Source organism: Nyctibius grandis, chromosome 6, assembly GCF_013368605.1.
Source record: "Nyctibius grandis isolate bNycGra1 chromosome 6, bNycGra1.pri, whole genome shotgun sequence".
NCBI lineage: Eukaryota > Metazoa > Chordata > Aves > Nyctibiiformes > Nyctibiidae > Nyctibius > Nyctibius grandis.
In genome coordinates, this window is record NC_090663.1 from 72272007 (window position 1) to 72416185 (window position 144179).

Genomic DNA, 144179 nt, shown 5'->3' on the forward strand with positions numbered 1-144179 from the left:
AGTTCCATCATAAACAAAAAGCTGTAATTAAAAATGCAAAGTAAATATAATTCTAGTAAATCACAGGGGGCCTGTTAGACACAAATTCATCTTACTACTAAGATATTGAAATAAGAAAACTCAGAAAATGTCAGACAGCTGTATTCTTTGGAATAATTTTAATAAGCTAACCTGGTAATGAGTTTACTGGTTGCATCCTGTTGCCTATATTCAAGTCTCTGCTCAACTCAGTCAATTCACTATAATTTTTCTCTTGCATAACCATCTTAAAAACTATCTAATCTATTGTGTATGTTTTCATTCCTTGTTTGCATTGATCTAGAACCAAATAGCTTTGAATAAGTGCACCGATGATGCATGAGGTATTACACATGTGTGCGTAGCTGCGGGTTTCTGGTACAGATCTAATAAGCAACAGGTATATGTAGACTGTACAGTTATACATCTTGGAAACCTCAGGGTTAGGCTGACATAAGTGCCTTCTGATGGCTTGCTGGGTAAGATCTAGCACGAGGCTCTCTAGGGATGAATTTCTTAAAAAAATAAAAGTGGGATCAACCACATTTATTTGATAGTTCATTCGTAGGTGTAAAATAGCAGTTTATAGTTTCACTTGTCCATTTCCCTTGCTCTGGATCTGCCTCCCTGATCAAGAAATTCAATAGCTATTAAAAGCTGCAGCTGTACTAACAGGAGGAATTTTGCAGCTATTACTTTAGAACAAGCGTTCCGTGCCAGTACAGATGTTGCGTCCACCTTTTTCACAAGCACTTTATCTGCACCATGGGCATTGCATTTCTAATGTTTGCTTGAAATTGCTAAACACACTCCATAGCTGTAATTTATTTGGGCTGGTGTAGTTTAAAGACCTGAAAGCTAGATCTGCACCTGTTCTGTTCATCTGACCAAGAAAGCACTAATTACACTGCATGAGAGTTTGTAGGGTTTGGATCTCTTCTTTATAAATCTCCTGAACCAAATGCAGCCCTTTGATTCATGTGTATGTTCCTCTTCCCTGAAGAAGAAATAGCTTACATATATATAACTGAATTTCAATTTTCTAATATTGAAGGGAGAACATGCCACTTGATCTAATGGAGGACCAGCATACAACTCCTACATTCCCTCCCTCAGTCAATCCATCTCTGAGTAATCGAATGTACATAGTGAAAGGTGAAACCTGTAGAACTCTGTGTGTAACTGGAGCAAACTCTGCTAGTATGATGATACTGGTTTCATTGTGGAACGACATGACAAACGCTTCTGAGTATAATGTATTTAAAGTGATATAAAATGAGTGAGAAGGAAAAGCAACTACTTAACATAACCTGATTCACCTCCTGACAACACTGATACCAGTAAATTTGTACTAATGTATGTTAAGCAACAGCTGAAGAAGGCTGTGATATTCGCAATAGCCTAACTAATAAATGATAAATTTTAAATACTGAATGTTGAACCAGTATAAGAGCCATTCATTCAACTGTTTCAGCCCAAAATTTTGGAATTCAGACAAAATCCAGGAGTAGTCCTAGCTTTGAGAGACAAAAAAAACTCAAAAAATCCTTTGAAAAAACCCAGAAACCACCCCAAACCAAGCAAACAAGAAAGCCACTGTTCAGTGAGGTTTTTCAAAACCAAAGCTATGTCCCACTTTGCCCAGTTCTGCCAGAGATGTATGTCATCTGTAGACATGTCATCAAATATGACTCAAACCAACTCTTCCCCCAAAATAAATAAATGCAACCACATAGACCGAAATGATTCTTTGGCATTTTAAAGATTCTACTCTACTTACTTGTGGTGCATTTTTAATTTAGAGTTAAACCAGGGGCTGATTCCTTACTTAGTGTTTTTGTTAAAATAAAATTGAAAAAAAGCACTTGTGCCATAATCAGTCTTATTTAAAAACTTGTAAATATGTAGTAAATTTAGTGCAATAGAATGGAGAAGCAGCATCTCTATAAGAAAACAAATAAAGAACAAAAGATTTAAAGAACAGAGCTATAAGTGGAAGTAAAGAGAAGGCAATAAAAGGACAGAAGCTTATTCAAAGTATGTATTTTGGGAATAGTGATTAACTACTGAAGCAAAGATATTATTAGTAACTATATTACCCAAATTAAATGCTCCAGAATTGTGCATTTAGGCTCTGAATTCCTTGTGAAAGTTCTGATAACTTTGACAAACCACACAAGCCTTGTTCAAGAGGCCAAGGATACCTCCTTTGATTCGTCTAAAGACAGAGCAGAATTTGGCCTCTCAGGTTTAGGATGCCTTCAGAAGCTCTAGACAGAATTACAGTCTTGCTGTACACAGCTGACTGTATATAATTCTTAAAGTAAAATTCATGTCTTATGTGTTGTAAAAGAAATGAAAGGTAGCTGTTAATTCCAAGGCTTATAAATATGTCAGTGGGTTTTCATAATGTCTTAATAAATTACAAGAACAAAGTCAATGACTCATGATATCACCAGAACTACATGCTGTGTTGTATTTATTGTAATTATGTAATATACCTCACAGAATTCCTTTACTTTCTACATGAATATATAGGTCCCATTAAAAAAAAAACAAAAAAACAAAAACAAAAACAAACCAATCCTCATTCATTTCTTCTTTTTTTTTTATTTGCTATCTTTCAGCTGTTTTCTTGTTCTGAGCCCTTCTTCAAATTAAGAAAATTTTTAAGAAAATGTATTTAAAAGAACACTGCTGCAACTGCTACATTTATTCATTGAAAAGCTGAAGTAAAATACAGTTTTCAAATATCCTCAAATTTGGGTGAAGTTCAAATTTTCCTTGGATCCTAGTTCTCTGGCTGGCCACCAGCCCATATCGCTAATGGTATAACTAGCTGAAAAATGGAAAAACAATTTCATGAAAATTTCAAGATTATTTTGGCTTAGATCTGAAATGTAGAGATAGCATCAATATTGTAGTGTCAGTAATGCTTCATTCTTTAGTCTAGAAAATAAATGCAGGATGGGCTAAACACTTGAGGTAAGTTAAATGTGTAAGACTAATTCAACAGCATTTCGAAACCACTGAGGTAAACTGTGTGCGTGAAGAAGCCCTTGGCTCTTTAGTGCTCTCTGTCCAAATGGGTTTTTACTCTCACAGATGTAAACTTCAAGTGTAGTTTGCATTTAAGTGTCATGATTAAATGTTCTTTTGTATCAAAAAAATATAGTGAGTTGATATATTGAGTTGGCCCTGCTCCCACATATATGCTTAGGTGTTGATTTCAATGGAACAGAACCTGCTATTTAAGATGGGGAGAAATGGAAAGAATTCCACACTGCGTCCATTTTTTATGGCCCTTAGTTAAATCACTGGAAATGGTACAGCTGAATTTAACATATGTTGATTTGATGACATGCTTCTCTGAAGATATTAAATAAGCAAAACGAAGAAATGACTGGCCCCCAATGTTTCTCCCATCGTTACTGAACTAATTCTCCGATACATCTATACTTGAAAAGCCTGTACATTAAATCCCCTTGTTCAAGGTGTATGTGCATTCACGTATTGCTTGCAATGAAACAGGTATCTTTTCAATATGGAGGTCTTAATTTTCACTCTCATTTATCCAGAAGCAAACAGGAAACCCCATTCCAAACTCACCATTCCAAAAATAATAGCAGTGTTCCGTCACATTTTATGAAAGCATCTTAGAATTTATATAAATAAAACTAGTGTACATTTCAAAGAATATATAAAATGCTGGCATTTTGCTTTTACTGCAAAGATCAAAGAGCTGATTAAAATTTCCTGAATTTTAAATTATGCATTTAGTCATAACAAAAATATTAAAAACAAAAAAGATTTAAAGCAGCAGGTGTACCTTATATAGTAAGATAAAGTTTAATATATTTTATTAGCTTAAGGGACACAGAATAACTATCTATCCAGAACTTCAGGCATGCATTTACATAAATATATTAAATTAAGAAAAGCAATTATACACTTAAACATCCTTTTGTCTAAAAAAATCATTAAATCCACAGATTAACAATAAATCCAACTCTATGCATTTATCACTTCCAGATACAACTGTTTCATTTCTCAGATATTACACAAATACATTTGTTAGAATTTATATGCATTATACATATATTATATATTACATAATAGTGTGTATACATACATGGTGTTCAATAATATAATAATAATTTGTACTTTTTATAGCACTTTTCATTTGAAGAGCTCAAAGCGCTTTACAAGGATTGATTTGACTAATTTTCAGATGGAAAGTGGAGGCACAAAGATGCAATTATTTCAGGTTATATAGAATTTGTGACAGACAATAACTGAATTCTCTTGTTGTGAACTTCAGCCGTGCTGTCTCCCTAAAAAGAAATACACATATAGCATATGTAGTCTATGTAGGTAGACTTGCAAAGACCTGTAAAGTCTCAAACCAAGAAAGCACTTAATTATATTAATAACATTAAGCACATGACTTCAGTGAGACGCATATGCTTAAAATTACTTGTGTGCTCCAGTGCTCTGCTAGATGGGTGCCTGTATATGCTTAGTAGTATAATACAGTTTATAGAAGATACTTAAACACAGTTTGAATGATATTTTCTAAGCTATTTTCCCATGTTTCAAATGTACATACAGTACCTGACAGCTACTATAAAATAAAACTAATTGAACAGAGGAATATCACAACAGTAATGTTCTCAAGTGACAGAATTCTGTTATTTCCTTTTCCTTTTCTGCTTGGCTCCCATTACAATCTAATTGTTCTCAAAAGGGAATTGAAGTTTTAATTCTGCAGTATATTTTGTGGAGGACAGCTAATAGCATTTCTGGATAATTCACAGGGTAGGGTTACTGCTTCTGGTATTAATGGAGATTCCTACAAGATACATCTGGTGACTTAATACCAGATGGTTTCTGGTCTCAGTATATCTTGATAAGTTCATTCTGCACACCAGTTTTGACTCTGCCTAGAACTTTCTCCTTTTAGCGGCTCCTCCTAGGAACATTCAGAAAATGAGATTTGTTTGTTACTGCCTTGTGATGCAAACCACCTTTTTGTCCTACAGCAAAATGCATCCTACATTAAAAAAAACAACCCTCCAAAACAGCCACCTCTCTCTGCCTTCTTCCCACCCAAGAATATTGTGAACACAGCCGCTGCATTTATTCACGTGCTTTAGCTGGCGCCTTCTTTCTGAAATTTCCTGGGAATTTAAGCAATTTTTCATTTAAATATTTTTCACTTTTGTTTTCATAGCAAAATGAAAATAAATAGGAAAATATCATAGACTGTAAAAGGAACTTCACTATATGATACATGGGACCCTATTGATCACTTATAACAGATGGAAAGTTGATTTTTATCAGTAGAAATAAAACTCTTCCTCAATAATGCAGCTTTCTGTTGTGCACATTCTTAGCAATAATTTCTGACATTTTTGATTGTGGAAGCCAGTGTGTGTACAGTAGACAATAGGAAAAGACAGACATTAAATGTATATAACACAGAATATGATTTTTTTTTTTGTGAATTCCTATAGCATGAAATGATCACTAGAGTGATATATTTTCAGTACTAAGCGCTCTGGTAAGCAAATGTGTCAGCTGGCTTTCAAATCAAACTGTACAGTGCAATGTGAAGAAAAATTTCCTATGGAAGCCTATGGGAATTTTCTTTGGGTTATGGGACATGATAATCCTTTGCTAATATATAGACCAAATTAGTAATTATTAATAACTCAGGAGTGAACTGAAGGAAAAAGGTTGATATGTCAGTTGAACCACTTATACAGTGCTATAAAATAGTAATGTTTCTCTTTTCCTGGATAAGGCATTAGTAACACTGTCTGATCAGTCAGTCTGCGCAGTGTAAGTCTATGCAGAATTAATTGCCGTGCTAAGATTGTTTGGATGTTGTGCATTTTATAGCACGATAAATTCTGTGTGCAGAGTCATAACTGAAATCAATGAGTACAACGGCAAGCGGCCACCCCTTTGCCTAGCACGTGTCTACAGAATACCTGCTCACGTCCCACCCCGTAATCGCTTACACCTGTCATTTCAGTAGTGAGGAGTCTCATCGCTTTCAGTCTTACTAGTCTTATTAGTAAGAGTGACAACAACATTTTTAGATTAGAATGTAGTCTTGATTGAAATATTACACCATCCCTATTAAATACAGGAAGAAAGGTTTGAAAATGTGCCTAACGCTGCTGAATTCAGCCTTTGTAATACTGGACTCAAAACAGTTGAGGGAACTCTTCCGTGGATGTTTGTGAGCATCTTGTGGGGGCAGCTTTGGGCCCTGTCTTACTATGGCTATTTCATAAAACGGGGCCACTGACTTGCTATTTTAATTACTTTCCTGCTTAGTGGCATATACTTACATATTTGAAATAAGCCTGTATGTGTGAAAGAGAAAAAATGTGAGCTAATTGCTCAATGTTTTTAAAGAAGTATCAAGGAGTCTGGGAGATTTAATAGACCCCTCACGAAACTGTTGGCAGTACCTATAAGGAAGCCCAAGAGGACTGGATATGCTCCATACGGGTTTATGCAGGGCTGAATCTGCAGTCTCATTCCAGAAGACCTTGGTGTGCCTAATGACTGCAGATGCAGACACAGAGAGATCACGTGTGCACTGATGTCTTGAAGTGAAGATCTTCTGCCAGCTAAGTGGGTCTCTTTTAAGGACTTAATCCTATAACTAATGAAGTCAATAGGAGATTTTTCAGTTGACATCAATGGACTTTGAGTCAGGCCCTCAAAGATTAAAGTAATCCACTACTAAGCTTTCAGGTGGCTTCTGCTCTTTCGCGCCTATATCCTAAAAAGTACACGTGTCTTATTCCACTGAATTGCTCTGCTGTTGAAAAAAATGAATATTTTAGCAAAACCGTCTTAACTTTTTTCAATGTTTCTACAACATTTTGCCCTGAAACTACTTACAGAAATATTTATCATTTTTTTGTAGCCAGAACCCAGATGATCTGGTACATATTTTTGCAAATTTGGATTAGAATAAATTTGAAGGATTGGTTGCCTTTTTGGTGAGATTCTTAGTTCATTTTTTTTAAATGACAAAAATAAAATACTGGTCAATTTTTAATATTGCAAAATGGGAAAAATTAGGTTTTATTTACTTCATGACTCCCTTCTGTTTTTTCCTGAGACAAAGATAACCTTTTAAGTTGGACAGAAGATCAAAATGGTATCATTCCTAATTAAACTGATACACAGTTAAACTAAAGGATAGTGAATTAAAATGCATTAATGTCTTTTAAAGGATTTACATAATGAAGGAAAAATAAGCAGAGCAGGATGTCCTCAGAGTTGTTTTTTCCATGTACACCCAATCTTATAAATTCCTATTTCATGAATGCAAGTAAAATTACATGTATGAATATTTATTTTCACCTTAATGGGACTTTACACATGTGGAAAACTACTTGTTCGTAAGTGTTTTCAGAATCTCCATTTTGCATATTTGTATGTGAAAAGGTCCTCATTTCTAACCCTGAATTAGAGAAAGCGTATGCTGAAAAGCAATATTTCATCATGCCAGATATATCATTCTGCTTTTCACTGAAGTCATCTGATTATTGGATTGAAATCGGTAACTTTCTGATAAGCATAGTGACCTCAGAGTGACCAAGTGCTTTCTCCCTTCCTTCACCTTCAGTCTGTCTGTGGCTGAGCTTCACAGCCTGAGGCTGAGCTGCTTGAGGCTGGGACTCCTGAACTGTAAACGTCCAGCTAACGTACAGTATTAGAAGTCACTATAAAATAACAAAGTTCTGTGGAATGATCAAAAGATAAAAACCTCAGCCTGCTGGGAAGCCTCTTGGATGCACACGTCTATTAGGCAGTTTCAAAAACAATAAACATCACCTGCAGCAACCAGGGATTATTGACGTTTGCTGTGGGTCTAGAAAGGAAGGAGCTGCAAAGCCAAAATACGGAGAAGTGAATGAAAGAAGGAGATAAGCAGACATGTCACATTGGCAATACAGAACTTATACTCTTATTTATACCTAACTTACACTTTGTATGAAATAGAATAACCTGTGAGGATTTAAAGGGACAAAGGGTTTGCATCGGTGTCCCTGACTGTTAACGGAAGAAATTTATTTCCTTGAGGGGGAGGGTTTGAGTTAATATTTCTCATTGAACGTATGAGAAAAATGAGTTTACTGTTTTTCTGAAATGGAGTGAAACAATTTGGAGCTGATTTTACATAACATCTCTTTGTCTCCCTACTTATCTATGGAGTAAAGACGTTTCTCCTTATATTCCAATAACATCCCTTCTTTATGATCAGTGGCATTTAAAAAGAGAAATATGAAGGGGTTTTGTCCCAAAATAATAAAATGAGGCTTGAAAACTACCAGACATCAGGAATAATGTTTCTTGCAACAGGTATGTTTGTTCTCTTTTAACAGTAGAAAGCCTCAAAGAATGCTTGAAGTGTACAATGTGTTTGGAACAGAGAGGCAGTATCTCCGAATAAAGGAAGAAATGAATGGAATAAAAGATTAGGAAAGAGAGAGACAGAGACAACTTGAACACATACATAAAATCCCTTCTGGAGGCCCTTATCTAATTGCCTCATTTATCTAGTTTCATTTATAAGCTCAGTTTTATTCTGGGACACTCTCGGAGGTTGTGTGAGAATGGCTGCAGAATGACCTAACTGGCAACGGGCTTTCTACAGACCTTTTTTTTTTTTTTCTTTTTTTATTGTATGCCAGTTCTCAGGGCAATTACTGCAGTTGCCCTTTTTATATTAGCATCTTGGGTGGCTAGGCCTGGAGTTTACTCATTCTTTTTAATAGTATAATTTCTTTTGATAAATAAGCAGCTAGGATTTTTTGTGTCTTTTTTTTGAGAATACTTCTTTTCCACTGGGACTTCCTATGTACCCATGTGGGCTTAATGCAGATGCTTGCTTTCACATGATATAAAAGATGACTTAAAAATGAAGCAAAACACTTTCCACAAACTATTACTCCTCTTCCTCTAATCTTCACTTAGATTACTTCTTAGTTTTGAAGTTTTGATGGAATGACTCAAGCAAAAAATTTTTTTTATTAAAATAAAGTGAAGTATTTTGCTTAAATTTTGAAAGCAATTTTCTGGGTGCAGCACTGTCGATATGAGTTTTTTGCCATTGATTTGAATGAGGCCTGGATTTAATTCTTAGCTTTTATTGGAGTTTTATTTTCTGATTTCACTAGCAAACTAAATTGTGTTTCTTACTAAGATCAATACTCTAAGATCATTGTTATCCCTTCTCTACATGACTATGGCATATATATTACTGTGGATCTTCAATTTAGGTACCATTCGTGTTATTTTTTAAGTCTCTGGGCACTAAGCAGTGAGAAAAGAACTATCACATCTCCCCAGCCGGTTGTTGAAAATAATTCGTCAGAGTGAAGTTGAAGTTGGGTTTATTTTTAAATATATTTCGTTAAAGAGAGTGTTAAAGATGTTATCTCTGTCAGATATTTAAATGTTGCTAAAATACTTCAGCGACTTTCTTGCTTTGCTGATTACGAAGAGTGTAATAAAACTGCACTATCTGACAGATTTAGACAGCTGGCTCATTCATGAGAAGTTCACATTTTTGTCACCCACGTTGAATAAGGAAAGATTAGATGCTAAGGTCAATTTACAAAAATGGTTGTCAGGACATTTTTTAATTGTAAAACTTTTTGTGATGGAATTCAGGGAAAAGACTAAAGGCAGAAAGCAGCGGAGACAAAGAGCTGCTATTAACCTACAGATGCTACCGCAGGGTTCATTTTAAGATTGGTCACACTGCTTAGCCAATGAAGTGTTCGTGTGACTATAAGGGACCACCCTTTTCTGGGGTGAGAGGGCAATTTGGTCTTCATGCTCATTTAATCCCGAGACGTCTTTCAATGGACTGTCAGTTGAATCTACATTGTGCAAAATTATGCATGCACTTTTTAATGCAGACCATTGTTCGCTGAGCACTTAACCAAGATTTCTCAACCAATTTCCATTTGGCATGAGGTCACTCGAAACCCAGGCAGACGTATATGGAAGGCAAATGTAATTTTCTGTTCCTCTGAGCTGGAATGCGTAAGACAGAGAAATGCAAGTATCAGTCATGCTGTACTTTCAGATTTAATACTTACTAAATGAAGACTGACCACTTTCTATAAAGGAAAATTCATTGCATGTCACTGCCCTGGAGAGGTAATTTTGCTACTGGAGAGTAATATGGCTAAAGTCTTTTAGATCTTATTGCCTAAAGTGGTATAAATCGTTTGACGCATGAGCAGCTGCTTATAAGAACCAGAGGATGTGCACACTGTGGCTACTCTGCTTTCTTTTCAGAGGCAAGATTTTATAAAAGCCAGGTAGTGCAAAGGAGATCTGGTAGTCGGTAAGTAGTGAGCAAACTGCCAATGACGCCCTAGAGCTGGAGATAAGAGGGCACCAGTTCTGAAGATACATCTAATTAGACTATTAATACTTTAGAAAACCTGACTATAGCATGTACACCATATTTATTGATACATTTACAAAGACTCAATTTTATGTTAGCTCTTCAAGGAACATTTACATTTAGAACAGCATTTGGCGAGAATCGTTACACGTTTTGTACAAGTGACATCCTACACAGCCAACACGTGCTCATGTGAGCTCTCGTCCAGGGATGTTCCGTTCAGTGTGCAATCGGCAGCAGTCTACTCGTGTGTAATCTGGCCCGTCCTGTTACAGTGAAAATCACTTTATGAACACTTTTAACATATGGTGGAATTTTATTATGATTGGTTGGCGGTTGTTTTTTCATCCGTCGTAAATGAATACAAGTTGACACAAGGATACATTTCTAGATTAGATCCACAACACATTAAAGAGTGTGTTTGCTCTCTCTTTCCCCGTCTTTCCAATTAAGTTGGTGAAAAATGTAACTTTAGTATTTTACAGGACATGGTAATGCTGTCTCATCTAGGTGATGTCTATATTATAAAAATAAAATAAAATAATATAAATATGTAACATGAACCCAGTGCCCATCGTTAAATAAAATATATGATAAAAAGCAGACCTTCTAGGATGACAGGTTTGGAAATATGCGAATATAATTTAATTATTAAACACTTGAAACAATCTTGATATTAAGCTGCGATAACCAGATTTTTGCATCTATGCTAGATAAAGAAATGCGTAACATTCTGTAGTAGAGTTACATTGACGAAGGTGAAGGTTACAGTCTTACAATGAATTGCCTAGATAGCAACGCATTAAGGAGTTCTGAAATATTGTCTCATGATGGAGTTCAGTTCACCTTAGAAACTGTTACAACTGGATTTTATTAAGTCCAGCAGTTTATACAGCGATGTTTGAAAACTGCTCTCTTATTGCTGTAATCAGATAGGTACAGACACGAGATTTCTGGGATGTCAAAGAATCCATTAAGACATCACGAAAGTCCTTTGACGAAAATGTGGTTTACAGTGGAATTACTTTGTAAACTATTTCTCATGAAGAAATAAATATATAAAAAAAAATTCCACTAGCTGTAAAACCGTATTTGTGATAGTGCGTGCGTGTGTATGTGTGCATGTATTGGATATCGGTACGTCTGTGGAGACGTACGGAAATATTTACACACATACAAAGAATTTATCTGCACATTTGTGGATATTATACTTAAATTAATAAAGTAAATCAAATCACTGGTATTTGTTGCAGGATAACAGTCTTTTAAAAATTACAGGATTCAAAACAAATGCCCGTTGAAAGTGTAGTTTCCAAATAGTCCCAGAAACTATACAATATAGCTGGTTAGATCCAGCAAATAGGATGTCATGTCTAGGATCTGATCAAGAATACCTGCCCTTGTCACTCTTCGGATGTTTCTATCCACTTGTTCACACTGGGGGCCGAGATAGCCTTTTTTACATAAGCATTTATTAGGCCTTACACAGACACCTCCATGTCGACAGGCTGGGTCACATTTTGCTGTGGGTAAAAAAAACAGCGATTTTCTAATTTGTTTAGAGCATCACAAACCACGAAGATACTGTATGCATTCATTAAGAGCTTTTCTAAACTTAGAATGATAAAGCACATAAATTAAAAACAATAGAAAAGATGAAATAGTAGAGCTTTTGAAACCATATTTTTTAAAATTTTAGAATATTAGGAGGAGGCAGTAATTTTGTATGTCTGAGAGGGCGTCACCCAGGACAGACTGTGAAACTCAAGTAGCAGATTTTTGAAAATGTCCAATTCCCTTATTCAGGTTTGATTTTGGAGTGCGTAGAAGACCCATCTCAAAAGACGTCAGCCTCCAAATGTCTTATCATTTGAAAACAAGACATACAGCACATCTAGATCTTTAAACAGTGGTGGTATACTGCTTTGCATTTCTTATGCTGGCAACCCAAAAGAGTCCTGAAGTTGGTGAGACATTTTAGCACCTTGCCATCTCCAAACCAGCAAGTACCGAATCTTAAGCACACACAGAGTTCTGCACTACGTGCTTTCCTTAGTAAAGCAGATTACAACTGACCACAGAGATGCACTCCCTTGGCTCTTGAATCACTTTGCTTGGAACAAAATTGAATTCCCTTTAGAAAAAAAAGAACCAGAGTATTTTTTTGGACAGCTTTTATCACTTAGTTAAGTTTCAAAGTTTTCCCCTCTCTCTTTAGCAGATGCCTGATGATTTACCTATAGAGTTCTAGGTTAATCAGCTTGCTTACGTTTTTCAAATATAAATGCTCTTTTAAATTGTAGCCAGTGTTAGCAAAACTAACGATGAATAACTTTAGCTGTGGAACTATTTTGTTCTGGGGTAGAGTCACAGCACTGTGATAAATATAATATATCTTTCTTTTTGCAGACATTTTGCTGTTTAATGCTATGTATTACAATAAAGCTATAATATTGATTTACTGAGATTTATAATACACTATATAAAACCAGGTTTCTTAATTTTATTCATTAGTTTCTTAATTACCCTAGGAGGAAACTCATGCCTTGTAAGGTAATTTTTCTTATTTAAATTATCATAGTAGCTTGAGGTCTAACCTAAAACATCTCTGTTAAGTGCTGCATGGGATGCAGGGAAGAAAGATCCTTAGTCTACATATTTTCTGTAGCTTTCTTGTACAGGAATTATCTATTGTAGAGCTGTTAATTTTTTAAAACAAAACAGATTATTTAAGACTCATTTATGTTCACACTGGAGACGTTTTTTACTTTAAGTTCCACTTGGACAAAGGCTGTTGAATGGGCCTCATTACATGTAGGAAATCTCTGACTGACAAGTGAGCTGTTGGGCTATTTGGCCAGATTACCTCATCCATTTCTCCAACCTGCTTTTGCTGCATGGCTGTATGATGGTCAGCTCATGAATCTTGCCAGTAAGACATATCATTAGTGATTTCATTCATTTCATTTCATTCCAAACGAAGTCACTCCTGGACCTCGTAGCTGACCCTGCTTCAGCAGGGCCCTCCTGAGTGCCCTTCCAACCTGAATTATCCCCGGTCCATCATGTGATCCTTGCTTTGTCTTACTCTGTGGTTCTTTTCCTCTTTTGAGTTCTACTGCCATTATGTTAACCTTATCTCTTTGTGTAGGCATCTGGTCAAACTCGCTGAGCAAATACGCTCAGTCAGAAGACTGTGCTCATGCACTAATAACACCTCCCGGTAACCAGGCTTGCTCTGGAAGACCGACATAGGCCAGCATTTTACAGCTCAGACATGACCACAGCCTCTGTGAGGCAGTGATAGCACAGCTGTGGCACTCCACGTTCATTTATCTCACCCCTTTGGTGGCATCCCCAACATCTGGTTTGATCACAGTGACTTTTTCAAGTGACTTTTAAAAGATACGCTATGGCAATAAGATAGGACTTAATAAAAGCACTGCGATTAATAATGGATTACAATAACACTCTGATTATTAGCTGCTTTGTGACAAGTTGTACAAAGGATTCTCTTTAACCAACTTGGAGCCATTTTATTTTGTAGGATGAAAAGTAAGAAACTAAAGTATTGGCATTAAATTAGCCAAGTGCAAAATAAGCAATAGTGACCTGCAGGTCTGATTTATCATCCTTCCTGACAAGGTACTCCTGTTTGACACTGACAATGATAATACTGCAGGTGGAAGCTGAATGTCCATACACGGACCACGTATTGATTGCATTTCTTTTCATTTTACAATGTTGGTGAAAAAATAAGAATACTGTTGTCTGTCATATTTATGCTAATTGCATTCTGTAATCGTTCACTTTGCATTAGCTGTTTTAACTGTTGCATTCATCTAAAGACTTACTGTTCTCCTACAGCTCATGAGATCAGTATTTCTTTAATGTTGTCTCAGAACTGTTGGTCAATGACATATATTGAAAAATTCTCTCAGCAAAAATCAAAAGCAAATTATGACATGTCACTGCTTTTTTCACTTGTTGCTATGAAACTATATACAAACCAGTTCTGCAGAACTCTCCTTCCCAGCCTTGATTACAGCAGCATTTTCCTGTGGGAGTGCAGTGCCCGTTCCGACAATGCCTTGAGCATTCAGATGTCAGTATCTGTGCAGCCTGAGCTGTTCTTTTGCATTCTTCAGGGACTAAAGGCCTGAATAAAAATATACAAACCAAGCAGATAGTTAAAAGTTGGGGTCAAGGAGAAACACTTTGGGTTTTTTTTTATTAAAGTCCTGATTTTCTTTCATGGTATTATCCGTAGGAGAAATCTGTGTTCTAAGGGGATTGCTTTTTTCCTCAAAAACACCAGTAAGCAGAGATGATATGTTACATTACAGAAAAAATACAGTGTGATTTGCTATTCTTTCATATAACTACCTTCAGAGATCTTCTACAAGATTAAATAATAGTCCTTGAGAATTCTTGAAGCTTGAACCTGGCGAAACCAGCTTGCTGAAGAGCTTATCGCAGGCAGCATAGATCTCTAGATAGTATCATTATTAGATGTGCTAAATTCTACTGACTGGGTGGCTTTTCTTCAGAGAGTGCAAATAGTCATATAATTCAGTCCAGAATCTGATGATTTCTTTTTGCTTTTCTAGCAAAATTTATATTTCTGATTATATGCTGGGAAGAGTAATCTGAACAGCAAGTTTTATGTCACATTATGACATGCATAATAATTTTGTGAAAGTATTACCTCTGTCTATGAATTCAGTTTGACATTGCAGATTTTTTATTTCCATATTTTTGTGAAATCATATTTGGATTATGCATTCCGGATGCTTATTTAAGCATCTGAACATCAGGAAAGACTTTTTCACTACAAGGGTGACCAAGCACTGGCACAGGTTGCCCAGAGAGGTTGTGGAGTCTCCATCCTTGGAGATACTAAAAAGCTATCTGGACACGGTCCTGGGCAACTGGCTGAGGTGGTCCTGCTTGAGCAGGGGGTTGGACCAGGTGGCCTTCAGAGGTCCCTTCCAGCCTCAATCATTCTGTGGGTGATTCTGTGAAATGTATGCATGAAGGAAATTCTAGTTCAGCTGACAAACTATTTTTGATACTCTTTTTTTGTTGGGCTTCTTGGTGTCAAGTCTTACATAAGGCAATTTTTTCTGTCAGTCTTTACAAACTATTTTGGATGTCCAGCAGCCTTTTTTATTTACAAAAGCACAGCATTATCTTCCTTAGCAAAGAAGGAACCGTGGTGTTCCTTCTGTAGTGTTAAGTGTGTAAAACAGTTAGGGCATGCTTAAGTTAAAACACTTAAGTGTTGATACGACTTCCAATGCTGGTTTAGATGTTTATTGTTTTTTTCCTTAATTTAGCTGTATGTTATCATGCCAACCACTTATTTGCTGTCTGAGTTCAGCAGCTAGAGAATGATAGGATCATCACAAGGCTGCAGGTTCCCAGTACAGGTACCATGTTTTGTCTCTGCTGTGGGTTTGATTGCACAGGAATAAGAATGTCAGCGTCTCCCAAGAGATCTAAAGAAGTAATTGAATGGGAGCGTAACGGCAAATTAAGTTAATTAGTGACAAATACAAAATTATTCATTCTCAAGGAAATAATTTGAACTACTGCCGTACATTCCTAAGCTTGAAATTTGCAGGACAAAGATTCTGATAGTTTTGTGGAGAGCTCAGAGAAACCTTGGCTGAGCGTCCAGCAAGAATCCAAACAAACCAAAACAAAATTGTATGAGATAGAATAGAATAGAAAATAACATTGTTCATTATACTGACATCAGAATTAAACCGCCAATTATATGCAAATAGCTGGAGTAGCAACTTTTGCACTGATTACCCTGTCAAATATTAAAACCCTAGATTGATACTCCAGTGTGGAGAAAAGGATAATCTTTGGAGTCTGAGAAAGAAGGGGTATGATGGAGGTGCGGAAAACAGTGGCAGAAAAAACGAAGAGGAAAATTGGGTGTTCTTGTTTATCTCCGATTTCAACATCAGAAGAAATATTGAGGGAAAAAAATTAAGCTAAAGAAAAAAAATCAACTAGTTGAACTCATGGCTTCTAAGATATCAATGAAGCCCATGTTCTAGTAGGATTTTATAAAGATATTTCTATGCACAATGAGGCCATTCAAAGTAATATTAGATAGGGTAAAAATAATTTTTAAGAAAAATAAGCACTCATACCTAATGTCATAGAAGTCCCTCACTAGCTGACCGGGCTTACATTTCCCCTCCCATTTTGGCAGGCAGCTTGTTAATGGTACATTACAGGGTTTCTTGCATTTTTCTTTGAAACAGAGTAATAGAGTACAGGCTCACTGGTTTGTTTCACTGTAGCACTTTCTCTGCTCAGTCCTAATTGCTACCATGATTATTTAAACATCCATACGGAAGAACTGGTTCCCCAAAGATGTTAAGGACACAAAGAATGTGTAGATGCATCTTTAGTGTAGCACCAAGTTCTGATTTCAAAAGCACTTCTGAGAATCAGACATAAGGTCCTGTATTATTTAAGGGCTTTGAAACATGTTTTGACACCTTTCGTGCAGCATATTTGAAACCTTTTCAGGTTTTGTGTTTACATATTTCCACAGCTGTCTTTTAAATATAATGCATTATTTTTTTGACCTGTAAGGAATTCCAGGTCTGTAGTAATGAGCGCATTACATATGATCTGGTTAAGAAAGTTCCTACACTTAAAAATTACGTGCGAGAGTCACAGGCAATGCTGTTTTGAAAACAGTTCTACAAAATTATATGATTTTCAGTGGAGACTTGTTCAGATTTAAAGTAAAAAGATCTGTGTTCTGATTCCTACCTCTGGAAATAAAATATCTAAATTTGAATTGATTTCTTTGTAGCCAACTGCACAGGAGACAACATTCTTTCTTCATCTGCCTCTGTTAAAGCCTATTTCTTTCAAGTTACTTTAAATGGGAATCTTCTCCTTTCCTTGCTCAAACAGTACAGTACTGTGTTTAGCAGGAAGCACAACCTCAGGCTCCTGTAGCATCTCTTGGAAAAGAGCTCCGGTGGCATATCTTTAGCAAAGAATGACCTTGTAAGTCACAGAGATATTTTATTTGTGAAGATAATGATTTATTTTATTAATAGATGTATTTATCTATCATAGTCCTGAAATATATGGTTCTTTTTTTTTATTTGTATTTAATTAGGGAGGCAGAAATCATGCTTTTTTGTATCCAGCCAAGCATGGCTGGTCACTTTTATGATTTAAAGTTTTCTAGCGTTTTTGGTACTTGTGAATATAACCTTGCCTTTTATTCTACCATCAATCAATAACTTGCACTCATCAGCCTCGGATAATATTTATTAATGGTGGGGTGGAGTAGAAACAAAGATGGAAAAAATTCTGGTTGGCAGAGTGCCTTAGCAGAAGAGGAATACAAATGCAGCTGCAGCAGAATCCATCTTGTGTGTGAGAAGAATTACTGGTTTTCCTTAGTTGTACTATGGGAAAAGCCACACTTTCTCAGGATTTGAATGCTGTTACGGTACCAACATGTACCAAGAGAAAGTCTCTGCCCCACAATACTTACACTTTGCATTCTTAAGGCTTTAAAGGGGTGGAAATTTTCAGGCTCTGCTTAAGTTGAACTGAATCTCACAAAGATAACATAAGTCTTGAAACTGACTGTTGGGACTTGATCTTTCCAGCACTTAGACAAGCCTATGATTTTGTTTATATAACTAGTGCTTCGCTGTGTCTCTTGACGTGGAAAATGGAGGGGAATAGATGGAGCCACACTGTGGGCTGGAGAGAATTTTTCTCCTTGTCTCCTTCAATCTACAAAACTCTAAAGGGTACAGCTTGATTACTCTTACAGTAAGAACTATTTGGTCCGCAGAAAGTCAGCCAAAAATGTAGCTGATAATGACTATTTATATGGTCTGTACAATTCTAGTTATCTTAAAGAGCTGTTCATATATACAGTACAGTACAGTATATCTTGCTTGTTAAAACATGCTTTCATGAAACTGTGTAACAACTCTAAATGTATGGAACATGGAGGAAAAGTTGTACTGGGGGCTGGGGCCCTCACTGGGTCCCTTTGCTGATGAGTGCAGTGAGCTGGGAATTCTTGACTGTACGATGTGTAAAATAATTTTTGCTGCATTACTGTAGCTAGTATAAGAAAGTAGCCTCTACTGTTAGTTTAGAGGCATATAGAAGCCTAACACGCTTTAATAGATTAAAACTCATCCTGGAACTGCTGAGGATTTCATGCTTTCTTTAGTGCATCCCTTCACAGTTCCACTAAACACACAGAGTGATTTAGCTGCTACATGCTCTAGCCTGTAACTCAGACATACATAAATCAGTGCAAATGGAGGGTCAAATTCAGCAGTAATACGATGGTACTGAATGGAAAACAATTCCTCCATCGTGCCTTTGACACAATATCAAAAATCTCTACTTTCCCACTGAAGTGAGAAAAAACCCAGATAAAATTCCTGGATGTTCAAATTTGAACAAGAGACACGGCCATAGAAATCCTGATTGTGGTACAAAATACATGGAAAGAATGTTATGCTTCACAATTAACTGCACACAAGATATTAGGTATTAGAATGATGCTTAAGTGTATCACCAAACTTTGTGCATGAGTTGTTTGGTCTTTTTCCTTTATAAGGGAAAATGTCAAGAAAAACTAATTTTGTTTCACTTCTTGTCATAGACTAAATTTACTACTTGTCATAGAATAAATATAGCATCTCTTCAGGTACAGCTTCTAAAATTAAAAAGTATACCTTGAGTCCTGGGAGAGATGCCAAAAGCTCGTTACTTGTCTCCAGATTTACTACACGGGAATAATGTGGAAAAAACTCACAGCTTTTAAGATTTAAACTCAGCAGCATATCAAATTTATTCTTATATGGTATACTTGTTCATGACCTCTAGTCTTAAGAAATTCTGTCATGTTTGAAAACTAGTCCCTAGTGAAGCCTGTATCAATGTTAATAGCTAAGAGGTCAATGCAACTGCTAAACAGTTTGTATTACTGTCAGGGTGGTCATGAAAACAACACCTGCTGCATGAGCACTTGGCAGCTGGGTCAACAGGCACTGTGGGAATTTATCAATTTAGGGGGCCACTTGCATAACACTTTGACTGATGAATTGGGAAAGACTGGCTTACTGGGCTAAAGCTGCTCTATTATGTATGACTTTCTTTAGGATGGCAGAGGCTTCCTGCAGGCTCCAGAAAATAAGCAAAAGATAAACTGAGCTGTTTTTTTCCTTATAAAGCGATAAAAAGTGAGAACTCCATAATAGCCAATGCTAGAAAGATGAAAAAAAAAAAGGGAAAAAAAATCCCAAACCAAAACAAAAACTTTTACAGTCAGTGAGCTGTGATGTGATTGAAAAAAATCCTTAGGTTTTTCCATCGTGATTACAAAGGAGTTTTTGTGAAGTACTTCTGTAAAGTGAAACTCTCTAGACTGGTATTCGCAAAAAGCTCTAATTTCTCTTTAGTGTCTCTTGTGGGAATAGTAACTGCATGTGGGTTGGTAAATGAGATAAGAATTTTGCATGCTCCGGCTAAACTAAACATAATTAGACATTAATTCTGGCTTTCCATTCCCTTAAATGACTTAAGGGATAGTAACTTTCTGAACAGAAAGAAATCATATGGCCCACCTGGGTTGGTGAGAGCATTCACCAACAAAATTGGCTCATTCTACAGAGAGTTTCTAGTAGCTTCAGAGGATATCTATAACCCATCAGAACTGGGTATCTTGATGCAGATTAGTCTAATATCATATGTTTCTGAGTTTCCATTTCCATAGTAATTACAGTCTTCAAGAGGGCTACGCTGTCATAAATGCTATTCTTCTATCATACTATCAAACACTCTTGACTCATACTAAAAAATAAAATCACCAATGTTTTTGTAAAGAGCCTGAACAATGTGAAATGAGGTATGACCTAGATATTGTCCCTTAGTGTCTGAAATCACTGTTTGGAAATACTCTCCGATAGTGGAAATCCCAGAAGGTGATGATGGAAAGGATGATAAGTGGAATTACATTTGCTGGAGGGGCATGAAAGAGGAGTGAGATGGTTTGAATCAAGTTCAAGTTTCAATCCAAGGGAAAGCAGCTATTCTGGTTGTTGATACAAAACATATTGAAATCTGGATCTATAAGGTGTTATAAGGAGAGGAAGAGGAAATCTTCTTATGTGTACAAGGACACTTACTTAAGCTCTGCCCTCTTCCGTAAAAATCACCTGCTGTCTCCAGTCAGCCCTCCTGGTTAAAAGAATTCTTCATCCCCTTTGGAATCACAGCATCGCCAGGGGCAAACACTTAAAACTTCACAGGGGATACCGCGCTGCGTGACTGCCCTCTAAACTTTCCTGGGTTTTGTCTCATCTTTTCGATGGAAATCTTTTGCATTGTCTGTCAGTTTGAGTACTCTTCTCTGAATCTCTTTCATTTTATCTGTAATTTGCTTAGAGTTAAAACCGGTCAGAATAGAAATATTCTAAAAGGAGACTTACAAAGTCACATTATGACTGTTCTGCCACCTTCCAAAGTTTATTTTTTTACTTCTTGGTCTGTCCCCATCTATGGTTTTTAAAGAACAGCTGGTAATAATGTTTAAGTCACAGCTGGTATGAACCTATCAACAGATATTTCTTATTTAAATACGCATTTTTAATATTGCCTACAGCTGATTTTCTCCTCTCATTATGCTAGAAAATGATGTCTTTTTCTTCTCTAATGGGTTTGTCTCGTTTTTTCTCTGTTATTGACTCACCAGAATATTTGGACCTATACACATTTTCTATAGCACTGTTTACCTAGTTATTTTTCCTATGCTTTCATCAATGTTTTTTTGTGATTGATATTAGTATGTATTTGTAGAAACAGAGATAGAAAAATTATAAAACAGGAAAATAGAAAATAAAAAGGTTTTCTTTTTTTGGTCAGAAAGGCAATTTATAAAATGGTAGTATTTGCACTGGTCTTCAGGACATCTGACTTAACCGTGCCTTTCAGCTGAGAAGTATATAAGTCTGTCTCCCTATATTTTCTTATTAATTCCTAACCCTGGGAAGTAGTTTACTTGTGATAACTTTTTTTTTATAACCTTCAAAGAATGGCTATATTTTTCAGAGACACAGTTTTAACTTAAGAAATTCTTTTGTCTGCTATTTTAACTGATTTACCTAATGCTGATTTTATGTGTTGGTAAATCTTAGGGTTTCCCACATCTCCTCCAATCTCAAAGCTAAATATGCTATTACCTCTACTCTTCACTCTACTCAATTTTGGTAATAGGTAGGATATGTGTATTTTGCAGCACCTCACATACTTCGTTTTTACATTCATTTTTAACTTTTCTGATTTATCACTTTCTTGTCTAAGAGCTCCCAAATACTAATGCGTCATTATAACAACCTTGTTACAAAGAGAAGTATTATTTAATTCTGTGCTTTTGATGTGAGGCTACTTAGTTATTGACATGAAGTATTTGGAGGAACTGAACAAAAGTTTCCTGTGGTACCTTGACTTCTATGTTTCAAACTGCCTTGACGATGGAGGGACTCAGAACCTCCGTGCTGATCATATTTATCAATTTGTCATACATCACCTCACAGTTTAACATCTCATTTTTGTTACATGTGAATGACTGGTTTAGGATAGGACATCCCCATTGCTGATTATTGAAGACTAATGCAAAGGGGTCTCTGGATTACCCTCATCCTCTGATCTTCTCATGTTTTAACCTGCTCACTTCTTTTGAATTTTTTTCTACTGCTAGCAATATCCAAGTAGTAGGTTTCTTTCTTAAGCTATATTTGAGACAAGGAAATCAGGGTCACGTTTATGGTTGAGAACAACTTTGATTATGCAGTAGTTTTTTACAAATATCCAAAGAAAACAAATTCTGCATCTTTATGTAACATTTATTATTTAGAATAAAAGAATAATTTCATAAGCTTGCAGCAGCTTATGAATGACCACTAGCAGAAGAAGACTGGGTTTTGCATGAAGTTATTAATTTCCAACAAGGGGCTACCACAAGGAAGGATACTTTTGCTCTTTTACACTGCCCCATGCATGGAAGGCTCTCTCTGAAAATTGATGAGCCTTCCAGGGGCCAACCCTCACAGGGTTTTGTTAGTAACTAATGAATTTCTAAGACATGACAAATCAATACTTTGATGACTTTATTTATACCTGATGCTCCTAGCCCACCTGGAGCATCTTTGTTTTGTGTTCTAGAAAGCTTACTGTGCTAGGGTTTACACCTATATTTGATGTATTTGGATGGGGCATACCATGGGGAAGACATTAAAAGGAACAACAAAATATTAGCACGCAAAAAAATATCAGCATGTGAATAAGAATGGATATTTTGTTAATGAAGCTTTACATGAACATTTGCCAAAGCTATGGAATTTTTAAATTGTTTACATGTGTAATGTGAAATTAGCGTGAAATGTTAAATAGATCTGCAATGCTTTTTTGTGGAAGTAACTAATTTTCTTTCACTTGAAAGCCTGCAATGGTGTGAGACTGAAAAACAACAAAACTCAAAACTTTGCCTGAATGAAAATTATCCCATGTTTCTAAAAAGTATTACCAAAAACTCTATCCCTTTGCCACAGTCTGTTTAATTTCAACTGTGTGCCAATTTACAAAAGTATTTTATAGTTTTCTGGTTACTTTCACCAGTAACCAAACACAGTCTTGACCCTTTTCCATACATGAAAACAGCCAACCGTGAGTGCAGCAATGGGAGGTCTGGCCTTTCAGGTATGTCAGCTGAAGACCACCCTACTGGAAGAGGTAACAAGAACAAAAAGCCAAGGTCAAACAAGGCAGCCCCATGTAATTAGATACTAATAGTGGATTTAGGGTGTAAAATTCACTTAAAACCATACACCAACAGACTAAACAATCCCAGTAAGAATGGCAAGTTTTGTTCTTAAAAAATGTTTTTAATACCAGAAAGCATAAATAAAACATACATAATAACCTTGACTGACAGACTGCACTAACCTGCAGTAACATCTGCTTCCAAATTATTTGCTATAGGTTTGGGATAATATAATTATAAAATAAAGAAACTCTACTGTAACTTACAGTACAGTGTGCATCCAATATAATGAATTTATTATTGACTTAACTTGTCCCAATAAGAATTTTTAGAATTTAAATTCTGACAAGAAAGTAAATTCCTCTCTTACACAGCCAACAGCAAAACCAAAAATGCAAGCCTAACTCTATGTGATGCTAATGGAGAAACATGCCGAAGTAGCTGCTGAACAAATAGGCAGTTGCTTTTGCAGGGTATGATGGGGTCAAAGTAATTAATACAACAAACTTCATTTCTGTTGGCTGTTTCATTTTGTGTTAATTGCTGATGCTTTTGCAGGGTGGATGTGGTACCTTTACATGCCACAGACTTGGTCTGACAGAGCAGCAAGGTCCTTCATGAAGAAAATGGTATTTCTCCAGCTAAAGTGAGTATCTGCTAGTCATCTTCTCTTATGGTTGCTGGGGCCCCTGGGTCACGTTGGGGACTGGCTTTTTGCAGTCTTTCCAGATTCCCTAATATTTTCATAGCTCTAGATGCTCTGCAAAGAACTTGAAAGTGAGCACATCTCAAGAAACTCTGGTTTGATAGTTTTCATTTATCCTCATGTTACAACTGGTAAATTAGTCTAAATAATTAAACCAATCATATTAATTCTGTGTCCTATAAATCATTTGAGTGGGATTTGTAAGCCTTTTGGAAACAGTGCTTTAAGAACCGTTAAAGAATTTAGTGTATTTTTGGCACACAGTCTAAGGACAGAAAGTTTTCTTCCTTGGTGCTCCAAACCTCCCCAGGGAGGGAGAGGTAAATGCTGGGGTATGGAAGGATGTTGAAAACTAGTAAGCAGTGACAATTCACACCCGCTGAGGATTCAGTTCTCTGTATTCTTCTCCGTTGGTGGTATCTCCTACACAACATGTATGTTTGGGATGTTTGGGAAGGACTGAAGTTGTCCCTTGGAGATTATGGCAAGACTGAAATTGAGGAAGTGAGACTGGAACTGACTGGGGATGGCTTGTCTGCTAGCTAGTACTGTCAAATTATTTTCTGTAGTAGCTTTTCAGCATCCAGAGTAGGTATTGTCAGCCAGTACCAACCTTTGGGCCAGCTCCTGTTGTGCACTGTCCCACCGCAGCGGCAGGTAAGGAAGCAGTAGTGCTGAGGAGAATTCCAGCATCTGCCTTCCACTGATGCTGCATAACCTCTGTGGTACCTACAAGTAATTCGGCTTCAGAACTACCAGGAGCATCTTTTACCTGTATCGGTCTATATGGTTCCACATTAAATATGTCTACACTTCTATGAAAACATGCAAAGAATGGGAATCTAGGTGAGAAAGTTGGCAGCATTTAGCATAATGTCAAAGAGTAAAAATTTCCAGAAGTTAGTGTTGGTTACACCTCTGTTGTTCTGACATTCACTTTCTGTGAGACACTGACTAGTTTTAGTGAATCTATTGTGCCTACTGCTGATGGTACATTAGCTTTTAGGAAGCCCCCTACACTGAGAATTTCCCTTCTTATTGAATGTCAGTATTGCATAATTCAGCTATGTGGAAAGAACTACATTTACCTTTTGTTTTTTAACCTGTTGAAGGAAAGACTGATCTTAGAGATGCGATGCTCACCTTTTTGGGTCAATGATCTTGTAGAGTTTTCCGCTGTGAGGCTGTGTCATACTTTTACTGCTTGATAATATGTAAATCTCACCTGTTAAAGAAACCCATGGAATAAATTAGTTCTCCTTTCCTAAGGTGTCAAATACATGACTTCTGTGATCTAGCTGTATTTGCAAGATGAGATTAAAAAAAGTTCAGAAGAAACACTCATCACTGAAATATATAACAGAATCATTGCTATTTGAAAATCTAAATAAGCACTTTCCCCAAATTGATGCTAAAATGTGAAAGTTACTTTATCATGAACTTTTTTTGTTTCACATTGCATAGAATTGGTTAAAAAAAATAAAATTGGGGAGGAAGGGAGAAGAGGGGGATCAGTGTGCTCATGCAATATATTTGCCCCTTCAGTCTGTAATGTTAGGAATAAAAGCAAGTATAGTGAGTGACACAGTTCATAGAACGCGAGAGACAGTAAGGATCTTTGCCCCTTCCAAAAACCCATTCTGTTCTCAGTTCTTCTTACAAGGCTGCTAAGGTGTAGCTGAGAGCATTGTAGACAGCTTTGGCAAAGGAAAAATGGCCTATAGATTTCTTCTTCTTAAAAATTTACTATAATTTTGAATAGTTCAGCAGGCATTACCGATAAGGCTTATGATTGAATAACATTTTTTTTTCTATTTACCTAATTCGTCTTCACCAAATCCCAAGACAGGGCCTGAAAAGTAACCTCTACATGAACCAGTGTTACCAAGACAGAGGGGTTTCTCTTGCCACTGTTTGGTTGCAGGACTCTGTTGCAGTGTTAAAAAATTTCTATATTCAAAAACACACAAAGCAAATTGTTATATTAGATTTTGAATAGAGAGTTTTCACTGTGCAGATAAATAAGTAAACACTTGCTGCAAGTAGCTCCATAGATACATCTGTGCAGTTCATCATATCATGATTTCCTGCATGTTATTTTTCAGATGCTTAAAAAGCACAGCATTTCCCTTCCTGACATTCAAACACTGCCCCATTGGGTTCAAGCTATACTATATAGCCATTTGTGAATACTAAGCTATTTGGCATGGGAAAACTATTCCCATTCATTAAAAAAAAACACATTACTTTTGCTCCATCAGTGATGTTTCCACAAAACTCCAAAAGTTGTCAATGTCTTACCAGTTAGACCTGTTTGGGAAACAGTTCCACGATTAACATTTATTCCCATCATAATGTAAATGATGCATGTAAGTGTTTGTAGAACTAAAATCTTAAGAGTGCCGTGATGCGTCTTTGTCTGTGCCTTTTTTCCAAGGATCAGATATGTTACATATGTAACATTCATTAGAATGCTGTGCTATTTTATTTCCAAATCTAGAATTTAATCTGCATTGTCACACTGCTAAATTGGCAGAGTGACACAATATACAAGACTGCTGGTGTCCCTTTATACGGGAAGCTCAATAACTAAATATACCTTATATGCATTTTGTTTAAGAGTGAGTTATAAGAAACCTACCCGTTGCGGTCTCCAAATACATAACTTCCATAGAGTCTTTCAGACTGGCAGCCTCGATAGACAAATCCACCAACCAAGGATCCACTGCTGAATGGTTTGAATTCTAAAAGTGAAGGCTCACTTTCTAAAAAGCAACTACCGTAGCATTAGATCATATGCAGTTTCATATTTTGATTCACATTTATGAAAATGTTATTACTTCAAGAAAACAAGTTAATTCCATTTAAACATTCCTCAAAATTCAAGATGCGTTGCCGGAAATAAAACATTAAAAAAATTAGAAAATTACGACAAAGGTTGTTTGTGAAACAGTCAGTTAGGGATTTAGAAAGGAGAGGGTATAATTGCTTTCTTCCGTGTGCACAGGCTGGGAGAATAAAATTCTATAAGGATTAGGTCGGACTTTCATTGAAGTTGATGCGATTACTGCTATTAACTTCTAAGTGTCCATACAGTCCGCAGAATGGATCTCTTGAACTCCAGGAATACAATTAAGCCCCCTTCACTGTGAAATCCTTCCAGTATCTAAAAGCAGAAATTCCAGTGATTTTCAGCAGAACTTGCTTCCAAAGCCATTCAATGGTTTGAGAAACTTTCAAAATCACAGTTTTAAACACGGTATATGTGTTACATCCCAATAAAACACTAGTATTGCTGGCCATAGCTGCTTGTGGTAGTTTATTTTATGCTGCTGTTGCAGTTGCAGTTCCTACACAGACTTTTTTTTCCTTTTTTACAAAACTGCAGTTTAGTCCTATCAAATAATGTCTTCAAGGAAGTTTCAGCGTAGATGTTCCTATTCCTGCAAACACTACTTAGGGTAAAAGTAGGCTCAACTTGACATGCTAACTGCATAATTTTAAATTAAAGCCACAGCCAACAGACCTTTTTGTTTTATAGGAATTTTTTTTTTTAGTCAGAGAACTACTGCAAGTCTTTGATAAATGAATTTCCCAGATTATTCTACAAGAGTAGGTGCTGAAATTTTATGTCGGAGAAAAGGATGATGAGCTCTTTTTATTGAAGCAGTTGACCCACAGCCTAGTATTAATATTGGCAAGCTGTGCTGGATAGACACAATATTGCTTAGTTTACTCTGCAATAAAGATGCAGTCAAAATTCCATTGGAGCAGTGGTTTACCAAATATTATTCTTTGGTTTGGCTTTTATAAAATGAACACAGAAAATGCAGGCAATAACTAAAGCAGAACAATTGCATTACACTATTGTGTACTATCGTACTAGCCAGCACAGCTGCTTTGTTTTTAAATAAAGCACAGGTGAGAGAACTAGGGATGTGAATAAAATCAGAAAATGCTATGTTCCAGGAGATAGACCAGTTCTTGATACCTTTACACACCTTTGGCATTTATCATCACCTTTTACCACCATGAATTTACCCGCTGCTAAATGGTCAACCAAGGTAGATGATAGCTCAGAGTATCTGTCACCTGGCTTGCCTGAACTAGCAAGGGATCTTAGTGAGTATCAAGAGTTAAACATTAAACTAAAATTGTGACTGACAATCATACTGATTCAGAGAGCACATGAAACGCTTTAAAATTTTAAGTCCCTAATTGAGTATGTTTATATTTTTGCAATCTAATCTAAGCTAGTTGTTTATTATGAAGTAGTAGCATAGTGCATTTTTCTAAGTTTTTTATTTTTAGTAACATTTAAACAGAGCTTGGGCATTTCCCTGTTTGGTTGCGGTCTGTTGTTGTCTGTCTCACTTTTTCCATTATAGAAGGCACATTACATGAGGTTTCCATTCTGTATCTTTAAAAGTTATTTGTGAATGGCTAAGAATACGTTTTCATCACTTCCTGATATTCCAAAATCTTTTCTTTATGAGCCATCATATGCAGCAACAGTGAGATGTTTGACAGACTAGCAACTGGCATATTTCTTAAATCTTATTTACATGATATTCTACACCAAGAACAAAGTTGAGTCATTTAAATTTTGTTTTGTTTTGCATCTTTTATCTGCTTGTACCATACTTTTCATAAGTTCTATCTTTTGTAGGTTACCCATCCTGTCCATGCAGTAAGTTGCCTGTCATGGCTATACAGTCCTTTATCTATTTTTTCCTGCTTTCTATTTATTACTCCATGGGCATAGAAACCGACTGTTCCCAGTAGCTTTACCCTGGCTGGAACTTACCATAGTCTTTACCCTTTATTATTTGTAAGATTCTTGCTGAAGATCTGTTCTTTCCGTTTGAATCTGAGCAAAGTATAGTTAAATTGATGTTTACATCTGTTGGGTGGCGGTCCACAGCACACCTGAAAAACAAAAAATATAAGAAAATACACAAGACAGATGAGCTCATAATGTATAATTCTCTATCAGTAGTATGAAGCATCACATTTTGAAGGATTATTGTTTCTTTGTGGTGCCTACTCGATGGAGGGACCTATTTCTGAGCCAAAATATCTGAGAAGTCCGTCAGATTTGTATACAAGAGATAATATACCTTTCACATCCCTGCACCATTTTTTATGTGATGTGAAGTAGAACTATTTTTTCGTAGTGATAAAATGTACTCTGCTCAATGGCACCTGGAATGAATAGTGCTTTAACCAAGCTAAATGAGTTGGCTTATATGGTGTAGGAATTTTGGACTGTTGAAAAGTCCAAGAATCAACTCCTTATCTGAACAACTTGACTTTCTGAATTTTTTCAAACCATGACTTTAAATGTCACTTCAGTACTACCACCCACCTAATTTGCTGAATTATGTGTTGTTTAGTTAAAGCGTTGTTCTCCTCCTTGTTATTGTTTAGATATCACCAGATGTTCTCATTTGTTTTCCATGTGCCTTTTTTCCTCAATCAGCATTCTACTGCTCTAATTTCTCAGATTCCCATCTCAGCTGTACTTTACCAACTCTCTGCTTTAAGTTCTCTTCTTTCATAAAGGTAATAATATTATCATTCATTAAAACCAAAAATCCTATACTTTGTTTCTGTCATTTCAGTCTTGACTTATAAAAGTTGTGCATTCTCTTCTCCTTCCTCTTTGCCAATGTATATTTGTTTCTAACTTTGACATGTGGAGGTGGAGGAGCAGAAGTTTTAAAAAGTTCATGAGCGCCTTTATTATTAAAATTATGTTACTCGACTGTATAAAAGATTGCTGGTTGAAAACAGTATCTGCTCCAGAGTAATTCAGTTTAATTGTAACTTACTTACCGGCCTGGATTGTGGAGTCCATGTGCAAAAATCTCAGGTGGTTGATTTGTGCTATTAAAATGTGGGTTGCTCCGTGGTATGGAATAAGGGACATTGCACAGGTCAGTATTTACGTCGAGGCGCAATACAGAACCTGTAAAATCACTGAGAAAGTTGGAGGATAAAATAGTTTTTTAAAAAAAGTATTTTACTGGTAGATTTAATCCATAATACTACAGTGAACCAGCAAAATAAACCACCCACTTTACTGAATAATCACATCTAGACTGGTTTTATGGTACACGCAAGTCAAAAGAATAGTAGCAGAACCTATCATAGATGCCGTTTGGTCAATATGTTGCCTTATTATGTGCACACTAGAACGCCTCTGACCATGCTGTTGGGAAGCAACTTGATAATAAGGGCAACTTTCCATACATCAACATTGTTTTATGGCTTCAAACATAAGCCTATTAATTCTTTTATACTGTATCTCCTCTGGAGTAACTATAGCTATAATCACTATGTAGTTACATAATGCTTTTTGCTAACACTTTGAATTCTACTCTTGAATTCAATGATTTTTAGTCACAGTACAATCCAAAGATTAATTTATACGTTAATTAAAAAAAAAAAAAGTAACTGTATTGGTTGAATGGAGATACTGGTATTTTTGGTAAAGAATCAGAAGTTACTTCTTACATGAAACAGGACAGAGTAAAATGTTTTGCCTTACATTCATGACTGTGATGGAGGAAGGGAGAAGGACAAGGATGTAGAAAGAGTAGAAGAGCATCAAAACTCTTTTTACAAACATGAATAGATGTGATATTTAAATTGATTCCTTTCTGTCTTTCTTGATCATGAATCTGTTTCAGTCTCCCCTTGTTTTACATTAATTTAAAATAAAGTGTTAGAATTGGTCTCTGGTTTTGGTTTTAAATATATCCTCACTGAAAAGGGCAGGAGCACCTGCTATTCTGCTGAGCCAAAGAGGCTGCTGAGCATAGCAACTCCTTTTAGGTCTGTAAAGGCTCAGTACCACACTTTCTCTAAATTAAGGCAAATGATGCAACTCTACAGAGCATAATGCAACAGAGGGAAAAAGCAGATTGAGAAAATTGTACAGCTAGAACCAAAGTAGGATTGCTTCATATGTTCTCTAGACATTTTCCTAAGTGATACAGTGTTGTTATTGACTCCGGTATGTGTTTGTAGACCCTTTTTTAGAATGTTTGCTCAATAAAGTTGTCTTGTTCATAGAGAAGTACTTTGGAAAAAAGTCTAACCTGAGCTTAAATAAAATTGCATCTACTGGTGAGGGCTACAATGTTTAAATGGTTTGATAGCACACAACTACAAGAAGATGTGTTTAAGCAGTAAGACTGTTCTGAAAATCAGCCGTTTGCTAAACCCAGGCACTGAAAATAGTGGGATTTTCAGTAGTAAAGGAAGGGGGAGTAAGATTGGTCCTGACAACTGCTCATCACTTTTGATTCTGACCCCCAATACTGTGCAAAACCGGAAGACAATAACAGCAGCCTAGGCATTGGTAGTTTTTGTACCTTAAACCATCCATCTCCTCCATATCATCTAGAGTGATCATGCCATCTCCAAGAAAAATGTACAGGAAACCATCAGGGCCAAACAGAAGCTGTCCTCCTAGGTGTTTTCGATGTAGTTCTGCTACTTCTAAGAACACTCTTGCTGTTCTCATATCAACTTGGTGTGGATTTTTCCTGCAATATAAAGATATGAACACAGTTTTCACAGTTCACTATCACTGTTCTTCTTTCTAAAAATAAACTTGAGTCATTCAAATTATACTTTAAAATGTGGATATTGTAACTTGATGGAAAAATGTCAAACAATTATTTCTGAGAAATTTCAATTTTCCAGCATTCACAAAAATATTTTGCTGCCTATACACAATAAGTAGGAAACAACTATAATTTAAAAATGACAGGCTAACTAAAAAAAGTCTTAAAAAGAATAAACCAGTGTACTTACTGGCATTCCAAAACTACTGTTTGAAATAAAATCAGCAATAATTTTTCTGCAAGTGCCCAAGTATACACATTGTAAATCTAATAGTTCATTTTAGAAATGGGAAGGACTAAAATGAAAAGGTTGCTGACAAATATAGAATTAGTGTATTTTAGACTTCTACTGATACCTGGATACTGTGTATTCTACGACCCTAAGGATGTGGTCATGAGGTCCAATAGCCCACCGTTCTTGGTTGGTGGTATAAGACACATACAGCTTTCCATTTTTCTTGTAATTGGGATGGAATGCAAGGCTTAACAGTCCTCTTTCATCTCCTCCCTGCAGTCAAATGAAAAACACAAAGAATTGTGAAGTTAATTATGTTCTTTATTGTGTTTCAGCTGGAACCCAAAAAAAAAAAAGTTTCTTTCTTGTGGATAATCTTTGCCCAAACTCTTTTATTTCTTTCCTGACTACTGCACAAAAAGGATTATAAAACATTTCACTTTGGGGAACTCTTTAAGAGTTAGTTAGAACAAGACAATTGTCTTATGTAGTTATCTATGCACAAGTCTCTTACGCCACTTTTGTGGAGTGATTTGTGTATGTAATCTTTGGGAAGCCATGAAGGCAAGTTTAAGTGCTGTGAAGGATTCTTTGCTGGGTTACTAGGTTGCTTGTAATTCGTAGAAAACAAATGAAAAGGTCTATAATCAGCAGTCACTTCTAATCCAAGTATCCAAAACCTAAAACACAGTGCTGGCTGCCAACTCCCACTGTCTTGGCAATATGTTTAGAAAACAGTTAAATTGCTTGTGTAATATGTAAACCTTTGTTTTACCCTGGAGGCAGCAACATCAGTTGTCACAACTATGGTGGTCTGTTCATCATAGCTAGTATACTGTAGGTAATAAGCAGCCTTGGTCTCTGTGCAGAGAAACCATAGTTTTACATGCGGTCCTTCAATGGAAAGATTTTTGTTATTTTTTAAAATAAAAATAGAAAAATCTCCGAACAACCTTCTTTTGTTATTATGTTTGCCACAGAGATTAGTACAGTTATACGTTAAACATCAAATCCATGTAATGTACTGTGACAATGCAAATACCCTGTGTACTTAAATAGAAGGCAATTTTCTCTTTGGCTTCTAAAAATGTATGTAATGTTACTATGCCTAAAACTGCATTTGTATAAATGAAGAATAAAACTTAGATTTATTTGTTGCTCTGGAGGTAATACAGGGGAGAGAAGCTGAGGCATAGAAATAAAGAATACATAATTAACAATTCAAATTCAATTCAAATATGTGCTTATTCACAAGCTGATAGTAGTTTTGGAGTTTAACTCAGGGTTTGCCAGCCTTTCAAAACTAGTGACTCTGTTGTAGATTCAAGTGCTCCAGCTCTGCACCCAGAAGGAGACAACGTTTTGCAACTCTAACCACACCCATGATAACTAATTATGAAATTTTAAATTATAAGAGAGAATGAAGCTTTTAAAATGTATTTGCAATTCAGAGTGATGGATGGGCATGTCTTCCTGTTGAAAGACATCCCACAAAAGGCCTAATTGGGAAACTGCACAGCTTTAATTTATTTTAATTCAACATGATTGCCATACTTCCTTTTTAATCACAACCACCAAAGAGAAACCTGAGTCAGAAGTGGAGATGTAAATAGGTCAAGAGACTTCCATACAAAGAGATGTGTACAATGAAATCTGGATCCTGCTAATTCAGAGGCAGCCAAAATTTGCTAGTTTGTTTGCTAGAAAAAATTAGTTTCAGGGGGTTATCAGAGAGGTTAGTTTCGAAAGTCTAGTTAGAGCTGCCAGATCAGTTGCAGTCATCATGGATGAAGGGACTGGTAATCTAGCTCTTTCTCCTTGACGAGCCAAAAATAATTCTGCAGCTGAGTCTGAACTGATTGTAGATATTATTGTATGAGTTTCTAAGAGTTTTGACCAAGTTGCTCTGATAAAGTCTGAAGCAAACGGAGGCAAATCAGTTGCTTTGGGAACAGTAAGGCATATTTCAAAGATTCCTGATGGATGATTCTATCTGTTGTACCCAGACAAAGACAGTCCTATTTTTTTCTCCTGAGAGATGAGTTCAACTCATTTAAGGGCCCAGGAATGTCAATGAGTCACACTAGGCCTGCCATTCAAGGTGAGTTATTGAAAGTATTAGTAAGAAAAGATCTTTCTGTTACTAAGCTGAAGATTTTATTTAGCACTTGATGTCATGGGAGCAGTCTCAGTGTGAAAGTGAAGTTGTTGAAAGCATAAACAGGTGAAAATTAAATTAAGAGCTTTTAAAGAAGTACACATGAAGCAAGAATTTGACAAATGAATGAAACACAGGACCTGCAAGGTAGTAAGTATGGCAAGTTGTATTCATAGGATCAGGCCAGTATTTCTGCTAATTGCTGTCTTGCATGATTCTATTAGACTGCAATATATTACTTTGTTTGCAGAAGGTATCTATTGCTTCCTGAAAAGTCGCGCTGCTTTCTGTTTTCCAAAGTGAGCCAGACACACTATGTTCTAAAAAGTCTATTTACTCTTGCATTTAATAAAAACTTTGGAAATATGCCTCTACGATACTAAAATCAGTGCAGCATCAAGCCATTAGTTGGCTTATGGTCAACTAGAAATCCAGCTGAGTTTTTCCATACTTATTTTTTCTGGTTTTGGAAAACAATTGTTCATGTGTACTTTCAGCTGTATCACTAACTGGCAAACCTGTTGTTTCCAATTAAATCACTGCCGCGACTTCCATAGCTTTTGAAATGATCTCTATGGTGCCAGAAAGTATACAGTTTTCTGTAGTGTTATGTCTCTCATGTTGTGGGGTAAATTGAGAGATACCCAGCAAAATCCCTTACGAGCAGTCATTTTGGTACTGTCAAACTGAATAATTATGTACCAAATTTCAAAATTTCAGATTTTCCCTATAGAATAGTCCTCACTTTTATTTTTTATCAATGGATTTTTGATGTCTACTGTGAAACCAGCATGACCCTTAATTACATAACCTTAATAGTAATTAATTTTAGTAAGCAAAACCAGACATGACCATTTTTTTCCATTGCTCTGTGTGGCTTAATAGTAAACAATATAGGTAGCAGATTCCAGGTTTTTCTTTAAAATTGATTTCACAATTCACTCAGTGGTATTTATCCTTAACAGCTTTTTCATGTGGACAATCCCACTCTCATGTTGGAAATGAGTAGCAACCTTTTTTAAAAGGGGCTGTGCTTAAAATATGTATATTCAGTGGTCATTTGTGACTTAATATAACGTCTTTATATCATTTGTTTTCATCTATTATTCTGGAGCAAATCCTGGGTAACTTGTTGAGGTAGTGTGATCACCCCTAATTTAGTTTATTTCCTCTGTAATAAATACCATAACTAATATGCATTACCACGTGTTTGATCTTAAGGGGTTTTATCTGTAAAAAACATGGGGGAAGGGTTCATGGAACATCTAAAATCTCTTATCAGGCAGTACCATATGAACTCTTCACAAAGGGATTTCTAATTAGGAGATCCCAAAAGAATCTCTGCTTATTTGCACCTTCCTTTACCGGATCTCACTGTAGGGCTGAAGATCAACGTCAGGTTATTTTTCTCAGCAGGAAGTGTTTGCTTAATCGACATGTTTTGGAAATTTGGCCCCAGCACAGGATAGAAACTTGACTACAGCAGAAGTAGAAACCAGCAAAAGGTCTGCTGCGAGGGCACACCTTGCCTTTCAAAGCTGCATCAACTGTTTTGAGAAACACAGGGGGGGAAGTGCCTCTGACAGGTGAAAGGGGACAACAAATACAGCATGAGAAAACCGGAACCTGATTGGGCTGTAGGTATGGTATAGGAATAGAGCTCCTATAGAGCTCTTGGGTGTGGAGAACTCAAGTGCTTTGCTATCTGAACATCTGTGGGGCCTGAGGCCTCTGGCAAGGGAAGAATTTGTAACATAAGACATTTACCTTAGGGAAAAATAATTACACTGACGTCATGGCTCAGTATAGTATGCATACTAGACCCTATCTCCAAAGCATTTCCTTTTTGCTGTTGTGCTGCAAAGCTTCATCTTTTTTTCTCGTTTATGAAGAGCTTTGCAATTATCTAAGGATTTTTTTAAGCATTTTCAATATTTTTTACCGATTTTAACAAATACACTATTTTAATACTTCACTTAAAAATAACTTTAGATACAGCAATGCTTTACAATTAAATTTATACAGGAAAAATACTTAGAGGGCCATAGTCTTACTTGGAATTTAAGCACAAATCTTACTGAAGTTAGAGGTGTTTTTTGTTCAGTTAGGTGCAGGGCAGGATTTGGCTGAAAATCATTGATGGCCAAAGTGCACCCATCACAAAGTTGTCTGCTCTGATGTTTGCAGTGATATTTAAATACTCATTTTTTTACAGACAACTGAACTCACAATAAAGTAGAGACGTCCCAAGCCTTTAGTGCCCAGTGGGTCCAAAAGTCAGACCTATCAAAAGGTAGTAAGAAGGTGATTCGTAAGACCAGTTCTGTGTGGATTTTGAATGGGGCATCTCTGCACTTGGGGAAAAGTCAGAGTACCTACTCACAGGAATTACACACACACATTTACTATGCAGCATAGTTTTCCAGCAAAAGAACTCTGGAGTGGCCATAACTTGAAGAGTAATAAATGCAAATGTTTTGAGATCTAAAGATAGCACTGGAACTTAAAACCTAATTCTTTTTTTCTTCTTACTTCTATTGCAGCAAAGACAAAATTTTGACATGGCCTCGATCATTTTTTTCTTTTCCTTACCTTCATAGTCCTTTGAAGATACCAGTCACTAAATGCAGGACCTTTCACTTCTAGTCCTAGTCTTCTGTACTTATTTTTTAATTCCTCAACTGCAGATTTTGCTGATCTACTGGGCAAGTCTTTAGTTTAATCCAAATGACAATCCTTGTCCCCTGATAATACAATTCTTTCTTTCCATCCTAAAGAAAGTATATGAAACTAATAAATGCAGATACCAACCCAACACAAACTCACAGCTTGCCCCCTTCACACTCCTCTAGTAAGACAGGAATCCTGCTTTGACAACTCTCCCAACTATTGGTTCGAAGCAGCTAAAAGCTTTGAGACTGCCAAGAGCTAGCCAATAATTGAGAGGTTTTGGGCAGAGTGACATACGACTGTGAGTGTGCTTGCAAGGAGGCCAAGAGCCCATGTGAGGTCTGCATCTGGACTGAGAAACTTTATGTACTGCACTACTTTAGGAGAATTGGAATAACAGGAGACAGTGGAAATCAGTCCCGGAAGAGGGACATTCAAATAAAGACCAGATGATTATTGCATTCAGTAAAGCTGGCTCAAGAAGGTGTGAATTACACACTTTCCTGCACCACAGAGGCCTCTTGAGCTGTAAGCAGCATTCATCCTCTGGGAACACAGGTGGTGATTCCACCTCTGTCCTCAGCTGGATTTATTTTCAAGGAAGCTTTACATTCCACCAGCAATTCAGTGAGTGGTTCACCAGCGGAGGCCACTAAGGGAAGGTAAAAAATAAGCATGCTCCTTTTTCTGGCACGCCTCCACTTTCTGGTCTGTCTGTCTTTATTTATTTATTTGGCATATCTGCTCTCCTATACTTTGTCTCTTCAGCATTCTTCCACTACAGACTGTCTTCTCCTGACAGCTTTTCAGCCACATTGGTTTGAGGTCTATTGTGTTGTAGAATTAGCCTTCTAGGAAAGCGAGAAAGCTTCCTTCAAGTGAAGGAGAATGCACTAAGTGCGAAGACATTTACTGACCATGAAAATCCTTCATTAATAGGGAGAATAGACTTGATGACCTTTGTATTTTTTCGCCTTCTTTCTGTTGCTTTTAAGCTTTACCCACCTTTCCATGCCACTTCTGTGATAAAGGCAAATTTTACAACTCTCTTTCAGTGGGCAGTCCAATAAAATTGGCTCAGATGATATCCCAAAGAGAACAGACTACATTACATTAACATTCACAAATACATGACATGATGACAAGAGACTAATACTCCCTTTTTCATTCACCAAAACTGTGACTTTACCTCTTCCAATCAAGAATGATTTTTTTTTTAACTTAGACCCTATTTTAATGCTATCTAACATTATTTTTCTGTAAACACACCATCAATACAGATTAATCTTATTAGTGATTTACTGTTCTACCAATGCTCTAATTTTACCGTGGTCCTCTCAGACAGCTGCTCTGGTTTTCTCACGCTCTCATTCCTTGACTATATGTATAAAACTTATCTTTATTTTTCAGCAGCATGTTTCATAAAATTTTTCTTTTTGGTTAAAATACAGATCGAATGGCGGAGATGTGTCAAAACAGTTTAAGTATTATAATTTAATATATAAGTTGCTTTTATATGGCATGACATTTCAGCCAATCATTGCTGCTTTTGTCATTGCTAAAGATAAAAATATGCTATGGAAAAATAAAAATCTTACTATGGTACAAAGATCTCCCTGGGCTGCTAAATTAAGTCTTTTCATAAATGCCCACAAAAAAGTCTACAGCACTTTAAAATGAGCTGTAAGACTTTTTTTTTTTGTGCTGAGAAAGGGAAAAAAAAGAGGATGTATGGTGACACATAGCAAATTTGACAGTGCTTATGTAAAATGAACCAACCTACAACAAATTCTATACTCCGATAATTGAAAACAAATTCATGCTGTTTTACCGTGACCACTTTATATGGAAATTTAGGGATATAATTCAGAACAGAATAACAGTAATTATCATACTCTCTGCATTAAATTAAAACCAGAAATGTTGATCTGTCTAATTGTAGGCATTAAAAAATAACTAGTTTCAAAAAAGAGAGATGCAAATGGAAGGATGCCCTGATGACATTGCTCTGTCTTACCCACAATTCTGCCTTTCTCCTTTGGCTCTCAGTAGTGAACTGTTGTCTATTAAAGCAGATACTTGCTTTTTCTGGTTGTAAGGGGAATGTTAGATTCACATGAGCTGTATTTAAATATTGTGGGGTGGGGGGAGAGAGCAGCAAACCACACCCAGCTTGAAGGAAAAAAGCTACAGATTTCCACTTAGATTGGTCCCCGTGTCTTTACAGTTGTCTGTGTGCTAATGGATAGTAAAACTGTTCACCAAGTGCTAAAAGTAAGTTGCTAGCAATCTGCATCTTGGAAAAAAAACCCCAAAACACCCAAAGCACACCTTAAACAGGATGCCTTTTGCCAGAGGTTAATACAGGACTAGAGGTGCTTCATTCAGTCCACACTGTTTGTGTTTTTTTCCCCAAGCATCACTATGGTAATCATTCATGTTTGCAACACAACGTAGATTAAACTGTGGGCATTATGAGCCTGGCTCTGTCACTGTTTTAAGAGAAGAGTGAGTTCAGTGGCTTATCAAAATGATACTAATCTTCACCGTAAAATACAAAGGTACTCCTCCTCACTGAAGGTTATTTCTTTAGCAGATTTCTAGCTTTAGTCATTAAGGCTCTGAAGGTACTTAGCAAAGGTTGTAAAGTGTTTTCTGCAGGATATTTCAAATTGCCTTTTCGTCTTATTTTAAGAAACTGGAAAATCTTATTATCTGAATGGTTTTTGGTTGAGGAGTAGGAGACAATTTGAAGGGCAGAAGTTCAGGTGACATAAAAACTCAGGACAGAGACAGGAAGCATGTGAAAGGTTAACTGTAATTGATGCTTATATTCCACCTATCATCTTGTCTGGGATTGACTCCGGAAGGCAGAGCCACCATGTAGAGTGTGAGGCTTGCCTGCAGGCACCGAAAGATGGGAACACATCACCATTTTGCAGTTGCTAAAGAATGTGTGTGCAAATTCTAGAGATAAAGCAAATGCTATCCTGTTCCCTAATATCCAAAGAACTTTCGGACTCTGAAATCTGGGTGCATGGAGAGGCATATTTCAGCCTATATTTAGCATCAGCGTTCAGCATAGTTTTGATAATGATGCATCCTGTCTTCAAAGCAAATGCTGGTTGCATATCTTGCTGGTTTTCTCAGTAGATGATTATGCTAAACGTCGTAGGCAAAATCAGAATTAGTGTTCTTAGAAGCTATATAAGTGTTCTTCAACATTTTACCAGTAGACATACAACAGATCTACTGGATGAAGGCTAGACAACTATGTTATGTCTGTTTACTCCAATTTTAAAATTGTTTATACCTATGTTCTTTGTCCATTCAATTGTTCCAAACAGTAAACAGTCTTGTCTTACTGGCACAAATGCAAACAGAGAATCAATTTAGAGGTCCAGCATCTGCTACTGAGTTTTGAGCTTCCACATGTAAGCATGAGCATTGGAAGTGTATTTGTTATCCAGAATCAAACTGTTTGAAATATAATGGCTGCACTTGTTGGAGTCCTGATACAAAGGTAGCTAGAAAAAAAAGAAAATGCTATTATTGCATTTTTTTCAACAAAACCTGTGCATGTGCGTCATGTTTTGTACCTGGGTCAGAAATATATTTAAGCACCAGCACCCTCACATTTCTGAAAAAGCGCTGAATGGAAGCTGGGAAGAAAAAAGTGTTTGAATTCTCTGATACTGCCCAAGCGTTTTTCTCACTGGTACTTTGCCAATCCCTTCAGCCCCATGGTGCCTCAGGAGCTGTGCAGCCCGAGGGCAGAAAGGCTAGTGTGCAACTTATCTGCACTGCTGCAGTTAAGAAACAGCTTGGATTTCAAATATTGACTCGAGTAATCAAATAATTTGAGTTCTTTCAGTAAGTCTTAAAAAATATATGAAATTTGCCAGCTACCTGAAAGCAAGGAGTGAGTAAAATCCAGAGAAATATAGATTTTTCCACAGACATTTTGTGAACACCAGAGGAAGCTCAAATAATCAAGCATTTTTGTGCTTGGTCTCGTCTTTACCTCTCAACTAAAATAGTGAAAAAAATATTAATAATTTGAAGAGAGACATGAATATTTTTATGAAATGTGCCAAGTGGAAAAACCAGGGTGGTGGAGGATATACGGTTTGCTCTTCATGACTAGAATCTGTATATAAGAGGAGAATGATGGCAATCCACAGCCGTGTTGACAATTCAGACATACAGGAAATACCCTTGTAGGAAACTAATACCATCTGGGTTTGGCCCAAGATGTGTGAATGAGAAATATGTTTCTTGTTGAGAATGCAAAGATAGTTTTGGACATTGCAAAGAAGGAATGCGTTAAGCATGCACAGTTATAAAAAAGAAACAGGGTGAGGCATTGCATGCATATGGAATAATTAGAGGAATATGTTTTTGTGCGTCAATAGCTGGTGCAGACTTAGAACTTCAGAATTCATTTGTCCTAAGACAACCAGAAAATTACTATGAAAAATGTGTTCAGTATAAATGGCCAGGAGCTTTCTGAGTAAAGACAGTATTTGAAAATACTGATTTGTCTAAGCCACTGCGTTCCCATATAGAAAGGGAGATTTGCTTGTGACACATGTTGTATTTTGCGGAAAATAGTGAAATAGTTTTGAAATTGTTGAAACCTGCAGTTCTAATATTGGTAAAATTGGGAATTTGGATTATTTCAGGGAGTTGTTTTCAGTTTAGAAATTAGTTTTAGTTAAAAGAATGTCAACACTGAAATGGAATATTTCATTTGGCCCTTCCTGAGAACGTTTCGGTCCACACTTGGTAAGAGTATGTTTTCAAAATCTCAGAATATTCTCACTCCTCTCTATCCTGTTCTTGCATTAACTGTCTGAGATTTTAGTGTCTGTTCTTGGCATAGGAAGGCTCTCTGGTTTCTAATGAAGCCATTGCCAGCATTCTGAGGTTCCTGAGACTCGCTGCCTGCGGGATGGATTTTTGCCTCTCCCTTGACACCCTCATCTACTTGTGAAAGCCCCAGCAGTGCTGATTTTTCTGTTATTTGTGAGGCTAATGAATGCCTTGCATGGACAGGAAAAAGTTCCAGGCTCTTTTTGGTGCACATTTGACTTCTCCAGACTAGCCTTTAGTACTATTGTCCTTTCTCTAAGATCAGGCTCTAGATGCTCTTTTTAAAGAAAATTATTGAGAAGATAAAAGGTTTGCTAGTCTTTCATGTCTGTCAAGATCCTGGATTAACCCTCTTCCAGGTTCAAAGACACTCATTGTACAAATTACCTGTTCCTTAACTGAGCAATGCTCATACAATGGTAGTAAACTGTCTGTTATCGTACCTTAGCTTTCAGTTGTTTTTCAGCAGATTTTTGACATACACAATTATTCTTATCACTGCTAAACACTGCTGGAGACATTTATTTAACATGTATTAATTGTTTTAGTGCTTACCCAGAAAGCATAATGCAAGAAAAGATGGAAAATTAAAGTGGCCATTTTGATTCTTTTGTTTCCATTCTTTTTTAGTACGTGTTGAACATGTATGGCACCTGAGGTCTTTGGACAGGTTGATCAAAGTCTATTGAATCTAATGTTATTAATAGACTCATGGCACACCATCGCATATCTTTGATTGATGGCTTACATTCAGGTAGACACGGGCTATCTGAAGAAGCAAGCAGGGTAGAGGTATGAACAGCAGCCCATTATGGAGTCCTTTGCAACTGCAAGTTTGAGCAGATCATCAGGGTTGAGTCCGGTGCTTGCTAGCTAACAGACTATGAATATATGACTTGATGGTAAATCCATTCGTTGTTCTTTGAAAATGAATTATTAGTACGTCTTTCAGCTTCATTATAGAATTGTGTTATATTAGTTTATCCTTTGCTAGGCTGTACACAAAGCATTGCTTTCATTTGCATCTACTGTGGAACGTGCACATCTGCCTTTCAGGTGAGAATTTATGACTGTGCAAGGCTTGAATTTCCCAAGCTGTTTATGCTTCTGTGTTCTGCATATACTCACTACATACACATATAAACACACATATGCATCCAGCATTTAGGTGAACACAGATTTCCTTGTCCCTGTAGTTTAAATTCTCATCAAATTTAATTCATTTTTGTAGTCCCAAAAGCTGAACATGAGTGGATATAAACAGTGCACAGATGCTTGATTTGCATATCTTAAGGCTTAAATAAATGGTGTTCGAACTACCTAAAATAATTTATTTTATAGTATAGAACAAGTTAATATTGTTATGACTACAACGTTCAATTCCAATGTTGGGGAAAAAGGGTTTTGAAAAATGTGCACTTCGTGTATGTGCCTGTGTTTTTTAAAGAACTCATTAAATTATGGTTGTACTACGTATTTTAAATATTGACATTTCTGAGTGAGGTTTAATTTTTATTCTGCCAAGTGTTGTAAATTCCTGTTTTGGATCCTGAGGATTTTGGTGGAGGTGGAAAACCACTAATAATTTCTTCTTGTTCATGCAACTTGTATTCACTTACATGTTTTAACTTGAAGCAGACCTTTTCTGTTGATGCTGATAACACTGTTCTGAGTATAAACCAAACTTCTTCGGAGTAGGAAAGAGGAGACTTTCCTCTAAATAATGTCAATGATAATTACCTTAATATAAAATTTTGTTTCATACGGCCCTAATTCAGCAAGTATTTAGGCCCAAACTTCACTGATGTTTTTTTCTAGTGCAAAACAGGATACCATGAGGCAGCTGATTCTCTCCACTTCAGAGTTTACATGACTTTTGGTGTCAGTAAATGAGATCTGATACAATGGTGATGGGGGAGTTTATCAATCAAAAATGCTTCTGATGGAGGGGGAAAAAAATTACTGGAAAAAAATGGAGACTTTTCTCTTAATGAATCTGACCCTGAGATTTCATAAAGATTTTTTTATGGTCTGTAGCTAATGTGGTGGTTATGCAGCTAAAGGCATTATCTTCACATCATTATAATGAAACATAACACTGCTACCCTTGACTTTATTAGCCAGGCTTCATTGGTATCTGACGTTATATATTTCCTATTATAAATCTAAATAAGAACTTACATTGACCTGCATTAGACCAAACATTAAACAATTTACTAAGATTACGACTTTGAAAGGGAACTTAAAAAAAAAAAAGTCTTTCAGACCACCAAGAAACAACCATAAATTTAAGGAAATATGAGGTTTCCACCATGTGACTTCCCCTGCAGAGTTATGCAACAGACTGCTGTTACTTAAAGGTCATACATAAAAAATTTATGGTACATTTTTTAAGAGATTTATAGTGTTTCTATTTATACAACTTATATGTCAACAATTTAAAGGTATAGTATACTAAAATAACAAATTAAAGTCTAATCCCTTTGAAACCTTGATAAAATAGAATGCTCTAATATGTCATATATAAAAGGTTTAATAAATGTATCTGTATTAATTGATAAGGTATGTGTGATGTAATGATTAGCTGTTTATTGTCTATTACAGATGATTTGTTCATTTTTATCCTGAAAATCATTTGCAAATGGGGTTGATTAGGGGAGCATTCTTTGTCACATAGGCCCAATAGATGGTGGTGTAACTCTCTTCGGAAGAGCTCTGCAAATCAGTCTCAGAACTAATGTTCTTTCAGTGTTGAGATGAATAATGCCATTGGTACTGTCTAGACCTCTTGTTTTAGAATAGCTTTGAACTCAAATACATATCATTTACCCAAGATGTTGTTGGATTCTCTGGAAGTAAAAATTTGTAGCACTATATGAAGGTACCACCCCTTAGTTATTTGCTAAACTTTATTTGCTTTGCACTGAAATGAAGTGGGAGCAGTTATACAGTTACTCAGCCTTAGCTGAGGCAAGACAATGACAAAGACGACTGAGATGGGATAACTTCTCAAATCACTAGAGCTGCTTTCCCAGTAGGGTTTGAACTCAGCCATAGGAGTCATATTTTCAACCTTGCCTTTGCACACTTAACCTATATACTTACGTATATTTACGTGGGACTTGAGACTGCAAATGCATCATTTTACACCAGGAGTGGGAGCCATATACGCAGGTCTGGCAGTGATTATTGATGCTAAATTCATCCCTGAATTTTGCATATTAAAACAATGCATGAATACAAAGGCTCCATTAGGGCACAGTATTTAAGTACTCTAATGTGTGTAAGCACTTTGACACCATAAATATCCATTTCTCATGAAAACTAGTCTTCATAGATAAATGAAAGTCCTACTACATGAAACACCTATGAACATGCTCAACCATAAATGCTTTGATAATTCCATTGCCTTTGAGGTCAAATATAAACACAGTGCTGAATGGGATGGTAGCATTTGGAGAAAGATACTAATATGGTGTCCTCATTTTGTGGGGATAAAATTTATAGAATCTATTTTCTGTTACATTTTGTTTCAGTTTGTGGCCAGCCATGATGTGGTGATCAAGGCCATTAGCAGTGAAAGCCAGGGCAGCTGCCCCAGGCTGGCCCACAGGTGTATTCTGTAATATTAATGTCACATTCACTATAAATTGGAAAGCTTGCTGGGGATGGCTGGGCATTTTTGCTCTGGTCTTCTCTTTCCTTCTTCAATGGCTGTCATCCCTGCAGAGTTTCACCACTACTATGTGGGGTAAGTATAATTTTGTGTCTTTTGTGTTAGTACTACTATCGATATTGGTTTTCTTATTTTATTAAATCTGTCTAAATTTCAACCCACGAGTCTCCCTCCTTTTCCCAATTCCCTTTCTCAGCTGGGGAGGGGAGATTGGGTGATAGAACAACTGGTTATTGTTTAGCCCTGGGTGCAGGCTAAAGGAAGACATATGGTCATGGAGATTTGTCTCTACCTGGTATTGTGGCCTAATCTTGTCCTCAGTAAAGGACCTAAGAATGCAGCCTGGTGGTGGTAAGTTCCTAAAAATAGGGAGAGGAATTCTTCACAAGAGACAGCCTTTGGGTTGCTGTGTCACCCACCAGGTTTTAGCTGCAGAGTCTCTACTGACTTGAATCATCATACCTAGTCCCTTGATGACTCTCCCAGTACTACTGTAGGGGTGCCCTTTGTTTGGGCTTGAAAAATGTTTCTGGCCTTGCTGTGGGAGACACTGTTCTATTGGTCTCCTTGGCTATTGTTATCTCTAGCTCTGAAGAGAACATAAAATGCCTGAGCGGCCCTTCAGAGCTGGAGCTGATACAGTACTTCTCGGTAAGAGGTCCTCAGCAAAATTACCCAATAGACCTTTGCACAAAGTACTTGTATGACCCTGGATTACTGCGGTTTTTGCTGTAAAATAGAGTTATACTGATTCTGCGGATTTTGGATATTTGTAAAGTTGTGGCACCCTGTGATTTGCCTTTGCTGACTGAAGAAACATATCGCTATTCCTAAGCTGGTCATCACCCCTTCATCAGCATAATTCATTTCCATAGTAAGAAACTGTTGTAAAGAAATTTGGCTACAACTGTTCCAGCAGAGTTTATAGATTTATAGGCCAACCCAAACAGCAATTAATTTAAAAGATGTGATCATTTCCTATCTTTTATGAGCATTAAATAATACTTTTTTTTTCTTTTGGACAAAAAATATTTGACATGTGAAATGACTAGAGTAAGAGCTGATACTGTCTATGGTATTTTTAAATATTAATATCTTTTACAAATAAGAACATCACAAAGTGTTAGAAAAGAATAACAGGTACGGCATTTTAAAAGCTGTTTTTCTTTATAACTGTAAGTCTAGAGTTTCAGAGAGAAAACACTAATAAAAATTAGTCAGTCATCATTATGATGTCATTCTCATAATTTCCCTTGAAGTAAACTAGCAAGTACAAATAATATTTGTAATGTCTGACATCATCTATGTAGCTTTCCATTGCTCAGACTTTGGGTTAAATTTAGTGATGTTTCCCATTTGTTAGAGAGAACACCTTCTGGGTGCAATGGATTCCATTAAGAAAATCTCTCTGAAGTTACACCATCTTTGTAACTTGTTTGAAACAAAACAAACCCAAACAGACTAGGAATGATAGGAGTACAGCAGTAGGAATTTGTAAAAAATGTGATCATCTGTAAGAACCAAAGTTTCAGTCCTGAGTCTGAGCGCTCACATGAAAAAAAGGAGCCATGCTTTTCAGTGATGCTCTCTTTAAAAAGAAATAAGCATCATTGTAATTGTTTTACTCAGGAAACAAAATTCCCTTCCTTGTGATATATGCCCATTTATTATAGTCTGACCTGCAAAGGCTTCTTAGAATCACTCAGACTTTAAAAAATGTTTCAGAATAGCCATGGATTCATTTCTTGTTGCTTCTGCTTTGAGATGTTTAGCATTAAAGGACTATTTCTAAAAGTCATTCCTTGTTTTTTAAGGCCTAACTTAAACCAGCTAGAAAGTGTATAGGAATCACAGAAAGAGCGATCAGTGTTTCCTCAAAACTAGTCTGAGGTTCACCGCAAGCACTAACACGCATTTGAAAATCTTAGTCTTATATTTACATTAATTAGAATACTGTCTATTAGGTGATAATTTATAGTTACAGAATGGCCAGCTACTGCCTTTCATCTTCCTTTCACCCTAAAGTTTTCTACAATTTTTAAAATGGTAACTTCGTTCCATTATTGCTCTCTATTAGTGACAGGAGATATGTCAGTACCACAATATTATCGCAATTCCATGCAATAGTATATGCTAATAACATATGTAGAAGATGAGAAAGTTGTATTTCACATGAAACAAGTCTTGTGCCACTTGTGGAATACACAGTCTTGCTTTTTCTGTCTCTTGCCCACTGTGTCCTTTCCCAGATGCAGGCCAATGATGTCTGAGCCATCTCTCCACACGCAGAAAGGAGCAAAGGAGGAGGAGAGATGGTGGTGAGATATGAACCCCATTGCCTTCCCCAAACCATCTGTGATGTTCTGCTCCACAGCATGACTGGCTCATCAGCATCTTTGTCCTTAACATACTTTTGATCTAGACAAATGTGTACCAATTGAGTTGATTTTCAATGAAATTATCAAATGGAATCATATCTTTCATTTCTAGTCATCTTTGAAAGATATGCAGTACACAAATGATTTGGACCAATTTAATCCTAAGACCCCCTAATAACTTTTTCAGATAATACACTGCATTACTTAATATAAAATTGAAATTTAAGGAAATATTATTCATTATTCCTGATTTTGTTGTTGTTGTAAAACTTGGGCATCTGTTTAAAATGGTGTTATTATTTACACATGGTGACTTCTGTATTTCAATGGACATTGAGTAACTGTCACATTCAGCTAAATTCAAAGTGGAAAAAATGACTGGACTTATGAGAATGTTGTGATACACTGAATCATTGTTTCTTGATAAATGCCAAAATTTTCTATTACCTGCCCTCCCAAAAAAAGGAATAAGGAATTCACCCATTTACAAGCTATACTTAAGTACTCAATGGAACATTTCCTGAAAGAAAAATAGCTAACATAAATATAATTTCTTCTTTAGAAGTATGAGGTATGTAATAATTAGCAGAGCCTCACTGAGCTATGAAAACCAGATTCCCTTAGGAGAAAAAGAACGATAACTACTGAAAAAAGTGACAGACCATATACAATTTGTTATATCTGAAGAATACAACTATAACTGCTTAAACATATTTAAGAAGTGGTAAATTCACTTCCTCTACAAATTCATAAACTCACAAATGTTTCCTTGCAATTGTTCTTGGAACTGATAGAGGAAAATCTCCCAGGGACACATGAAATGTGATAAGTGAAATATGAAAATTGCCCTTTCTCAGATGAAGATTAAAACAAAAGATATTCTCCAGAAAACCAGCAGGTTCCCCTATTCTCTGCTCATATGGGCTCTTCCCACAGTCTCACTGCACGAAGGACTTACGGACTTCATTGGAGCTGACTGTATGGAAGGAATGTGGACTCAAAACATTTGAAGGCATGCCACAGAACCTCAGCAATCCACTGTCTTGTTAATTACAACTAGTATTTCATGATGTTGTGGAATTTTCAGCTACATAGATGTGTGTACTCATCTTAGTATGTTGTGTAGCCAATGCTTGCAATTATATTACAAGCCTTGCAAAGTATAAGAGGTGTATTGAAAGCTGAAATTAGTAGAATAAAACATTGCAGTGGGTTTTCAGCTTTTAAATTTGAAACCTTAGGCTACATGATCGCAGGAAGAAGTTTGAGAACACAAATCAGGCTAAAAAGTAACGAGGCAGTGAATTTCCACTCCAAATGGATTTTTTAAGCACATGGCTTTTAAGCCAATTTCATGATTTTGAAGTCTGCCTCATGAGTGTCTGAATGGACAGGATTGAAGGTACTTTATATGGCTTATTTAAAAATAACATCCTAACCCAAGCTATAAATCACGATAAGTATTTAATGCCTTATGTATATAATAAATATTCAAGTCTAAGTGTCTGGTTACAGCAATGATTAAGAGTTCTGAAAATCAACCCCTTAAAAGATGCTCCTCAGTGGACATGCTGTTAGTGGTGAGGCTTCTCTCACACCCTTCTCTGCAAATGTACGGTTCGCAGCCATTAAGTCAACAGAGTGACAGCATCTGTTATTTCTGAAGTGTTGTGCATGTCTATACACTTGCAAATCTCATTTGAATATTGTCTTTTGAGAAATTTAAAAAAATCTTGAGAGAGAGGAGCCAGCCTGATATGAAGCTCTGTACCTTACAGTGGTTAAAGCAACTGGATGGGTTTTATGGCGGGAAGAGGGACCAAAGGATGAGAAAGATATCTCAGGGGAGGCTATCTCTAGATTAAGGTTTTAATGAGAAAACTTTATCTTCACTGAGTTGGGGAAGAACTACTTCTGGCTGGATAGCCACAGTCAGAAGGAATGAATTGGAACTACAGATATAGATTACTGCAGACTTTTTCTTTTTCAAATCCTATTACGTTTGCAACAATACAGGCAGAGGACCGCCTGGCCGGGGACAGCCCTGCTGAAAGGGGCTTTGGGGTCTCGGTAGACAGCAAACTGAACATGAGCCAGCAGTGTGCCCTGGCAGCACACAAGACCAACAGCATCCTGGGCTGTATTAACAGGAGCACAGCCAGCAGAGCAAATGATCATCCTCTTTTTACTCTGCACTCATGAGGCTGCATCCAGAAGCAGATATAGGCCCCTCAGTACCCAAATGATATCGATACACCAGAGTGAGTTCAGTGAAGGGTGGTTGGGGACTGGAGCACTTGCCCTGTGTGGAGAGGCCAAGAGAGTGGGGCTTGTTCAGCCTGGAGAAGAGAAGGCTTTGGGAGCTTGTTCAGCAAGTGGGGCAGTGAAGTGTGGCAACAAATACAGAGAAATACATCACTAATGCTAATCTAGGATTTTTGGCAAAACATTTCTGTGGCAGTTATTGTTGGAAAATCCTAATCAGTAAAAAAATCAGTTCACACATCCCATGTAAAGGTCTAACCTATCAAGTTACTGGTTATGTTGTTATGGACTTTCTCTCATTTTCTTTTTCTGTTTTTGCTAGAATTTCTAGTCTTGACCTGAGAAAGTTTCCAAAACAACAGTTTCCTTAAAATTGGAAGAGGAATTCTGCACTTGATTCATGGCAGGGACCACAATCTCTAACTTACATATCCTGAATAACTTCCCTGATCATCTGTATAGAGCAATGAGTCTCTTTTACCAAACAATATTTAATTACACATAGGTCTCTTTATGAGCAAGTACCGTTGAATTTATATGTGCCTTTGGAGCTGCTTCGCCAAATTTCATCTGTCTTGTTGTATCTTGTGTCCAATATTTTACAATTTTATAACTGTCCCCAGAAGTGCATCTTGACAACCCTTAGTCACTGTTGATAGCCTTGGAAATGCTTACATCCAACCCTGATATAAAGCAGACTTTACATGTGAGTCTGATAGCCTAAATGAGCTCCCAAGTCACCTAGCTTTGCAGCATATTTAGAGTTTCACATAAAAGATAATTCTGAGATGTCTTCGTTCTGCTCCACACAGAAAAGAAAGAAACAAAATTAACACTAGGATGTTTCTGGACAATGAATCTGAAGCAAAGATTAAAGGTGACAGTTGTATAGCCTACAACAGCAGCAGAGCTAGGAGCTACCTGCCCCCAGCTTTATTGACATATGATGGATTCCCTATCAGGAAAGCTACATGGCCGCTGTAATTTTTGTAAACAATTGGATAATAAATTATAGTAGCAGGAAAGCTACAGGCGAATCCTTCATTAATTGGTGTTGAATCAAAACTATCAAAGCAGCAGCATGTAACAGACAAGTGATTATGTTGCTCAAATGTCATTCCTTTTATGTGTGACAATTCAATTTGTCAAACTCTTTCATCAAAGAAAAAAGAGAATGAAAAGGCAGTATTTCCTTCTCTGAAATGTAGAATTTCACCTATTTCTGCTAGATCTCATTTTTTCCCAAATTAAATATATTTTTTAGATGCCACCAAATAAAAACCCTTTTCAACATTTACTCCAGTTGTGTCTTGCTGAACTCCCGAGGATGCTGCTGGGTTATATAGTGACAGTGTTCATTCACCAAAGTACTTCAAACCCTCTTTTAGATACTGCTTAATACTGGCTTTTTTACAGTTGGATAGCTACTCCGAGTTGTCACTGATGCTTCTTAAATATTCTTCAGGACAGAATAGAATAAGGTGAGAGCTCTTTGTGTGTTTAAAGATTCTTCCTGAGGTATGTTATATTGAATTTAATGTGCTACTTCATTACCTAAATTTCGGAAATTTCTCTAGATGTCCTACCAATGTACTCTAATCTTGTATCACCAGCAAATTCTGCCACTTAGTTATGAACTCTTCAAAGTAACAGATGATTTACTAGAAGCAATACTAGATTGCACATTTTTAAATTATTTTCAAGGTATTGGTTATTTAGTTCTATTTGGTTTTCACCTCCTAATTTAGCAGTATACTGGAGGTATGTCCAGAGGCACTGGTATAGAGCAGTTCTTCCCCAAGCGCAGTCTGAACCACAACAGGTTTTTTTTTATTTTATGACTAGCAATCTCTCATACTACTTTCTTCAGAGACACTGTATAAAAACTTCTAGAAATGTAAACTATTTTTTCTTGATTGTCTTACTAATTCTTTGACAGAATTCTGTTTGTGGCAGCAAATTAACACATACACAAGGTGCTTTTTTGACCTAATTTTACAATTCTCTTAATTTTTCTCACCTAGGATTAGAAAAATTTTCTACGTTCTCACTTCTCTGTAATTTGCAAGCTGACCTTCAGAGCCCTTTTATAGCCAGCCTCACAGATAATAGGTAAATTTTGTAAAAATAAATACTACAAGTTCATTATCTCAACTACTCTAATTTTCAGTTCCTTTAGAGAACTTATTTTTAGGGCAGTTTATGCTGGTGCTTTCCATCATTTCTGTTCTCCCTCTTTTTTTTTTTTTCTCAGCCTAAAGGTGGAGAAACAGAAAATGTTAAACACCAACTATAGGGTGTGTCTTTCCCAGTCTCTCTTATGCAAAGAAATCCAGCTGTATCTTTTGCTTTTATACTCTATTGGTCTAGCTAACCAGCCTCTGCCAAAGACCATCACCTAGCTTGAGGAAGTTCTTTTATCACAATGTATTAAAAATTTCTCTGTATTTTTCCCTATTTGTTCTTTAAATTTCCTTTCAAACCTCAATGTTCTTTTACCATAAATGTTTATGGGAAACTCCTACTTACTTTGCCCATGAAACAATGGCAGGATATAACCCTTACTGTGGTGTTCTGAATTTATATTCTGCTCTATTAGTGTCACTTGAGTTGGATTTCCATTTTATTATACGATCATTATTTTTGGGGGGCCTGAACATTCCCTCGTACCTTGCTATATTTCTCACCTTCTTGATTCCGAATTCTTCCAGTATATACATACTTTCTCTGAGTCTAATAAGGTACTTTTAAAGAACTTCCATGCTGCTTCTATGGATTTTAATTTCCTAACTTTCCCCTTCAGGCTATTTCTAACTTCCTCAATATAAAAATCTTCCTTTTCTGAAAAGTACTGTAATATTATTACCTCATGGTAGGATCCCATGGGAGGATGTTGAACTTAATTATATTATGGTCACTTTTATTTAGTGGCTCAACCACGTTAACTTCCTGAATCAACTCATATATTTCACTCAAGACCTGCATCAAGACTAGATTCGCCCTTTCAGTATTCCAGAATTCTTGTAACAAATTATTGTCTTTGGTGTTTACACATTATTCCTGTACTATACTGAGAGGGCTTAAAAATACATGCCTGTGATATACGTGAAAAAGTCACCAGGAAATGCTTGTTTATTCAATGCACTTTTGAGAGTGCCTAAAGTCTAAAGGGCTTAATTGTCAGTGAAACCACATGGAATTTTCTAAATTCAGATATTCCTTCTCTGCATGAATCAAACTGTATGTTCGGGAGGTCAGTTACACATCTAACTCTGCACGTGTTGAAATTCATGTTTGTGCAGCATGAATTCTTGCAGGTTAAATATCCTATGGTTATTAAAATCAGCACATGCAAATTACTGGTTCTCCCATGGCTTGAGAGCTTAAGCCCATTGAAACAGCATTTGGTTCCTTACATTATAAAAACAAACCACCTGAAACCCAATAAAGTAATGATTTTGTGACTGTAATAAATAGAAGTTATGACACCTTACAAGTGAGAGCACATTATGATGTACAGTAATGTATCTCAAGTAATCAGTTGTCGTTAGGCTAAGATTCAGCTGAAAAGAAACTTTACCAGTGAACTATATGGTAGTTTTGAAAAGCAGATTGAAATATGGTTTGTCTTTGAACTAGATCCACTGCTTCTCTGAACTTATAAACATGACTTTGAAAGAATGTACACTGTTTTCCTGATTAGAAGTCCCTTTTCTTTTTTTTTTCCATTACTCATTTACTTCAATCCCAATTTTAAAATGTAGCTCATTAGAAAAGCATTCTCAGTAACAGAAGTTGAAACAAATATAGACGTGTGTATCCTCATTCAGCACACTGCAAGACAGCTATTACTACTACATGTTATAAGAACACTAATATTTGTCTGTACTAGACTAAATTTCTTTATTATTTTAAATCCCAAAGTGATTACTCTCAAATCTAACTTTTTCTTAAATTTGCCAACTGAGAAATGTTTGCTTCATTAATGTTATAATTTGTGGTTCACATTTCAAAAGAAAGCTAAAAATAATTTCTGAAATAGTGTGTCTTGCTGACATAAACACAGTTAGCTTATATTTTTGCAGCTTCCAGGATTGTTTCACTTGTATAAAGCAGTAAAAGTATTCTGCTCTTTCTATTTTTCTCGTAGTATAAGAACCAAGAAAGCAGGAATTTGTTTAGCTCATTGGCTCCATTTATCCTGAGCCAAGACCATGATCTTGGAAACCCTTTAACTTGGCTGAATCCAGTACAAAGTTCTTTTCAAAAAGCCAGTGCAATTAGAACAACACAGTGTATGTTCAGTCTCAAAGTTAAGACGATAAAGTTTCAAACAGCTAGAACTGAAACACAGAGTTATCATGGACTCAGGCCTAATTCCACTTGGTTTTGATCACATAAAGAACTGTGTAGTTGAGGACAGCATTAAGAACACACTATTCTACGTTTTTGCAAATGGGCAGAACAATTAACACCAAAAACAAGGAAATATAATGGAAGTGTAAGTTTTATGCAGTCCAGACTCAGGAGCTTCTCTAAATACTCCAGAGTGATACTGTAATACAAGCAATACCCTTTGCATTTTCTGTTTTATCACTGGTTACTGCTAAGTGATAATATACATTTGCTAACCAAATTGGCACATTGCAGAGTCTATTTTGAAATCCGGTGCTTCATTTTTGAAGCTGTTTTTTTCCAAAACCCTCTCCTTCACTGCATACATAGTACATCAAACACATGAATAAGATATTCTTTTCATTTTCTATGAAAACATCTGTAACTGGTATTTTGATGAATTACAGCACTTAAAAAAAGCAAAGAAATCAAATTCAGTACTAAGGATTCTAGTTAATTATGCTTCATTTCACCTTCTAAATTGTTCACCAGTTGCTCAAGGTACATTTTTGTTTTGTTGAACAAAGGTAGGAATTCTCAGGCCTTATTAAAAGATAATTTTAGTAGTGCTCAGATTGAGAGTAGAGTAATAGTTTCTTTCATGCATTTTGTTTGGGGCTTTTTTTGACCATTCATATAAAGTGATTTCAGAAGTTACTCGTTAGTAAGTAACTAATTAAGTTCATTACCCTTAGTCATTTGCCACTGTTTTTTCCTTAGAGTACTTACTCATGGAAGTTGAAATATTTATACAGATAGTCAAATATAATAAAATCTATACACATTGATAAAATGTGTATAAATTTTATATAAAATAGAGGATTATATGAATTGTATTGAACTATGTTCCTTTTGTTTTTTTATTTGTGCCACATACATATTTAACATACTATTTCAAAAGTGAAATTACTAAAAGGTCCATATAATCTGTAAGGAGAATGCGTCTCTACAAGAAGTGCAAAATGTTGCAAGTTGCAAAATACTGACTCATTAAACTACAGCAAAAACACAGTTTTGAATGCTTCTGCTTCAAGAACTGCAATTACTTTTCAGTTAAGTAATTGATTACACATTTTTTTTTTTCCCCAAGCATTTGTAAATAAAGGGTTTGATCCAATTTTGTCTGTGGCCTTCCCAGCCCCATAGACCTTTGGAGAAACATGGATACTGGCTGTGAAATAGTTTTGATTTGTCCCAGTGAGGGGCAGCCTAGCAGAGGGGGTACAACCTGGCAGAGGCAGTTCCCTAATGGTCTCTACTTTTGGATTTGTCTGTTGCTTCAAACATTTGACAAGACATTTGGAACTTCACTGTATTTGGCAGGGCTGTGATCTGTAAGTAACTGTAGGGGCAAATTTGAGTAATCTCATGGGTGGCTTGTTAAGTTTTATTTGATCTTAATGATTGACTTACACATGCACACACATGCTTGTTAGATGAGACCACTGACTTCTTGCTCTTTCCCTCAAAAAGTCACTGTAGCAGTACTGTCCTGATAATAGCGTTGTGTCATATCCTGTAAGGCAATTATGGGGGAGGAAGACAGCAGCAAGGGAAGCTACCAACATTTTGTATTGCCTTTCTTCCAATCTGAAATTCTTTTTATTTGACTAGATCTTTAAAGTGTTCAAGGCTTAGTGCATGCATTAACATACCTAACCATTGTCTGATACTTGATAAGGAGAGTCAATAGTGCTTAGTCATATCTTCAACTAGGCTCCTGTGAGGTGTATGATACTATTTTACATTCATTAGTCACAATTAAGCATTCAATTTGTAACAGAAAGGTATGTGTTTTCTTTAAGGAAAAGCTTGAAGTGAGAGGAGCTAACTTCCTTCTAATGTGGTTCCTCATGAAAACTGATCACACTTCCAAAAAATGATACGGATACTTCAAGTTGAAGTAAGTACTTTTCTTATGTGGTTTGATATAAAAAAAAAATAAATTCTTTTCTTCATACTGCAGTGTGACTCACATCCATTCATCTGCTAGCACTGCTGGTATGGTGTCTTTGGGCTGTTACAGTGATTGAGAATCTAGCTGATAGAGATTCACAGAATTCTTAGGAATGCAAAAATAGGAAAGTTTTTGGTGATTTACTCCCTCTTTTATTTCTTTTCAAGGCATTCAGTTAGCATAAAAATAATGATTATTACATAAATTAAAGTTGTTGCAATTCAGCTGTAGGGATTGCAATTCAATGCCAGTGAAGATAGATCAAGGTTTTAAAAAGTATCTGCTGTAAATTAAAAACAAATGGTTGAAAGTATTTTGCAGACCTCCCTCCCACAGATTGTATATTCCATTTTCCAAATTAAATCTAAGAGAATATTACTTTATTGAGATTTATGGAATAATTTCTTTAAAAATTCCAGCAATATGAGAATGCAGGCAGACACTGACAGTGAACAAAAATAAGTGTCAGCTACTAAGTGGTTTCATCTTTAGGAGGAGGTTGGTTTTTTTTTTTTGGTAATGGGAAAAATTAGTTCCGACTGGTTTTTAAAACTAAAGTTATATATAAACCATTAAATTAGGGACAGATCATTTGTCCAGTTTTACTGCAAAGGGGATAAAATGGGTGGAAAACATGATAATATACCAGTGCTCCGTTGGAGGAAGTGTTCCTCCCTCAATCCAACTTGCTGATCCTGTCTAAGGAATAGGACTTAAGAGCTTGTGAGAAAATGTGTGTAAGAGGATATAGAGAAAAATTGTTCTGTGGCATCTGGGGGAAGTATATACAGGAATAGCAGTTGGGCTGTATTAACGATGAAAGTATATATGTTATTCAATTTTTAACCTCTTTCAAGACAAAGACATGGCCCATTTTCTGTATGGCGTAGTACAAGGGATCTAACACCAGAGGAAATCATATAGCTGTGATGGACAGGAAAGTACACAGAAGAAGTCTCAAGGACACGGTACTGTTTTTGAAAGCTCCGCTACTTGCAGGAGTTCCCTGAAGTATTCTAGGACCTCATTACAGATTTTGGGGTGTCCAAGAGCTTGAAGGGATGATGAATCTTGGAGCCTTAGTGGACTGTTAAACCTCCTCCCATTAAAGAAAAACATGTGGTTGAAACTGTGTTGGCTAAAACCCATGGAATTTTCTGCGTAACTTTATTCCTTCTTTGCCATTTTGTGTTGGATATCATGATCTGCCTGTTATATTTCAGCAAATGCAATAATTTCCTTTTAATTAGATAATTACCATGTTATTCATTGGTTTTGATCACTTCTAAATTCAGCTGTTGGTTTTAACAAATGCAGTTTCAGAAGATGATGGATTTTTACATTTTTAAAACAGCTAAATGTTCAAAAAGGATTTGTACGCATAACAAAATTAAAGTAGGGATTATCTAGCACTGTGTGTGGGATACAGCTATAATCTATACAGTGCATGGAAAAGAAACTGGCATTCTCAATTGCACTGCACACATCTCAGTAATAACAGGGTATAAGGCATACAATTTCATGGAACACCCACAATGAAAATTATTCTTTCCAAACAGAGAATTGTTTTGGAATAAGTTAGGTTAATTGGCACCATGGGATTCCTCTCAAGGAAACACAGAACATTAAAATCTACACATGTGCATGTAAAATGATAAAGTATTATCTTCTTTCCCCTCTCAGCTCCTCAAATCTAAGACACGCTACCCAAAATCAACAGAAACGATTATGTTTTGTTGATTCAAATTTCCTTAGAATAAACTGGCAATTCTTCATCTGGTCAGCTTACAACCTGAGCGTCACTGCACTGTTCCACAATTGCTAGCTTGGGTATGGCTATCTAGTGCAGTCTCTCACGCAAAATAGAGGTCTCCAGAGCTTTTGGCACATGCTTTTCAGAATTGTAAGAATATTTTCTGTGCAAGCAACAGAGCTATATGGTGGTAAGATATAGCCTCTTTCAAAGGACTGTTGTGCCCCTTTTAGGATTAGAACCAAAATCTGCAAATGGTTAATGGGAAATCCAGGCACATTTCACTGTCATTATATAGTCCTCGGTTAAAACACTGATTGTATTTTACAGTTTCTGAGTACAGTTGAAGTGTATTAAGTCCTCACAGAAGTATTATCACCCTCTCAAAAATCATAAAGAACTTATCACTAATAAAGAAAAAAAAATCTCCCTTTTCATGAAGAAGGCTGCATTCCCATGCAGGCTGTTGTGCTGTGTGCATTGTGGCTATTTCATTAATGTTTAAGGTCATTATAAATAAGGACAGTCTACTTGGTTTATCTTTGAGATGTCCTATACTTTCTGTCCTGGTTTCATTGGGATTTTGTTTCAGTTTGTGGCCAGCCATGGTGATCAGGGCCATTAGCAGCTAAATCCAGGGCAGCAGCTGACCCAGGCTGGCCCACAAGTGTATTCTATATCACTAACAATCAAGTTCACTATAAAAGGGAGGGCTTGATGGGGAGAGGTGGGGCTCTTTTTGCTCTCCTCTCTGCTGGCTTTTCCCCCTCCCCTCAATGCCAATAAGTGGTATTCCTGGAACAACCTGCTGCAACTCTGTAGCTAAGTATACTTCTGTGTGTTTTGTGTTATCATTGATATTGGTTTCTTTATTTTATTAAATCTGTTTAATTTTAACCCACAAGTCTCTCTCTTTTCCCCAATTTCCTTCCTCGGTTGGGGAAGGGACATTGGGTGAGAGAGAAACTGTTATTGTTTAGCCCCAGGTGCGGGCTAAACAAAGACACTTTCACATTTGGCCATTTGCACACCTTAGCCTTTATTTCTTTCCTAGTTTTCTGCCCCAATTATGTCAAGACACTTAAAACCAAATAATTGTGATTCTTAGTGGGCACATCACAGGTGAGATGTGGCCTCAGAAATGACATCTGTTGTGCTACAAGCCTGATGCAGCTCTTCTGACCTCTTGAATGAGTGAGAAACCCCCATGTCCTGTGACCCCACATGACTTCACATGTAAATCCTCTGCTGAAGAACAGTCTTCATCACTTCCCTCTCTGCAGTCTCCAGTGGAAAGCTGAGGTGTATATTGGTTGCCTTGTCATTTTTGCAACAACATACACAATGTAGCATTTCAGCTTCTCACCAAAGAAATCCTAGACTCTCCCCTTTCACACTCTGAAAGAGGCATTCTAGGACACCAAAGAATACCCCAAAATGTATCACTGTTATATGCCAATAATTATATATCCCTTGCCACTCTCACTGGGCCTATGCACATATCTTAAATTGACTTACCATTTAATTAGTCTTAGTTAGAAGTACAGGAGCAAGACAGCAAATAGAATTTGCACTCAGCATTGGTGGAATTAATTGTAGAATGGAATGAAAATGATATTTTACACTGTTCATAACAGGATATGTCATATTCTATATTGTTATTTTAGAGAACTACCCCTATTATTAGACGGGAGCTTGGTCTTGTAGAACAAAGAGGGTTTACTTTCCAGAGTTTTCATAGACAATGTTTCTGAGTAACTCTTCAGAGTTGCAGGCCCGTTAGGTTGAAGAAGGAAGAAATTGAGATAGGATCTCCCAGTTCTCCTCTAGTCCTAAAACCTGGAGGGAACATCCTTCCACTGCTCCCCTTTCTATGCATCAGAATAATCTCCTCTTTGGGAGGAATTGGTCACAAATTTAGTAGCCACTGTAAGTTTGGCTTTCTAGGGAGCAGAGAGCAGAAAACCTTTGCTAAGAGTATAAACTAGTGCTTAGTGGAGGAGAGCCCAGCTTGCTCTGTGATGTCAAGGCAAAGAAGTAGTTCAAGAAAGGTTTATTGATTTCACCCCCACCTGAGTAAGAATTCAGAGGAAAATAAATTGATTGAAATTACTGGACTTGGATGGAAGGATTAGCATGAACTGTGTGAATTGTGGTCTTTTGTCAGTACATAAATCCTGTGGGTATTGATGGACAGCGTATGTGTACATCAGCATGATGCAAAAAAAAATGCACATATCCACTGTCAAGAGGAATATGTGAGAAGTTTTATCAATGATAGAACTGAGCGTACAATTCAGCAAATAACACAAACAATCTCTTTCTATTCACACACTAAGTTTTAAATAGGTTTTATCACTGGTTTATTGTAGTTTTCTGTAGCAGCACTCCTCACTGCAAAGGCTGCACAACCTATTATAAGATCCTTGAAACAGGCTATGCCAGTGCTGGAGGTAGTGGTACTTTTTTGATTTTTTAATTGTATTTTATATTGAATGATCTGAGTAATACGTATTCATGTAATTAACAGTTATGTTGTGATACAAACATGAAGGCATAGTAGAAGTTTCACTACTAATCCTGCATTCCTGCAAAAAGGTGCCTATGGTGACAAGGTGCTCATTTGACCCTGAGAAGCTCTGGAATAATTGGCTCACAGCAGCATAGTTAGCATATTTCATACCTGACAGTCTACTTTCAGAGTCTTATACTGAATATACGAATTGTTATGGGTGGGAAATGGGTCTACTGCATATGTTCCACAGCAGTCTTCTTGGCATCACAGAAGATTCCTACCTGCATCACTGGATCACTCATGAATAAGACTTTGCAGGACTGAAAGTACTTGTGCTCTGATATAAAAACTAACCAACATATGGTAAGGAATATATCTAACTTTTAACTCTTCTTAAGACTATTACTTTGACATTTGCCGAGCATACACTTAAAATAATTGTTGTCAGATATTTCCATATTTTTTTCACTCCAAAGAGAATTGGCTGTTAATATATTTAGAAGGAATTATATAGGAATATAGCATTTAAAACACTTCAGGAATTAAAAAAAAAAACATATAAAACTAGTCTTACTGATTAATTTGAAAGTAAAATTAAATAAAAGATGATTATGGCTTAGGATTCAGGGGAAGTTTCTGTTAAAACTTGTTTCTGACACGGAAAATCATAGTCTTAGAGTAGAGAAGAAGGTGAAGGAGGTCAAGGAGTCTAACTCATACATTCTTAACAGTGGTCTCCAATACCATTTCATTGAGATTTTCTGTCCCTTTTCCCTTCCCTTCCCTCCCCTGCTCTGCCCTTTCCTTCCTCAGATGCTTTGCCCTTTATCACAGTATTCCCATGAGATGTACTAAGAATATTTTATTACTAGAGCAAAAAAAAAATCTCTACAGAAATACAAGTGGTAATTCCATAATGGCATTTTTAGGGGTACCCATTTTATAGGGGTTTCTAGTCTGTGTGAGGCAAAGTGCAACAGAATGCAGCCATTCTTGCTGGCTGCACAATTTATGACCCTGTAGTCAGCAGATATACACCAGAGCTACACCAGCGCTTGGTCACAATCAAAAAAGTAGCAATAAACGGAAAGTAACTTAAAGATCAGAGATGACAAGCAACTGAACATGAAGCCCAACTGTAATTCTGTACCTAAAGAGCTAATTCAGTCAGTGGATTTATAAGTAGAAAACTACCACGTAACTACAGGGACTTGATTTTACCATTGGCAGTAGTAAGATGTAAACTTGGCTTCTTTATACAGTTCTGAGGTCCTTCATTTTAAAAGGATGTTGGGAAAGTTGAATGATTGTAGGGAAGGACTGAAAAAATCATTTAAAGACTAACAGTTGCAGTCCTAGAGCTACTTAGCTTTTCAGAAAGTATTTTGAAAGGTGATTATAGCATTTAACTGCCAAGAGAAGTGGTAGGCTCTTCCTTTTTTGTTGTTGCCAAATCATACCTTGATGCATTCCCTTCCGAACAATACATTTTAGACCAATATATTTTAGACCAATACATGTTATTGGGCTCAGGAGACAAACGAGTGAGTGAAAATAGAGGTAATAGGTTGTGCTACATTTTATGGTGGCTGCTACTAATCTGAAGGTTTCCAAATCTTAGGAAATAATACAGTTAACAAGATAAAATGCAGCCAGAGGAGTAAGGAAATTTGGAGAACTGCTAGAGCATTCAGCATTCTTCTGTAAGTTAGATAGTCTTGAGTACAAGGTGACTGATCTTGTAATAATAACATATTCAGCACTGCTACATCTCAAGAAATCATTAAATTCAAGTATTTAGAATGTTTTGATCCCTTTTTTTTCTGCTAAGTGCATTATGGGATAAAATCATATTTGCCCAATACTTTTAAAGCATTTAATTATTTTGCCTAACTTTTTGACAATAGATTCAGATACATCAGGACTATTTTTTTCTTGATAATTAAGGTCTCCTTATATGCCAGTGAAATCAAAGTACTACCATTACTAGTTCAATCGCTTCTCATTCAAACTTTCCACCTCTCTTCTACTTGGCAATAGTTTAAAACAAAAAGAAAATAATGGTAGTGAAAATCAGTCTGAAGAAAAAATGGGTTGCAAATAAAAAAAATTGTCTTTGCTACATAACTTTGAAGGAACAACTGTAAAATCTTTCTCTGTAACTAACACTCTTTTCACCACAACATAATGGAGCAGTAAATCACCAGAACAGGGAAGCAGACTTTAGGGTTTGTTTTCTGGTAAATGCTTATTCTTTTCTTCTACATACATGCCACATACTCAGGGCACTTTGTAATATTAATGGGCACAGGTGATGGAATCAGTATTTTCTCCACTATACTGGCCTGTATATTCCTAAATAGTTGAGCCCAGGTGCAAGTCCTAGATTCGAGTTACAGGTGCATGTCTCACTCATGTCCTTACTCAACTTTGGGGCAAGACTGAGGTGCACAGCTTCCTTCTTTTCACCACATTCTTGACATAGGGAAGAAAAAGCTAAGGGTAACAAGAGGGACTTGGCCAAGTGCCCAATCCATCCACACATACTACAATACTTATGTGGCCAGTGTGACGTAAAATGCATTGGAGAGGGCCACAGATGCTGAATTAGCAACTTCTTCATTAAGGTCCATTCATGGTTTCTAACAACTAAGTTGAAAAACAGAAGATCAAAAAAGCATTCCTGCTAACTGTGCTGTCAAAGAGGATTAGAATTTGGGAGATGTGCAGAGAAAAACTTTTTAAGCTCTTCAGAGCTTTTTTTTTTTTTTTTTTTTTTTAAATCGTCAGGAATCCTGCATCTAATTTTCTCTTGAGTAGGGCCTCCAGGAAACAGAAGCTACCATCATCATCCATTCATGGCATCTCTCTGTTATGAAATACTTCTACATGCTTGTGCTAATTCCTTCTGAGATACTGGCAGCATATAAAATTATCACTTCTCTTTCACTTGAACACCTTAAAATTAAATCATGTAACTGTCAGTAGATTTTACTGCAGCAACAATTTTCAAACAGAGGCCTCAATGACTTCAGTGAACATTAAAGCCAATGGACCAATAAAACATATATGCATCAGGTTGTACCACTCTTCTTAATTTCCATTTATATCCATAGACCTTCACAAGAGTGACTGACAAGAAGCAATCCCAGATAATCCTATTTATGTGCTTAGGTTAGCAGGACCAGTGAAGAAGCCCTACAAGGTCGCTCACAGCAATGTTAGGGGCTCCAGATGAATTTCATCCACACAGAGACCATTAGTTCCATTAGAGGAACGAAACAGCATCTTTTTTAGGAAGGTATCATGGCTGACTGCTATACAATGCAGTCACCTCTTTTCCTCTGTTTTTGTATATTGTTTTCCTCCTTATCTGACTGTGAAATGACGTTAGTGAGATCAGAACTAAAGTCCAGGATTATTTTTATGAAGGAAATATGTCATTTCTGTTTCTTGGTTGTATTAGCCTCAAGATAGTTTTAAGTATATTCTTTGAAAAATCATCATGCAGCAGATTTGCTGCTTTGCGACAATATAACAATTTTATCACTCCTAAATTTCCCTTTACTTTAGAAAAAGAAGAGAAAATCAACCACCACTATTTTACTCCATCTATCAACATTAAAAATACCTTATTGGGATAGCTGTCCAAAATGCTTTTCAGAAGCATCAATTTAAATTACCTTTCATTCAACCACAGCTGCATAATCATTATTATTATTATTTGCTGGATACAACATGTATCTATAAAAGTTTGAAAAACTATTTTTACTATTGTTACTAGAGTTAAGTATTCATATTTCAACAACAAAATACTAATAAAAAATTGAAAGACAAAAACTAACAGAAAACTATTTTCAAACACTTGGCTATAACAGAGAAAATTTTCACACTTAGGGAAAAAGAATAGTTTGCCTTTTCTTGCTACCATTGCTCCAAGGTTGGAAAAGAGGTCAACAGTTTTTGTTTACTTCAATGAAGAGTCTATGTTAATTCAAGAATAAAATATGGATGATGTTATACAGGAGGCTAGGTATTTGGGTTAACATCTATGAATCTGTGTAAATTAACAGAGAACTCAAAAAAGGCAACATGTTACCTTGGCAAAACACTTCTGTGGAACACATGGGCCTAAGTTTGATGAGGGACAACAAAGAATTCATTTATTTCATTTTACTTTTTCACTTACACCACTATATGAGAAGAATCCGGCACGTCGAGCAAAATGTATACATACATATTTATCCACCTTACACTACAAGCATTTCTTGAGTACGCACAGAGATGCCTACTCAAGATTCAGCGATTCTCACACTTTGCATGTATATGCAGTATTTTAGATGGCTGGGGTTTTTTAACTGCTGTCTGTATGCTATCTGCACTGCCTGCTGGAAAACTGTCTATCCACATAGTATTCTCCATTACTGCTTTCTAGTGTTGAAGTGTATAACAGGTAAGTAAAATCAAATACCCTTCAAGTAGTATTTTGATGGAATAATTGCTACTGTTGTCACAGTGATCTTGCATCCTTGTAGGTAAAGGACCATGGACAATGATTATAAAAATCAGACTGCAGGGGATAAAAATGTTTAAGAACCCTTGTTTTAAAACGATCATTTGGATTATGTGGGTTTTGTTTTATTCTATTTATTTATTATTTTATATAATGTGTTCATTCCTTAAATTCTTGTACTTTCCCCTTTCTGTTTAAGAGCTGGAGTATTGCTGCTAAGCACATTCCCACTTCTCTACCTGTGAAGTACATAAAGCCTCTGTTCTTGCCAGCCTGCATTAAACACTGCAATACAATTATCCTCAGTCACTGAACTGTTATCTCAGGGAACTGAATTAGACTTTCTAGCTTAGACAACATCAAATTATTTACACAAAATGTTATAGTTGAAACAGAGGTTAGAGTATTATACGATGGTTAGGATAGTAAAGACTAAAAAGATCAGGCCACTGATTTAAAACAGAACTAAAAAGTGAATCTGAATCTGAGGGTAGCTGTTGAGAGTCTTATCAATCAGGTTATTGCCTGTTCAGAAGCATGGAAAATCAGTTTTCCATTTAGCCTTGCCTCTGATTTCCAGCTGTAAAAGTTTCCTTGAGGAAGGTTTGTTTGGGACTGATAGCAGTTGTGTGGAAAGTTTCAGTGTCAGTTTTTCACAAATACAAACTATCAGAATCTTTGGTTAAGAAATATGAAACAGCCTTATATTGATATTCGAAAATACCCCTGATAAGTCTCTTCTGTTTTGGTGTCTTGAACATAATGTTACCTACAGAGGCAGGAAAGGAAATGTTCAGGAAATCACAGAATCATATAAATTGGTTCTTTTCCTGAAAAAGGTGTCATATATTTCATTTCTCTCTTTCAACACAAACCAAAAACCTCTGAGATATCCTCTCAGAAAAGGCTATCTTAAATTAGCTTATTGCCCTTATAGCTGAAATACAAAATGATTAGTTAGCATGTGCTATGCTTTTTAAATGAATATAGTTTGTCACAATTATTATTTAAGATTATTCTGTCGAGTACGTCAATATATCTTTCATCCATGAAGGCTTTATGATACACAGTCCTGACTGTTCTCGGCAAAACCTGATTACAATTTAAATTTGCTTTATGTATCTCGGTTTTACTTGCACTACCACTCTAAAATGTGACAAGAAATCAACATGGAACAACACTTATGACATTTCCAAAGTAAAATATCATCCCATAGACCTATGAGTTTTCCAGTAGTACTTACGCCATACCTAGATGTAATTTCTTACCTCCACCCTCCAATGTATTCCCATCATTGCCTATTCATCATTCACTCCCCTGACCATGAAAGTTTTCCCATTAAACATGACAAAAGCTGTTGCACCAACCTGCCCACATGTCTGAATTTAGAGGGTCAGTCACTTTTTACATGCATCTCAAATACGTGCTGTTTGAAAGAGGCCTCCCACCAAGGGCGGCTTGTGCCACATTTGAGGTTGAGCCAAGAGGGAATGAGCACCACTGCCCCTCTCCTGGGGGTCCCCGAGCACTCCCAGGCCCTCTCCCCTGTCTGGATCCCAGGGCATTGCTGAGCACCCGTGGGTCAGGGGAGGCCCTGAGCCAAACTTGCTCCCACTGGAATCACAGCAAAACTCAGCTAAATGCAGTTGGATGGAAATGAGCCCAAAGAATGGAAATACAAAAACATTACTGTGGCATGCTGCTGTTGGGTAGTTTCTTCTGAATGTAAAGTGAGGAACAAATGAAGGGAAAGAGAAAAATGTGATGATGGTTACAAGACGCTATGTTTTCCCTTCCTGAAACAAGGAAGTTTTCACTTCTTTGCCACATAGAACTATAGTGTCTGTTGTCATTACTCTTCTTTTTTATTATTTAAATTAAAATAATTTCTGAAAAACATTTCTTCCTTTTTCCCCATATACAGGCTAAAATACAAACAGATAGAGATAAGTAAAAAAGATCCAACCTTTATTCCACTTTGAACAAGCTTGTGTATATCCAAAAAAGGTTCCTTGAGTATGTCTCCTTCAGGACTGAAAATCTTCACATATCCTTCTTTCTCAAGAATAAAGAGGCGATGGGATCCATCCCCACAGTGTACTGCTCCAACAGGCTGCCTTAGTCCACTCACAACCTCCTGAATACAGAAGCAGTTGTGCTTGTGTTTTCCTAAAAAAAATTTTAAAAAATATGTGAGAAATTTCTTTTTTTCTCATAACCATGACACAACAATGTCCCTAAAAGATAAAATGATTGTTCTGCAGTGACATTAAAAACACAGTTATACAATCCAGAATAAATTATTTCCTTGAATGTATGCAAGCAGATAATACTGAAAATCAATTCGAACTTCACTTGAGCAAAATTTGATTTGTATACAAGAAAGAGAAAAATAATTCATATTAGATCTGAAATGTAAAGGAATAGGAGAGAAAAAAATTTGTAAAAAAGGAGAAAACAATTTATAAATACAAAATTTCTACTGTACAATAAACAGTAATTTCCAGCAATTCGACAAAATCTGGCTTCTAAAACCCATTTAAATATAATGACTTATGATGGGACAATCTAATTTAATTATTTCCACAATGAAAAATACATGAATGAAATAAATCAAAAATAATTAAATAAATATTTTACTAATAAACTTATAGTTGTTTAGTAATATTAAATTCAGGTAGAAATTACTTCCTAGAACTATGCATGATCCACAGGGTGGACCATAACCAAGATCCACCGGGTAGATCAAACCAGGATTCTAACACCTTTTCAGCAACGCAAATATCAAATGGTACTGAAACATTGAAGCTAATGTAACTTTCTCTTTTGACGTACACTAGCAGCAGCAAAAGAAAGTAACATCTGGAAAACACAGCTGCTGAGCATAAGCACACGCTGAGCTGTTTCACTGTGAAAACCACAGGCTTTGCTAGGGTTTTTTTTTCAGATTAAACAGCATTTATCTTTATGAACCTGCTGATCTCTTCCTCTTTGTCATATTCTTCCATGTGGTCCAGGGAGTTAGAAGCTGGCCCTCGCACTTGTTTTCTTGGAAAATCTGGAAAGCATACACCACCATCTTTTCTTGCATAGTAAAAGCAAAACTCATCAGCTGTAGTTTGGAGAAAACCTTAAAAATGCAAAAGAGCATACAAATATTTAGTGTGTTGTCATGTCTGCAGTTTTGTGCCGTCAAACTAATCTTTAAATAGATTACGTATTGCATGGAAAAAGAAGTAGTTTTAAACAAAGTGCTATCTGCAAAAAAGGCCTGCTCTGAATAAATAGAGAGTATTATCTTTTATAGTTTATTCATCTGTATTTGTATTAAACCTTATTTTCAGTGTGCTTAAACAAAAATACCAATTCATTCAAAATGACACTGCAGTTCACTCATTAAAAAATTAAGAGACCAAGTTCAGAGTTGAGGCTGTGATACATTTTTCCTTGATTTTAACCCTATTAATCAAGTGTAGTATCTGCTGTAAAATAGCTTGAGCAGCTTTCATTTAACTCTTTTTTTTTTTTTGTAAGTGGGTTTTTGTAGTAAAAATTTCAGTAAAGGCTTGGGTAAAAAACATGCAGTAAAGACTTTGGAATGCTGGCAGCAAAGGACATCAGCTGGAGAGGTGCATAATTAGTTGTCTCAGAAAGTGAGTACTGCTGAAAACTGCACCGTGTTGACATGCAGTTGGCCTCTGGTTGACTCCTGGCATGTGGGTGAACACAGCTTCCCATCGCAAGGTCTACTTCCTCAGCCCCCATCCCCTGAAAAGAGGGCTGTCTCATGCTGCACTGGAGCTGGCTTTAAGCTGGCTTGGATGAAAGGCAGTCTTTAGGTTTTAGGTTGAAATGGGAAGGAGTTTGAACACCCAGGGAAACAAGAAGTTGGTAAAATGAGAGCCTTTGAGGAAAAACCTTGCCACTACTGATATTACACTATGTTTACTGACAGCAAAAATACCTATTTCTGTCCACAGACCTATTTCTAGTCATTTCTATCCAGTTTTTAATCATTAGTATTAAATCTAAGAAGATAGAATTTGGTTAGTTATACATGTACTATTTTACAAAAACAGATGTTAAGATAATAAGTCTTAAGTTACCTTCGTTTCTCTTTGCATTACTGGCATACTGCGTTAGTATGTACTATGGTCCAGGACATAACTCATAGGATACACAGAATTAGCACTTAATTGGAATTAGAGGCCTAATTTATGCATGGCTTTACGACTTGTGAATAATACAGTAATCCATAGGTCTTGGCTATAAAACCTCTGGCTTACAACATACAGTAAGAGCTGATCAGGGACAGCTGTGTTTCATTGGAAAATGCCAATTTCTTAAGAGCAAAGCTTTTTCAGAAACATTATCAGTTTTGACAAAATTGTAGTTAACATGATGTTTCTGGTCCAAACTCAAACTTCTGGTCTAAATGAAAAAGAGAGAAACAGACAGCAAACCTCATATCACTATACTCCAATGTCTGTAATTAGGGTGTTTCATTAGGAAGAGGAATATTCAGGTCAATGCCCCTCATCTGTCAGGCAAGGGTTTGACCCTCAGTCTCCCATTTCCCAAGTAAATGTCCTAACGACGACTTTATTAGCTATCCTGGGGTGGTCTCTCTGTGGCTTTCTTCATGGAAAATTTCGAAAGAGTTCAATTTCTTCCTTATGTGGAATAGGAAAATTTTTTAGATCCCAGAATTTTTGTGGAGTGGAAAGCCTTTCCCACCCAACTATACTTCTTTTCATATGCATCTTCCTTTAAAAATATTGGAAAAATAACACAAAAAAGCCTGCCTTTGGTTTCTATAAAATAATATCTGGAAACACATGGTAGTGTGTTGTGGTGTAAAAGTTTAATTACCATGATTTGGAGCTTCAGTAAATATCATCCCTGAGGAGCTGGTTTTAATTTATAGTAGTTATTTGGAGAAAATGGGAGGTATAATTTCAAGTGGAACAACTGAAGAGGAACTCTGATATAATCACGGAGTAGTATTCCAAGGCTTGTAGATATAATGCCAAAATCAAAGGTAATCTAAACTCTTACTGTTGAATTATTTGACTTAAGAATACACAGTTTTGTCTTTAATAGTTTATTTCTCTAGGCACAGTGGGTCATTCAAGAAAATGCAATAGCAAATTAGAGGTGTACAATTTCTAAGAATTTCTAGAATTTTCCAAGTACACCATCTACTATTTACTAAAGATAAACTACTCTTGGCTTGAATGTTATCGTTAGTCAGAAAAACTGAGAGCATATTATGATCATATTGTTTACTCGGTACATGTTCATTTCAAATAACAATCAGATGCAAACTCACTTGACTAATGCCTTATGCAATGCCTTTTCTTATATGTAAGACTAATTCCTTTTCCGTATGAAATATTTTATCATACACTTAAGTACATATTGCACTGCAGTTGCCTTTTGCTATTTAGCAAACCCACCAGCAGGTTCCAACAAAGGATAAGGCTTGTGTTCCGTTTCCCTTAGAAATGCTCATTAAAAATGGGGTTTGAATAAACTATGAAAATCAGTCAGTAAATTGCTAAAATGTTGCATTACTGGAAGGAATGTAACCTCTGTAAATACAGTTTCACCTGTGTATTAGGGATGGAATTTTGTTCTATAAAAACCACAGTAATTTACAAAAAAAAAAATCTGCTTGTGTTATCTATGCTAGATTCGACATACTAACAGCTTCACTAAAGACAGGTAGAAAAACATTTGCTTCTACTCTCCTATGTGCTTGTAGCCATTTAATGTTTTCTTTATCGTGCTTAGATTGTAAGGTCTTTAGTGTAGAGTTTGCCATTTTGTTCAGTGTTTGTACAGTGTCCAGAAGAATGGTCCCTGACAAGTGGCCCTAAGCACTAGAATTGTTTGGAGAAAAGAAAAAAAAAAAGATCATTTTGCTCAGTCTGAGTTTATTCAAAGATAGCTCTGTCACTGTCCTCTACGAGAACTATGCCTAATAAGGACTGCAACATTTGGTCCTGTGTGAATTTCTGTATTTATTACTTTATTTTAAAAGACTCATACATATCATTACAAATTTCCTACCAGTTCTGTGTGTGTTGACAGAGCGGTGCTCATGTTCACAACGAAAACTGGAATCACAGAGGAAGACTAAACATGATGTTTGTGTTGTACCTGTCAGATTTTGCACAGGATTGCATTTCTGTGCTTTTAAAACTTTCTGTCTTGCAAGCAAGAATCAAACTACAGACTTTTCAGTTAAGGAAGTTACAGTGAAGGCTTTCTGTGTTAACCTTTATAAGAAACTGTGGGAATACGTTGCATGATTTCAAGCCTTTTCAAAGGAAAACTTACTGCTCTCAGCTGATCCTCACCTCCTCTCTCCACCCGTATTTGCAGTCAGTTATTCCTCACACTGTATCTTCCTTCCTATCCTACCTTCACCAAATTCCAGTTCACTGGATTCCCTGCTTACGCCCTGCCTCTTCTCTTTGATGTACAACTCAGATGTTGTGGTAGCATTTGTCCTGGTCTTTACAGCAAGTCAAGTTCCTATTCACTCCCTTCCTTGTTTGCACTGCACACAGGATTGGATATCATCCGCTCATCTGAGTAGACCTACTCTAGCTTAGAGAGCATCTGGAAATCAGGCTCACCTGCTTTATATTCCTGCTGTTATGGACTTTGAGCATACAGTTCAATATTGTGTAAAAGAAGCATTTTCCTGTTTTTTTTTCTGCTTTGCACTTTTGACAGCTAGATGCAAATTTGTTCACAAAACCCACATTCTCCTCCCTATTCTCAGCTCTCAGTGAAAACTAAATCAAAAAGGTGATTCCAGACTGATTCTTTCAAAGTGTAATAAGTTCAGTGGTAGCTCACAACACTTCCTACTGGTTTTCAAGTGACTAACTCTCCTCTAACTCACACATTGCGTGTACCTGCACACAGGCAGTGCCAGGGTTAATCCCCCCTGATGCTCCTGTTAACAGTAGCACCATTATGAGTCACTACTATTTTTCTGCAGGTTGACTGTGTTGACTGTGCCTATTAGTTGACTACATTAGAACTTCTGGAAGTGTTGTGTGGGTTGCAGAATTTCTTAGATTTCCAGCATTTTGGGCTGGGGTGCCCCTGTTTGGAGTTAAAAAACTCATATCAAGCATCCCTTCTGGTAATGCCTGGATTCAGATTTGGGCCTGGATCTGAATTAACCCACAATCATCTGGAACTGATTTCTTCAAACAAAACTAATGGCGAGCACGTGGTTCAAAATCTGTCCAATGTCCTCGGATGGCAGAATGCACCATGGCTGTGGCACAGGTATGTTCCTTAGAATATGTCATTTTGACTGGCATGGATCAAGTTTCTGCTCATGCCTAAAAGGAGAATCAGCCATGCCTTTCCTTACTAGCTATATTAACAATAAGTATTAGACAGTCTTCTGTACCATCTCTGGGACAGGCCCAACAGGCAGATAGGACACATGATGTGGAGGATTCCCTATCCTCTCTCCATCTGGCTGAACACAGTGACTTAAGGGATAGGGGGAAACGGCAAGAAGTTCCTGCTCAGCGCAGCAGGCGCGTCTCCTCTGTGACTAGCCCACCTTCCCTGGTGCCTTTGCATAATAAGTATGAAGCTCTGCAAGTGGAACCGAACAATAACGAGGACGATGGTTCATCTAGCTTGAAGGTGTCACTGAGGTTAAGTTGCCCTATGCCCTGTGTCAAAATTGCTTGCATAAAGAAAAAAAGATGGGTCATCGTCATAGGAGACTCTCTTCTGAAGGGAACAGAAGGCCCAATATGCAGACAGGACCACTTCTTAGGGAAATCTGCTGCCTGCCTGGGGCCCTGGTTAAAGATGTGAAGAGAAAGCTTCCTACCCTGGTATGGCCCTCAGATATTCATCAGGCAGATGAAATATTCTATAAGCAGCTGGGAGAAGTCTCACGATCACTAGCCCTTGTTCTCGTGGGGGACCTCAATTTACCAGATGTCTGCTGGAAATACAATACAGCAGAGAGGAAACAGTCTAAGAGTTTCCTGAAGTGTGTGGAAGATAACTTCCTGACACAGCTGGTGAGTGACCCAACTAGAGAAGGACTTGTGGGTGATGTGATGGTTAGAGGCTGTCTTGGGCGTAACGATCATGGAACGGTAAGAGTTTTGGATTCTTGGAGCAGTAAGGAGGGGGGCCAGCAGAACTGCTACCTTGGAGTTCCAGAGGGCAGACTTTGGCCTGTTTAGGAGCCTGGTTGACAGAGTCCCTTTGGAGGCAGTCCTGAAGGGCAAAGAAGTCCAGGAAAGTTGGACATTCTTCAAGAAGGAAATCTTAAAGGCACAGGAGCAGGCCATCCCCATGTACCAAAAGACGAGCCAGCAGGGAAGAAGACCAGCCTGGCTGAAGAGAGAGCTTTGGCTGGAACTCAGGAGAAAAAGGAGAGTTTATGACCATTGGAAGAAGGGGCAGGCAACTCAGGAGGACTACAGGGATGTCGTGAGGTTATGCAGGGAGAAAATTAGAAGGGCCAAAGCCCAACTATAACTTAATCTGGCTACTGCTGTAAAAGAGGAAAAAAAAAGTGTTTCTATAAATACATTAGCAACAAAAGGAGGACTAAGGAGAATCTTCATCCTTTATTGGATGCGGGGGGAAACATTGAGACAAAGGTTGATAAAAAGGCTGAGGTACTTAATGCCTTCTTTGCCTCAGCCTTTAATAGTAAGACCAGTTGTTCTCAGGGTACCCAGCGCCCTAAGCTGGAAGACAGGGATGGGGAGCAGAATGAAGCTCCCATAATCCAAGGGGAAATGGTTAGCGACCTGCTATACCACTTAGACACACACAAGTCCATGGGGCAGGATGGGATCCACCCAAGGGTACTGAGGGAGCTGGCGGAAGTGCTCACCAAACCACTTTCCATCATTTATCAGCAGTCCTGGCTAACCATGGAGGTCCCAGGTAACTGGATGTTAGCAAATGCGACACCCACCTACAAGAAGGGCCAGAAGGAGGATCCAGGGGACTACAGGCCTGTCAGTCTGACCTCAGTGCTGGGGAAGGTTATGGAGCAGACCACCTTGAGTGCCACCACACAGCATGTACAGGACAACCAGGTGATCAGGCTGAGTCAGCATGGGTTTATGAAAAGCAGGTCCTGCTTGACTAACGTGATCTCCCTTCTATGACAAGGTGACTCGCTTAGTGGACGAGGGAAAGGCTGTGGATGTTGTCTACCTAGACTTCAGTAAAGCCTTTGACACTGTTTCCCACAGCATTCTCCTGGAGAAACTGGCTGCTCATGGCTTGGACGGGCGCATTCTTTGCTGGGTAAAAATTGGCTGGATGGCCGGGCCCAAAGAGTTGTGGTGAATGGAGTTCAATCCAGTTGGTGGCCGGTCACAAGTGGTGTTCCCCAGGGCTCAGTGTTGGGGCCAGTTCTCTTAATATCTTTATCAATGATCTGGACGAGGGGATCGAGTGCACCCTCAGTAAGTTCGCAGATGACACCAAGTTAGGTGAGAGTATTGATCAGCTTGAGGGTAGGAAGGCTCTGCAGAGGCATCCGGACAGGGTGGATCCATGGGCTGAGGCCAATTGTATGAGGTTCAACAAGACTGAGTGTTGGGTCCTGCACTTGGGTCACAACCCCATGCACCGCCACAGGGTTGGGGAAGAGAGGCTGGAAAGTTGCCTGGCAGAAAAGGACCTGGGGGTGTTGGTCGATGGCTGGCTGAATATGAGCCAGCAGTGTGCCCAGGTGGCCAAGAAAGCCAACGGCATCCTGGCTTGTACCAGAAATAGTGTGGCCAGCAGGACTAGGGAGGTGATCGCCCCCCTGTACTCAGCACTGGTGAGGCCCCACCTCTAATACTGTGTTCAGTTTTGGGCCCCTCACTACAAGAAAGACATTGAGGTGCTGGAGCGAGTCCAAAGAAGGGCAACAAAGCTGGTGAAGGGTCTAGAGCACAAGTCTGATGAGAAGTGGCTGAGGGAACTGGGGTTGTTTAGTCTGGAGAAAAGGAGGCTGAGGGGAGACCTTATCGCTCTCTACAGCTACCTGAAAGGAGGTTGTAAGGAGGTAGGTGGTGGTCTCTTCTCCCAAGTAACAAGTGATAGGACAAGAGGAAATGGCCTCAAGTTGTGTGAGGGGAGGTTTAGACTGGATACCAGGAAAAATTTCTTCACCGAAAAGGTTATCAAGCATTGGAACAGGCTGCCCAGGGAAGCGGTGGAGTCACCATCCCTGGAGGGATTTAAAAGACGAGTAGATGTGGTGCTTAGGGACATGGTTTAGTGGTGGACTTGGCAGTGTTAGGTTAACGGTTGGCAGTGTTATGTTAACTGAAAGGTCTTTTCCAACCTAAATGATTCTATGATTCTATAACCTTGGAAAACTTACAATTCATATTGTTTGAAGACACTTCATTAAGTCACTTAACTCCAGTGTCCCCATCAGTAATCACTTAAACTGAGGCTCATAGTAAAGATCAGATGAGAAATAACAAGAACAGTCACCTGGGATGAAGCAGGGAAGTTCTAATTTCATAGACTTTGTGAAACATTACACCATCCTGCAGTGACATATCCATACAATCCTAACAGCTATTGTTAATATTCTGTTTTAATAAAGAATCAGGTCCACTTTTTCTTTGCATATTCCTGAAGAAGCCAATGGAAGTTCTGATACAGTCATAACTGGTGAGCAAACTGCTGTCTTCAAAAGAGTTAACTAAGGATCTGCTAGAGTTTTTGTCTTTGCAAAAAGAGACAGAACAATAAATGAATTTCTGGAGCTAACTCATCAAAAAAAACTGATGTAAAATTTCTCAGTCGTCTTGGTTAATATGTACTGCTAAAATATCAGTCCGAGAAAAGATGCGTGCTATCTGAAATCGCTAGTAATATTTCTCATTTGTGCAGGACTTAAGGGATAAAATTATTTTTGTAGTCAGCAATTTCCTTAAACTCCTTTGTATTGGTGTTCACAAACAATTAGCACTCCCTAATGGAGGAAGAGTAATTATTTGACTCTTTAACAAATGCGTAGTGAATCATTGCCAGAGACCTTGAGTTTGGGGGCCTGTTAATTTCCAACTCTTGGTTTAGTCCTCCAGGCTAAACTGAAAACATAGCTTGCACATTTTCTATTTTTTTCTTTCTTTTGCAATACATATTATTACAGATATACAGATCTAACAAATAAAATAGAAAACCCAAATAAGTTACTATTTTAATTATTTGTATTTCAGAATGTATAAAACTATTAACCTATATTAAAATCCTATAGGTCATCTTCTCAAAAAGAGGGACTTGAATTTTACTTAAATAAAATATAGGAAATAACTAGTATAGGTTTCAACAACCATATGCACCAGGCAAGTCACCAAATTAACCCTGTTGGTGGATGTAAGTATGCAACAACTTTTTGTTAGTACAACCCACTTTCAGAACAAGTATTTAGAATGATTATTAGCATCTGATTGATGTAGGAAAAATCTTATTTTAACTGACGCTAAAGTATGTAAGCTCTTTTCCTGCAAAGCACGGTGCTCTGTCCAGTGCTAAAGTTATGCTTTCATCTGGTTATCTTTCAAGGCAACCTGGGTGGTCACAAAAAGCACTTGACATCTTGATGCACTTCAGCAGTTTTACATATACACAAACTTTGTAGAAAAATAAATTTGTCATTCGTCACCACATATGTTGATCTGAGGAGTGAGGTTCCTGTGGCTATATAGCTCCTGTGCTGCTCAGACCTTTCTCATTCTCTCTCCCTCCCTCTGCCTCCTCCTTCTTTCTCCCTTTTCCCTCTTTCATTTTTTCCAATTAAACAAATTGTTTCCTCAGAAACACAGAATTTCACAAAACAACTATGAGGGGCTTGCTCTGCAGAACATGCTAATCATTTGCACTAGCTACAAACTCATGTCAAAAATGTCTTTGTGCTGACTTCTCATATGGGCCAAACATTTAGAATATCTAATCTGTTATCGCTGTTCAGCAGGCAGTCTTGGCAACTGTGATCTATTCTGCTTTGCTTTGGGGAATGTGATAAAGAGCAAGAAACAGCTGGTTTAAGAAAGCCTTAGAAACATCTCTTAGTTTATAAAGACAATAATAATATTTTCATATTTGAATGGGTTGAGATACATGTTAAACCACAGTAAAGGGAAAAAGTAAGTAAATTCAAAATGTTTTCTCAAGTCAATAAACGAACGCTGCAAAAAAATCCCCGCACTCTTGGGATTTCGGAGAAAACAAGTACACACTGTACACATGCAATTAAAAAACCCTCCTCCAAATCTCATCCACTTAAACTATCCCCTTTACTCAAATATGTTTATATTATATTACTAAGCTGTGTTCATATGTCAAAAATGACTGTACACAAATTCATTTTTCATATCGTTATCAACTCTTTTTTCCCGTCCGTGTTGCTAGCAAAAAAAAAAATCTTAACCAGTTTAATTATTTTCTCCTGTGTGGCATTATTTATAAGTAGTGTTTGGACAGGGAAAAAAGCATAGTTTAAAAATTACAGTCTTAAACATATAAATAATTTACTATTGAGAATACCAAAGACGTTATTTAATATAATAGTGTATTAAGACAGTATTTCTAAAAGAACCATCTTCTGTGGTTATTTTGTTGATATAGTTACAAGTGATAGCACACATTTGCTGACTGCCTTAGACAACACAGGTCAAATTCTGGTTTTGGTTATGTCCAGCTAACTCTACTGACTACACTGAGGAAGTGTTAGGTTAGTTAAGAATTTGGTTGTTAACAGCATGTTGGAAGTGATTCAAAGATCACAGAAGTCTATCAAATAGTGCCCTTTGATTTCAATGGGCTTTAAACCCTGTGGAAAAAACATCAGTTTCTAGGGTAACAAAACCAGAAAAAATACTTTACTCATCAGCTTTTAGAGTCTACAGCAAACTGCCCGCATCCTTTATTACTCGCATTTTAAAGCTACCTATCATTTAGAATAGCCTTTTGGATGTCCAACTACTTGTTTACATGGTTTGAATGAACATGCTAATACTTCAGCAAAGGTAATAATTTCAGGTGCCTTTGACAGCAAACAATCCTGTGTTTCATGGAGAGTTTAATAGGAGGCTGACAAGAAAGCGCTCAAAATATTTACCTCACTACGTAAGATCTGCTGTGAAGACCCTAAGATATTCTGTCTTTGCTTGGGCAAAATCCCCTGGATATCAACAGGGATTTTACCTGGTGAAGAGCTGGATCTATGACCGCTCAGGCAATATCAACATTTCAAAACAGACATCCTTTAGCCCCATATTTTGTTAGAGGTTTTACCTGGTATGTGACCTCTGCAAGTATAATAGAATTCTTTACAATAGTCTTTGCACAGGTAGGGAAGAGTTAGTTCTCTTTCAGGTGTTTCCCCTTTCTCAGGTGAGTGGAATAGGTTCTGAGCGTGAGGTGAGCAGTGTGCACATTTGATTTCCTCCAGTAGCTTCACACATTCTGTGTTGTTGGTAACAGAAAGTATCTGCAAGCCACAAACCAAAGACAAATAAACATATGACCTGTTTCACCATCTTACATTAAAAAACAAAAGTTTTCATGATCTAAGGTAATAAATAATGCTAATGGAACCAATTCAGTTAGTATAAATGCATCATGTTTCACGTCACGGCTGTGGAAGTGCAAAAATTACTACTATGAAATGTGCAATATGTCATTAGTACAGTGAGATTTTAAGCACTTGCTTCTGTTTCTCAGATAAGAATAATAGTACTCAAGTTATTTTATGGACTCACACCCGCAATCTCTGAACTAGAGGGATCATTTATATAAAGAGGAGCTACAGCAGCAGGCCTTCTACTTACTTCTCTTATGAGAAGTACTTAAAAACCTAACTTGTAAGGTGACCTATTCAAGTATTTCGAGACTAAAAAGTAAAATTCCACCATCAAAAGACATTAGGAAAATCATATCTAGGTATTTGTTAAATAGGCATATCTTGAATGATACCGCAGCCCAGCTACTGAAATGACTGCTGAGGAGTTCAGCAGGTGCCTTGGATTTTTCATGTCTTAAATGCTGCTCTGCTTTTTACTCTCTACTTGGAGGTGGAACAAGCTGTACATTTACAGACATTTCTTTTTATAAGTGAAAAAGTAGAATTTGTTCATAACATCTTGTTTGTCTCAATATTGAAACTGTAACTTTGTCCTGAAAAAAGAGCATATATTATGCATAGTACTTGAAGAAGCACAAAACCACGACTGATGATGTGTTTAAGTAAACACAGGAGCCGAAGGAGCGCAATGTCATCAAATCATGAAAAATAATAGAAACCAGCATACTCGTCTTTATTAGCCTTTGAATGCAGTGCACTTTTTAAATCTATTGTTAACCACATGGATTGTTTTTTGATCATTCATCCCAATGGTGGGTAGTGGGAAATGTGTTCTCCATTGAGAGGGACTGAATCTGATCCAATGCAAAAACAAAGTTCAGGTTCTTCCTGCTCTTTGTTTAATGCAGTTATAAACAAAGACTGTAAGACACTTACATTAAGAAATATTAATGCGGTAAATGTTTGTATTCTGCAAAATTTCTAAATATTTGTAAATAGCGCGTTTGAAAATATTGACACAGTTTTGCTATAGTTCATATCTCTGCGTTGATTTGTAGAAGGACTTTCCAATGTCATTCCCTTGCAATATAACATTGAAGTGAATTATCTACATTACTTTCGATAAAATAAGTTATTCAATGCATGAAGACTCTTGATATGTTTGAGTATGCTGTCTCATAGGTTGGCTCTTGAGAGAAATGCACTCTCCATGGTTTTAAACAGATACATATTGAAAATATTATACAATATATGGCCTGTACAGTTGCACAAAATCCTATTTAAAGGAATGTTAATTTTAGAAGACAAACTCTTTCCAGGAAAATTTAGTCTTACCATACATATATTGTCAAAAGGCCATCTGAAATGTGCACTCAAGTTTAGTGGTGTAAGTTGGACCACTGATTAGAAGAACATCATTTGGCATCTACCCTTATTCTGGAAGAGCTGCCATTGGCTTCAAAAAGAATTCCTCCAGATTTGCCAGGATTGTTAAATGCATTAAATGTTCTGTTCTTTAGACTACCTGTTCTCAAAACTATCCTTGGCTTCATAGCACCTGCAATTAAGTAACATAACTAACATCTGCCACATATGGTTTACTATCTCTCTTCAGACCCTTCTTGGGAATATAATTGTCTCACATCTTCTTTTGGGAAGGGTTTGTCTTGTTTTTTTTTTTTTAAACCTGGAAGACATTGATCAATTAATTGCATGTTGCATGTATGGCAGAATGTTTGCATTGGCCCTGAATTCTTTGGGGAATTCTTCCCACAGCCCCAGCCCCTTCTCTCCTGAAAAAGTTTAGATTCGTTTTGCTAGATTGCTCATTTGGGCCATAGCAGCAGGATTGTTAACCTTAGACTTCTTTCTTGAGTTTCAGACGTTGTTCTAGATATGGTAGATCTGGGGGAAAATGCATTGAAGACAAGAACTAAAAATATAAAGTGTCCTGGTTTTGCAGGGATAAAATTTATAGAATCACTTTTCTGTTACATTTTGTTTCAGTTTGTGGCCAGCCATGGTGTGGTGATCAAGGCCATTAGCAGTGAAAGCCAGGGCAGCTGCCCCAGGCTGGCCCACAGGTGTGTTCTATAACACTAACGTCAGGTTCACTATAAATGGGAAAGCTGCTGGGGATGGCTGTGCTGGGCCTCTTTGCTCTGGTCTTCTTTTATCTCTGTCCTCAATGGCTGTCATCCCTGGAGAGTTTCACCACTACTATATGGGCTAAGGATAACTTTGTGTCTTTTGTACGAGTATTAGTATTGATATTGGTTCTCTTATTTTATTAAATCTGTTTAAATTTCAACCCATGAGTCTCCCTCCTTTTCCCAATTCCCTTCCTTGGCTGGGGAGGGGTCTTGGGTGATAGAACAGCTGGTTATTGTTTAGTCCTGGGTGCAGGCTAAACAGAGACAATAATGATAACTACAATAAACTATGACAAAACACATAATAACTAAAACTTTGAACTTGACTTAATACTGCCTAGGATTGTAATCCAGGTAGTAGAGAACCGACTTTATATGCTTGCAGTGATCCACACTGTGGAGGCAATCTTCTGTATTAGCTGGACTTTCTTAAGGGATGATGGGATCCTGACCTTGGTACCTCGTGCTGCTGTGGTTCTGATGGGAAATGGCCTGTATCATTCAGTCAAGTCATTGTCTGCCAGATAGAACAAAGTTTGAAGCTAATATGGGATGATTGAAAGTACTATCACTAAATGCTACTTTTTAAGAACATTATGTCACCAAGAAGCTGGGAGCTCTCCTAAAGTAAGGATGAAATTACCTATTTTGGTGTTTCCACCAAAGGAAAGTGCACCATGACTACAGACTCTTCAAAGCACTTGCCTACATTCAGTAGTATCACCTGCTTTGCAAAAGTCTCAGATGTTTTCATCAGGGAGTTGATCTCAGGCAGTAGGCTTTCTTGGGGTAGCAATATGATGGTGTGTTTAGAAGTACAAGTAAACACAAAGTATTACTAGGTAAATGTTCAGTGTGTTTATTGAATTAACTCCACAGTGATGCAGATAGAAAACTGTACTTCTGCGGGAAGACTCCAGAATGCGTTGTGGACAGGGGAAAAAAAAAAAGTAAAAAATTACAGGATAGCAAAGCTAATTTACTGTTTCTTGTAGAAAACATAATTGACGTTGCCTGGTGATACAGGAGAAGTAATGCTTGCCAACATTTCAGTCCTCAAAGTTAAGACAAAAGGATCCTAATCCCCCTGAGCAGCTGCTATCCAGGAATTAACCACAGGAATTCACCCCCTCATGTCATTTCTGGAATGAATCTTGGTCATATAATAGCTAATCGGAAGATTAAGGAATGAGAGTCAATCAATTATCTGAAAATCAAGTACAATGTTATTTAACTTTTAGAATGCTCAAGCAAAATAGGGTGGTAACATTTGCTCTGTGTGAGGTCTGATGGTCTGATCTCTGCCCTGGCTGGGAGATAGGACAACCGTTCTATTCTGAATTTCAGTAAATTGATAATGTATTTATTCTGGAGTATATTAAACCAGTTTTAAGCGAAAGCTGAAATACTTATTTGAATGAAGCTTTTTCTGTTGGATCTCTACTTTGAAAATGACCTTAAAGTTGACAGTGGCTTTGGTCTTTTGAAGAAATGTAAACTCATTTCCTGCTTCAGTTTTTAAAGCTGTATGTGAAACCATCAAACTGCAGTGGTTTAAACTAACTCTTCTCTGGAAAATATGTAAAACTTCCAAACATTTATTGCAACATGCCTAATAATGATTATGCCTGCTGCTGACTAATTTACAACATCTGTAAGATCATCCTTTAATCTCTAGCCACAGGAAAGTAAAACGGGTATACTAAAGGTAAGATAAATCCTGGACTGTGCAGGAAAGCACAGCATACTAAATTGGTTTATCAACAGAAAGAATAGTGCAAAGAAGAAGAAACAGAAGATGACACAATAGACAAATTCTTTACATTGAATATTGTCATCTGTTTTGTGTACTCTGTCATATCTAGTTTGAGAAAGTCAGTATAATTTTGATATTAACAGAAAAAAAATAGTGAAATAAGTCATTGCATTAAGCCGTATTTGATATACAAGCATTTATGTCTAAAAATCATATGCTTACGGGATTGTTCAGCTGTTGGGTTGAACATATGCTTCTTCTGTATTATAGTGCTGGATTATGTCATTAAAGAGTTCAGTTTCAATTTTAGGGTAATATGTAAATAGATCATTGTACTAAGGCAGCTGTTAAAGGGACCCCAAGATGAGTTATTTGTTTAGTTGGATGTGTTCAACAATAGCCTTTGTTCGTGAAAGAGCCAGAGCAAACAAATGATTGTAAAAGGGCACACTTGAAAACAATTACTTTTCACCCATTCCTTGACAGCCTTGGCTGTGAAACCATCCAAGGTAGAGAGGACTTCTTTGCCTGTCAGGCTGTAAGCAAACTTTTAGAAAAACTGGTATTACAATGTTCAACTGGGATGTAGTAGCCCTTCATAAACAAGGGGATATTGCAGAAAACTAGAAGACAAAGAGTTAAATGTCAACAACAGGATGCAAAAATCTTACTTGAGCCAGTGCAGTGTTGTATCTGTTCATTATGGTAGCTCCATTTTTGTTCCCAAACCCGCAGGCAATGGTAGTGTTTTCATTATAAGCACAAATCAATAATTTGGTCAAAAATTCTCAAAGACCTGGCATCTGAACCAAGAAGCTCTTACGAAAATGTCTACTGACCGTGCTCAATTCTTTTTTTTTTTTTTTTTTTTTTTAAAGCAGCTAATGTTCACATTTCTGTTGATGTCATAGCCACTCCATCGTGTAGATATATGATGGAGTTTAAAAAGCTGGATTTGGAACTGTAGTAGAACATAGTTTAAAAAATGTGATTTTAGAAAAGTTCCATTCAGATGTATTCCAGAATAGTTTGTCATTTCTTTTATGGAATGACCACCTCATTCCATCAAGTATAAATGACATATATTTTGACATTTTTTCTAAACATAAATTGATATGATAAAGCAGATTTGTGAGTTCCATAAACATTAATCTTTGGTGAAAACAGTCTCATTTTTAAAACCCTGTAAAATAATATTCCTTAAAAAGTGTAATTTATGTCTAAAAAAACAGGTTCAACAGCTCAGAAATAGTTACTGTGGCATATATGGTCAATTCCTCACATTTATATCAGGTTTTTAGTACCGTTAGTAAAAAAAAAACACAAACAAACCCAAAGGGAATTAAAAGATCTTTTCAAGAAATAGTAAGAAGAGAATAAACCCTTCAACTGCCTGGAGATTGAAAACTAACTGAAATTCAACTTCCAATTTACTGCATTCAGCCAATTACTACAAGGGTCTCCAAGCACTGAATAATCTCAGTAGTATATATGCCACTGAGACATTGCAAACAGGGTGAATTAAGGACATATTTTCCAGTCCTTATTTTTTTTCCTTTTTCCCAGCTAGATCTTTCAGGTTATATGTGTGTGGTTAGTTTATAGTTTAATTCAATTATCACACAGGAGCTTAATGACTCTGTCTCTAGACAACGTGAAGAAATATATCTGCCTTGAATCTCAAACTGCTGCTGCATATGGTATGAATAAAGAGAGATCTGCAGCTGAAAACCTGCAGTAAGACAGTTCTCACTCATCTGGGAATAGAGGGGGTAGGACAAATGCTCCCTCAAAAGGCATGAACATTTGGACAGAGCTGGGGACTGAAGGAGAATGATGTTCTCCAGTTTCACCCATTAGTGAACCAACTAACAAACACAATGGTGTTGTTGTTATTCTTTTGCCATAAGCAACAGGACTCTGTGTGTGGGCAGCAGTTTAGTGGGGAGGAGGATAAGTCGACCCCTTTTTGTCCTATTGATTTTTTCCTATTTGCATGACTTGAGCAAATTAAATGATGCAATATGGCTTTTTGTTACAAAACAAAGTGAGAGATACCACCCAGACACATATGTTGATTCGTAGAAGCTGTTTACATGAGAATGGAGTGAAATCTACCGTGAACTGAGCATAAAAATTCGATTCAGGCTGGGTATTTTTTTTTTTTTATTATGCTTGGGCCAGCAAGACTGAAACACAAGTTTTCCAAGAGTCTCTCAGACCTTGACAACTACAGAGTTGTAACTGAGGAATTCTTAATTAAACCTAAACCAGGATGGGAAAAAAAAAAAAAGAAAAGAAAAAATAAAAAGACACCTGATTGTTTATTTCACGTGCGGTGATTCTTAATGACATTATACAGCAACTTCCCTCCCTGTGCGTACCCCTGGATGCAACGCTGGTCATCGCAGCAGAGCTTATCAAGCACGGTCCTGCAGGGCTGGGTACCAACAGCGTTTGAAAAATCTAAGCAACAGGCTGATAAACAGAATTGAACTTGCTAAAGGCTGCAGACAACTGAGAATTTTTAAGAAATCGGTGAGCAGAGGAGGTGCTTCCCTTCACATGACCGCAGCTTGAAATTGGGCAGCGAGGCTGCCAGGTAATGTGAAAAGGAAGATTGTCTCACGGCACCTTGGATGAGAACTGCTAGACCAGGGTCCTCACACAGAAACTTCGGGGTCTTTTGCAGCTGATGCATTAAGCGTGAGTAACACATGGGCCCCGAGGAGGCTGCAGATCACAAAGTTTCGGTACACCGGCACCACCTACTCTCCAAAAAACCTTCCCGACTAAACATGTGCAGCAAATTGGACAAGATTTTTTTTTTTTCACCCCAGAAAAAATAAACCGGAAACCACCGGCCGAGCGACCGTCCAGCCCCGCTGCTGCCGGTGCCCGGACGGCAGCCAAAAGCCCGGCCACCCCCTCCACCTTTCCCCGGAGCCGCGCCCGGGCAGCGGTACCTGCGGGCGGCCCGGCCCGGCCCCACTGCACCGGCCCACCGCGCCGCCCCGGGGCCGCAGCCACCGGCACAAAACTCAGCCGCTACGGACAAAAAAGTAACTTCCCCGCACAGCCCTCGGCCAGCGAAGCGCTCGCCCCGCCGAGCAGCCGTCCCCTCCGGGGCAGCGGATCTGCAGCCGGGGCTCGCCGCGACTCCCGAGGAAATAAATCAGCACCAGTGTCATGTTTCTGCTTCGCCTTCACCTCCCGGGCAGAAACGGTCGCCTCCCGCCGCCCCCCCCCGCACGGGAACGCAGCAGGTTAAGCGGATGGTGCGCGGGCTCCATGCAAAAAAAAAAAAAAAGAAGAAGAAAAGCCCCAAACCTGCCCCCAGACCCCGAAGCAGCCCCAGGTGGTGCCTACCTTCGCCTCGGCGTGCAGCAGCCCCTGCGCGTCAGTGCGGGAGCAGCAGGACAGGCGGGGGTAGAGGCCGCGGCACATCGCCTCCCCGCCGCCCGGGGCCTCCGGGGACAGCACCCGCCGGTCGCGCTTCTTCAGCCGCCTCGGCGGGGTCCCGTTGAGGCACCTTCTCCTCCGGGCGCCGCTCTCCCCAAACTTGGCATCCCCCTCGAAGAAGCACAGAACCACGGCCACCAGGAGCAGCTTAAACGGCAGCATCTTGAGCATCATGCCTGAGGGAGCGTGTGAATGCACCCAAAAAAGGGGGGGCGTGGGGGGAGAAGGAGGGCAATCCCACTGACTTTTCTTTGCACTTCAGATCAGGAAACCACCTCCCTCCCCCAGAAGGGGAAAGTCTGGAGGAGAGTAAGAACAGTAGCAATTAAAGAGCCTACGGAGGAGAAGCACTTCGGTCACCCCCCGCTTCCAAAAAAGGCGGACGCCAGAAGGCAGGGAACGGGGGAACGAGCCCCCGAGTCCCCGGCGGGAGGATGCTCGGAGCCGGCGAAGTTGTGCAAGGGGCACAGGTTTTAGCAGCTGCCGCTGCCGCGCCGAGGCGCCGAGACTCGGGGCGGGCCGGGCAGCGGGCGGCGGCAGCAGCAGCGGCGGCAGCAGCAGCAGCCCTTCACTTGTCGTCCCATAGGAAGGGTGTCCCCGAGATGGGACGGCGGCGGCGGCGGCGGCCGTGCCGGGCGATGCCCCCTCCGCTGCTGCCGGCGGCGGCTGCGGCTCACCAGGGCTCTCATGTTTCGCTCCCTCTTTTCTTCTTCTTTTTAAGCCGCGCGCGGGGAGGTGCTGCCACCGCGCGCCCTGCACGTCACCCGCCGGCACCGGCCGCGCGCGCCGCCCGCGCCGGCCCGGCGGGAAGCGGCGGCGGCGCCGCGCCCGGCCTCGCGCCCCCCCTCACCCGCCCAGTGCCCGCGCGCGAGCGGCTGGGCGGGAGCGGCGCGGGGCCGCGCCCGGCGCGAGCCGCAGGGGCGCGGCGAGGCGCGGGGCACGCGGCGGCGCCCCGCCCTGTAGCGATCTCCCGCCGGCGGCGGCCCGGGGGTCGCCGCGCCCCTCGCCGCCTCTGTCTTGCCCCGCTCCCGCCACGTCCCCGGTGAAACGGGAGCCGGGGCTCTCGCAGGGCCGGCGGAGGGGGCGGGCGCCTTCCCTCTCCGTGCTGACCCTGTCTTGGCGGGAACCGGTGGAGCCGCGTCGGTACCTGGCGGAAGGCGAGTGCTGTAGGTGGGTCCCGCTCCCCTGAGGGCTGAGGTGCCCGGCCCGGGGGCCCGGCGGGAGAACCCCATCGGCGTGGAGCAGCCACGGTTTCGGCAGCCCGGCAGAGGTGATGCTCTGGGTCTGCTTGGCCGTGCCTGCCTGTTGCCCCCTCGACTCGTCCCTGAACGCCAGGGAAGGTTCCAGACGCACGGGGCAGGCATCGACGGCCACGGGGGAGAGCGGAGGGTGGTGCCCTCAGCTCCCGGGGGCTTTTTAGTGGAGCTCCAGCATCGTTACTTCCAGCGAAGGTGCAGCTTGGTGACTGCTTGGTGTCTGTCAGCGCAATGACGCTCACACCTTTGTTCTGGCCACGCTGACCGAGTTCAAAGAATGACCAGTTGGCAACTATGGTGGTTGAAATGGCAGCCATTGCTAAGGGTAGGAGGGAGCAGGGTGCAGAGGAGAGAGCGTCCTCCTGGTGTGCTGAGAACAGGAGACCTATATGTGGGAACAGTGGGACTAATGGAGTATCTGGCACTTGGTGGCAAGAAAGCCCCTGGGAGACCAGGAGCCAGCCAGAAAGGGAAAGGGCAACCCAGTGTGAAGAGGGGTGAAGGGAATTTGGGAAGGAGAAAGATGCCAGCCCAGGGTAGAGGCCAAGGTCCCTGGGAAGGAGGTGGTACAGAGCCCTGCAGGTGGGAAGAGGGAGCTGGAGCGTAGCCAGGAGGTGTTGTCAGCTTCTTTCCGTGGGAAGGAGGGAAACTCCTCCGAGGCAGCTGTGGTGCGCGTGCAGCTACAGCCACTGACCTGGGGGTAAGGGACAGCTGGACAAATAGCACCCTGAGGTCTTTACCAGGGACTTGCTGCTAATCCCTGAGAGAGAGGAAAAAATGGCTTGCACCCAAAGAGCCCCTTAGGAGGGAGAAAGGGAAAGAAGTATTGTGTGGAGTTCCTGATGTGCAGTAGCGTTGTTTCTAAAGCAACTAGGGCCTGTTCCTGTTCTCCTCATGTTTATTTTTAACCAAAGAAAATGAGTCTCTTCAGATTTACATTTGAACTCTTATCCTTAAACATTCTGCGCTGAACTAAATAGGAATTTGGCATGGACAAATAGTACATCAGATAAATCATTGAGTAGACATAAAGACTGTTTCCTTATCCCTTTAAGTGCATTTCTTGAGGGCGAGTGGTTCCTAAACTCATGGCCACCATTGCCTTGCCACTGACTCCCATTTGGCTGAAAATGTTCCCAACCAAGGCTTGAGCTTGAGTGTGAATGAGGGAGGCCTCTGGTACAGCATGGGTCCCAGCACTCATGTTGGTGAGTGAAATAAGCACGGCAGCCTTAGGATACCAACAGCACTGGTGATACAGCGTTCTTGCTTTGTAGTTTTAGAAAAAAGTCCTGCTTTGCAATACGGGAGCTTGTTCTGTGGGTAACCTGACTGGCAGAACTGTAGCCATGTAGTTATATGACAACAGCTGTGCCATTTTCATTAGTCTGGATTATTACATAGATCATTCTGAAATAAAAGTGATTCGGGTATAAAGCAGAATAACGGTATCAGAATAAAGTCGCTTTTATTCCCAAGCAGGCTCCTTACAGGGGGTTTCACTGGCAGAATTGTAGTGGCAAAAGGACACAGCGGGAGGTCTGTAGGTCTCCTTCCCCATGTAGGCAGGTGCTCATACTTTTCAAGTAGATTGCATACTTCTGCCCTGCATCTCCCTTACTGGAGTGGGAAGCTGGAACTCAGTGGAAAGAAGTGACTGTGGAGCTGATACCCTCTTGAAAAAACAAATGTTCAGTTAAAATTTCGGTTGAGCAGTTGTGGGCCCAGTCCTCGCAATTCCTGTCTCACTGAAGGGAGAGGAAGTGAGGAATATAAATCTATGTGATCAAAGTAATACAGCTATTAGTAAATACCTTTTCTTCCTCCTTCAAGTGCTGCCTGCATAAATATCCGTTTCTATGTATACCTGTACCAGTTCTCAGAGGAGGTGAGTTTGAGGTGTATTAACAGAGAATGATTTCCCGAAATGGGATTTATATCAAGTTGCCAAACTAAGAAAGAGCTGACAGTTTGTGAAGGTCAGTTTCTACATAGAAATTTTACACAGATCCATGATGGAGACATTTCCCAGAAATTCTGTGGAATGTCCTGTTGACCTTGTATAATATAAGGTGCTCAAAACTTCAAGCTCTGGAGTGATAGAGTGATACAAAGATGTATAAGCAAGACTTGAAGAAGGTTGAACGTTCTTGAAAACCTCTGAATAGAAATTGCTGATTGTTGGGGTTTTGTGCAAGAAGACCTGATTTAATCTTATGTTCCTTTCCACACTTTAAAAATACATGATGACTTCTTTAACCAAGTCTTTTTTTCAAGCTGCTTGTTACAGGGTTTTATTTATAAACCTTTTTAATAATGCAAAGTTAAGGTCAGTATTAGTATATGCTAGTTCAGAGTGTCAATGTCAGGTGACTTCCAGCCTCTGATAAACAGAGATAAGGGAATACTTATGAAGTAAAAACATATACATAGGAAATATGGTTAATAAACACATCAGTTTTTTTAAGGCAACCTGGATTCTGTCATATGAAGCTCGTTACTGGAAATGATTAAACATGGTAATGCTGTAAGTGAGCTGAATAGATTCTGTAATTTGTTCAGAGTATGTAGGTTGTAGATGAGAATCTTTGGGTTACAATGCAATTATGTGTGAAAGGGTTAGAAAGTTGTAAAAAAAGGAAGCTATTGCTGCTGCAGTGGTTGAGTGCAGCTAGATTTTCTTCTAGTTTTGCCTGGGAGATAAGCAGACTGCTTATTTATGCCATTACCTTCGTTATCTATATTATTATCTATATCATGATATGTCATGGTACCTGTATCGTGTGAGTTAAATATGTCAGAATACCCTTCAAAGAGTGTAAGGCCAATTGTGGCATGCACTTGAACTTATTATTTCTCAGATTATTTTATGTTTGTTCTCAGACAGCCATGCATTTTTTGCAAGGGGATTTAATTACACCAAGAAACCTGCTTTAAGGTTTAAAGTTAGTGAATTCCTCGCTAGTTTGAACAGAAGCGGAAATGTGTAGTGACGTGTAGCAGCTAGTGTCAATTTTGGGAAATATAGTTATCTTATGAGTTTGCAGATAGGAGCAGAAGCTGGGCAAAGTGATCTCATGGCATCAGGTTTGGTGGAAGCAAACAGTAGCATCAAATTATTCCTAAACTCTCAACAGATGTTGTCTGACAGCACACCTTTATGTATTCTTGTGATTCACAAAAGAGCTTCACTTTTACAGCTCAGCCCATGCAGTATGAGATGTGTCTTCTCAGCACTGATATCAGGGCTAAATTCCATCCTTCAACACTGGTGGCAAACACCTGGTGTGCCATAAGGAGGAATGTTGCAGTGTTGGAGAAGGCTAGGAGACAAACCAATGCTCATCTTGGGCTTAATCTGAGAAATTGTAGTAATTAAGACACTAGTACAGGAAGATCACCCTTCTGTATCAGGGACACTTCACTAGGTGAAGCAGGTGGACTTCAGCTCTTGGAGAGTGGCTCTGCTTTTGTTTTAGCTAGCATTTGAGTTGAACTTCTGAAAGACACTTTTGTCGTGCCATTTATTTTGTTAAGAGGAAAAAAGCTTTTTTTTTCCCCCCAGAACTTCTTCCTTGTCAGATGAAATGAGGATGGAATCTCTCCATCTCTCATCACCATTACACTTTTCACTGAGTCCATTGTAATGTTATAGTTATTATTTTGAGCACTCTCCCTAAACTGTGGGATGTGTTGTGAAGCCAGTGATTCTACTTTATTTCTTAGATTTAGGTAGTCCTGCGAGGAGCAGGGAGTTGGACTCGATGATCCTTATGGGTCCTTTCCAACTTGGGATATTTTATGATTCTGTGATTCTGTGTTATTGTTGGGGTCACTCTATGTCATAGACCAGCAAGAAACACTCAATCATGGATTCTGCACTGTAGATGCTCAAAATTAGAGTCCATTTCCAGATTCAATTTGGAAAAAAGCCTTTTATTTTCAATTTTTTGTGTTTCATTTAGAAAGGAAAGTAGAAATATCTTTCTAAAGTAGTCAGGTAGTTCATTTAAATTACTTTGAAGCAAAACCAACCTTGAGAGTCCAAGCTCTGTGGCTTCTGTCTCAGCTGCAGCTCCTGAAACTTAAAGGTCCCATCTCCCTGTTTTCTGTCAGCTAGGTGGCCAGAGACCCAGGAATCTGGAAATTTGGAATGAGGACTTGGGCAGGAATCTCAAGGTTTGGCAGTCTGGGCTCCGCTTCTGGCTTTTTTTGGGTGAAAGCCTGACTGTCCTGAGAGTCCCATTAGAAGTGAAGAGTTTTTTCTGGCTCTCTGCTGCATCACTGGGGCTAGGGCTCCTGGGGCTTCAAGGCAGAGAACTGGAATATCAGGAAACCCTGACTCCGGGACAGTTTTTATGGCAGGAGTTCCCCACAGCTGTGAACTCTGCAAGTCCATTTGCTGTAGCAGCTCCTCTGGTAATGAAGAAAGAAAACTGCTGGAACGGTTTCATTAAAGCATCTTGTGGTTAGTCAGGTTTATAAAACCATTATATTTTTGCTTATATTTCTGTTTGTGATGTAATAGAATTTTTCAGTTTGGTCAAAACATTTCTGGTTGGTTCTATCCACCATATACTATAGCCCACATAATTTCATAGGGTTGAGAATAACACGTTGCTTGTCTTTGCATACCACAAGTACGAGGTGTGAAAGCTGGTGTAACATGAATGAACAGAACTTGTTAGGATATTTTTTATGGGAAAATAGGTGCCCAGAAAGTCACAGACAGGTTTTTAGGGTATGTCTTTACCACAGAGTTCCCCAGGGCTCTTAGAAATCCTTTAAACCAGCTGAAGCCACGTGGACCATTTGGGACTGTAAACTAATGTGTCTGCTCTCTAAACATGACTTCAAAAAAACCTGAGTCCCGTCTGGGTACAAAAGCAGTATTGGGCTGATGTTAACTCCGCTTGATTGGCCCATCAGGGAATATGAACTACAGATGATTTTAGCACATCACGTCAGCTGCTGACACTAACCTTCAATTACGTGTGTTCAATTTTGCAACATAGGCTAGGCTAACTGGAAGGCAGATAAAGCAAACCGTTTTGTGAGGGAGTGAAGACTCAAGAGGCCCTCTAGCCTATGGTCTGCATACTTTCACTACCTGCTGTAATTCACCTCAATAGCGTGTCTCTATTTATGTGTGTTACAAAGAGACAAAGGAAGCTGCTGTGGGAAAATCTTTCTTTCTTACCAGGGACTGTAGTAATCCCACTGCCTACTGCAGTTTGCCAGCCATGTGTATGCTGTCCCTTACTCCAGTGCTTGAAGTATCCTTAACTTGCAGTAGGAACAATTTGTTTACGATGACGTCAAGGAAACTCTGAAATGCTTGTAATAGTTACCAAAGGAATAAAGATCTTTCTGAATATGTGATATTGTGCATGCCAGAACTAAATAATGGGCCTAAATATTTGTGCCTAGTATTCTTTGCTGCCTGCTAAATGTGGGGATGGGAATTGTAGCCCAGCAGTGTTAAAGCTAAGCAGTCATGAAGTTCTGCTCTGAGCTGCTCGGTGACTGGGATGTCAGATGGGATTCCACAGATTTTCCTGAAATGCATGTGCATTTCACTCTGTTACATAAATCCACTGTGAGTCGATTCGTATTTGATATGGAAGCTTCGGGAAGTTCTTCGTAGTAGCTTTCATATAATATTTGCTAAGGCACCATGTACAGTATTGCTGCATATAGAGCATATATGCTGTATTAACTGTGGTATTCGAGGCTACTTTCCCAACAGTAAAAAAACTTTTCTCCCACAGGTGGAAAATAACGATAGTCAGCAACCACTGTCATATATTGCCTTAGAACAGCATGTGTCTAATTCATATGTGTAATGTAGCTTTCAGAAGGCTGTAGCTAATTCAGTAGCATAATTTATCTTTCAGAAAGTAGCGAGTTCATCTCAAATATATACGCTTCCCTACACATCGTTCTCAGAACTGCCAAGTGCCCTGGCATATGGCAGAAAGTACCGGTGTGCCTAACAGTCATGCTCAGACACTTGCTAACAGCATGCTCAAAATCAGTCATTTTGGCTTGTGTTAAATGACTTCAGAATGGTGCCGAGAGCTGCCTCACGTTTCTGGCAGTGCACACGCAGGCTCATGTGCACTTCTAGGCTGTCTTCTCTGTGCCAGCGTAATGCATACATAGCACCATCCTTTCGAAGCGTCCGTTTAGCCTGCATGGACCTGCAGTTACAAATTTTACCCTTAGTAACTTTTTCTATCTTGCTTTCCTGAAGGGGCATTGGAAGCGTTGTGTTAGCAGCCTAAAATCCTGACTGAATGAGATCAGTCTGGAGGGGATTAAAGCTGTAGCCTCAGTCCCAGTCATGCAAAGAAAAAGTTGGAAGGAGCAGGTGATTTCGTAAACAGCTAGTTCTTACAGAGGCTGGTTTTTGGGAACCCATCATTGAAGTGACAAAGTTTGGCCTGCACACCCTCCCTCACACTCCCGTGATGCACAGCAAATTTCAGGCATGTGGATCTCAGATTGTTTACAATGGTCAACCTTTAACTAAAAAGCAGTGCTCCATTCCACTGTAATTAAAATAAATGTTGACACCAGTTTGGCTAGGAGCTTAGGGTATGGTCATAAAGCTACTTTTTCTGCATGGAGCACTGTCAAACCATCAGGTTTTGGGACTCCCTGGTTCTGCAGGCTGATACTATTTTGCCAGGAATGTGGTCTTCAAAGACAGATAGGACCATGTACGTTCTTCTAAACCTTGAGATAAAGAGTCCATTAACTTTGGTGAAAAGAGATCTGAGTAGGTGGTGGGTTCACACGCAGGTGGCAATGTGTGACTCAGTTCTTTCATTTGACTGTAAGATGTATGAACAAAGAAGATCCTTGGATAAAGATGTAAACTGGTGTAGATGCCAGGTGAACTTTGACTGAACTTAAGGCTGAACCATATTTAAAAAAAAAAAAAAATAACACAGGATAAGGAGACACAATAGCAGATGCTGGAACCATCTGTTCCTGAACATCTCTAATAGCAAACTTTTAGTCTGTTGTATGTTTCCCCATTAGGTAGTGGTATTCTCTGTATGAATGTGGTCTGCCTGTGGTGAGATATGAACAATAACGGCCCTGATCTCCAGGTGAGTTGTCCTCAATCCTAGGACTTTTATATGCAGCCTGGCTTCTACAGCATTTGAAATTCTGTCTACAATGAAGTGATTTAGGTAAGCACTCCATCCTAACCTTAAGGCATGTATTACAATCACTATCAAATGAACTTTAAGGATGAGCTGTACTGCTCCATGTAATTTCTTGCAGATGTGAGGGAATCCCTAATTTCCCAAGGAATGGTCACTGAAGACTAGATGTTGTTTGAATGAGGTAAACAGGCTGCACTTAACCCTTACTGCAGAGGTTCGGTTCTGATTCTGGCAAAAACATGATTTAAGGTGCTCACGATTCCAGCATTTTAACCTTTCCTACTCCCCATATAAGTTTTTAGAGTGGGGCCTAAATGATTGTGTAAAACAGGAATCACAGCGTTCTAGGGATGGTACAAAGTTACAGACTACTTTCTATGTTGGGGACAAGATTAGTAGGTATAGGTCACCACTCAGCTATGATATAGCGATCAATGGATTAAGTGTTGACTTCCATTAAAGGACAATAATCAGGATCAATTTTTCAGACCCATCCACTGGAATAATGATATTTAATGATTTTTAATATGGAAATACATTGTTTATTTTATGACAACATGTATATCATGGACTAGATGTTGAATTTTGCTAGCAAATGAGTCAAGTAGATGAGGGCAGGGCTGTGGATGTAGTCTATCTAGACTTCAGTAAGGCATTCGACACTGTAACCCACAGCATCCTCCTAGACAAACTGGCTGCCCGGGGCTTGGATGGGTGGACTCTTAAATGGGTTAAAAACTGGCTGGATGGCCGAGCCCAGAGAGTGGTGGTGAATGGGGCAAAGTCCAGCTGGCGGCCGGTCACTAGCGGTGTTCCCCAGGGCTCAGTTCTGGGGCCGGTGCTGTTCAATATCTTTATAGATGATCTAGACGTAGGGATTGAGTGCACCCTCAGCAAATTTGCAGATGACACCAAGCTGGGTGGGAGTGTCGATCTGCTGGAGGGTAGGAAGGCCCTACAGAGGGATCTGGACAGGTTAGATAGATGGGCCGAGACCAACGGCATGAGGTTCAAGAAGAACAAGTGCCGGGTCTTACACTTCGGCCACAACAACCCCATGCAGCTCTACAGGCTGGAGGAAGAGTGGTTAGAAAGTGGCCTGGCGGAAAGAGACCTGGGGGTGCTGATTGACAGCCGGCTAAACATGAGCCAGCAGTGTGCCCAGGTGGCCAAGAAGGCCAATGGCATCCTGGCCTCTATTAGGAATAGTGTAGCCAGCCGGTCTAGGGAAGTGATCCTCCCTCTGTACTCGGCACTGGTGAGGCTGCATCTTGAGTACTGTGTTCAGTTCTGGGCCCCGCGCTTCAAGAAAGATGTTGAGGTGTTGGAGTGAGTCCAGAGGAGGGCGACCAAGCTGGTGAAGGGTCTGGAGGGTCTGACCTACGAGGAACGGCTGAGGGAGCTGGGGTTGTTTAGCCTGGAGAAGAGGATGCTCCGAGGTGACCTTATTGCAGTCTACACCTACCTGAAGGGAGGTTGTAGTGAAGTGGGAGTTGGCCTCTTCTCCCGGGCAACTAGCGATAGGACAAGAGGGCACAGCCTCAAGCTTCGCCAGGGGAGGTTCAGGTTGGACATCAGGAAGAATTTCTTTTCAGAAAGGGTTATTAGACATTGGAATGGGCTGCCCAGGGAGGTGGTGGAGTCACCATCTCTGGATGTGTTTAAGAAAAGACTGGACATGGCACTTAGTGCCATGGTCTAGTTGACAGGGTGGTGCAAGGGCAACGGTTGGACTCGATGATCCCTGAGGTCTCTTCCAACCTGGTTGATTCTGTGATTCTGTGAAGTATGGGTGGGAGTCAAATGAGTTTCTACTGCCATTCAACATTTGTTGGGAACTCAGGTCAGATGTTTTTCCATGAGGGAATACTTTGTACCAGCAGTCATTTTTTTCTCATATAAAGTCTGAGATGCTGGCACTGTACTTTCAGTGGAACTGTTCATGATAAACTTATCCGAATATATGTAATGGAGGAAGGCCCTGAAGGCATTTGAATCTTGTGCCTCTGGCAGCTTGAAGGAGCAGAGGGACTGTGTGGGCTGTTCTCTCTGGACCTATGGGGTTTTATATAACCTCACACCGAATGTTCAGGTCTTCTGGGAGGCTTGTGTATCGCTCCACCAAGCATGGCTTTCCAAAGGGTTTGAACTTTACCATCAAGGGCGCTTGTATGTCTCAGGAGTAGGTGATCTGTACAGACGAAACTTTGGGAAACACTTCTAAGTGACAGCTGTATGTTCCCTGAGAGTGCTGTTGGACCAAGAAATCGATGAACTAGTCTGGAAGTCTGCAGAATTAAATGGTTTTGACAGAGCTGAGTGGACAGGTAGTAATTCTAAAGTTTCCAGTATTTTGGGGTAGGAGAGAGAGTTTTTAAAAGTTTTAATAATAATTTTTAACATGATGTTAAAAATGTAATTTCAAGCAGATAACATAGTAGTTATGATTTATCTTTCTGGTTTCTTACAAGGAGAGAGTCACAGAGGACACAAATAGGACACTTCTAGAAAAAGAACTTGATGGGGAAACAGTCCTGTGCTTCTCTTCTTTCTTACTGATCCTTAATTTAGAGATTTCTCAAATAAGATTCCACACTGTATCTTGAGATCCACCTACCTACAACCATTAGGATGAGATGGAATTCTGAAAAGATGTAACATTTAAATGGGTTAATTATGATTTTTTACATCCTTTCTCGAAGTACGCAACAATTCACCCATTGATGGGTAGAGCTTAGTAAAGATCCTTTTGTTTGAAGAAAATTAAAATTTATGGATAAAAGGAAAATGAGGCTAGCACTGAAAAATAGAAAAAAATAATAGAAAAAATAATGGATAACAATTAATGATAAAATAGAGAAAGAAAAGTGAATAATGAAATCAAGGTCCTTTCAGATATGCTTTATCCTCTCCATTGTGGCTTGGTCTAGAGCCCATTGAACAGGTTCCCCTAGATGTATCAATTCTATCTTGATCGTCCCCTTATTATGTACATCCTTCTAGCCTGGGCCCGAACTTCACCGTTACACCACCTTGATACTTGTTTTCTTAAGAGTGCAAAGATGTTAGCTAGCTACGTATACAGTATCTGTTTACTTACATATGTTTATTTTGGTACTTCTACTATTAATATTACATTAATATGGAATATTTTCAGTCATTCAATGAGAGGACAATAAGATTGATTCACGTACCACTTAACTTTTGAACAATTGAGGAAGCCATGTTTAGCTCTGAAACAGAAACCACTGAATGTATTCTGATTCTTGTTTGAGTAAACATTTATTTTAAAGTCTTTCTTAGAGAAAGATGTCCATTTCCATGACCTTACTTGTACAACGTGCACAATACTTACATACTTGTTTGAGGAGTGTCGTGAAAATGCAAAGCACTTCGTAAGTGCTAAGTACTGTTTATAATAGGAATTTTTTCTTGCATTCTCAAACTACCTAAGATCTTCTCTGTAACTTATTTAACCAGGTTGTGCTGGAGCTTTCTCTAGTGTTTAAATGAGAGTAGTGTTTCATTGCTTCATTTGGCGTGTAAGGTATAGTCATTGTGTATGGCAATCCACAGACTAGAAAAGAACTGTAGCACTGCAGTTTATATTATTAAATTATTATATGTGATAAACATGCATTTTTCATTGGTATCAAGTGCTCTGAATAACTGTTTTAACATAAAGCAATAAAAATTGAGAGATCTTATGCTTTGTCATATAAGTTTAATGCTTTATGAGCCTGCATATTCATAAACATTGTGGAATATTTATTATTGACCTAATGGAAAAGAACTGAGGTTCTGTTGGATCAATATGTGTCAGAAACGCATGAATACTCAAATATTCCCATTCAAGTGAATGATAAGAATTCCGTCTTTTTCGTAGTTATAGTTTTACATTTTCAAAACATGTAAAATACTCTGGAGTTGCGATTTCTTGAATTTGCTTTGCTCATGGAAGCAGAGCTTTGCAAAGAGCCGTATTGGTTGAGTCTATGATTTTGTTTACATAGCTTTAGAAAGGAGACAATTGGAAATGATGATATCACTGTTTTACAGGTAGCCAACACCCTTGGCTGCGTGAATTTTGGCTGAGATGATGAGGAGTGCTGCAACCCAAGTATGATTCCACCGCCAACTCCATCGATGTTTCATACTGAGAATGGGTAATTAGTTTTCACTAAAAAACTTTAGTTCTAGACACTGAAAAATAAGAGTATTGCTACAGAACACTATTTACAGAACCTATATTGAGTTTCTGGTACAATGTGCATCAAAATTAATTTTGTTTTCACATGTGGCATGGGTAAAATTGTCTAAATCACCTAGCTGTTAGAAATTCACTGACTACAGTGATGATGCTGGAATGAGACATGAAATAGAAAGCTAAATACAATCATTTTAAGAACCTTAATTATTTAAGTTGGTTTGATGTATCTCTAGTCTTCTGTTTTAAGCCCCTTGGAAGTTAATTTTCCATGTGTATTTTGTATGTATTTATATGTTGCCCTGCACAATGGCAATCTACATTGATTTTGTCATCTAATTCATATTACAGTAGTCTATAGAGAAATATTAGAGTAAATTTTAAAGAAACTATGGAACTATAGAGATTGTAGAAGGAACATTTATTAGAGTAGTGTTGTATATGGAGAAAATGCATGCTTCTTTCTATTATTAAATATCTGTAGGTAGCAATTGAGACTTGTTGAACTCTGGTGTGAACTCTGAGATATAGATAATATTCAGAATGGTGATTTCCTGGTTTTATCCTGTGAGTAATTCTAAGTAAATGAGTAAAGATTGCATGATAAGAAAAAAAGGGGAAATGTTAAATTAATAGATTGATTCATTTACTTATTGGTTGTCTAGGTCTTAATGTAAATTTTAAATTTGGGAAAGGAAAACATAGCCCATTACTCCTCTAAGAGACTGAAAATTTCTAAGTTACAGAAAAATTGAAAAATTCTAAGCTTTTGAAGTGTCCATGCTCTAATAATTAAAGAAGTAAAAATAGCTGAGCTTCATTAAAACCAGTAGCACGTTTACTAAAACCTGTAGCAGAGGCAGATTTTTGTCCTTGATGTCTGTGGCTTGGAAATTTTGTGATGGGACTTTCTGTGATCCTTTTCTGGTCGCATTCAAGATCCCCTTGTAAAAGAGAAGAGGAGACTCATGAGCTGTTTGAAACTGTCATGTCTCTGTTGCTTTCAGTTATGATAATTTCTACTACCTAAGAATCTGCCCCAAGGTCTTTCTGTAAAGACCCTTCTGTGTTACGTTCTTTGAAAGGCAAAAAAACATATCCATGAAACAACAACGAAATGCCTTGTGCTCTGTCTTGTGCGTTATCGTTTTAGAACATTAAAGTGTAGTGGCACTTCAGTAGCAAAAGAAAGGAAGGTGGCCTGTCAACTAAAGCAGGATGCAGTTTCTACCCACCATCTTAGATGGTCTTATGATGTCCTCTTTGCTAACCAGCTTCTCTTGTGTTGAATTACTGTCTTCTCCTCACTACTTTAAATTCCAAATATAGAAATACTGTTACTACTAGTAAGGCAGAGTGAACCAGAAGAATACAGTATCATTTTCAGATTATACTTGTGGCACGGGGACTTAAAAAAAAAAAAGAAACCTAGTGCTGTTTCACCTGCAAACTTAAGAGCTTTGATACACAAGCACAGTCACTGAGGGATCGTTTCTGTGGTTCCACTTCAGAGACAGCTGCCTAAAAAAGTGGTGACTTAGAGATGCTATGGAAATACCTAAGATTCTGGCTGTGTTGCTGGCCTTAACTGTAGGGAGAGTTCACCAAATCCAAAGAACTCTGAAGTGATACTTCTGCACTTTGCTGTCCTGGATGCTTCACATTCCTTATGTCCTGCAGGAAAGGAATATATCCTTTTTTGTTGTTTTGTTGTTATTTTTGTTTCTCTCCCCTGCACCCCCTCCCCAGAACCAAGTGTTACTCAGTGGAATTCACCTTGCAGAACAGGAAGACTTTTTAAGGCTTCCAGTCTGCTGCACAAACATGTGCTGCGTATGTTGTTTTGGTTAGCAGTTCAAGTATCCTAGCAAATCCTACTTAATAATCTATCTGATAAGGCTTGATTGTGCTTCACTGTGTTTAAATTTTTTGGGGAACTGTTTAGATAATGAAAGTGCTCCAGTGCCGCATTTGTGTAAAACTCCAAAATTAGAAAAAAACAGCCTTTAGTGTCTCAAGGTCTCAGATGAGTGAAATACCAAAAGGAATTGCATATTGCAGCATTTTACTCGATATCTCAACATTAGCATACATGATACATTGTGTAAATAATCTGTGTTTATATTTTATTTTCTTTATCATGTTTTGCTGGTGCGAGTGTTAAACGGAATGGTGAGAAAGCAGTTTCATAGCTCTTTGCAGTAACGGAACCTGCAGAAGGAAACCATCATGTGTAGATCATCTAGGTTTTATCTTGGCAGTAGAGGATTGTGCCCTGTATTTTTTGAGAAATTCTTCTGACTTTTCCAGCTTTAAACAGTACTATCAAATTGTAGGTGGTGCTATTTCTCTTTGGCATTATATTTCCATTAAATAATGTATATTGCAAATAATGTGTCCTTACAGACCGACAGCATCTTATATCCATCTGGAAAAAAAATCTGCTCTAAATCTTAAGAACTGACCCTGGATAACTAGTAAAGTATTGTTGTTGTTGTTTTTGTTATTATGCAGTAACTTTCTCCTATCTAATTGCTCATGCTTATGCAGTACAAACGATAGAATACAAAATTCCATTATGTACTTGGCCTGAGTCTTACTATCTCAAAGCTATTACTTAGAGGAAAAAAAAATTCAAGCTACAGACCATAGCTGCTGCAACAAATAAGGAATTCCAAAGGAGGTTACAGAAACCTTGTTAAAGTTAACATGTTTCAGACCTTCAAAATCCCATACTTCTGGACACATTCCTTTACCTCACATTGAAGATGTCCGTGTGTGGTTCTAGTGATAGCATTGTTGTAGCTGTGGTTGTTTAGGGTTTTTTGTTTAAATATAACTCTTCCTTTCCCTTCTGCCCTGGCACTATTTTCACTATTCTTAGTGTTTTTACTTAAATTCATCATTTTGATAATTTTAACTGGACAATTCTCTTTCATGTACTTATGGCACTTCGTGTGAAACAGTTCTGCCTTCATTTCCTGTTTATTTTTAGTTGCTAATTTTCAGACTTTTTCCATCCCCTTGGGTTTTTTAAAATCCTGTTTGGTACAAACCAGGGTGGTCCAACTGGCAGCCCAAGGAACAGTTCCATCTGGCCTGCTGCATTTGCCAAGGAGGAGCTAGGAAATGCCTGTAAGGACATGCACTGCCCTCACAAGCAAATGTTACCTATTGCTTAGATACATAACCATCCTTAAAGCCCAACTGTTGTGCCGTGTCTACCCAGAAAAGGAGATTGGCACTAGGCGTCCCTTTTCCTGAGCACAGCCAGGTGTCTGGAGGGGCTAGCTGTCCTTTCAAAACGATCTTCAAAGAGGATGCTACAAGTGGAAGCTAGCACCTGTCCCTAAAAAAGCGAGGCCACTGTTGTTTATCCTGGTTAGATTGATAAATTAATAGACAGAGTGACAGGAAAACTGTGCTTAAACCGCAGGACAGTTGGAGCTAATTAGAATTTTAATATCAGCTTCAACAAAGCTGATGTTATTAATTCATGGTGTCGTTGCTGGCTTTGCATCTGACGTCCATAAGTGCCCTCTGTCAAGTCACTATCTTTTTCCCTTACGCAAGATAAGCATAAAGGTAATAACCAAGCACCATAAGAATCAAGTATATTTTGTCAAATTGACAATTTCAAAGGATTTCATTTGGCTACTTTGCACTTTTCTTTTTGTTGGAGAATATTCTACCTTCAGATGCACACAAGTGCCTCACTTGAAATCAGTACATCTGCCAACATGCAATTCCTCATAAGAAGTTATCTCAAAAGCTGAATTTATCCCATGTACTCCTTTATGTTGTACAATAATAGCCTTTCTGTAGGAAAATGAGCCCAACTAAGCATGAGGTCTAACCAGTGCCTCATAAAACAATAATATCACATCTTTTGATGTGTATTCCATTTCCATTGAAAATACTTATGATGTTAAGCAGGAATGGGGTAGACTACAGCTTGGCAAAAGGCTGAAATAAGCAATCAGGAGCAATATACCCAAGTGTACATTTACTGTTACCATATATCATTGTGTGATGACAGCAGAGCTCTGCTAGTTTTAGTGTCCTTATTCAATATACTGTAGCACATAGAGTTATCAAAGAGCATATAGTAGAAAAAAACCCCCCATAATACAACATCCTAGCTTCATGCTAGTGCCTTTTACCATGCTGCTTACCTTTTAAATTGTAGAGAAACACCAGATTAATGTTCATAACTTATAACCCCTTTCCTGTTTAGAGTGTACAGCAGCACAAGTGCTCTATTCACTCTGTGCTCATTTATTTTAAAATATTTCTTCTGTTTATTGTCCTAGGCCCTCTGCACTGGTCTGTAGTGTTCCCCATTATCCTGTGCATCTCCAATTTTGGTTAAAAACACCCCTTATTTCTAATACAGATCATCTCCCTAGGGCTTTTTTTTTGGTCTCGATTAATCTCCTTTGTTTTCTGTCTCCTCTTTGTCTGTTCTTTCTTATTGTCTAATCTTTGTGCTATCTATAGCTATGGTATTTTCCCCAAGTCTTTCTTTTCCTTCTTTTCCCCTTTCATGATCAGCTTTTTTTTCCCACTGATTTACCCCTGTCTTCCTTTGGTGTTCCTCCCCTCCACCAGTTTTCTTCCATAACCTTCAGTCTGTCTTTTCCCTTTTCTTTCTGCTCTGTTCACTTTACGGCACTATCCTACACCCCTCTTTGTTTTCCTTTCTCTTCCCTAATGTTGTCTTACATCTGGGAGTTGACTAATGATGACGGAAAAGAGGCAGGGAAGACAACAGCTGAAGGACTTAAGACATAAGCTAACTTTCAGAGAAAGCTCTTGTTCAGGAATAAATAATTGAATGAAAGCATCAAACATGAACAGCAACAAAAAACCCCTCATTATTTATGGCTGATTATTCATTAGTGAAACTGGATTTTACTTGAAAATTACAGGCAGCAATGTTGTAGAAGGACTATGTGATGGCATACTTAGAAACAGATAAAGCTTAAGTAGAGGCAAAACATAGTTATAGTAGTTAAATATACTTATTAAACAGTTGTAGGGTGTGTGTCTCTGGAAATGTTCATGGAGAAAGAAATGGCATTGGAGGATAAGGAGAGGCTAGTGAAAGAAAAAAATACAGAAATTAGATGAGGAAACTATGCAGTCATAAATGAAGTGTGAAAAGATGGTGAATCAGAGGCCCGCATCAAGTATTTGGAGCACGTTGAATAACAGAAAAAGTAGCACAGAACTGAGAACAAGCAGTGATTATTCTGGATGGAAAAAACAGGAGCAGTGAAAACGGCAGCAGAACCAGCTCACTGAGGGTACCAGGCACACACTATTCATTAATTTCAAGCAGGATGCAAAACTATCTGGATAAGGCAATGAAGTGCTAGGAATCCAATGGGTTTGAAAGAGGATGTGGTTCATACCAATTAAATTCTTCCTTGTTTGGATGGCAGAAAGTGCTCAGCTAGAGGAATTTGTGTCATAGTTACCCATTGGACAGTGGTTTGTCGAAATTTTTACATTTTATTCATGACAGTATCCGAAGGTTATGTCTAGAGTTTGCTACTCGTATTCATGTTTTCTAGCAGAAATTTATTCTCAGAGTTGTTACCCTGATTTAGTGAAATCACAGCCACAGGCAGAATCTAGCCAGTCACTGGCATAACTGGAGACATAAAAATGTCACAAGCTTTTCAACTGCAGTATGTACAAGGACTCAATTTCCAAAATAAAAGATGATTTTAGTGGCTTCGTCAGCATTTCTAAAATGCTTGTCACCCCTCATTGGCTATCAAAGATTACGATTAGATGATGTGTATTATAACAGTATATTTCTTGCTGAAAACCTGATAGTAATACCAATGAATCCTCTGTAGTTTCCCAGCACAGTGAATAAATGGATAGCGTAACCTTTGTGGTCAGAACATTTTTCTGCTTGAGAGTCACATTTCCTGCAAGTATTATGCTAGGAAATGGTATCACACAGCTGAGTACCATGAGCTGTGTTAAATTAAGGTGAAGGAAGCATATCCTCAACTAAAACATCAACAAGGTATGCAACATTTTACAGAAATTAGGTGAGAGATGGCCAACATGGCTTCACCAAGGACAAATCATCACCAAGGGCAAATTGTGCATGACTGATCTTGTGGCCTTCAATGATGGAGTAACTGCATCAGTGGACAAGGGAAGAGCTATCAATGTCATCTCTCTGGACTTCTGTAAGGCCTTTGACCCCACAACATTCTTGCCTCTAAATAGGAGAGATACAGATTTGATGGATGGACTATTAGATGGATAAGGAATTGGCTGGCTGCATCCAGACTTACAGTCAATGGCTCAATGTCCAAATGGAAACCAGCAACGCGTGGTCACCCTCAAGGGTCTGTACTGGGACCAGTACTGTTTAGTCTAATCTTCATTAATGACATAGATAGGGGGATTGAATGCACCCTTACCAAGTTTGTGGATGACACCAAGCTGAGTGATGCAGTTGATACGCTAGAGCAAAAGGATGCCCTCCAGAGGGACCTTGTCATTACTTGAGGGTTGGGCCCATATGAACTTCATGAAGTTCAATGAAACCAAGTGCAAGGTCCTGCCCCTGGGTTGGGGCAATCCCCAGTATCAGTACAGATTGGGTGCTGAACTGATTGAGAGCAGCCCTGCAGCGAAGGACTTGGGGATACCGGTGGATGAAAAATTAGATACAAGCTGGCAATGTGCACTTGCAGCCCAGAAAGCCGATTATATCCTGGGCAGTATCAAAAGAAGCGTGGCCAGTAGGTCAAGAGAGGTGACTCTCTCCCTCTGCTCCCCTCTCATGAGACCCCACCTGGAGTATTGCATCCAGTTCTGGGGTCCCCAGTACAGGAAGGGCATGGACCTGTTAGAGCAAGTCCGGAGGAGGGCCACAAAAATGATCAGAGGGATGGAACACCTCTCCTGTGAAGAAAGGCTGAGAGGGTTGGGGTTGTTCACCCTGGAGAAGATAAGGCTCCAGGGACACCTTATTGCAGCCTTTCAGTGCTTAAAGGGGGCTTATAAGAAAGACAGAGAGAGACTTCTTACCAGGGCCTGTAGTGACAGGACAAGGGGTAATGGTTTTAAACTGAAAGAAGGTAGATTTAGATTGACATAAGGAAGAAATTATTTACAATGAGAGTGGTGAGACACTGGAACAGGTTCCTCAGAGAAGTTATGGATGCCCCTTCCCTGGAAGTGTTCAAGGTTAGGTTGGTCAGGGCTTTGAGCAACCTGGTCTGGTGAAAGATGTCCCTGCCCTTGGCAGGTTGGACTAGATGCTTTTTAAAAGGTCACTTCGAACCTGAACGATTCTATGATTCTATGAAAACCCAGCTTGCAAAGATAGATAGAAAGGAAGACAACACAAAATACTGTAGCCTATGCTCATTGTGTCCATGGGGTTTACACATAAAGAATGGAGAGTAAGAAATGTTTTATATGATAATTAACTAAAACTAAATGTTTTATATGCTAATAACTACTGTCTCAAGGAAGAAAAAATAAAATAGATAAAAATGCTTTCTTTATTAAAAAAAAAAGGGACATTTTATCTGGGAAGAGATTGCATATTACAGATTCATTACAGTAGTGTTATTTTAACGTGTGAATGATTAATTGTTATAGCAATTTAGAGACAATAAGGGAAAAAGAACAGGCAGTACTGTACTTTGAATGGTTATGGGCACTCGATCTCTAGTCTTGTCAGTTGCAGTAGGCATAAATTGTCTCAGTATCTGATTGAACCATGCATGTATGTCCCTTATTACTGTAATGTAGATACCTGAACAATTTTGATGACAAGTCAAGCTGTTCCAGTCAATACCCACTTGACAGAAAAGAAGCAAACTTTCCTAAGTGTCCAAGCCATAAAGTGACTGGGGCAACTAGGACAGAGAATGGTTGCAACAGCCCTTGGATTTCCATGCTATTCTGTCCCTTTCCTTGGTGTGCATTAACTTTTCTTTGAGGGTATATAGGGAGTGAAAATTACTCCAGCATGGCATTGTAATCTTTTTTTACAGATATAAATGAAGACAGAAAAGATAAGCAAAATGTAGACTCATCCTTTAGATTTGCCTTTTTTTTTCAATATTGCTTGTATTACATAGTCATAGTTGTAGAAAAGAAATGAAGGGGATTCTCTTCCCCAAGTTAAGCGGATGTTTTACTGAGCCAAGTCTGAGATTTTGTTCTTTGTAAGGAAGCACAGGGAATGCCTATTTATGGTATTTTGGAGCTGCACTGAAGGAAATATTCTCTTCAGATTATGTTGAGTGGCTCCATAGTACACAACGTTTGTGGTCCCTCAGTTGAGCCAAGAGCCATGTAAGCAACTTTTACGTAGACTGGACCTTAAGACTCTGATCCTCAGACATGAAGACAGTCCTTCATAAGTTTAACATTCTGTGAATTCAGGACTCTTTGCAATAAGCAGAATTTACTCCTCTCTGAGTAACGTGGGTTACTAAATCGGTTGCTGGTTGTGCTTTTCAAGTGTAACTCTGTGAGGAAATGACATGTAATTGCAGCTCTCCAAAAGAGACAGAATTGTAATTCATACTGTTTCTCCAAAGTTATTCATGGCGTAAGTAAAACATGTTGCAGTTTTATGTTCCGGTGCAGCAGATTATAGTGGAGGGCAAAGAGTTAAGGGTTCATCTGCTTCCTGACTAGATGTGCAGAAAAGCAGTAATATTTGAGGACACTGTTCTCTTCGCTACTTATGAACTGACAGTCCCAGCAATAGACTTGGGAGCTGGGGATGTTTTAGTCCTTTTGGGTTCCTGTGGCCCTCCATCCTAGTTCCTAGCATGCACCTGTTATTTACAGCAATATCAATAAATTCTGGACAATAAGTTCATTTTAATTAGTTGAGGAATCTTTTATCTTCATCGCCCTATTGAGCAGCAGGGTGTTTTGGCCCAGAGGGAGCCGTGTTTGTCATTCAGAGCAAGCTTGTCTATCCGTATATGGTACTGTGTTGCTCCAGTTAAATATACCTCAATTGAGTTGACAACACAGCATAGCTTCGTGGTTGCATAATCAATGTTTTCCCCTTTTGCTTTGTTTGTGACCTCTAGCCAAACCCTGCTTTGAGTAACTAATTTCCATGTGGGCTTCTCTGTGCAATTATTGCTATATTAAATGAATTCCCTGAAAGCAAGAAATAATTCATTTTGTAAAATGAGCTGCTTTCTATGCCCCCCCTCCCCGAAATATCTGTGTACTTGAAACACTGAGAGAGCAAATCCTGTTTTGTCAAAAATGTCTAGTCCTCAGAATGTAGGAGACTTTAGGCCTGATTGCTCATATGGTTTATAGCTGCTTATAGAGCTTGAAGTGTGAAAAAGAGAGCTCTTCTTGACTTATGCTGCTGTTGTAGCAATTCAGGTCTTCTGGTGGACTTCAGAGGCAGAACACAGTTCCAATAAAGCAGCCTTCCATTGCATTAGTGAGGCCTCACTTTCTCTTCCCTTGCCTTTCTCTTGACACAGTCTACTCCCTCAGTGGCTACAGTGCTGGTCCTTCCCTCTGGATGTCCTCCTGTTAGCTCGACGCAGACTTTTAAATTCACATTCAGAAAGGAGCACCAATATTTGATTTTGCTTAGTCCTTCCAGGGCACTATCCACCTTCTGGAGCAAATGAGGCAGAAGTCTAATGACAACAGCCTAATTCAAAGCCTAAGCCTTCATCATTCCCTGAACACTGTACTTCCTAACTACTGAGTGAAGTAGGGATCCAGGACTGAATATATTCATGTAAAAAAAGGGAAATACAATCATTATGCATGCGGGAAGCAATTAAAGATTGCACAGGTGAAACTTAATGCTGATATGTTCTGAATTTTGAATAAGACTTTGCAGCATATATCATATTGTATCCAGATTTTAGTGTACCATCCTATCTTACAAGGTAAGGTACAGTAAACAAAATAAGACCTTCCTGAAAGACAGAGTTGTCATTAAGTGGAGCTACACAGACTACTACATTGATATTAAATAGATGTTTTACAGACCTGTAGCACAGACTCTTGCATGTCTCCAAACGAAGTATTTGGCAGCAGCCATAAGCTGGGAGTTGGCCACAGCGTGGAGAAGATGCATGAAGTTTAGCAGTGACTTTCCCAACCATATACCTACAGCAGAGTAATGTTGAAAATTGAGAACTGTGTGTCCTATTCCAGGTTCTTGTGGGAAGCAGTTGTACTTAGTAGTACTAAGTTGTAATTAGTAGTACTAATTAATTTTTTGCACACTTTTCCCACCAGTTTGCCCCTTCTGCTCTTTTCCATTAGCATGTCTCACACAGCCAGCAATATTTTCTGATAGTCCTTTTTCTCCCATCAAGCTTTCCCATCCACTTTTCACTCACTTTTTTATGAGCACTACATCTTCCAGCCCAAGTGATTCTTCCTCTGAGCTGTGTGTGTAACAAGAGGAGCACTGAGAACACAGGAAGACTGTTTGCCTCTTTTCTGTTCCAGTGCCCAGTGCCATAATTGTTTCTGGCAGCGTTGAGGAGCTGTTGCAAGGAAAAGCTCTGTTCAGTTCTGGAAGACAAAATGTGAAAACAGACTCCGTAAAGAATGTTGCTTGATACCCTCTAACAAGCTTTCATTGAGCACGTGCAAACTCTTGATTTTTGTCAGAGGTTTATAGCTTGTCCAGATAGGGTGAGACTGCATAGCAACAGTGAAAAGCGTCCTGCCAGATTTTAAGTCCTTTCTTCAAAGAAGAAAGGTTGAAGACCTTCTCAGTGAAACAGTTTCAAGATTTTTTTAACATAAGCACAAGTGTATAATTAAGCCTCTTTATTGGTTCCTTTAAAGAAATGGGATTAAATCCATGTAATCAAAGTGTGCAATCACACACAGGTTTAGAAGACTCCTAGAGACAGCATTATTTGCCTAACATGACAGAAAGTTCCATATCCATCCATAGAACAGGAGTTTCTAGAAAAAAACCTTTTTTTCTGCAAAAGAAAAAAAATCAGTGGTAGTTTTTAACATGTGTATCTGACTCTCTACGTGAAATAAAGTTGTCAGGCCAGCTCTCCATCTGGTGTAAAAGTAACACAGCTCCGCTAAATAGTAGCTGGCACTTGGTCTCATTTCAAGAAAGAAATCGAAAAGGAATGACTTGCCCTGCTATTCAATAAATACAACTGTAAATTAATTCTTGCATAGCAATGGGACCACTTTGCATTCCTTGAAAATTCATAGTGTGGTCAGGTTCAGTATCTGCAGAGAATGTATTAGATCTTGAGTGTAAAGCCCCTCTTCCCTCAAGAGAGCCGTGTAGCACTTAAATGGTTTGTTAATCCCTTCCATGGTTGGCGACTGTTCTGAAAGCCATCTCTGATAGCTAGGTGTATTGAGGAACGGTATGAAAGAGTTTTGTAGAGGATAGAAGAGCAAGTCCCTGCCTATCTGATTAATAGCCGGGGAGAATGAATGAACGAATTAACGATCTAACACCTTCTACTGGCCATTCTGAAACCAAACTGTCATTCAAGAAGAGACAACAACCAAGAGCCCTGCCTAACGCAGGCTGAAATGGCAAGACCACTACCTCATCTGTTTCTTCTGGGAATAGTACAGCGTTACAGTAGCCTTAAAATGTATGAAGGGTGGGAAATGAAGATTACTGAACTCTTTGCCACAGTATGACCCTGTTTTTTTCCTCACACCCATGTAAATTACATCCAAATGTTTATTATTACCTTCTTTTGCTTGGACTATTTCCTTTTCCCTATAGTGTCATATTCTTTGCTCTCTAGACTCCAGATTCGGTCAGCTCAGTGTGCAAATGGTTCAGGAAGTCATATGAAAACTATGTGCTCATTACTACCATGTAAATTAGCTCGCAGTTTGCTCTCCAGATAATTTGGATAATCAGGTACCTCCCTTTCTCAGGTCCTAAAGGAAAGGTATCATTTTAGATTGTCTATCATTAATAAGATTATTTATTTTCTGTTTAATTTTGAGATGTTTTTAGTGAATTAAACACTCCTGATTTGAAGAGGAATTTTAACTGGATGGAATTAAAGCCAGATTCTGATGACTAGCAGCAGCAGCAATCTGTGAATTACTGACGTATACGTTTAATATCTCCCTTGAGACTAGGAAAGTTCTTCAAACGTTGAAACTGGCTTAAATAATTTAAATTCAGATGAGTGGTGAAAATTCTTTGGCTAATAATGTTAGCCTGATTTCTTCACTTCCAATTTAATCTAGAATATTTAGAATAGTTAATAGTATGTTGATTTATTTGAATATCTTATTCAACAGAATGGTTTCCATCCTTATACTCACACCTTAGAACTGATGAGATTAATGTTCTTAAGTTGCTTAAAATAAATACATTTTTATCAAGCAAATGATTATGTTTCTTGACATACCTGGTTTTGCCTGGTGCAGTAAGAGCAAGCAAAATGCCTGGCTATTTTTCCTCTTTATTTCTATAAAATAGAAATAGGAGTGATAAAATGATTTTTTAAATAATATTTTTTTTGGCTGGAAACGCTAATCCATGAACACTTTTACTAGGAATAAAGAAGAAAGAAAAAAAATGAATAAAAAATATAAAAAATGAAGGAGGCACTGTGGCTGGGTTGCAGAAGGCTAAGTTTCAAATCCCTGCTCTGACTTTAAAATAAAGGCACTGACAACGATGCCTTTTTTCTGTTCTGGAGTCTCTCTTCCTTGCTTTTATGTGGAAAAACTTTGAAACTTCTGGGGTTAATTCTAATGTGGGGAAGAAATATTTTTGAGATTTCAAAGTTTCACAGGAAAGGAGCTATTTACCACTGAGCTACAATGTCAAGAAATAGCATGAAGCAAAACAATTGTCAACAGCATTCTAAGTCATTTCTTGTTCAGGTTTAAAATTCCAAGTTCTTACCCACAAGATACTCAGGTTATTAATAGGAGGGTGCTTCTGGTTGCTTTACAGAAATGGAACTATTTAGTCTAATGATAATGGAGTCTTTAGGAATACAAAATGGAATTTAACGTGAAAACTGTTAGGTAGTACAGACAGCACATTAAGCTTTCATCTGTTTTTTTCCTTTGTCCCATCTATTTTCTTTCTGCATAATTTGAAGATCTAATATCTCTGTACTTCAGTATGTGTCGAACATTGCTATCTACGTCCTTGCAGAGAGAAATAAGCAGCACCGTATCTCGCAGCCATTTGATTCTGGTGGTTTATATTAATTTCAAGTTCTGCAACAGCTTGTTTTAGGACTTCACTTCAACCTTTGCTCTATCCCTATCAGCCCTCCTTGACTTTCTTCATATCCTCCTCCTTTAGCCAAGCAGAGATCAGGACTTTCTGTTCTGTCATACAATCAAGCCACAAAGCTGCAAGTTTACTTCACGGTAAATATTGTAAGGAGGACTTCTACAGAGTCTCTTCTTCACCTGCTGTTTTCTTATGCAGCCAAAACCAACTTTTCCTTTCTTTACAAAGCATTTGTTCAGCTTTCTTATGAACACCGTCATGTTTAATATTTAGCATCATAAAATATTCTGAATAATACTGTTAAAGGGACACTGCAAAATAAAAGATATGGCCTTGTATTTTACTGTTCAGAGTAAGAGAAGTGAGAAACCTGTCCCAGTTACAATGGTGATAACCCAGTAATGCACCAGTGTTAGGTGCAGTAGGGGAAAAATAATGCTTAGTGTGTTTATAAACCTTAACTGTGTATGTGATCTAGATATCAGGATTGCATACTAGGTATCTCCAAGGGAAAAAGGAATCCATGGAGCAGCAACATGGCAGGAGCTGACAAATCAAGACGTCTTGTTAAATTCAGGCAGGGCTTGAGAAGTGTAAATGTAAGCTGCCCATTTGGTACAATGTAGAGGTACCCAAATACCTGTATAAATAAGAAAGTTTAAATATTGGGAGAAATCTTGCTGGGGAAACATGGAAGTTTTCTGAAGAAAATAAGCTGATACCTTCCTCCGTGGCCATACAGCAGGATGGCTTCTTGTAGCTGGCTTAAAGTGAGCTTGGACATCTCTGCACACCAGCCTTTTGTACAGACTTTCCTGTGATGTAAATTAGCGGTGGCATACCCGTCTTAAATGTTACTTTATCGCTCTGTAAAAAATAGTGCATTAGAAGATTACCTCCACAAAATGTACAGTAAATAAGTACTTCTAAAACAAAGCATAATTTATTGCATGTTTTGATCAGCAGTCAGGAGCACTTTAAAAACCAGAGTTAATCAGATGCAGAAACTGTAAGATAAAAAAATTCTCATGAGTCCCTCAAAAGGCATAGCTAGCAGAAGGCTTCTAGCTTGCAGGATTCAGTACCTTTTCAGTTATCAAAGAGAGGCAAAATCAAATTCAACTCCTGGGAAGGATGGCTTTTGGCATTCGAAAGTTTTGAAGCTCCTGCCTTGTAAGTCAGTATTTTTCTGCTCATTTTATGTTGCTGAAAATATTGTATGGTGGGGTCACCGGTTGGTGACTACTTTGAGACCCATTTTTCATGTCTTATAATGTCATACATGATTTATGTCACAGTCTTTAGTTAGCTACTTAAGGCTGCTTAATACCAAAATGGCTTTTAATAAATATGACAGAGACTATCACCTTCTGACAGGCAGCATATGTCATTGAAATAAAGGCAGTCATACAATAGCTTTAAAAGAGGAGCACCACAGCTGAACAAGCAGCTTTTATGTTCTTTTTTTGTTGGACTCCCTCCGGGAGTAAGGGGCAAGTTTAGTTTATTGCCTTAGTTTAGCTTTCGGTTTAGTGCTAAACTGAAATTTTCTGGCAGCAAGCTTGAATAGGGTCTTGCTAGGATAATCTGCCAGAAAACACAATAGAACAAATGTAGTCAAACATGGCCATACACAAAACATAGTAGACATAAATTGCTTTATACACTTTCTGTTATAATGTATGAGTATTCAAGTACATGTACATACATGACTGCATGTATAAAACCTGATGTGTGTGTGTGGGTATTTATCTGTATGAAAAGAAAGCAATCATTTACTGTCAGATTAATATGCATCAGAAATAACTTTGCTGAAATCAAAGTAGTTTTGCAGTGTAAAGCAGTGTGAGAAGAGAATCAAACCTCCTGTATATCAAAGGCATAGACCAAATTCAATTTTATTGTAAAATAAATCACACAGACACAAGCACGTACACACACAACCTGCAGTAAAAGAACACTGTTACTGTTGTCAAGTTCAGCAATCAAATAATAGGACTTAATATATTAGCAGCTCAATTTGAGCTTTTACGTACGCACCATGTTTAATTAGATGACCTCATGCATTTTGTTCGGCAGTGTTCCCAACAAACACATACTAAGGCACGACTTCTGCTGTTGTAGGCAAGCTGGTAGTATTGCACATTACTGAAGTTGCTCAGTTCAACCTATGACAAAATCAAGTTTTGTTATTTTCTTCTTTAGATATGATAACCTTGAACTGAACTCTTGCTTTGTACACGTACGTTCCTGCAGTGCTTTAAACTGGATTGGATCTAGGTCCTGTCACTGGAACAGATCAGGGAATCTGTTTTGCACGTGCTGTTTGTTACCCCCATGGAAACATAAGAGGAGGAGTTGCCTTTGTGGAATGTAGAGGGGGGAAAAGGCAAACATATATAAATAAAAGGAACGAATTGGGACAAGAACAAGAGAGGGATGGACAGTGGGCATAACAGAGCTGCAATAATAGATAGGGAGCATGAAGGAGAAAAAGCCTGGGAGGTTTTGATGGAGTAAACCTGGTCCCTCATATGTTTATATTTAATTATGAGATTACACTATTTTTCCACAGAATTCCTACCTCACGCAGGATGCACTTAATGAGCAGCTATTAAATATATTGCTTTGCCCTTATCATGCATGGCCCCAAGCCCTACTTATTGCAGACATTTCAAATCTTTGTCCAAAGGCAGAATTATTCATTTTTTTCAGAGATTTTTGTAAGGCCTCTGTCACTCTTAACATTTTAAGTAGGATTGCACCAACAACACTAATTCCAGTATTTTCTAACTTTTCAGTGCTTAGAGTTGTAGTCTTAATATTCTTTTAAATTTTTTGTGTGTATAATTATACATATGCATTCATATATATATACAGTACAGTGTGAGCAAACAAATTGATGTACAAGTGTTACTGAAGGACATAAGGCTGCTTAAAATTTTATTTTATAAGGACAGAAAGTTATGGGAGGGCATGAAGAAGTCTATAAAAGACTGGCAATAAAAGAAAGCAAAGATACTCCTTACTATTTTTAAGCATTGTGTTACATCATGTAGTTCTGCAGCAGATTAGTCATCACATCAAAAGGTTGATGGAAATAATAGTGAAAAGGACTTGGCGGACTTTGAAAATATATGAGGTAATTCAGTAAGAGTGACAAATGACTTCTGGCATTTTAAGGTGAAATGGAAAAACTACAGCCAGAATACCTGACTCTTTTCTGCTTGGTTTTGGGGGTTTTTTGCTTGGCTTTTTTTTAATTCCTGATTGCAATATGCTGATATCAGTGCAAATTTTATGGGTCCGTATGGGAATCAGGTAGAGTAGAAGGATGTCAGTTCCATTCAAGTAGTTTTGTGATTTTAAGTATTTTAGGTGGTGTGGTCTAGAGGGTCCATGGGAGGAAAAAACAAGACAAAGTTCTTGCTGGAATAGCTAGGAATATGATATGTGAGAGAAGAAAGCTAGTGATTTCTTAATCACATCAGTATATTGGAACAAACTTCTCCCTAGCAGGATATAATAGCTGACAACAGTCTTCAATATTCTTTGAGAAAACTCACTTTGATTTTTCAACAGAGCTTTGCAATAACACTTTGCGGTGCTGGCTTAAAATTATTGACTGGCTAAAATTGATGGTCCAGAGCTGAGCTGAGGGTCATTGACAACAGCCAGTAGTGAATCCCGGGAAATGCTCTATGTTGAGCACCATATAGTTAACAGAATCACAGAATCAACCAGGTTGGAAGAGACCTCATGGATCATTGAGTCCAACCGCTGCCCCTACACCACCCTGTCAACTAGACCACGGCACTAAGTGCCATGTCCAGTCTTTTCTTAAACACATCCAGAGATGGTGACTCCACCACCTCCCTGGGCAGCCCATTCCAATGTCTAATAACTCTTTCTGTAAAGAAATTCTTCCTGATGTCCAACCTGAACCTCCCCTGGCGAAGCTTGAGGCTGTGCCCTCTTGTCCTATCGCTAGTTGCCCGGGAGAAGAGGCCAGCTCCCACTTCACTACAACCTCCCTTCAGGTAGTTGTAACTCCCTTCAGTTAAGGTGAAAGGGATAAAAAAGAGAGTTTGAACCTAATTTTTTTTCTTTTAGAAGCAAAATAGTTTCAACAGATATGAATAGTACATTTCCAGAAAATTACTGCCATGCATCCTGGTCAATTACATTACTTGATCTGTCATTCTTGTTTCACATATGCAACATCCATTTATGTTTACCTGTTAATTTTATGTTTACCTGTTAGGATCTTCAGTGGGGCTAAAAATCATGGAAACAAGTAAAGCAAATCCTATGAACAGTGAGGAGGTAGATGAAACTTGTTCATGAATTTATGAATTATTATTGGACTGATCAAAAAAAGTACATATCCAGGGTTTTTTTAAAAGATATAGCTGGTATGTGTATAGTAACAGTAACAATTATTTTTAAGGGACTTGACATTAGACAAGGATAAAATTTATTTAACATTTTCATTGTGTGATGAAAAGGCAATCCTGGCATTTTTGTTAGGTAAGTATTTATAAGAAGGTATAAATATTAATGTTTATGAAGCAGAAAAATAGCTGAAGAGCAAAAATTTATCTAAAAGGTCCCTTTTTCAGTAAGATCCTAAAGTAAAGATGAATATAGAATAGTATGCATTTTATTACACAAGTGATATGGTGCTTCATAGAGTCATATGTTTGTATCTAGTTTGTACAGATTTGCACTGTCACATTAACAACTACTTAATTGACTATTTAGTATTCAAAGTACTCTCTTGTTTGGATCAGTGTTCGCTCCCATTTTATTTATTACCCCCTTTATTGAAGAAGATGGTGATCAGTATGTTCAGTTAAGTTACATGTGATTTTAAGGCTGCAGTTTCACAATTGGTGTAAACCAGTTTAAGTCTATTCTGCTACTGTCCCACCACTTTTCTGCTCCAGGCAATGGGTTATAATGCTTTTCTTCTGCTGGCACCAACATTCATGCAGCTGTGTAATTGGTTGGATCAGAGAGCTGATCTGCCTGAAAACTAATTAATTAATTTTGGTAGTTTTCAGCTGAATAGAGGCAATCCATCTGATCCAGCAATCCAGTGCTTGCACAAAGGAGGGGCCAAGGGCTTAAGGAAACAGGGAGAACTTTCCCTTTTGGTGGAAACGTGGACGTGGATTGTGAAATGAACTGTTTGTGAAACTGTGCCTGAATTGTGATGAACAGCATGCTCTAGAGAGGACGGAGAAATAAAAAATGAACTAACAAGTTGTAAATGGGTACTGCATAATCAGTGGAAGTGCTTGTAGGAAACAGAAAAATCAGTTTTGAAGTTTATAAACTGTATCATGGAGTGAAGAGGAAATATTTCTTCTCTGTGGGCCTAATCCAGTTCTCTTAATGGTCCATGGAAAAACTATCATGTTTTCAGTGTAAGATGGATCGATTCCTGTTTGATGCTAACATGATTCAAATTGAACGGCTAAAAGAAAAACAGTAGTGAGAATATTGCCAAGGAAAAAAATCTTCACTGAATATCCATAAACCAGTGAAATGATCTTAAATATATTATTTGAAACTGAAACTATTACCAAAACATTTCACAAATATGGAGTATAATATGGCTTGCTGTTTGTAAAAATAGTTTAAAAGTTTATTTTATTTGGTTTCTAATGGTCAGAAAACTTATCCAGTAATACTCCTGTGTCCTGGTCAAATACATGCTGTAATTCTCCTAAATTCCAGTTTCTGATGCAAACGCTTGATTTTACTTTTCGTTGATACTTAAGTTTAAAATTAGTTCCTTGGTCATAATGGAACTACTTGCTGAGATGAATGCAATATGAATGTTACCACAAATACTTAATTTCTGCATTGAATGTATCTTCATGGATGTAGGGAGATTATAGTATTTATTTATCCCGGAAAACTGCAGCTTACTTCTAAGCACCAAATTTCCAGAAACCTTGGAGAATGCAGTAAAGAGACTAGGATACAGAAATGTTTTAAAAGATAAGATTATATATTTTCAATATAGCTGGGTGAGTAATTTGTTTTCCTGGCAAAGATTCTTGAAATTAATATTAGGATTCTCTTTCTCATTTAGCTAGTTAAGTGAAGGTAAGTCTTGCTATTCATGTCATCTCCCTTTTCTCCTCTTTTCCTGGGCCCCACTTCCCAAGGATGCACTACTCATCTAAGTCAGATAGCCATCCAGAATTAGATTTCTAAAGTTCTCTGGCCTTCTAAGTTGCTTTTCTCACATTCATACAATTCTCTCCTGCCAACTTAGCCTTCTGTCCTCCACCCATCCCTGTTTTGATTCATTTCCCTCATGCCGCGTGCCTAAATATTGCCCAACCCATGTGGAAAGTCCTTAATTCTTGTCAAGACAGGGTCATGACTAGCCCACCCAGGAAGATCAGAACCAAGGCTCCCAAACTGGGAACAAGGCTTGCCCACCAGTATAAAAGCCATTATTCCCTCATGCTCATCCAGGCCTTTGGGTTAGCAGACAGTTTGAGCAGAGGCACAGAAGGTATGTGTTAGGAGAGATGGGATAGACTGGGAAATAGCAACAGATTTATCAGGGACATGAGGGGGACCAAGCAAGGGTCAAGTGGGGTGGTAAGACCTGACTATGAGACTGGATACAAGAGCAACTAAACTGAGGTTAGAGGTGTGGGACAGGGAGGGTCAGTGGGTGAACGGTGTAGGGGGAAGCAGATTTGGTAAGTTAGCCGGTATGTTTTCCCTTAGTTATGTCTGGACATTTGAGGAGCTGGGGAAACAAGCCTGGCAGAAGACCAGCAGGCCACCTACTTCAGCTTTCTCAGCCCCATGGGGGAGGCTTGAATTGAAAAGAACAGACTGAGGCTATGCAGTGCTTAGTTGTGGAACAGGCCCACCCTCAGTTCTATGATGCCTTTGGCCACCTCCATCCAAGTCTTTGATGAGTATTGCCCTTGGTCCACTAGCTTCTTTAACTGCATACCTTATCAGGACATTGACCAATCCATGGCCTGTAGGATACTTGGAGAATTTAAAAAGCTAGTAAATAATAAAAGGAACAAATCAAGTTCCTTGGGGATTTGGAAAGCTGAGAACTGACCGTACAAGAATTTTCGGGAAAGGCAACGTTTTGAGGATGGTATGGACATGTAGCAGGATCTGAATAAATATTAGGAAACACGATTAATCCCAGCTGTGCCATCATCAGATGATAGTGGACATACGGTATTAACATAATTAACGTCTCTGATACCAACCTCTATTTTACATACCTATGTCAAGTTTCTGGGATCTGTGTACAATCTGGTTCCAGCCCAGCCTTGAGATATGCTTGAGCCAAGGACAGTTCTCTAGTAGCTGACACCTTTGTTAGTGCTCCCCAGGCAGCAGACATTTCCAACTATTCTGCTACCCTGTTTATCTGCTCTCGGGTAGCAAAAATGTGCTATGCATAATGGTATCATTTCTTAGGCATATTTTACTAGGTGGTAGCTTCTGTGGCTTATCCTGAACATAGTCTGAACATATCATCCACCAGAACTATTCTTCACAATTAGCTGCTAAACACCTACTTTCCTGGAAATGAATGGGAGGAGGCAACGGTCATGCTGGGGAAGCTGTCGCTATTTGTTAACTTCAGTCTTTTTGGATTACATAAAATAGGCCGAACCATGTGGCATACATAGTGTGGCATACACCCGTATTGTTTTCCAGATATTTCTGTTGTTACCTGAGGGAAAAGGCATATAAAACATGGGAAACCCCCAGATCTATAGCCTCAATCTTTTTCTTATGCAGTCTTCAATTCTGTGGTATGAAGAGTCCCATTTCTGGAGTCTTTACACAGTGCTGCAAATTTCTGGTTCAAAAGCAATTGCCTCATTCCAGTCAGTCTATGCTATTTACTCCTTTCTAGTGTACTGTGTCCTATGGCACATGGCCAAGTAGCGTAAGTTCCTGTGACACCTTTTGAACTCCTTGACCTTTCTGATGATTGCCATATAGTGTGTAATTAACTGGACCAGCTGGCCCTATATATTTGGCTCTTCTACGTGACTTTTGTGATCTGGAGTAATCAACAAAGTGGCTTATTTGGCTATGAAGTGACTAATCTCAGTTCGGTGTCGTTGTTATTGGACAGACTTCTATATAGACGTTCATTTTGGTCATCTTATCAGTGGTGTTTGTGGAGGATGTTCTTAGGAGTTTCTATATTAGGAAGTTTACTTCAAGAAATCTCTTAGGACAATGGCTCCATGTACACCAGAGATCTGCTTGTTTCCTCTCGGAGCTCACTGTCTAATCCCCCAGTTCATATGGAATTACTACAGAGAGTGAACAGCAGAAACCAGAGCAAGACAAGGATGTATATAAGAACTGTACATTGTACAGGTGTGAAGAAGGGCTAGGGAGAAGAAAGAGCGTCCACAGCTCTGCTCAGAAGTAGTGGTAGCCTATGACTCTCTAAGGTCACTAGTGAAACAGCCTGGGAATCGCACTGTGGTAGTGATTCATCTTGGAACTGGAAGAGTGGGAAATAAATTGTGGGTGGGGAAAATAGGGCAGTTAAGAAATGGCCTATTGTCTTATCTTGAAAGGCTGTCTAAGTACATAAATCAGTATTCTGTTCAAATCATTGATTCAAATCATCTTGAATCCTCAAATCCTAACTGTACAATTAGAATGCAGGATACTTTTCAGTTACGGTATTTTAGACACAGTGACCTAAGACGCAGGACAGCCCATTACCTCTGCTTTATAACAAGCAGTTGTAACTGGTTTGATGCAGTCTGGGATATTGATGAGGCAGATACTAGGTAGAGTTCATAAGGTCAACACTCTTGTTCTAGGCTATACATGTAAAGTGTAGTGAGAGAGGTATATAGAGAGTTGTGCCTACCTGTTTCTCTAACACCCTGATCATCAAGAGAGAGAATCCTAATGTGGTTGCACTCAGTAGAATTTGGATGTCACGCAAAGTAACTACCTTAAAACATGGACACATATGTAGAGAAAATGTTTTGTAGCACTTTCAACAAAATTACCAATTAAACATAGAAGTAAATCATAGCACACAATACTGTAGTGATGAGCAGAGTCTTAAGAATGAACAGGAAGTTAATGTGACAATGTCTGATAGAACAGAATGCATGAAAGGTGAAAATATCAAGGAGAAAATAAAATGCTTCCTAGGAGCCTGTAGAATAAATTTCCGTAGGAATTACGAGAAATCCTATTGCTTCAGCCTACTCAGGACAGACTATAAGTGACAGGGGAAAAAACAATTTGGAGTGGACAAGGGCTGGATGAGGTGACCTTGTAACTCTGCCAACTGTTAACATCTCATAACACACAGTGCAGCCATGCTGGTAGGAACCGAAGTAAGAAGAAAGCTCACTACAGCCATTTATCACTGGCTCATCCCTGTTAAACGGTGAAACAGAAACACTTGTAGAGCAAAAGCTGATGTGCTTGACCAGTGTTTCTGGCACACTCACTGAAAGTACCAAAAGAATGTTGTTCTCCTTCATTGCAGTTTTCTGTAATATGTTTGGGGTTTTTTCTTCCTCTGATGTATTTATCCTAGAATTGAACATACCATATGGTTTATTTGGAATTAGGGCATGAAAAATATTTTAAGTTGTATTTTAGGCATGATACTTCTCCCAGTTAAGCTGACGACTAGCAAAATTGACTTCTGTCCTATTAGGGTAGGCTCTGAGATGGGAACTAAGAACTGTAAAGGGCTTATTTTGTTCAGAAATAGTTTCGAGACATGAATGTAACATCTTCTGTTCTTTGGTGTATGCCTGGAGTTTCTCTGTTTGTGTCATAGGACACACTGGTACTGTTTTAATTTTTATCTGGAAAAGTAGTTCTTGTTTCTTTTGGCTGAAATTGAACGGATGGAAATTACTGCTTGTAATGTCTTGCAATAACTAATTACTGGTGTAGATGATGAGACAACATTTCTCCAGCGTTCAGGAGCTTGATGTATAGTCATGTCAAACAGTAAGTGATACTTCTTGAAGCCTGTTCCTCTATTCATGACTAGCAGATTTAGTTATTTTGAGTAAGACACTTGCTAAAGCAATAGCATTACAACATACAGGAGTTCTTAATCTTTTACTCTAAATCTTCATGTGAAGATTTTTAAGTAAATTGGAGTAACAAAAACTGACTTACAATTTCTGTTTCTTTCATTTCACTAAGAATGCTGTTTTCCTGTGAACGTTAACATCTTTAATACTTGCTTTCAGAAACAGTATTATATGATAAAATTATTCAAGATAGTTGGAGACACTATTTCAATTGACAAAAATTAAGATAAAAATTTATTTGGCTACATTATACACTGTCTTATTGCTCTGCAAACTGTTGCAAGACATAAGCTGGTAATACCATCTTTGACATCAGTAAATGCTGCAATTCTATTTTAGTCCTGTCCCTGAAAACTTACCATTACCTTCTAGAACATTGGCATTTAAACACAAAGGACATGATTTATTTAAAGTACAACATGTACTTTTGTGGATGGCAAGTAGAAAGTAAAATCAGTTGTTTCTATGAATGATGACATTCAGCAGCTTAGTTACCTGATTGTGCTCGTATGGTTTTAGTCTGTAGTCCAAATAGGAGCATTTGTACCCAGGTGTTTCCGGTATGCAACATGGTGCTAACGCCAACAAATTTAATCTAAAAGTGTTAAGAAAAAAAGAGAAGAAAGATTTCGATCACCTTAACTTTGATCATGTGTCACACATCCTACTGAAGCCAATACAGTTGTTCAAAGGAAGCAGAATATTAAAGCTATAGAATTAAATTGCTTTCTCCCAAAGAATGAAGGGATGTCATCACAGGAACAGAAATGGCCACTTTGTTTTGTTATGTTCTGTAACCTACATGGGAATCACTGTTACTTCTGAAAGTCACCTCTAGCTGTATACCTCTAGATGTAGTTATGCAGGAGATGGAAGTGGCTTTCCCCCTCCCCCAGAGTGTACAGTAATTGTGCCAGTACGCGCAGCATTACACTATGAATTGATAGCCAGAGACACAGCTGCCAAAAAGCAAATATATTTTATGTCCAAAATAAGTATGTACATACACAATATATGTCTATGTATATCTTCAGACATATTTCTGCAACTCTGCTGAGTATTCTCTATGATCTGCTAAAGCTATGAACCAGCTATATATGGCCATAGGAATGGCTTGTGGTGTAAATTATAATTTTGTATGCTATTGTCTTAGCCTCTTCGTATCTGCTAGCGTTTTGGAGCTGTCTATGAGGCAGCTAGGACTAGTTTTCTGAAAATGCTGAACATCTTTAATTCACGTTAGAAAAGTTGGCCCAAAAGAATGTATGGCCTCTGAGCTCAAACAGAAGTATACATGCAACTTCAAACATTCAAATAAAATATATGTACAGACCTACGAGAGTAGATGAAGGGTAGACTTCAGCAACACATGCTGTATGTATCAAAACGTGGAAGAAATCCAGTGGCAAGTTAATGTTCTTCGTTTTGGGGAAGAAGCGACTTGACTATTTCCTAAAGAAGGACAAATTTATGTTTTAAGATGGATTTCCTGCACCAAATGGTTGCAGGTGAGAAGTGAGACTAATTTGCAAATTTAATGGCTGAAATTATTAAATATATTTACTTGACATAAGAAGAGGTATTAGTATGTCTCAACTGTTATCGATACACTTGCAATGCAATTGTGAATGGAGAGGCCAATCAAATGTAATTTTTATTGTAGTGATGTTTTCTGGCGAGACGAAAACATTCAACAAATTTGTAAATATTGTACTGGAAGGAAGTGGGGAGGGTAACTTTTGATATCTTCCTCTATGACAAGTATGAAGTAAATAAAGCGTTTAGAAACTTCACAACTCACGTGAAACCCATCACGTTTGCTCAAAAACATTGTCATGAAATGTAATGTTGAATTTTAAGATAAGCTGGAAAAATCTTGTGGTTTTCACTAGCATTTAAACACTAAACCATTTTTCTTATATTCTAATGTCTTAAATTTTCTAGTTTGATTCCTTATGCTTGTTTTTTTCTTAGTGATACTTGACTGAAAAAAAGCTTTGATGGTTTATTCTCATTGTATTTACATTAATGGTTTGAATGTTTTATAGTATTCTGTAATAGCTTATTTTTGAAAAAAAGGTCATATTAGCTTAGAAGAAGTATCATTGAAAGAATTTATGTTAGAAGAAAAATTAAAGGATATGTCAGCTGTACTATTTCTTATAGCCACATTTAAAGATTTTTTTATAGATTGTTGGAAATACAGTACTAAAATACATAAACAATTAATAAAATGTGGAACATACCATGAACGCACATCAGTGAAACTCTGGAAAATGTTAGAATGAATTATTTTTGTGCAGCTTGGTGTGGCTTTTGCTTTGGAAATCAAGCATCAATTTTCTAGTTTTGACTGAAATAGGACCACCCTGAAGCCAAGCTTAATTGAAATAAATCCCTTAGGAGGCTCTATTTATCACTTCATTATAAATTTGGCAGCTAAAAAGACATAAAAAAATATGCAAATTAGAGACAAAATAACTTTTACATTAAAACAAATACTTAATTTTGGGTATTGAATTCATCACTGACAACCGATTCTTTAGGGAGACAGAAAATTACTTAAAAATAGTTCTGAAAAGTTGTCAGTCTTAACCAGGATACATGGTACTAGGAGATACAGGGCTTTACTACACCACATTTTAGTCATTTTTTCATAATGAAACACTTCTGGAGAGACATAAATATAATTAGAAGCCTAAATCCATTAATATTTACCAACATGCATAACTCTTTTCTTCTGTTTCCTTGTGTTGATAAAGGAGATACTCTATGAATAATTATCTTGTAGGAAAAAAAATCATGACCTCAGTATGTTTAGTATCCGCTCTTAAGAAGAGTTTTGAAATACTGAGCCAATCACTGTCAGGCAGTCTTTAGATTAGCAATTGCTATGGCGGGTGATGTTAATCTCTGTTGGAATGCCTTTATAATGAATAATTGGAGTTTGGAACTGAAGGAAATGTTATTAAAAGTATGATATCACTCTGACTAAATATCAAGGCGACGTTGGTAATAAATCTTTCCAACTTTCGTATCAGTTTAGCTAATGGATGACCACTGTAGAAAAAGGGTTCTTGCTGATACATACTGTTGTTTTTAGAAGCAAGTTGTGAAAGCACTGAATGTTAGTAGGAAAGTATTTTTTAAAATGAAACTTTACATTTTGTTTCCTTGTGTCAGCACAATTTGGTAGATCTGAATATCTTTTACTGATCATATGCATTTTGTATGTGGTTTTTGTCATGTCAAGGAGATGAAGCAAGTTTTTTCCCGTCTTTACTACTCACAAAGCAGTAATGTAACAGGTAACTTGAAAGAATACCTGCAAATGGGGAAAAGCACACAGCTCAGGTGCTCTGATCGTGTTGTTCTGATCCTCATACAGGTCCAGGAGATGCAGAAATTCTTGTTCTTCATTGCTCAGTAGCAAGAGAAAATGCTACATCCATGCCGCTTTCAGCTTGCAGTGTGGACTTATTGTAATTTCTTCTTCCTTTCCTCGCTCATCTTTCAAAAGTGTATCACTGTTCATGACAGCATTCTTTCCTGTGATCTGACAGTTAATAGTTAGCATAATTTTCCTTTCATTCTTCACCAACTCCTTTTCAAAAACATGTGTGAGTCCAAGTACTTTAGGTAGGTATTTCAGAGTACTTTCAGTGTTTCTTGGCTTTCGCTGGATGCTGTGTTTTTCTGCTATGTGCTTTGTTATATATTATCATGTTTTGCACAAAGCTATTTTTAATAGCAATGTGTACCTGCACACTTGCTTGCTTGCAAAGCACAGGTTTTGCACCACATGGTTACCAAGTAAAAAACAGATCCTGTCTATGATTACTCCTATAAACTATTAAAGGGATTTAGTAGCTCAATAAGTAAGAACTAAAGGTGGAAGAAACAAAGAAAATTAATTGTATTTACGTGGTTGTTTCATACATATCTGATATAAGTGCATTATAAATATCATTTATAGATATGTAGTGCCAGACACAATAAGAATAGTTGTAGGAACATGCTGCTTCAACAGATACAGTCATGGTCAATATGGTAATGCTCCTGGGTGTGAAGAATGATAACAGATAAGGTTCTAGGCCTACAAAGAGACAAGTTGTTGCTTACTTGTCAGAGACAGATAGATAGACAAAAGTGGCCAGTTTTACAACGTCCCTAAGAGACATACATGGCATGGTTTAGAAGTTCGATCTATAAAACTCCCTTGAATTTTGTGATTAATGCATTCAGTACATGAGCCTTCTGATGCAAACACTCCTATTTACTCTAGTGGCTTCACATTTAGGTACAGAACTATCTAATTCCGAATCCCCTCATAGAAAGAAATAGCAATTGCTCTTGATCAGACATTGCCCTGGAGGAAGATGTGATATGAGGAGGTTGTACTGCTAGGGGCACGTTATTGTGAGTATAATGCATCTCCTGAGATACATGGTAAATAGAATGGTGAGATGACAGGCATTTTACAGCCTAGTCTCGCAACGGCTTGCAGTCGTAATTTTTGTGATATTTCATGGCCTTAATAAAATGGCAGGATTAAGCTCTTCTATGCTTTTCATTTCTTTCTGTATTTTAAAAGCAAAGAAGTGCTACACATAGTAATATGTTCAAATCACTCACCCGAACAACATCAGTCCCATCAGTTAAAATTCTGTGCAATGAAATAACCATAACTCTTGTCTATTTTTGATGTGCAAGAGCATGAGAACTGGTAATTATTTATTCTTATGTATAAACTTATGCTTGGGGGAAAAAAAAAGTTAGAATTGTACTACAGTGATTTTAAAATTGTTCCACGGTTTATGTTCTCTGAACTTAAAGAAGCATTTTCAAGGAAGTCATTAGTTTTTAGAATTTGCAGTCAGTTCATCCCAGGAGTCCCCTGCATGTATCACTTTTTATTCTAGTGACAAAACATTATTTGATAGTTTATATCAGCCATAATTTAAGTTCCTATACAGTTGCACTGCAACTGACAGCTGTTGTCTGGATAAACCAAGCAAAGGTGTGAGGGTGGGCTCTACCTCTTAGCCAAGTTAAAACAGAAAGTCAATTTATATTTGTAAACTTTGATCATTATTTTCCATTCCTACAATTCCACTATAATAAATTAAAGTGCAGACTTAGAAATAAAACTTAAAACAATTTAATTAATCTATTTGTTACCAGCTTCTTAAGGATGATCCTGGTTCGTTGCCAACAGCAAGACAGTGAGATTAGTCAGATCAAACAAATCCTAAAATATCATCTTGCTACAGTTCAGCAGAGTGAAAACTGCCACTGAGGTGGACAAAGATTCTCAGGGGGAGAATGCAACTCAAAAAATAGTGAGGAAGCCTGAAGTGTTTCTATATGTTACATCATGTAGCATATAGTATTCTTCAACTGCAGGTTTCTGATTCAGCTGAGCTCACTGAGTTTGGACTTGCATGATCATATCATCTGTATTTTACAGAGGTAGAACATAAAAGCGAGTGGTTTATATTAATATATAATGAGAATTAGTTGAAAAATGTTCTATAACTCCATGCATAGCCACCTGCACTTGTTACAATGTGCAGCAGGAAGTTCCACAGTATTCTGTTCATTTAATACTATTTTAAAACCTCACCTTGATAGACTATTTTTATATTCTACTATTTTTTGATAAAGCAAATAGAAACACAGACTAAGAAATATTGATTTAGAAAAGTCATAAAATGTTGGATCCATGTCAGTTGGATCTGTGTTAACAGACGTGTATTTATTGGGAAGTGATTACATGAACAATCCCATTATTTATTATTTCTGCATCTTTAAAATGCTGAGTAGCCTGCAAGCTGCCTTCTTGGAAATCCTAATTATACAGCAATTCAGTCTGTTTATAACATGTTTTCAATTTTCACTACACATTCTACTGTCAGAAAATCCTCTGACATTTGGTTTTATGGAAATATTTAAATCGTAACAGCAAGCTACTGCACTGAAACTCTGGCTTTTGGAGACAAGGATGGGCTGGTGAAATTGTTCTCTTGTAAGTGGGACATTCAAAAGAATTCCCAATTGATTTCCATAACAGATGAGTTAAGTCAATGTGGAATGCATCTGAAATTCCATTGTATTTTAGCAGCATTTGTAAAATGCGAGCAACATATAAAAATGCTGATGAGCAGTGTTCAAATACTGATCTAAATTAAAGTTTTGATTTATTTATAAAGAACTTAAATATATCTTTATGACCCACAATTTATTAAACTATTCCTGACACTTTAACATAGCTGCTTTTCAAATGTGTTATCAGATCCATCTTTGGTTCTATTTTCTATATTTATATTTAGAAGGCTAATTTTTGCTCACACTAAGTTTCAATGGAAACACCTAGAGAAATCCTTTTGCGTTATATTGCAAATTGATCTGTGTTTTATAATCGTATATGGTGTCTTTCCAACTTGTTAGTTAATAAATAAGCATATGTAGCAACAACATGGAATATTGACAATGTCATTAAAATAAGGCCTTAAAAAAAGGTACCCGTAGACAAGAGCCAGGCTTGAGTACTCTCCCAAAATGCCACTGTTGAAAACAGAACAGTGGGCTAGGTGGACCATTCTCTGACCCAGTAAGGCATTTATTTTCTTATGGTCTTATGGTGTTAGCATCTCACTTTTGTTAACTAGATGAGTGGTTTCCATAAGCAAAACCCTTAGCTTTTGCCTCTGCTGATAGTGTGTAATGCCCATAGCTGCTTGAATTTTTCCTTCTAAAATCTTCTGAGTGTATACTCTGCTCAAGTCTAGAATTGCCTTAGTCTTCACTGTCCTAAATAAATAGCTACGTTGCTCATGCTAACGTCCCGTCAGGATTCATAAAACAGGCATTGCTCTCTCCGTCCTTCCTGCAGGGTCTGAGAACTGACATAGTTGTTGGCATGGTAGGACTGGAATCATTTCCTTGTTGAGATGCCCATAGTCTCTAGGATGGTAGAAGCATTTTTTCTTACTTTAATAAATATTTAAATGTTAATGCAAGGTGGAACAGCTTCAGTGCAAGAGAGCCAACAAACATTCAGATCTTAAGGCTGGTAATTCAAAAATCTTCTGGGATGTAGATGTATGAGCAGGGAGAGAGAGATAAAAGACTGAAACTGGAATACTTTTGCTGTCTTTATTACATTTGTCAAAGTGTTTCTTTTGTTCCAAAGAGGTTCTGAATGAGAACATTTATTCCTACATTTGTGTGTATCATCTAGGGCTACAGTCTCCAGTCTTTTCTGTTATTACTTGGAAAGAGTTGAACATTGCTGACTTGGTGTTGCATGAGCAGCGTGTTAGGCATTTCTCAAAAGCTGATAGGGTGTATACTTCAGAAAGTCCCTAGGGAGTCTTACTAGTCTCCTGAATGACCAGACTTTGACTCTCAGTATCAGAGTAATTCATGTAAATAGCTTCCACCTCATCTCTTAGTAATTTTTCATAGAGTCATAGAATCAATTCGGTCGGAAAAGACCTTTAAAATCATCAAGTCCAACCGTTAATCTAGCCCTGCCCAGTCCACCACTAAACCACATCTACACATCTTTTAAATACCTCCAGGGATGGTGACTCCACCACTTCCCTGGGCAGCCTGTTCCAATGCTTGACAACCCTTTCAGTGAAGGAATTTTTCCTGATATCCAATCTAAACCTCCCCTGGCACAACCCAAGGCTGTTTCCTCTCATCCTATCACTCTTTACTTGGGAGAAGAGACCAACTCCCACCTCCTTACAACCTCCTTTCAGGTAGTTGCAGAGAGCGATAAGGTCTCCCCTCAGCCTCCTTTTCTCCAGACTAAACAACCCCAGTTCCCTCAGCTGCTCCTCATCAGTCTTGTACTCTAGACCCTTCACCAGGTTCGTTGCCCTTCTCTGGACTCGCTCCAGCACCTCAATGTCTTTCTTGTACGGAGAGGCCCAAAACTGAACACAGTACTTGAGGTGCGGCCTCACCAGTGCCGAGTACAGGGAGACAATTACTTCCCTAGTCCTGCTGGCCACACTATTTCTGGCACAAGCCAGGATGCTGTTGGCCTTCTTGGCCACCTGGGCACACTGCTGGCTCATATTCAGCTGGCTGTTGACAAATACCCCCAGGTCCTTTTCCGGCAGGAGCTTTCCAGCCCCTCTTCCCCAAGCCTGTAGCGTTGCATGGGGTTGTTATGACCCAAGAGCAGGACCCAACACTCAGCCTTGTTGAATCTCATACAATTGGCCTCAGCCCATCTATCCAGCCTGCCCAGATCCCTCTGCAGAGCCTTCCTACCCTCAAGCAGATCAACACTCCCGCCCAACTAGGTGTCATCTGCGAACTTACTGAGGGTGGACTCAATCCTCTCGTCCACGTCGTTGATAAGGATATTAAAGAGAACTGGCCCCAATACTGAGCCATGGGGAGCACCACTTGTGACCAGCTGCCAACTGGATTGAACTCCATTCACCACCACTCCATTCTTTGGGGCCCGGCCATCCAGCCAGATTTTACGCAGCAAAGTGCATGCCCGTCCAAGCCATGAGCAGCCAGTTTCTCCAGGAGAATGCTGTGGGAAACAGCGTCAAAGGCATTACTGACGTCTAGGTAGACAACATACACAGCCTTTCCCTCGTCCACTAAGCGGGTCAGGTTGTCATAGAAGGAGATCACGTTAGTCAAACAGGATCTGCCTTTCAATCTAGGAACTTTCTGTGGCTGAAACATGTCCTTTTCTTGCAAAAACATCACAGACCAGTTTTTTCCATGTTAAAGATAATATTGATATGGAGAAAGATAGGGGTAGAGCTGAACTGAAGTTGCAATGAAAACCAAGTGTTCACAACACTCTACTGTATTAAAATATTTTTAGAAATATTGTTGTCTTTCAAGAGATGTTTTAAGGCTTTTTTCTAGTTTCTAACTTTTTCAAGTAATAAACAGGAATTACATGCACTGAAAAGAGACTGGCAGTTTAATATAGTGTGTTATAGCCAATGTCTTGTCACACTTTTTAGGACGTTATCAGATTAATTCTCAGTAAAAGTTCTTGCTCTATGGAACGTCTAAGAATCTCAGAAATCTGGAAATCAGGAAACTAATTCAGATGGTTCTGTGTGATCTCAGAAGCAAGTTTTCAATGTCATAATTCTGATATTTAGAATTTTTTCAGTGTCAGGTTTTAACCCCTTTTTTAAACATTGTAGAAAGCTTACCCATAGTAAAAAATGCTAACAGGGCTATTAATTAAAAATTAGTAGTGCATTGGTTTGTTTAGAGTTTCAACTAACAGAAATCTTAGTACTAAAGCAAAGCTGTATGTAAGGTGGCATAACACAAAACCATACTAGGCCAGGGTTATCAGTTCAGCTCTTTTTAGCATGTAAAATTAAACTATTGCGTTTATTTATTGCTAACTTTCTAAGTTATGTATTTTCTATTCTAACAATAAGTACTGTTAAAGTGCTGCCATTCTGGCGAGGGAAGATAAAGCTATTTCTTTCCCTTATACCAAGAGAATTTGAACTCTGTTTGCAGTAGTAGACCTTAATGCAACTTGAATTCAGTTTCTAGTAATGCCTCAGTGGGGAAGATGTAGCCAAAGCAGTAGAGGAAGAGCGCTTCCCCACTAGTCCTGCACCTGCCCCAAGATGCGATCAGAATCTGCACTCATGATATCCAACAGGAAGCTGTTTGCTGCTAATGCCACTGTCTTCCCAGGGCAATAAAGAAATCGTACGTAATTTTAACGTACAAAATCTATGTTTAAAGTGGAGGTCCCCTCAGGCTGCCCTCATGAGCAGCAGTGCTAATTTCAGGTCTCTCGTCTGGATCAATAGCAAAGTCAGTGCCATCTGAATATGAGCCAGCAGTGTGCCCAGGTGGCCAAGAAGGCCAACAGCATCCTGGCTTGTATCAGAAATAGTGTGGCCAGCAGGACTAGGGAAGTAATAGTCTCCCTGTACCCCCTAAAAGTGCTTTTGCAATTAGGCCATATTCAGTTTCCCCCTGAAAACGGCTGGAATTGCATCCCTTTAGATAACAGCTGATTTGGATTTCATCAGAACTGTGAACTGGCGGTGTTCATCGTATGCAGTTATTAAACTGTATCTGCAAAAGCAGGGGGTTAATTGTGGCCAAGCTCCAGGTGTGACTCGCCTGTCTGCAACCCCTTTTTATTTTCAGTTGTTTGGTTCTGTTCTTTGCTTCTTGTCTAAACTTTAAAAGTGTTTCTGAAGCTAACCACTGTTTAACAATTGCCACATTTCCTCCCACAGGCAGTTATGTTTCACTTGTGGTTTAAGTAATCCATAACATGTTATTGGTTACTATGAGTTTGTCAAAGCATTAGTATTTCTTTGAGTTACTAATATCATTGAGAGACAAAGAAAATCTCATTCATTTCCAAAACTGAGTACTACTGGCACAGAAACTCACTAAATGCTAGTAGTTTCCCTATGGCAAGGGACTATTAAAAGAGAAGGATAGAGAAAAAGAAATATTGTTCTGGAACAAGATCCCATACTGCGTCACTGCTCTGGTATACTGTGAGAGAGAAACACAGCTAAAATACAGAGACTGGGATTTTTTTGAGAACTTTTGGCCACAATAAATTTGGGTTTGGAACTAAAAAAAAGAGGTGGAAAGAGAAGACATGCATGCCTAATACTGAAGGAGAGCTTGTTTGTATCTAAATTATTGGAGAAATTGTTTGAGAACAGTTCATTCTAGTGAAAATATTACTTTTGTAACACTGCCAAGATCAGCGTTTTCTCATTCATGAATCACAGTTCTTTGCTCATTTGTGGTTGCTTTCTTCTCATCCTCTTTCTTTTTCTACTGTCTTTTTACAGCAAAAAGCCATCAGCAGTTGCCTAGCTAAGCACTTGCTCAAGTATCAGTTGTGAGGGGTCTATAGAACAAGTTAGCTGGGCCTCATCCATTTACACGAAGGCATTGATGTGCTCTTCTTCTTTGTGCAGTCCACACAACTCTTCAATTTTGTGTGGACACGCTAGGATTCCTTTGCAGTTGTTTAGCTCTACTGCAGAAGAACTTGTATGTCTTCTGGTAAGAAGTGTGAAAAAGGTGTTGAAAGGCTGTCCTTATTGTAGATGTGGGGGGTCCAGCACAAGCAAAAGCACAGTGTGGGCTTTTAATTCCTGCCACCAACTGCAAGTTAAGTGAGGGTTCAAAGAGCAAATGAGCATATACTTTAAGATCTGGAAGAACTGGGCAAAAATATGGAGGACTATACAGGTAACACAGGTGTAGGTGTCTCTCTCTTAGAAACAGCTATGTAATGACTAAATGTCAGTATAGGTCTGTCACTGCAGGTACCTGGGGCTTCCTTGTCTGAGGTGGATTTGCTGGTTCTATCTAATTCTATTCGTATGAAACCTGGAGACTCCCGACAATTACATAGCTGTGGATATTCTGTGCAGAAGAATATTGGCCACTTCATTATAATGAATCCAACTAAAACAAAATGATAGCTGGGGAAGGAGGGAGGGAGGGAGGGAAGGGAAAGGAAGGCATTATTCCTTACCACAAAATGTTCCTCACTTTCTCTTCATCCCCTAAGCAAATTAACAGAGTAGGTCCTTTATGCATGCAGACCTGTGCAGGAAAGTTACTGAAGCACTGACACAGAAGGAAATCATACAAGATATTGTACCTGGCTCCAGTAAAATTTGAGTGTGTGGGTGGCAAGGAGCTTAGTTCCATGTGCTTTCCACCCCACAGGCAGCTCCACAACTTCCTGTTGTGGAGGTTTCTCCTCTTTCATATGTGGCTTTGTGCTGTAGGTTTGCCTTTCCCTTGGTTGACGTATTTGCAGGCTGTGTACAGTAAGTAGCCTTGTGCAGTTTGCTCATCCAAAAAGGCTGCATATAAATTTGACTTGTGAACTCTGTAGGGTGGTGTTATGAAGAATTATCTCAACTAAGAATAATTTTTTATTAGTTAAACAGGAGATGACATAGTGCATGATTTTTTTTCCAGACTTTTCAATATGTCCCATTCAGGAATCAGGACCAAAGACAATGTTATTTTAGTTCTTTTTGGAATATATTTACTCACTCCAATGTGTTCTGTCCTTCTTAAAGTGACCCATGTTTACTCAGAAAGGAGTATACCAATCACTATCTTTGTAAATTTTCTGCTTTAATATGAAGTATTTTCTGTCAGCCTGAAAGAAATCCTGAGACTAAAATCTGAACTCACAGTAAAAGTAGTAGGTCCAGGCTTTAATGATTTACAAGCAGATTATATACCTGCTCCCTTTGCTTGTGAGTTTTTGAACTAAGGGTCAACATGAGGGCAAGCTATATCTTGCTGAAACATAGACAAGTGTGACTGAACCTTTAAATTGATTCCTTTTTTGAATCCTCTTGATTTATTAAGGGAGAAGACAGCAGAATGAGTGAAAGTGTAGGTCAGAGCCAAGATTTTCATCTTCAGTGTGGATCAGATCAGGATAGCAAGGTAAATGTTTTGTAGTTGAATGACTGTCAAGTAGTAGCTCGGGCCATTAGGTAGCTCTATGTAATGCTCATGTAAGTAATTTTTTTAATGATTGGAAGTCTTAAGTGTTTTGACCACTAAAATGAAGAGGTGCGGAAGCCTATTTGATGTCATAGGACATGGATAAAGAGGATGGGGGGCTTACAACATTTTATATTGGAAATATTTATCTTTATCTGTCAGTCATCATCAACAGGCATTCAGATTCTGTTGACGCAGCAGTATTAAAGTTGTTTCAGCTTCAGTAATGTGAGTTTGTTTTACATTTCAAGGGATTTAGCTAAAAATTAGTAATAAAAACATAATATGTATTTCCATTTACCATTTTGGTTTGACTGGTGCAGGTCAAACAGCTTTGTATTTTATTGCCTTGAATGTGTAGAGTATACTATGGGTAGGATGTTTCATGGGTAAGACAAGCTAATGTTTTCCAAATTGAAGGCAATCACATTAAATTTTTATGATGTAAGTAGCATCAATAAAGCTTGAATAGGTACAGATGTCAGTTGCTTCATATACCAGATAGTTTATCCAGGGTACTCAAGTTAAATAACAGTTTGGCTAACTTTGAGGAAACTATTTCTTAGGTCTAAAGAATAAGTACACAGTCTTTCTGGAGAAACTATAGGTATGATTTGAACATGTAAACAATATAGATTATATACTCTTTTACCATTTATTTTACTAGCAGAGCTTTCACTTGTTGTCTAACTGGAATCATATACAATTTAAATATGGTTTACTAGTGATACTGTGTGCTACTAAGTCTATTTTTTTAGCCCATTAAGCCTTTATATAGTTCAAATAGGCCTTATACTAAATACTTTGGAAAGGATGAGAAAGTTTACAGATTTTGATCCTCCATGCAAATCTGTTAGAACATTTTGACTAATCACAAAATAAAGTGTGTTTGGTGGGTCCAAGTACCAGGCACATGAGTCCCAACTGGCAAATTCGTGTGGGAGTGTGGGTCTTTCATCTACACACCTCATTCCAGGCCACTATTTTTTCCCATTATCCCATCCTCAACGAGCAGCTGCGTGCACATTAATTACCCTGGTGCTTGGAGAGCAGACAAGTAGTCTTTTCTGTTTCTACCATAAATGCCACTCAATGAACCAGCCACTAGGTCATGCTCAAGTGCAATGGAATCTTGTTTTTCCCTCCCAAACATCTAGCATCACCTTCACTGTGACTTCAGCTTCTGTCAGGCCAATGAAGTTGTTTCACAAATACACTTATTGTGGTTGGTATAAAGAAAATTTTTATAGATGTAAATATATTAAACTTGTAAATGTTTACAGCGGCAGGATCTTGAGGTAACTGTGGAATTTATCTTTTTTCCCCTAAATCACATTTTGGGGTTAGACTAGATGACCTTTAAAGGTCCCTTCCAACCTAAACCATTCTATGATTCTATAATTTTTAAAATTCCTTCTTTTATCATTGTGGAATTAAACAATACTGTAAAAAGCCTCCTAAGATTCAGCTTTTCTGAAACCACCTAGGGGATTGTATCACCAATATTTTCTCCCTTATGAGGACAACAGGCCTTGAAATATAAAATTTTTTGTCTTTCTTTCTGAGCCTTCATCAACAAAGATTATTAGTTATCTTCAAATTTTGTTTAACTAGATCTTTTTTCAGAAGTATATTTCAGGGAAAATGAAATAGTATTTAACGAAGATTGTTGTGTCTGAAAACAGATTAAAATATTAATTTTCATACTTTCAGGGTAAATATAAATTTTAATTGGAAAAAATCAAGAAGATAAGTTATTAAAATGCTGCGAAACAAATTGCACAAGCTTCTAGGAGATCTCCATGCAGAAAAAATTGTGGATATTTTGGGAGCAGTTCTTGAGTCACTAGTACGAAAAGTCTTTTGTATGGAGAAGATCAACAGACATATCAGACTGAAACATAAATCCATTTACTTCAGATGTGTTTTTGTAGCTTTTCCTGCAGCCCTTCTGGAAATCAGAGAAGACATTTGCTTCTAAATAAGATTCTTTCTGATGGAAGGCTATTAAATCAGGAAAATGATGTCTTAGCATTTTAAGCTTATTTGAAGTATGTTGCGCATCTAAAATGACTGAGAACCATTGGCTTAAACAGACATTACCTAACCCTGAGAAGTGTGTGTTTGTGGAATTTGATGAATATATGGAGAAATATATTTAGTGCAGCACTCTTTCCACTGGCTTAATCGGTGTTATGGAATTACCTCACCTTGATGATTCTTTCTCTAGCAGCTTCCCTTTAAAAAATTCACTTGCTTTCAGGCAATAGATCAATTGTGATTGTACCAATCTCTTCCAATGACTACTGCTTCAGTTGGTAGCTTGTGCCACTCATTTGTGACCTGTTTACACTCTGGCATTTTGGATGCAATCTTGGAAAAAGCAGAAAAGTTGAAAAGCCACTTAAATCAGTGTTGTCTGTTTAAGGCATGGTACAGAACTTGTGCTCTAGACAAATTGTGGAAGAGGGAGACAAGAAAAAAGGGCCATTTAGTAAATCAAGTATAGAGCTAGGATTAGAATGTAAGTCTGCTGAATCATGATTTTAGATTCTTTTCACTATATCATACTTTTTTTCTGAGTTCTGGCTAATCTTCATCAAACCTTCTTACTGATGTGCAGCTACTTGGCCAATACATTGCTGAGCATCTGACAATTGAATGAATGTACATTATAAAGCAAGGTGAGAAAACTATTAGGTAAAGTGATGAGTTAATAAAATTTTTATATACAGGATTGTGGAAAATGAAGCTTGGGGTTGGTATTTATCATCAAAAGCTTCCATAAAGGCCCAGCTCATTGCTGAGAATCACCGTGGAATGAATATTTGTCTGACTGCCAGCATTTGGTTGAGGAATAGCAGAATAGAGTTGCTGCCCACAGGGAAATTTTACTGATCTGTATTGGAGGCTGCAGAAAAGACATTAAGAACACATGAGGTTCATCCATTAAGGATTCTAGACACAGAACTACTGGGAAGGTGATGCTGAGGAAAAGATCAAAGAGCATAAAACCCAGTAGCTTCTGAGAAGGAGGATTAAACTGAGATCTGCAATGAAACTTTTCTTTGCCTGAGAGATTTAAAGGGAGATCTGCTATGGAATTAATTTGGTCATTACTTCTTAGCTGTGAATATAAGTAAAAGTTTATTAAATCACTCTAAAGGGGATCCACAATGATAAACTGTGACTGGAGACTGTATCTTGAAATAGGGTACAGAAAAGCTTAAAAACTCTTAAAGCCAGCAGATATTCTATAGGTGTTCTTTCTATTCTCAATTACACTGATTTCATTCTGCTTAAGCTGAGATCAGACCTTTGTGGATTGAAGCAAAATTTTGCCTATGTTTTAAGTTTAATCATAGTCTTATCTAAGATCTCAACTGAGGTAGGATAAATCATCCTGTGTAAGTGCCCGTCTCTCTGAATCTTCTAGAAATGGAGTTTAGCTTGTAAATTTAGTCTAGATGCAGTTATTAGAGTTAGGTGAGATGAATGTCATTCATAATGTAATAACACACTTTTAATGGGTATCAAATTTTTATTGTTATCACTTGCTGAATTACAGTAGACCAGATCATGTTCTGCTGATCTGAGATCTTAGAGGCAGGATAAAATACAAATATTTTGTATTTTACTGTACACTTGGTGCTGAATATATACATAGTATTTAATAAATACTGTCTGAGTCTGATATCTTACATTGTGTAATAGCTTAGGTGTTTTTCTTATATTTACACAAATCACCCCTGAATAAAATTAAGCAAATACATGTAATAATTGATAGAGCAGTTTGAGAAGTGAAAGGCACATGAAGTTAGTTGAGAATTACTGGTATTGATCTGTGACACAGGAACTAACTGTGCACACCCATAATTTGTTTCATGATAAAATAAAGTGGGCTTGCATACTCCACCTTCAAAGCTTTTTCATCTTTTCGTAACTTTAGCATGCAATGATCCTTCCAGTGAGAAGCTACGATGTTGTTACTGTGTTTAAATTTAAGCCTACTGATGACCTGTCATGGTTGGGTTGTATTTTCTTCAGGTAGATTTATGGGACTGGTGGAGTAAATTGCTACTGTGTTACTAAGGCCTTCAGATTTTAGCCCAAACAGATTTGGTTTGGAAACAACACACACTTTATTTTCTCTTTCTACAACATTTCCTTGGGCCAATTACTGTAAACATTTCAAACTTGGTATTTAATTACTAATTGCATTATTTTAAGTGCCTTGCTTAATGTGCTCTTTTGCTTTGTATCAGCATCTAAGTTAATTATGTTAATTTTTGCATTCAGTGCTCTAAAGCAACATGCAATATGTTCTATAGAAACAACAGATGTGTAGAGGTAACTCTTTTCACCACCCACATTATGTTACGAGTATAACAGGGTACTCTAAATGCTTTGGCAATGAACATGAACAAAAAAAAGCTGATCCTGAAAATACCATTAACATTATTTATTTTGAAATTGACACTGCTCAATTTTCAGGCTAACACCCAGATTTATCTGTGTATCTCAGATAATCCAACACATACACAAATCAGCCTAAAATGTCTTTTCCTTCACCTCTGTTCTATCCATTTAATTTTTGGAAAAGGTGAAGAAAACATAGATCGAGAAAAAGAAATCAACTAAGGAATTTTGTTTATTATGATTGGACAGCTGCAGTTGGTCCACTAAGGATCACTTTATGTTTTATTTTGATTGAGGAGATACCAGTCTGCCAACCATAATTTGTACAATGCTGCTATTGCAGTTGAAAATAGATGACCTTTTGCAGCTGACAGTGGTACTAATTAAGGTGTCATTGCTTGGCAAAATTTTCCATCCATGACATAATCAGTGATAGTTTTTTTGTTTTTTTTTTCTGCATATTGATATGTTGCCAATTTAATCAGTTAGCCATTGTCAAGAATTGTAGTGTCCCCCCCTTAACTTGCGTGAGGTTTAATTCTAATCTTATATTAAGTTAATCGCCTATTTAGTAAATGTTGCTGAGTAACTTGCAAGCGTGTTCAAAGTTAACAATTTTGCTGAATCAGGCTAATAATTTAATTTTTCACAACCAGACTTAGTTGGAGAATGAATATTTGTCTAAACAATATTTTTTTAAACTTTCTTAGGAAAATAAAGGTACTCTTTTTTCAAATTTCCATCTTCATATTCTTGGATCTGCAGTCTTTGCCCATGTGGCTATGCACCTTTTCTAGCCTTTGGACTATGTTTTCATCCTGTATGAAGACAGAGTCATCCTATTAGTCTTCAGTTTGTTTCTCATTTCATGCCTGTTTTTCCATCTCAGAAGGCAACAAAATTATGCTGTCGTGTCTAAATCATAGCTACTGAATCCAGTGATCACCTTTCTCTTTGCCTGTAGCTCTACCACTGATTTTAAGAATAAAAGAGAAAAGCGGAATGCTATTCTACAGCCATCATGTAGATTATGTCATGTGTCTGGATTATGCAAATTTATTCCCCCTCTACTCTGCCCTGGTGAGGCCGCATCTGGAATATTGTGTCCAGTTCTGGGCCCCTCAGTTCAAGAAGGACAGGGAACTGCTAGAGAGAGTCCAGCGCAGAGCCACGAAGATGATTAAGGGAGTGGAACATCTCCCTTATGAGGAGAGGCTGAGGGAGCTGGGTCTCTTAGCTTGGAGAAGGGGAGACTGAGGGGTGACCTCATTAATGTTTATAAATATGTAAAAGGCAAGTGTCATGAGGATGGAGCCAGGCTCTTCTCAGTGACATCCCTTGACAGGACAAGGGGCAACGGGTGCAAGCTGGAACACAGGAGGTTCCACATAAATAAGAGGAAAAACTTCTTTACAGTGAAGGTAACTGAACACTGGAACAGACTGCCCAGAGAGGTTGTGGAGTCTCCTTCTCTGGAGACATTCAAAACCCGCCTGGACGCGTTCCTGTGTGATATGGTCTAGGTAATCCTGCTCCGGCAGGGGGATTGGAGTAGATGATCTTTCGAGGTCCCTTCCAATCCCTAACATTCTGTGATCCTGTGATTCTGTGGTTCTGTGATTTTGTACTGGGGAATGATTTCACTCAAACTAATGCCCCTATATCTATTTAATTTAAGAAAAAAACAAGCAATACACCACTGGGTTTCAAAGAAGAAAGTAATATACTAGTTTCGATTTCTAAAGATCATGTTTGCCATTCCAGCACCTCTTATCCTTTGCTGACTTTCTCCAAATAACAGGAGCATGTGAGATGGAAGTATTTCAATGTCCATTTGTTTTTCATCAAACAAGTCTCAGAGCTGAAAAAGGAGCAGGATCTAACCTTTCATGAAGGAGAAACTGTTAGCACCTTGAAGGATTCTGGTTCTGGAATTTGCCCAGATGGAGTTCAGATTTATTAATTTCTTGGTCATGCTCCAAAAACCATTTAAACATACGTTATGCATACGAAAAGTAATTGTTTTGGGAAAAAAAAAAGGACAGCAGGATATGTCAGGCATGGTGTAAGATACTCTCTAATGAACTTTACTAGTTGTCAGCTCTAAGGTAATATTCTGTTTCTATAAAACAATTCTTTGAAAAAGGCTAGAAAACATTTACAGAGCAGCAGTATAGCATTGTTGCAATTTATAGCATTGTTGCAGTTCTACATCCAGGCCAATTGAGAGGTAAAGCAAAAATACTGTCAGAAATCAGAATCTCCTGGATCTCTGCACTACCCTATAGTGTTTCTCTAGGAAAATATATTTTAAAATATCAATTTTTAAGGTGTTAGTAAAGCCTGCTCATCTAATTTTTACTCCACTACTGAATTTAATGGAAGGTTAGCTTATTTTTATAGAATTTAGACCTTACTGCTTCATCAATAATTATTTCTTTTTAACTAAATCTTGAAGTACTTTTCAGCTTGCTTATTTTTTAAATTCCTGACTTTAGCAAAATTCACACTTGGAACTGCAAGTTTTGTATCACTGGATACTTAGCAAAATAGTAAGATTTCAGATTATTATTTTAAAGAATTGTAGCATGCACTTTTGCTTCTTTGTGTAGGATGCTAATTTTTTTCAAAGTACTAGACATATTCTTTACCTGAAATATTTACAATCAAATATTAAACAGGGATGCGTGTTTTGGAGAATGAAAGAGGAAAGAAACACATGACTTACAAATCCCATAATACTTTTATTTCTAGTGTTTCATCCATCAGGCACTGGACTATATGAATTTCAACACTGAAAAGTAATAAAACATTGAAGATCTAGAGGAGTACCTCCTCTTCTTTGCAATATACAGCCTCTGTCTTTCCTGTGACTCTGTCAAATAGTTGTATTTCAACCAAAGATATCAAAGGTCAGATAGCTTTAATTCTTCCCAGAGAAATACCTGAGGTTCTCTCTTCAGCACTGGCCAAGGCCATTTAACGAGGCACGTACTTAAGGATGAGAGTAGATCCACTGATGTCATTAAAATCAAGCCTATATTTACTTGCTTAACAGAACAGGCTTCTAAGGTAATGCTGATGTATTTAGATTTGGAATTTGGACTATTCAGATTTAGTCTGGTTTTGAGGTATTTGTACTGTGATACTTGAAACAGCATATTTCAATACAGTTATTTAAAGTATATAGCTTGTACAAATGGCTCACCTCTATATCCCAGTTTTAGAGATAACTGAAAGGGAGCCAATGTCTCTCACTATTGTCTGTGCAGAATTGCAATGTATTGCAAATACTTTTACAATGAAAAATATTGATATGAGGAGTTCTATTTTTATTGGCCATGTTGCTTGTAATTCTTCAAGTGCTAGGACAACATATCTTGCATCTCACTTGTGCTTATTTTGAGAGATTATTTGCTATGATGCAAAAAATAGAGCTGACACAACAATTTAAAATCAGTGACATGCCAGCAGTTTTACAATACACTGGGTCTAGGCTTGCCAAAAAAGCACAAAAAAGAAATTCCATGCAGTGGTGAGATTTTCAAAGAGGGAAAGGCAGCTGTAGCTGGAAGCTTGCCAGAATGCTTTCTTCAAAGGACTGCATATGTCCTTGCATAGGCTGTTGTCCTTAGTTGCAGCATGTTGCAGGGAGCATGCCTGACTCTGTAATCTATTTTCAGTTTACTGTCACATTTGTGCAACCTGTCAGTTTTCAAAAGTGACTATGATTAAATAGGAGCAAGACCAGGCCCTGTGCCTTTCTATATATGTTTGCTCAGTTCATTGCAACCAATTCCAGTATGTTTTTGATGCAAGACCTGTGACATAACAGGGAAACTATTCAAATTACAGTCTTCCTTGCTTTTTCCAGTTGTGTACTCTAAGTCTAGTTGTGTAATCGGTATTCTGTTTATTAAGTTTTGATGAAAATATTTTGTTGTTTTGCCTTCTATATCAAACTACTGGGGAAAAAAGGAGATGTCCGAATCTATGTCTCTGCAATCTAGAAGAATATTTCATGCCATCACTGAATTCAGTCTTTAGCACAGAAAGAAATCTGCAATAATGGCTGATTTGGAGAAGAACTCTGAATTTTGTTTGCATAATTTTGAAGAGGGATCTGTTCAAAAATAGCACTTATGAAAGAAGACCAGCTAGCTGTGATTGAGAGGGCAATGAAAATGACATGACATATCAATAAGGTCTTCTCTACAGGAAGTAATGGGTTATATACTGCACTGTTTCTGTGTGGGAAAAAAATATCATGAGATTGATCATAATTGTGGCTTCTAAATTTGGCTGGAGACAAGGGTTAAATTATCCATTAGCAAGAGATCGATGCATTGGTTTTGCTTTCAGGCAACACCATGGTGATCTCTTCCTTTTCCTCTCTAATTATACCAGTGTACCTCTTAAATGTTGATTCTGTGCTGGCTGGATGCTGTCCCAGGTCATGTAGTTGAAAAGCCATGACATCATATCATGGCATCTTGTTTCTTCATTGTGGATAGCAGATATTCTCGACATACAGGTTGTTTTCCTCCATATGAAGTAGTAATGACTGCCACTGAGACATTGCATAGGAATTGTGAAAAGTAAATTCAATTCAATGAGACAACTCGAAAAGAATAAAAAAGAGGTTAATGATACCTAGAGTCAATCAAATTAATCTTCTGGACTTGGTCGACTTTAGTGAACAGAAACAATCCCCCATGATGTGCTTTTGCTGTTCTGGGAGTACCTTTCGTCATCTCTCTGACTGACCACCCCAACAGCACTGTGCACTTCCCCTTTTGGGACCACATGTCTCAGCCAGCAAAACACTGAGAACAACAGTGTTGTTGGTGGTCAGAAAATACAGTAGTTTTTTAATGGATGCCTACCAACAACCCAAAGCACTGTACACACTGAAAATATTACACTTCTAAACCCTCAAATATGAGGAAAACCTAGGAATGAAGAGATTGCTTTAGCTAGTTCCTGATTGCCATTAGATCTATTATCACTCGTTGTTGCCCACCCAGTTTTCACTGTGCACTTGACAATTTCTTATTAGTATTCATAGAACTACATGCAAGAGTCAAAACCACAGATCACTAGGATATTTATTAGGAAATGAGACTCTTCAATAAGAAATGTGATTCAAACAATCTT

General features: G+C 38.1%; 1 protein-coding gene across 1 annotated transcript; it reads right to left on the bottom strand.

The window, feature by feature from the left end:
• Positions 1-11803: 11803 nt before the first annotated feature.
• On the bottom strand, positions 11804-86211 carry HHIP (hedgehog interacting protein). Its single transcript, XM_068403873.1, has 13 exons — positions 85945-86211; positions 78378-78573; positions 68026-68181; positions 67018-67220; positions 32018-32169; positions 31407-31580; positions 29863-30006; positions 28832-28953; positions 26666-26789; positions 25844-25974; positions 25168-25249; positions 14485-14633; positions 11804-11997 (listed from the first exon to the last, which is right to left on the bottom strand). The coding sequence occupies exons 1-13, from the start codon at positions 86209-86211 to the stop codon at positions 11804-11806; spliced, it is 2094 nt and encodes a 697-aa protein (XP_068259974.1).
• Between the last annotated feature and the right edge of the window lie 57968 nt (positions 86212-144179).

Bases quoted from the DNA above. Each gene is read 5' to 3' on its own strand.
- HHIP (XM_068403873.1), bottom strand. From the start codon at position 86,211: ATGATGCTCAAGATGCTGCCGTTTAAGCTGCTCCTGGTGGCCGTGGTT. The intron at 78,574-85,944 runs GTAGGCACCACC...TGTGGCTTGCAG, and splicing joins TGCTGCACGCCGAGGCGAAG to ATACTTTCTGTTACCAACAA. The intron at 14,634-25,167 runs GTGAGCATCGCA...ATTTTTATTCAG, and splicing joins AAGATCATTGACCCAAAAAG to GCCTTTAGTCCCTGAAGAAT.